Source organism: Carettochelys insculpta, chromosome 30 (genome assembly GCF_033958435.1).
Source record: "Carettochelys insculpta isolate YL-2023 chromosome 30, ASM3395843v1, whole genome shotgun sequence".
Classification (NCBI taxonomy): Eukaryota; Metazoa; Chordata; order Testudines; family Carettochelyidae; genus Carettochelys; species Carettochelys insculpta.
Window position 1 is genome coordinate 11,289,023 of NC_134166.1, and position 106,460 is coordinate 11,395,482.

A 106,460-nucleotide genomic window follows, 5' to 3' on the forward strand; every position below is an offset into this window, starting at 1 on the left:
TCATCTCCCCTCTCTGCTCTCCAGGTCTCCTGCTCCCTATTAGCTCCAGCGAGTTCTTCTATACAGATCCTCTGATGCCCCCAGGACACCGGATCTACAACTACCTCTCCCGACCCTCCCAGGAGGTAAGTCCCCCTGGGCTGGAAGGGCCCAGCACATGGGTCTCCACTCCTCAGCATTGGCCAAAATGGGGGGTTGGGGTCTACGTGTCCCTAATGTCACGTGGCAGGGAGTTCTGCAGGTTAACCCCCCGTATTATCTTGCCCAGGGGGATACACGGGGTTAAAGCCCAGGAAGAAGAGCAGGTGGCTGGGATGTGTCTTGCTGCAAGGAGTTCCAACCCTTGGGATCAGGCATTCTGCAGCTTAACGGCACCCGCAGGCTGCTCGTGTGGTTCCCCTGGGTGAAATCCCAGTCCTAGGAGCGTGGCGGGGAGGTCACCCCCTCCCCCATCCCAGTAATTTATCTTCCCCTTGTCTGTCCCTCCAGGTCTGTCAGAGTCTCCGTCTCAGCACCCCGCCCCCCATCATGTCGGTGCGCGAGGCCTCTCCCCCTCCCTGCCGCCAGCCCCCCCTGCCAGCGCCCAGGGGCACCAAGTGGCTCTCACAGGCGGAGTACAGTGCAGTCACTGCCCTGCTGGAGCTGCCCTGCGAGGAGCCAACCTGCAGCCCTGGCGGGGGCTCACCCGGGACCCAGCCCCTCCTGTCAGCCGTGGAACTGGAGTACGGCCGGGTGGGGACCCCGGAGGCGGCCAGCACCCTGCTCAGCCTGCACGGCTCCCCAGGCACACAGGGGGAGCTCCCAGAGGACACTGAGCCGCCAGCGGTACCAGCTGCTGTGCTAGGGGCCCTCTCCCCGAATGAGCTGCAGAGCAGCAGCACGTTGGGTCTCAGGCCTGTCCTCCAGTGACGGGCACTTCCAAAGGTCAGCACGGCTGGGAGTGCGTCCCAGCATCCCACAGGCCATCCCTCCTCCTCGCGATCTTCCACTGGTCTCCGCTATGTGCGAGAAGCCCAAGGCGCACCACGAGGCAGGGAATTCTTCAGCCTAAATCCTCCTCTCCTCGGGGAGGGGGCACAATGCAGCCGGAGCGGCCGGCAGTTCAGCGGTTACCCGCCTCTTTGTTTGCCCCATGCTCTGTCCAGTTTTACAGCCCAGCCGGATATCATGTAGCAGGGTCCTTCCCCAGCTCCGACTCCCAAGACCTGCCCCGGGAGCTTTCTGCGGGTTCGTCCCAGGCATCCAGCCTCTGGCAGAGCCCCACAGGTCGCTCTTTGCGTGCCTGTCTCAGCAATTAAATCCCTGACGTAATATATCTGGGTACGTTACTTTAACTCTTAGTGTCCTTAGGCAGAGAGTCCCGCTGGCTCACTGTACTCAGGGTTAATTAACCCTCCACAGCCTCCTGTGGTGGGGGGTTCCACAAGTGAGCCCAGCTGACAACCTGGCAAAGGGCTTGTCCAGCAGGCCCTGCGGCTGTGATCTGCACAGTGAGTTCTGCAGGCTCAGCTCTGTCACACTCTTGCTGGGTGCCATTTGGCCCCGCGGGGCAGAGCTGCGGTTGGGGTTTAAGGGGACCGGTTTGGGCCTCTGCTGTGGAAGTTTTGTCGCTTTTTTGGTTCGGTTTCTTTAACGTTAGTATGTGAGAGTCCCAGAGGGAGGTAAAACCTCGTGTGTGAGATAGAAAACTTTGTACTGCGTCTTTCCATCCAGCTCCAATCTGGGTGGGGAACTGGCTGGCTCAGGGGACAGGGAATGGGACATAAGGCCTTTCACCTCTAGGGGCGTCAGCTCCCCTCCGGCCCTGGGGTGCTGGGGCTGGCTGGCTTGTGAGGCTCAGAGGACCTAGCCCAGTTAGAAACCTCTCCTCCTTGCTGCCCTGGAGCCAGCCACTGGCCCATCCAGTGTCCCAGTCCTCAGTGCTGGGAGTGGAGAGAATTTGGCATTTTCTTCCTGACCCCTGAGGTGGGTCTGGGTCCTGGAGCATGAGGGTGAACCCCCTCCTCAGTTACAAGGACTCAGGGACAGGGCTCCACCTCCCAAGGGCTCTTTATTGCCAGTCAGTCCAGAAGTGGTGTCCCATCCAGCTGGCTCCCGTTGCAGGCTCCTGGCTGGCTTCGGGGGTCTTGACAAAACTGGGTAGGTCTCTGTCTCTCTAGGCACCGTAGCTCCCTCCCCAGCTTCTCCATCATGGCTTCCAGAAGGTGCAGCACTTCAGCCATCGCAACATCGCTGGAGCCCGGGGGGCTGTGTCCCTCTGCCCGGGCTGTGACCTGGGACTGGGGAGGAGATAGAAATGGGAGGGAAAGGGGCCTGTGGGTCATCTCCTGCCACCTCCCAGTTCCTGGGACTGAACGTGTATGGAGAGGGCAGATGGACAGCTGAGCCCCACTAGCAGATGGGCTGAGCTCTGTCCAGTCCCAGGACTGCTGGTGCTGGGGAGTCCCACAGAATAACCCCAATAGGAACCTGAGCACAAGGAGTGTGTATGGTCATTGTGTCAGTTCAGTCCCTTTTCCCACAGGCACAGAACTCCCCCACCTCTCAGCAGGCCACGGAGCAGACTCCAGGCTTGCCACAGCTGGTACGGCCCATCATAACCCTCCTGGTGGTGGGATCTCCATCCCTGGAGGTGTTTAAGTCCCAGCTTGACAAAGCCCTGGCTGGGACGATTTAGTTGGGGTTGATCTTGCTTTGGGCAGGGGGCTGGACTGGATGGACTCCTGAGGTCCCTTCCAGCCCTAGGATTCTAGCGTAAGCCAGTAGCAGCTGTTCCCAAATAGAGCCCACAGCCAGGACCTCTGTTTAGCCTTATGCAAAGTCCACTGGCAGGGAGTCCCACAGGTTAACCCTCTGGTACCCCGCAGGCAGAGAGACCCACAGGTTAACCCTCTAGTATTCCAGTGGCAGGGAGTCCCACAGGTTAACCCTCTAGTACTCCGATGACAGGGAGTCCCACAGGTTAACCTTGTTGTACCCTAGTGGCAGGGAGTCACACAGGTTAACCCTCTGGTACCCCGCTGGCAGGGAGTCCCACAAAGAAATCCGCTCTTCCCCACCAATAACCCTGTGGCAGGGAGTGCCCCAGGACACAGCCCATCAATATCCAGTGGCCGGGAGTCCCACAGGGTATGCTTCACTCCCAGTTTGGTAGTGGGGAGGAGTCCCACGGGCTCCCTCGGTTTCATTCAGCCCCTGACTTACTTCCTCTGGTGAGTGGCCCCACTGGGGGCGCAGGATGGTGACAGCCAGTGCCCCCAGTAGCAGGGTGAGGGCCAGGGGCCAATAGGCCAGCCCTGCCCAGCCTGGGGCTTCCGCTGCTGTCTCCAGGGGTGGTTGGTCTTGCAGGGTGGCGTCCCCTGGGGCTGGCTCCATCCCCACTTTGTACCAGGCAGGACGCTGGCCGCAGGTCCCTCCCCACAAGCCCCACCACTGGAGACTCAGCAGCAGGCTCAGCTGCCCCCGGTCCATGGCTCAACCTCCCACACCTAGGACCAGGTCCTGGCGTGTCTGTTCCGAGCTGGGTTCCGGAACTGCCCGTTGCCCAGTGATATGCAAATAGCAGTGACCACAATGGCAGAGGGGTGGGGCTGTGGGTCGGGAGTGAGGGGCACAGGGGGAGGGGGCCAAGGGGTGAGCTAGCTGAGGGCTGTGGGTCGGGAGTGAGGGGCACGGGGCAGGGGGCCGAGGGGTGAGCTAGCTGAGGGCTGTGGGTCGGGAGTGAGGGGCACGGGGGGAGGGGGCCGAGGGGCGATCTAGCTGAGGGCTGTGGGTCAGGAGTGAGGGGCACAGGGGGAGGGGGCTGAGGGGTGAGCGAGCTGAGGGCTGTGGGTCGGCAGTGAGGGGCACAGGGGGAGGGGGCTGAGGGCCGATCTAGCTGAGGGCTGTGGGTCGGGAGTGAGGGGCATGGGGGGCAGGGGGCCGAGGGATGAGCTAGCTGAGGGCTGTGGGTCGGGAGTGAGGGGCACAGGGGGAGGGGGGCTGAGGGGTGAGCAAGCTGAGGGCTGTGGGTCGGGAGTGAGGGGCACAGGGGGAGGGGGCCGAGGGGCGATCTAGCTGAGGGCTGTGGGTCGGGAGTGAGGGGCACGGAGGGGGCCGAGGGGCGATCTAGCTGAGGGCTGTGGGTCGGGAATGAGGGGCACAGGGGGCAGGGGGCTGAGGGGCGATCTAGCTGAGGGCTGTGGGTTGGGAGTGAGGGGCAGGGGGCCGAGGGGTGAGCGAGCTGAGGGCTGTGGGTCGGGAGTGAGGGGCACAGGGGGAGGGGGCCGAGGGGCGATCTAGCTGAGGGCTGTGGGTCGGGAGTGAGGGGTATCCTACATTCCCTCAGAGGCTCACATCCCCCGTCTGATCTGACTTGTTTTTTCCTCTTTTGATAAGCAATGTTGAACTGAGCCATTTCCACCTTGCTGAATAGACCTTGTCAGCTCTGGCCCTCCCTCTTACTGGGACCCCACTCTTTAAATACTCCTCTGAAACCACCACTCCCACTCATGCATCTGATGAAGCAGGTCTTTGCCCACGAAAGCTGATGCTCCAAAATCTCTGTTAGTCTATAAGGTGCGACAAGACTTCTTGTTGTTCTCGAAGCTACAGACTAACCCGGCTCCTCCTCTGATACTTGTCACCAATTAAGTCCCATAGTTTTTCTTTTGCCTTGTGATCTCTGCTGCCCCGGTGTCTTCCTCCTGTGTGTGTGGCAGCATCGGAGGGGCTGGAGGTGGGCAGAGTTGGAGGTCCCGGTTTCAGTAATGAAAGCAGGCAATGCTGGTTCTCTCTCTCCATTGATATTTGTTTTTCTGTGATAGACAATGACACAGCATTCTCCTCTGTGGTGCTTTTTGCACCCCCCACCCCCGCAGGCCTTTCCAAGCACACTCCTGATTTCCAGCAAATGGAAACTGAAAGTTAAATTCTTTGTGTTGGGAGTTGTGCTAAAATGAGATTTTTTTCAGCATGGTATGTTGCATATGAGTCTTACTGACTTACAGTAAACTTCTGTGTGCCTGTTTCCAGGGGAACTGCCCTGGTGCCTAGATGGTGATGGGAAGTTCAGGTGTGACTTCCGCTGAGGGTGACTACCAGTTGTCTGCACAAAGGAAATAGCCAATGCCCCTTGTAAACTCAGCCCAGGAGTGGGAATGACCAGGAGAAGCCAGACAAAGGGCTGAGGAAGTGTGGCTCTTGGGGACCGAGAACAGACAGCTGTGAGTGGGGCAGTCTGTGGGGCAGGAAAAGAGCCTCTCCCCTTACTCTGGGCTCCTCTCTTCCAAAGATGGACTCACTGGCTCTTCCCGTGTCCAGTGCTGGCAAGACTGTTCTACATTGTGTCCCTGTCAACCAATAAAACTTCTCCGCCCATCTCCTTATAAAGGACATTGTTGAGCTGTGCAAGGTGAGAGGGCTGTGAACTGGGAAGTTCACCAAAACCCAACTAATTTCCCAGCTGGAAAAGAACAAGATCCCTCTAAGGTGCAGCTCCTGTCCCAGCTGGGTGCAGCCAGACAGCTCATAAGGGCACCCCGGGCTTCCATCCAACAGAGGATGTTGGAGGGGCTGTGTGATGAAGTGGGGTGTGTGAGGATTTTATTCCTACGGCTAGATGACATCAGTTTCCTGAAGCCCTGTAGTTCCCTGCACTTTCCCTATGTTTCCCTGGGTAGAATTATTGCATAATGATAATACAAGCTCACAGGTGACACGTTGTTCCCTGGGCAACAGGACAAAGGAGGTAGGTGGGGCTTGGCTGGTATGAATTGGAAGTGGGCAGTTGGAAGGCAGGTAGCCTGGGCTGGGGGGAGAGAGACAAAGAGGGGCCAAGACTCCAGCTTGGGGACCCCCACCACCTGCAGACTCCTCTCCCCAAACTGGAATGGACTGGCTGTTTCTGGTTGTTTTACTGACACCTCTGTACTAGGCTGTGTCCCTGTTAACTAATCAACCTTCTGTTCTATCTGCTGAGTGAATCACTCCTGCCTGCAGATGGGGGGGCAGGGCCTGGGGACCCTTACACTCCATGAGCGGCTGGAGGCAGTCAGAGAATCCCATAGACCACACAGACCCATTTGGCCAGCCAAGGTTTGGCACAGCTGGATTCCCTGTCAGTGGAGATGAGGCAGCTGGAAGGGAGCTAAGACTGAAAGAGCTGGAAAACCTTGAGAAGGGACAGCAGGACCAGGAGGGACGGCAGCAGCATGCGCCAATGATGGTGAAGCTGAGTGGCAGAGACACCCCTGTTGTGGTGAGTGGAGCAGGGCCTACGAGGGCCAGGTCTGTATGGAGCTTTGATGTGAACATGCTCCCCAGTTTATGGAGGAGGGGGACATAGGTGCTTTCACTACTGCCTTTGAGAAAGCCTGCAATCTGCACCGGGTCGACCCAGCAGACGGTCTCTTGCATTTCAGCCCCTTGCTGGATTCCAAGGCTGTAGAGACGCTCCGCTAGATGGATGGGGTGGAAGCAGGGGACAATGGACTGTTCAGACAAGCCCTCTTGTGCAAGTTTTGGCTGACCTGTAAGGCGTACGGGATAGCCTCATCCAGGTCATCAAGCAGCGAAATGAGGTAAGCTACGTAGTGGAGTGATACAACGGGGCCCACCACGTCAACATGTTGAAACCATTGCAAACGAGGTCTTTGCAATTGGCTTATGGATCTGATTTCTTTGACGATGTTAACCTTTCTTTCTTCCTTTTCTTCTCTTAACCCTTTAGATTTTAGATATTAAAGGATTGGCTTTTTTGGATAAAATCTCAGTTATACATTTGCCTGGGAATGTGGCTGGCCCTTCGGAATGAAAAAAGACCTCTTTTGAGTTGGTGGAATTGGTGTTCATAACCTCTCAGCTTGTATAAGCAGTGGCACTGGTTGGTAAACAAAAGTGCTCTTTGTAACTGCTTTGGTAGGCCTGATAGTAGAAAACATCCAGGTCTGTAAGTAGCCCGGCGCTGAGCAAGTCACCCTGAATTGGTTATTTCTTTTTGATCAAGTCAGCTAGTGGAGCGGCAATTTGACTGTAGTGTGCTATAAACTGCCTGCAATACCTGGCTAAGCCTAGGAAGGACTGGACCTGTTTCTTTGGCTTTGGGATTGGCCAGTTGTGGATAGCCTCTACCTTGGCCTGTGACTGAGGCAGGAGGGTAGAAGGGCGTTTGGAGGAGGGGGTGGGATGACAGAGGCAGGCTCTGATTGGGAGACACTTGTCGAAGTGTCCCTGGCAAGCGCTCCAGCGGGTCCCTCAGACTGGGTCCCACCTGCCACAGCACCACACTCCACTCAAACCATTCAACTGCGGGGGTCACTTGCATCTCTGTGCACCACGTGCCACTCGAATGGGGGGAGATTTGCACGCTGACTGGGCTGCAAGCACGGTCCAGCAGCTCCCATTGGCTGGGTTTCTAGCCAATGGGGGCTGTGAGATTGTGCTAGTGTGGGGCAGCACACACGCCTGCCTGAGGCTCCCGTTGAGCCAGGGAGGGTGGCAGGCTGGATGTGGCAGCTGCTAGCCCAGCCCTGGGCTCAGCTTTCCTCAGCAGCTGGTGGTCTGTGGACTTGTGTGGCACCTGGGAGAAGCTGGACATCCTGTTCTCCTTTATGCTCTAGACCAGGGGCCAGCAACCTTTGTGAGATGGGCCCCAAAATTAGACCTTCTGATCCCTATGTAGGGTCCCAGTGCCGGTGATACGATTAAAGTCTCTGATAGTTCTACTTACAACAGGTTCATTGATAAACACCTAAAGACGCAGAGCGGCTCTGTTTCAGTCTAAAGCTCCAGCCGGGTGGGATTTTTCAAGTTTGAAAAATGTCCAGGTTTAATACAGGTTGACTCTCTCTTATTGCAGATCTTCTGGTCCAACAGGACCATGGATGTTGCAGAACCAGGGAGCCCCAGGTTACTAGGTTACAGAGGTTACTAGGGGCTGGGGGCTCAGCCATCGGGCAGGCAGCCCCACTGGCTGGGAGCCAAGCTGCCAACCCTGGGTGGGGACCCCAAAGTCCAGGGACTTAGACCTGCTGCCAGCCCCAGACATTGGCCACCGCTGGCCCTGGGTCCTGCTGCATCTGTCTCTGCAGATGGCAGGGGGCACTCACCACTGTCACGCAGAACTCCCTCCTGCTACTTGGCCTTTCCAGATTGAATCCGCTCTGTTCCAGAAACTACTATAGCAGCAGGGGGTGCTGGCTCTCCTAGGGGACCCTGCCGCTCTGTGAGACGGACCCAGGCTCACCTAATCTGGTGAAGGGCTGGTCCAGTCAGAAAGGATCTGGGGTAACCCTGGAGCTGGGGGCTGCCAGGGGAGCAATGGCCCATTGACTGGATCTGTGTGACGCTCCCAGCAGCCTGCAAGCGAGCAGGTCATTTGGCACCAGACTCAATGGAGCAGGTCCCAGTGGCCCAAGCAGAGCCAAGGCAGCCAGGCACTGCAGTGAGCCGGAGATGTGGGGAATGGCCGAGGGTCGTGCAAAGGGGAGGGAGGATTTCGAAGGGTAAACTGGGGCGGTGCAGGTGTTTCCAGGGAGTTTGCAAGCCAGTCTCTGTCTCACCAGTCGCCCTTCCTGCCCTGACTCACATTGCTTCAAGCTTCATTGCAGCAGCAGTGGAGGCTCTGGGCAGGTCCTCAGGCCACAATCCCACATGTCAGTAGCTGCCCTGCGCGTGGGTGGTTCGGGCTGGGGGTCCGTGCTGCAGTGGGGATGGCTCTAGCCCTGACCCCAGACACTGGCGGAGGCCCCGCGTGTGCACATGAGCATGTGTGTGTGTGTGTGTGCGCCTGCCGGGGCTCAGACCTGTCTGATAGGTGCCCAGGGGGTGGCTGCTGGACACATCCCCCAACACAGCTCTGCCTGGCGATTGCTGATGCTCTAGTGATGCTGCCCCAGGGGCATTTCCTGGGGACGCAGTAAGCACAACAGCATGTGGGTATGACAGGGTCGATGTATTGCGGGTACAGCCACGCAGGCGCACAGGGCCCTCCGTCAGGGCCATTGCCAGGGAGAGGGAGTGGGGCAGCTGCCCAGGGTGCAGAGCTGCAGGGATGGAAACATTGGGTAGGAAACATTAAACGCCTCTCAGTGATGCTGCACCAGGGGGCATCTTCTGGGAGGCAATAAGCCCAGCTGCACATGGGTGGCATAAGGCCCTTGTACTGCAAGCACCAATGTGGTGGGTGGGGGCCGTCAGTCCCAGGGGAAGGTGATACCCAGACCCTGCATCCGCTCCCGGTAAATGGTGTCGAATCGCTGGCTCTGCGCCTCCGAGAGATGGTTCCTCCAGTCACCGCAGATCCCTGCAAGCCACAGGGGAGTGGCTGAGAGTGCCCCTCGCTCCTGACCGCAGCCTCTGGCGTCCCAGCCCTGGGCACTTCCCCACACCTCGCCAGGTGCCCCTCAGTCCCGATGCAAAGCCCCTGCAAGCCCAGCCCTGGCTCACCTTTCCTCAGCAGCGACCCCTGCTGGTGGTCCATGTAGTTGTCTGGAACCTGGGAGAAGTTGGACATCTTGTTCCCCTTCATGCTCTCGAAGGAGGCGTTCTCCACCACCGCGGCCACTTGCTCCTCACTCAGCTCCTTCCCCAGGAAACAGCAGATTCGCCGTACTCTGCCAGCCAGGTCCTGGGGGAGACACTGGCTGCCATGAAGGGGGCACTGAGGTCGGAGGGGGCCTCAGTTTCCCCAGCTGCAGGTTACGGCTCCGTACCGGGCACGGAGGGACAGACACCTCAGGGAAGAGCAGGTGGGGTACCTCCCACCTCAGCCAGTGGGGGTCAGACCCTGTGCCAGACGCTGGCTGGGAGGGGAGCGGAACGCAGAGGCCTGGAGGAGCCAACACCTAGAAAATATACACAGATCTTGGTGAGACACGATCAGCTGCTCCCCAAACATCATCTTGCCATGGGTCACAGGGTGAGGCTATGTGGGTCTATCCGAGGGAGCTGGGTTGGACGTGGGAATGGCCAGAGTGGAGAGCGGGTTGGTGTATCCAGGAGCAGGGCTGTGTGTGGACGTAGTCGGGAGGGGGCTGTATGTGGGTGAGGTCGAGGCGGGGAGGGTGTTGGCAGGTCACGGCTGGGCGGGGCTCTGTGTGGGCGTGGTTGGAGCAGGGAGGGTGTTGGCAGGTCACGGCTGGGCGGGACTCTGTGGGCGTGGCCTTAGCTTTGTGATTTCCCTACCTGCTACAGCTCCTCGTAGGTGATGGCGAAGAAGTTCTCGCTGCCCTTCAGCCCCATCCAGCCGGTGACGTGGTCGAACCAGGAGCCAATGGGCACTGTGCAGGAGAGAGCAGCAGGGTCACTCTCCAGCCCCACCACCCAGCCCTTGCCCCAGTATGCTGGGGACAGCAGGGGACTAAGGAGCTGGGATTTCTGACGTCCGGATAGGGCAGGAGTGTCTAGTGGTTAGACTGGGGGGTGTTTGCAGACTCCTGGCTGAGGGTTCTCTGGGGGAGGGGGCTCTGAGCTGTGCAGGACCCAGACAAAGGGCAGCTCAGATCCAGCTGGGGATGCGCAAATCGGACCACACCAGTGACTCGCTGGGAGCCCAGGTCTCAAGCGGAGGAGGCCTGCCTGTGTCTCCCCAACTGCAGCAGGGCCCCAGGGTGCTGCTCACTGTTCCCACTGAGGAAGTTCTTGAGGAAGAAGTCCAGGGATTCTGGGTTGCTAAAGATGTGCAAAACCTTGGAGAAGTGGTAGAGTGAGATCAGGACGTCCTTGGGGCAGCGCAGCGTGTAGATGATCTGCCGGCAGGAGGTGTGGGGGTTCAGAACAGGCTGGGGAAGTGATGGGGGTGTCACTGCTGGAGGATAGTGTTTATGGTGTGGGGAGGGCTTCCCAAGGGACTCCAACACTGAGCCACCGACCCAGGGCTGTCACTGCCCCAGCCCTGGCTGGTGACTTTTGGCCCAAAGGGGGCCGGCTGCACACCCAGAAGCGCTGGATTGTGCCAGTGCTCCTCCCTCCTGACCCACAACCCCTGCTGTCCTGGCTCTCACCTTGGCCTTGGAGCGCTGCAGGGACTTGGGGAAGAGCTGGCTGGGGAGGTGGGAGCAGAGCAGCCGGGGTGAGGGGTATTTCAGGGCACTTTCCAGCCCGCGCTGGGATTCTATCCAAGGTGCCCGTTCCCAGTTCAGCACGCTGAGCACCCAGCCGGGGTCCCCATCACAACGGATCAGACTCAGGATCTCCAGCATCCAGTTAGTAGCTGGGGGGGTGAAAGGATTAATCAGCCTGCAAGAACCCCTCCAGCCATTAATTCCCCCTCTGCTCCCAGAGCTGGGGAGGGAACCCAGGAGTCCAGGCTCCAGCACTGAACACACATCCATGGAGATGCACCGATGACAGAAATAAAATCAGAAGCTCCAATTTTGCTTTCCCAAGAGTCTCTTGCCCTTGGGGGTTGTGGGGAAACCTGTAAAAAGAGGTGATCTGCGACAGTCAGCCTATTGCCAGGAGGGTGAGGTAGGCCCCAGGGAGCAGCCTGCTTTGTCTCACACTGTGATGGACGCAAGCATGCCTGGGCTCTGGCATCTTGCAAATTAAAGTGTGGGACGTTGCAGCCTTCCTGCTAGCAGGTTTGGTGTCTCTGTCTAATGTCTGAGTATGACAGGAGCCCCGTCCTTCCTCCCCACTCCCCACTTCTCCTTCCCGCCGCCTCCCTGCTCTCTGTACCTGACTTGGGGTAGGTGATGTTGAAGACGTCATCATCCTGAACCTGGAATTCGTTCTCCACGTAGCTCAAACCTTCAGAAGAGTAATTCGTGCATGGGAACAGCACCCCTTAGCTGTGTCTACACGTGCACGCTACTTCGAAGTAGCGGCACTAACTTCGAAATAGTGCCCGTCGTGGCTACACGCGTCGGGCGCTATTTCGAAGTTAACTTCGACGTTAGGCGGCGAGACGTCGAAGTCGCTAACCTCATGAGGGGATCGGAATAGCGCCCTACTTCGACGTTCAACGTCGAAGTAGGGACCATGTAGACGATCCGCGTCCCGCAACGTCGAAATTGCTGGGTCCTCCATGGTGGCCATCAGCTGGGGGGTTGAGAGACGCTCTCTCTCCAGCCCCTGCGGGGCTCTATGGTCACCGTGGGCAGCAGCCCTTAGCCCAGGGCTTCTGGCTGCTGCTGCCGCAGCTGGGGGTGCATGCTGCAGGCACAGGGTCTGCAACCAGTTGTCGGCTCTGTGTATCTTGTGTTGTTTAGTGCAACTGTGTCTGGGAGGGGCCCTTTAAGGGAGCGGCTTGCTGCTGAGTCCGCCCTGTGACCCTGTCTGCAGCTGTGCCTGGCACCCTTATTTCGATGTGTGCTACTTTGGCGTGTAGACGTTCCCTCGCAGCGCCTGTTTCGATGTGGTGCCGCGCAACGTCGAAGTTGAACATCGACGTTGCCAGCCCTGGAGGACGTGTAGACGTTATTCATCGAAATAGCCTATTTTGATGTTGCTACATCGAAATAAGCTATTTCGATGTTGGCTTCACGTGTAGACGTAGCCCTTGTGAGAGAAGTACTTATCCGCCATGGCTGGGCTGAGACAGAGGAAAACCACCCAGCATCAGTGCTAGACCCAGTGTGATACTTGAGGTCATCACGCTACAGGGGGTTAAGTAGGGGTCACTCGGCTGCTGGGACCAGGGTGAGGACTCACCTGTGGGAGCCCCTGATGCAGGAAGAAGGGTGGATGAGGCTCAGCAGGAGGCGCTGTGCTGCAGGGATCAAGGCAGGGGCTCAGGCTGGGGCACTGTACTGTGGGGAACAGAGTGGGGCTCACCAGGGGGCACTGTGGTGATGGGAACAGTGTGTAGGAACAGGAGGGCCTGAACCAGAAGCCCAGGTGTCACAGGCCTGGTGTGAGCCCTGAGGCCTAAGTATAAATGGTGAAGACTTTTCCTGTTAATATAAAGCAACATGATTTAGAAGAACATGATTTGTTGGGCAAAAGTCAGCATGGTTTCTGTAGAGGGAAGTCCTGTCTTACTAATCTATTAGAGTGCTTTGAAGGGCTTAACAAACATGCAGACGGGGGGATCCAGTGGACATAATATACTTAGATTTCCAGAAAGCCTTTGACAAGGTCCCTCACCAAAGGCTCTTATGTAAATTAGGTGGTCATGGGATAGGAGGAAAGATCCTTTCATGGATTGGAAACTGGTTAAAAGACAGGAAACAAAGGGTTGGAATAAATGGTAAATTTTCATCATGGAAGGGGGTAACTAGTGGTGTTCCCCAAGGGTCAGTCCTGGGACCAATCCCTGTTCAACTTGTTCAGCTTGTTCACCAATGATCTAGAGAAAGGGGTAAGCAGTGAGGTGGCAAAGTTTGCAGATGATACCAAGCTGTTCAGGATAGTCAAAACCAAAGTAGATTGTGAAGAACTTCAAAAAGATCTCAGCAAACTGAGTGACTGGGCAGCAAAATGGCAAATGAAATTTAATGTGGGTAAGTGTAAGGTAATGCACATTGGGAAAAATAACCCCAATTATACATACAGTGTGATGGGGGCAAATTTAGATACAACAGATGACGAAAGGGATCTTGGAATTATAGGGGATAGTTCTCTGAAAACATCCACGCAGTGTGCGACGGCAGTCAGTAAAGCTAATAGGATGTTAGGAATTATTAAAAAAGGGATAGAAAATAAGACGAAGAATATCATACTTCTCCTATATAAAACTATGGTCTGCCCACATCATGAGTACTGCGTGCAGATGTGGTCTCCTCACCTCAAAAAATATACTGGCATTAGAAAAAGTTCAGAAAAGGACAACTAAAATGATTAAGGTTTTGGAAAGGGTCCCATATGAGGAGAGGCTAGAGAGACTGGGACTTTTCAGTCTAGAAAAGAGAAGATTGAGGGGCGATATGATAGAGGTATATAAAATCATGAATGGTGTGGAGAAAGTGAGTATAGAAAAGTTATTTACTTATTCCCATAATATAAGAACTAGAGGACACCAAATGAAATTAATGGGTAGTAGGTTCAAAACTAATAAAAGAAAATTTTTCTTCACACAGCACACAGTCAACCTGTGGAACTCCTTGCCGGAGGAGGCTGTGAAGGCCAGCACTCTAACAGAGTTTAAAATAGAGCTTGATAAATTTTTGGAGGTTAGGTCCATAAATGGCTACTAGCCAAGGGTAAAGTATGGTGCCCCTAGCCTTAGGCAAAGGCTGGAGACGGATGGCAGGAGACAAATCACTTGATCATTGTCTTCGGTTCACCTCCTCTGGGGCACCTGGCACTGGCCACTGTCGGCAGACAGGATATGGGGCTGGATGGACCTTTGGTCTGAGCCAGTATGGCCGTTCTTATGTTCTTAAAACTGAGCTGTGCCAAAGGCTGGACCTGCTGGGGAGGAACTGGGCTGAGAGTGCAAAAACAAGCACCCCTCAGAGCAACTGGCCTAGGCTGTCAGCAAACCCAGAGGCTGGGAGCAGAACAGGTCATCAGGAGGCATCTTGGTTCCCACACCCAGCAGAGCCACACCCCCACCAGGGTCAGCACAGGGCCTGGGGTGACCACATGATGTTCTCACTGAACTGTGGTGTACAAGGTACGCGAGACACACACAGGGGCTGCACCTGATACATCAGAAGTCGTGTGTAGCTTGTTTGTATCTGTGCAAGAAGTTGTGTTTTGGGGGCGAGGGCGACTACGCTTCTCCTGCCTGGGCAGTGGAAATTTCCGCCTCTGACTCAGCAGAGTTCTTGTCATGGGCACGCAGGCTTCCCATCCTACAATCTGCCGGGTGCCGTTACTGTGCTTCACATGGAATAAACCTGGCCTGGCACTTTGCACCGCATCTGTGTGTGTAACAGGGACCAGGGGTCCCCAAGCTCTGCGCCCCATCTGCTGGCAGGAGTGACACTCACTCAGCAGAACAGCGGGTTTATCAGCCAACAGGGCACAGCGTCGTACAGAGGAGTCACTACGGCAATCAAAGACAGACAGAGAGGAGGACCTGAGGGGCCCCCCAAACCAGGGCCTTGACCCCCTTTGTCTCTCTCTCTCTCTCCCAGCCCAGACTAACTGCTTCCCAACTCCCACTTCCAATTCAAAATCCTCAGGCTCCACTTCCCCCCTTTGTCTGCAGTACAGAGGCGGCACCTGGCTGCCAAGGTGACCCTCATCAGGAGCATCACACCATCTGTGAGCCATACCTGGACTGTTCTATTTACTGCCACAGCCTTGCCACCATGGATGAGGATGCTCTCTACACCAGCATTATACATGAAGATGGGCTACAAGCTATCAGAAATACCATCCCTGATGCTGCGACAGCACATCTGGTGCTGAGCTTGGTAACTTTGTTCTCACCCACAATTATTTCCAATCTGGAGACAACTTCTACCTCCAGCTTAGCGGCACTACTATGGGCACCCGCATCGCCCAGCAGTCTGCTTACATTTTTATGGCCGACTTAGAACAATAATTCCTTAGCTCTTGTTCTCTGTTATCCCTCCACTTATGTTACCTTGGTGACATCTACACCATTTGGACCCACAGTATAAAGAGACTCTGGAAGAATCCCACAGAGATTTTAACAACCTGCCTCCTACCATCAATCTCAGCCTTCACTATTCCACTCCAGAACTCCATTTCCTGGATACCACAGTACGAATCACTGAAAGCCCCATCGACACCAGTTTACCTACATGCCTCCAGCTTCCATCCAGCTCACACCGCACAATCCATCGTTTACAGTCAACTCCTTAGATACAATCGCATCTGTGCTGATCCTACTGACAGAGACTGAAAACTACAAGACCTTTACCATGCTTTCATAAAACTGAATTACCCAGTGAGAGAAGTAAAAAAAACAAATTGACAGGGCCAGATGAATACCCAGAAACCAGCCACTTCAAGATAGGCCCCAGAAGATAACAGAAAACCACGTCACCACCTACAGCCCCCAGCTCAAACCCCTGCAATGTAGCATTAAAAATCCACAACCTATTCTGGATCAGGATGCTTCACTCCAGAAGGCTCCAGGTGACAGGCCTGTTCTTTGCTATAGACAACCTCCTAACCTGGGAGAGATTCTCACCAGCAATCAGAGGCTACACCAAAGAAATACAAACCCTAGAGTTTTAGCTTGCAACAAACCCTGCTGCCAACTTTGTCCACGTATTTATTCTGGGGATACCATCACTGGACCTAACCATATTAGTTACAAGATCAAAGGCACATTCTTGTACACTTCCAGAAACAATATGTATGTTATTATGTGCCAACAATGCCCTGACACTATGTACGTTGCACAGACTGGGCAAAACCTTCTCCAAAGAGTAAATGGACACAGAACAGACATCAAGAAACATCGTACACATAAGCAGGTCAGTGAACACTTCAGTGGAGTGCGCCATTCTGTTACAGACCTGAGAATTTGTGTCCTGCAACATAGAGAATTTAACAACAGATTAGAGCGAGAGATTTGTGAGTTAGAGTATGTATTCACATTTGACACAGTAACACGTGGTATGAACAGAGACATCAACTACCTCACGCATTTCAAGGACCACTTCCCTTCCTTAAATGCTTGTTATTATCTCACACAGGCCAATTAACATCCCTCCACCTCTCACCCACTTCCTTCTATCCTGTTTGATTTGTCAGTTTTTATTGCAATGTTTTGTTTCTTTTTGGTCTTCTGTATTTACATATGACAGGCTGTACTGGAAATGAAATTGGGCTGAAAAAGCGGGTCTCTCCCATGAAACCTAATCACCGAAAAAATCATTTTCTTAGTTTTCAAAGTGCTACATTTCTGCTGCTTTTTTCCCCCTCTGGAGATGGGTGACCAGAACTGAGGGCGGCATTCAAGGGGTGGACATAGCACGGACTTATCTACTGACATTCTGATATTTTCAGCCTGTGTTTCTCTCCCTTTCCCTATAACTCTCAACATTTCATTAGGTTTTGGACCACTGCTGAGCCCTGAGTTGCTGTTCGCCGACTGTCCATGGGGACTCTTCCTCCAGTGGTAACCGCTAATTTCGACCCCGTCGGTGCGTGCGTCGAGTTGGGATTCTGCGCTCTGAAGTGTGCGGCTTTGCCTTTCTCAGTGTGAAATTTCAGCTGCTGTTTTGTTGCCCAGCCTCCCGGTGGTGGGAGAGCCCTTTGCAACTTTGCACAGGCTGCTTCAGCCCGCACTAGCCTGAGCCATTGTGTGTCTCCTGCCAGTCATTTCTCAATCTGCTGGACAGCCCTGGGGCTCTGATGGATCTTTACAAATATTTACTTCTCTGCAGGCTGATAACTGAACATCAATGGCTCCTCTTTGGTGCCTCTCCTTTAATCAGTTACTGATCCATGCCAGGAACCTCTCTCTTATCCCAGGGCAGCTTAGTTTGCTGAAGACGGTTTGGTGAGGGCCTTCTGATTATCTAATTACACTCCATGCACTGGGTCCCCATTGTCCATGTGAGGTCCCTTTCCAAAAGCCATGTTGACTCTTCCCCAACTAACTGTGTTCACCAGCGTATCTGCGATTTCTGTTCTTTGCTATCCAAATGCTCCGTACTGAGGTTCAACCTAGTGGTCTGTAACTCCCAAGATCTCCTCTGGGCAGTTTCTTATAAATCGCTGTGACATTAGCTGCCCTCCAGCCATCGGGCCCTGGGGCTTGTTTAAGGGATTGGTGACACACCACGGTTAGCGGTTCTCTGATTTCAGAGCTCTTGGGGGAATCCCAGCTGCTCTGGGTGACTTGTTCCTGGTGATCTGTTTGTGCCACAGTCTCCTCTACAGGCCCATCTCTGGGGTTCAGTGCATCTCACCTGAGCCCACAGCAGACCTCTGGGGTGAGGCTGTCCCTGAATCCTCCCAGTGAAGACCAATGCAAAGAATGCATTTAGCGCCTCCTCAGTGGCCTGGCCCTCCCCAAGAGCCCTCTTAGCATCTCACTCATCTGGTGCCCCAGGGCCTGTGCGCCACCCCCTGCTCCTGTCAGACTTACACAAACCTCACTGAACTGGCAGGTGAGTGGAGGAAGCTGATTCTCCAGTTCTTTCTTGTCCTGCCTGGTTCCACTTTGCTACTTCAGCTGTTGGAGCCATGCTCTGTCCTGCTCTGCTCACTGGGATCACGTCTACACTGACGCTGCATTGGCGCATCTGTACCCGGAGCTGTGCTCCATCCTGCTCTTGCTCCTCCCCAGCACTGGCCCCACTTTCAGGGGAGGAGGAAGGAGGTGGTCCCCCCCGTCTCGGCAGGGGTTGGTGGGGGACCAGAGATGCTGGGGCAGGCTGGGGGCACTGGGGCTGAAGGGCTTAGGGGCTGGAAGGGGGATGGGATGCAGGGGAGAAGAGGCAATGGCTGCAGGGGGAGATGGAGCTGAGGAGTTGGAGGGCCCAATGCGCTGGGGCAGCTCAGGGGAGGGATCCCCAAACTGCAGGGTCCTTGTGCTGCTCCATGTGCTCCCTCCGCTCTCCTGTCCACCCCCCCAGCCCCGCATGCTGCCTTGTGGCCTGCCATAGCGTGTTCTCACCGACCTCTGCCCCTGTGTTCCTGCCATCGCCAGCTGCTCCGGTGTCCCCTCACAGCTTTGCCCAGGCCCGTGCAGAGAGGTCCTGGAGTCCTTGCACTGTAGCAGTGCATGTGATTTCTGACAGGCCTGGGGGGTTCCCAGGCACGCGCCCCACTGGGTGGCAGGTTGAACAGGCTGTCTGCTCCAGCAGAAGGGCAGTGAGGGGAGGGCGGCACCGGCCTGACACGGAACCAGCGGCTGAGCTGCGTCTCCCACTCCTTGGAGAAAGTCAGGCCACGTGGCCCTGGGCATGTGTCTGACTCCCCTCCCAGCTCCTACTGTGTGGCAGGAGATGATGCCGAGTCCTCTGAGAATGTGTTCGAGTTTGCTGGGGCCCTGAGTCCCGCTGAGTCTGGGTCTGGAAACAGACACACGCACCAGGAACGCAGCCAATACAGGCGCAAGAAGCTGAGAATTGCCAGATTTGATGCTTTGTCCAGCTTTAACGCACTGGGGGAGGGAGGGGAACCCCCACAGCAAGAGGGGGACAGATCACACCTCTCACTGTGATGTGTCCCAGCTGTGCTCATTGCCCCACCTGCTGTCCTGCCACTGGGACCAGCCACCCAGAGGCTCGCGCTTTGCATACCAGTTCATGTCACTCACCCCATCTCAGCGCCGCCCAGTGCTGGGCTGGATGCAGCCAGGCAGCTGCTGCTGATTCAGTTTCATCCCCTGGAGACTCCCTGTTTCTCGGCTGCTGTTCACACTTATGGGGAAATGGCCGTGCTACTAGCTGCCCTCAAGGTTTCAGGTCCCCCGGCTGGTTTAAGGGATTGGTGACACACCACGGGTAGCAGTTCTGTGATATCAGAACTCTTGGGGGAATCCCAGCTGCTCCAGGTGACTTGTTCCTGTTTATGAGTTTGTGCCACAATCTCCTCTTCAGACCCATCCCTGTGGGTCAGTGCATCTCATCTGAGCCCACAGCCCCGACCTCTGGGGTGAGGCTCTCCCCACCTCATCACAGCAAAGCCCAAGGCAAAGAATGTATTTACCATCTCTACAATGGCCTGGCCCTCCCTCAGCGCTCCCTTAGCACCTCGCTCACCTGTTGCCCCAGGGCCTATGTGCCACCCCCTGCTCCTGTCAGACTTACACAAACCTCACTACTTGGGAGACGTGTGCAGGGGTCAGCAATCAGAACAGGCATTTGTGTTAGCGGACACTAAAGGGGTGGCTGATCAGGGTAGTGCTTGGTGCCAGAAGGAGTCCCTTTTACAGCCGAGTCTTCAACTGCTAGGACAGACTGTCCCTTCACAGCGGGCAGCCGGGGTGGCTGACGGATGCCCCAGGAGTTTGCCCCTTGGCAGGCGGTCAAACTCAAAGCCCAGTTTCCAGCACACTAGCACCACTGACCCTAAGGGGTTAATTAGCCAGAAGCCGGCTAGGGTTCTTTGGCTGTGTATGGCTCGATGCAATCACTGGAGGAGTCAGGCTTAGTGTAACGGTTACCGTGATTTATTAGAGGGAAAAGTTCAGCATGTAAGAGATGTGAACTTACAGGTCATTTAGATCATTAAACTTTACTTTAGTTACAGCAACAAACGTTTGACCTATTGAATGCGCACAAAATACATAGCAGGTATAATTCGCACCCCTGCATCATCCAACTCCAGCGTAGCCAGCGTCTGTCACTCAGTCCCTCGGGAAGAAGAGTACGAGGAGGGCGTCCCCTTACCCCGGGAGGCAAAGGCCTGTTCTGACCAGCAGGTCAGGCAATTGGAGCTCAGTTCACGTTTGCTACTAGGCCCTACTTTATACCCGTTGGGTCACGTACACATCTTCCTTAACACCAGTCGTTCTGGTACATCTCAGTGCTGCCAGCCTCAAAAGAAGGTTACTAAATTAATTTGCATTTGTTCGGTGAAGAGAGCCGAATGTTAGCTAAATCATTAAGACAGGACATTCTTTTCACGTGGGTGTAGGATTCCTCTCCTTGAACATTATGTGGGCGTATCACTATCAGTACTGTTCAAGGGTAGCCCGAGGCCCCTGGCTCCAGGAACAGCCTGTCATCCCCTTTGTCTATTCTTCTGTGCTTCCCATGATTTCAGCGGCTCAGCACATCTGTGCCTTGCAGCAGTTACAGTGGGGGGGCGGGGTTTGTCTGGCTACAATTTGGTATCCTGTCCACCTCTGGATCTACTTACCTGCGCAGATGTTTTCCAATATAAACACCATGAAAAGCAAACTGAGAAGCCACATGAACAATAAAACGCTACAGTCCTGCTTGAAAATGAAAATGACACTGGGCTGTCCAAACATCAAACCGCTCTCCAAAGAGCCTCAGCAGCAGATATTGCACTAAAACATTGGTAATCATTATATTTAGGATCCTGAAAATAATTACATGTCCTGTTTCATTGATATGAACTCACATGGACAGTGTATTGGTTTGAAATGACAGTTGCTGTCTCTCTGTTTACTGTATTTGACAGGTGGAAGCATCCACCAGAGAGAGAGAAGATTTGGGAGTGAAAGTCAGGAAGACAGTGGTATAAACATACACGTAAAGTGTGAGGAAATGGAACAGGTAAAAAGTTTGTGAATCTCCGGCAGTAAACAGGCATCACATTACAAATCATCGTCTGTGAGCTGCTCTTAATAAAGGTGTTACAAAAAGTATGCTTTGACTTTATTTATTAAGGGCCAACTCGTATTCTTACGCACTGTGGCTCTTGAATTATTGAGTTTTTTACCAAGCTGGAAACAAATTGCTTTTCCTGCTGTTTTGATTGCGGACTCCCCAAGGGAGTTCCTCCCAGATATCCTGACCAGTCTGGAGGGAAGCAGCTGAGGAGAAACTAGATAACGGTCTTCAAACATTCTCAGGGCTGGTATAAGGAGAACAATGACCAATTGTTCTTTCTGACCCCGTGAGTACAGCTGGGATTTGGTCGAGGAATCCAGAGAGCTTTGTGACTTCAGCCAGTGCAAGCTGGGGGTTGCAGGGTTCCCCTACCACCTGCGGTGGGCCCCAAGGTCTCAGTGCCACTGCTGGCAGGGATGGGCTCACCCGTGTAGAATAAAGGGGAATAATCAGTTCCCTCGATCTGCTGGCCATGCTCCGACTAATGCAGTGTTTGTCCAACTTCAGATTTCACAAGATTTTTAAGGGAACAGAATTAGCAGCACGTTTTCTCTTTTATTTGCTTTGACAGCTCATTTTGATCCTCTTGTCCTTATCTATAACCTCTTCAGTCCTAATTCTCCGCTTAATAAAACCTCTTTTGTTTACAGTCAAACCCAGGGTAAACTGTTGTGGACAGCGGTAGCCTTCCCAGGTAACATCTCCCCTTCATGGCTAATGGGGCTTCCCTAATGAGCCCTCCTTGGGCACATCTGATGCACAGAGAGACAAATCAATTGGGGCTTTTTGATTTTCTGGGTGCTGTGCCCTGGAACTGCAGCCACCCAGAGCGGAGGTAAATCAGTGGCTGCACTGCTCTGCGGGGGTGGGGGGGGGGGGCGGTAACCCTAACTGCGCCTTGGCTGAGGGAGACCAGAGCCTCTGGCCCAGCAGGGCAGGGTGGTGAGGGAGCCTCAGAGAGCAAGAAGGTGGGTGTCAGTGACGTGATAAGCACACTGGGGAACATCCCAAGGGGTCTTCTGTGATCTCACCTGTCACAGGTGTCACGTGGCTGTTTGGCATCCCAGGCTCAGGTTAGAAAGGACAGCAGCCGTTGTGTCTGGGCCAGTGGCTGGGTTGTCACCTTCAGTCAAAGTTACACCTGTAATTCCCATCACTTTTTAGGTAATCAGTGTCATTCCCAGGGAAACTGAGGCCCACACAGAGTCATTAGAAGACAGTTGAACAAAAATTTCCACTTGGTCACATCTCTGCCCCCTGGGAGGCTGAACTGAGCAGAGTCACTTAGCCGGAGAGCTGGGGAAGTTCAGGGCCCTCACTCTGAAAAAGCAGTGGCTGTAACATGGGCACTTCCCTTAACACAGGCCACCTCCATGTCATCATCCTGCAGGAGGAGATTCCACCTCAGGAGCTTGGCTTGGGCCCCTGTCATTTGGCACAGGCAGGGCCGGGGGGGGGGGGGGGGGCGCGTGTTCAGTGCATGCAGTGAAGTGTTACCCAAAGGATACGGCTGCAGCTTTCTAAGGGCCCCACCATGGCCACGTACCTTCCCTGTGGCAGGGTAGTTCTCCTCCAGGGGCAGCAGCTTCCTGCTCAAGTACACAGTAAGGCGTCTCTCCCCTTTTTTGTCTTCCTGCATTAGCATTGTGCCCACCCCAGTATCTGAGGCATCAGTCAAACACCATAAAGGGCTTGTCAAAGTCTGCGTTTACCAGCACTGGGGCCCTACCAGGGCCTCCTTCAGCCCAAACAGAGCAGTAAGTTGGCCCGAGCTGTCATGGAGGCGATCTACTCCCCTCCTGCCGTGGTGATGTTCAGGGGAGCAGCCTCACCCCACTGTAGTAGCATCAGAAGGGTCTGGCATTTGGAGATGGAGGCCGCGGGGGGAGGGGGTCAGCTGTGAAGCAGTGGATGGGGATGCTGCGGGCGAGGTGAACCCCAGCAGCAAGACCCACGGAACTAGAATAAGCAGCAATGAAAAGCAGGTGAGCGATTCACACGACCAGAGCTTTCTGAACTGCTTTGCACCTCAACTCCAGTCAACCTGCACCTGAGCTGTAACTGCTCAGCCCCTCTGTGCCACTGCCCTCTACCGCTCTGGCATGTTCCTCTCCGCATTAGATTTATGACTCTTCCTGTGGCTTCTCCTAGTCTTAGCACATAGGTCTGATTCTGAGAGAAAATCAAGTGCCCTTAGATGTCTGTCAATGGCAGGGGCTTTGATCCAGTTGTAAATTATATTTCCACTTGCAGTAATGACCCTTTCCATCCCTGGAGTAACCTACGAGGCAAGAGTGGTACTGAAAATTCAGTGCTTTATAGTCTGCCGTTTCCATGAATTTGCACCCATGTGCTCCTGACTGTAGCCAGACAGACTCCGCCCCCCAGCTCTACTCCTTCTTGCCCCTCTTAGGTGCTTCAGAGCACAAAGGAAACAGCCCAGTCTTGGAATGCCTGAGAGCACAGATGCGCAAATCTCAAGCACAGTCTTTGATGCCTCAGAGCACAGATGGACTGTCTCATCATGACCCTGGAATGACTGAAACCAGACAGCAAAAGACAAATGGGCGAGCAGACGACCAGGGCCTCAGGCTGCCCTTGGCTAGTACCAGTGATTGACATGCCTACATATTGTCCCAGGAGAGGAATCTCCTGCCCATAAGAAAAGATTGGCTAAATTATCTCCACCTCGCAGGTGTGAATTAAGCCTTTGAAACTCCCTGTGAGAATTAGCATCACAAGATGATCTAACACAACTGACATCTTTAAAGATAAGGAAGTGTGTGCGTGACCCAACAGGTATAAAGAAGGGTCCGACAGACCCCTCTAATTGAGCTCCAATTACCTATACCTGGTGGTCAGGAAGGTCTTTGCCTCCTGAGGTCCCAGGGGATGCCCTCCTCGTACTCTTCTTCCCGAGGGATTGAGTGACAGACGCTGGCCACGCCAAGTCAGGTAACGCAGGGGTGAGAATAAGATCTGCTATGTGCTTTGCTTTTGTGCGCATTTAATAATAGATCTATGAATTAAAGTACTTTGTTATACGCTAGCTGCTTGTAACTAAAGAAGTAAAATATAAAAGTTAAGCTCTTATCAAATAGATAGTAACTGTTAAAGTTTTAACCTGACTCTTCCTGTTACTGTGCAAACCGAATGCAAATAAAGAACCCCAGCTGGTTTTTGGCTGTATTAGCCTGGTCACTGGTGAGGTGTACTGAGAGCTGAGCGCTGAGTCATGCAGCGCTGAGTCATGCAGCGCTGTCATGGGGCAGACTCTTGGGGCACCCGTCCGCCACCCTGGCTGCCTGCTGCGAAGGGACTGTCTATCCTAGCAGTTAAAGACTCGGATTAAAGAAGGGCACACATGGTACCTCACCCCCGGCCATCGGCTAACAGAATTGGCGTAGTCGTTTGCAGGATTTGTGTTATCGGTTAACTACAGTAACATGAAGCCTGTCATGACAAGCACTGATTTCAGTAAACTAGAAAAGAACTTTGCCCAGGAAGGTTGGGGCAACCCAAAATGGGATAGGGAGATGTTAGAGAAGGACTGGGGAAATCCCCAGGAATTGTGGTCGCAGTTTTGTGTGTGGAGAACTGCCTGTAAGCTAAAGAAAGGCAAAGAGAAGGGAGCCTGTATCTGGCTATTAACGAGTGCACTGCAGGGAGCATGTAGGAGTCACTGGGACCGAGAAACAGAACTGGAAAGGGTACAGAAAGAAAGGGATGAACTATAGCGGCGGTGCCAAAATTTAGACACCCGGATATGCCTGCTGAGCAATGATGTGCACCAACTAGAACAGCGCCTCGCTCCGTTCAGAGAAAAGGAGGGAACAGAATGGAGAGCAAAGTTAGAGAACAAGCCACGGAGCATTAACAGAGCTAAAATGGAGGCTGCTCTCTGGTTAGACCCGAAGGATTTGGATGGGGACATCTGGAATTCCTCCAAGGACGAAGGTTTCACCCACTCCTACCATGAGACAGGGAATCCCTCCATTCATACGAGACCTGTTATTACATATCAGACGGATCTCACCACCTGAGGAGGAGGGCAGGGACGATACTGACAATAGTAGAAGTCAGTCCCCAACTCATAGCAAGCTGAGATGGTAGCCCACTTGAATTACTACTCGGAGCTATGAGCCAGCCGAACTGAAAAAGATACAGGATGAGTTTACAAAGAAACCTGGGGAAGGGACAATAGAATGGTTAGTCCGGATATGGGACGTAGGAGCTGGCCATATGCAACTGTCCTCCTGAGACTGTGGAAGGGTTAACTTGGGTGCAGGAGTATTCTTTAGTCCCAGAGATAGGGAAGGTCCAAAGTCTGTCTGGACTTTTGCCTGTAAATGGGCACAGGGAATTCACCGCTCCAATAGAGGTGAACCCACTAGCACCCCATGGACCAACAGGGACAACCATAAAAGGGCCCTGCAAACCATATCCATGGTAGCCATGCTCCATAGCACTGGTCCTGAGGAAAGGGAGGAGGAAGGGAGCCCATGGGAGCGAGAGGTTGTAGCAATACATTTACGACCAATAATTAAGGGAGCTCCTGGATTCTCTAAGGCTATAGCACTAGCCATGAGAAACCAGGCTCAAGAGCACCGAACTACCTATCAGACCTTATTTGGGCTCAAGCTGAGAGACCTCCGGGAATGTGGGGAAGATGAGATACCCCAAACCAAAGTTAAGGTACGGAACTTAACAGGAGTCCCTAAGGGTAGGCAAGGGGGCTTTAAGCCTAAGCGAGAGGTAACCCCGGAGGAAAAGGAACTGAGAATTAAATTGTGGAAGCAGTGTTTAGATCTCGGATACCCCAGAGATCTGCTGCATGGGTTGCCAACTGGGAAGCTAAAACTCCTGGCAGCCTCAAAAGGCACTGAGCTAGGAAAGGCAGCGGTAACTCCTAGTGCTCGCCTCAGCTCAGGCACTCCCTACACGCCACTATGGCAGCAGTTACTTGAGCTGCTGCCCCTAGTCGAAATCGACCAGGGAAACTGAATGGCGGGGGTCAAACCTCTCTCTATATAAATGAGCTTAAACCAGCAGAGGAGGAAAATCCCAGCAATGACCCCCCGATCCTAGTAACAGTCAGTGATAAAACTACTGTGTCCTTTTTGGTAGGCACTGGAGCCCAACTATCTATGATAAAGAGAGAAAACTTTTTTGGCCCTCCACCTTCTGGCCGAAAACATGTTCTGGTCGCTGGGGTTAATGGCACTATTGTGTCTTATCCCCTAGTTAAAGTGAAATTGGATATCCCTTTGAATCCCTATCAACAGCTCCGAAAACATGAGGTAATACTTGGGAATGCCAATATACTTGGCATGGACATCCTGAGGGGCAAGGAGGGAATCATTAACGGAGAAAGGTGGGCATTTGGAGCTGGCTGTAAACCTAATGCACCAGTCCTGGACGAGGGGAAAGTTCCTCTCTGTAGTGTTAACTTGCTAGCCCAAGCTCCTCCCCTCCCACCATCAGCTGTGACATGTAAAGCAGCACAATGTTCCAGCTGAAGCTATAGCTCCTGTCACAGAACTGATCAAAGATCTGGACAAATGGGGAATATTAATTCAGACACACTCCCCGTACAATTTGCCAGTATGGCCAGGAAAGAAGCCTAATGGCAAATGGAGGCTCACTGTAGATTACCGCAACTTAAATGGCAATGCTGGACCCCTAACAGCAGCAGTCCCCAATATAGTGGGCATTGTAAACAGCATACGGACTTGGAATAAACAGTGGCTAGCTGTACTGGATGTAAAGGACATATTTTTCATGGTCCCCCTACAGCCCGCAGATCAGGACAGATTCGCTTTCGCATGGAAAGGTGTTCAATATACCTTCACCCGAATGCCACAAGCGTTCAAGCATTCCCCCACCATTTGTCATGGTGCCTTATCAAAGGCCCTAGATGGCTTAACCATGCCACCGAGTGTCCAGATCTTGCAATACCTAGATGATGTCCTCATAGGCGGGGACTCCTCTGAGGAAGTACAGGAGGCTATGCATCAAATTAACACAGCACTAGAAAACCTTGGGTTAGATTTACCTCCAGGCAAGTGCCAGGGCCCCTCTCATGAGGTAAAATTCCTTGGTACTGCCTGGATGGGAGGGTGAAGGTCGGTGCCTGACGAAACTGTACAGGAACTCAGCCAGGCACCGTCACCCGAGAACAAAGCCCAGTTAAGACAGACATTAGGAATTTTAGGATTCTGGAGAAAGCATGTGCCTGGTTTTGCTGTAATTGCCTGGCCACTGTACAACCTACTAAAGAAAAGTGCCACATGGGAACGGACCCCCGCAGATGAGGAAGCGTTAAGGCATCTGGTAAGCAAGATACACACTTATGAAGCCCTGGGTCCAATCCATCCTGATGCTCCATTCCACTTGTACCTCACTGTAGGAACCACTGGAATGTCTTATGCCCTCTGGCAAGAGAGCAAAGCTGCACCCCGACACCCCATTCAATTTGGTTCAAAGTCACGGCAGGGGTCGCAGGCAAGTTATACCCCATGTGAGAAAGTGCTCCTGGCAGCCTACACGGCTTTAAGGGAAACTGAGGAGCTAACTCAGACTCAGCCTATAACTATTCACACCCCTTTTCCAATTATTAAACCCGTGTTGGAAGGAAAGGAGTTGCCACCAGGGGTAGCACAGAAAATGACCACCCAGAGATGGGCACTTTACATACACTACAGGGTACGTGGTGCGGACACTGCACAAAACCCCACCATGATTAAGGAATGTCTGTGGAAGGTGGGAATGCCTGATGAACACCACCGACCCCCACACCCATCTCCTATTCGAGCCAGGGCTCCGTTTAACCCCTCTCACCCTGAGGGAGTACGGTTCACTGACGGTAGTGCTAAACTAGTTAAAGGGAAGTGGAAGGGAAGGGCTGCAGCAGTCCCAGCAGATAACTCCGCCACACCTCGACTACTGTAATTGACAGGTCAGCTCAACTTGCAGCGCTTGCAGCAATCAAGCTGGCTTGCGAGGTGGGTGCCACTACTATTTACACTGATTCCTATGCTGTATGGGCAGGAGCCACCTCGTGGATAACTAACTGGTAAAACAACTGGGAAATAGGAGGGAAACCTGTGTGGGGACTGGAATATTGGAAGTGGATCTACCACCATGCCACCCAGCAACCCCTAAGTATAGGACATGTGTCAGCCCACCAAAAGAATAACACCCCAGCTGCACAGCTAGATAACCTGGCTGATGCAGCAGCCCAGATCTCTGCCACCCAGGTAGATTGGGAATGTCTATGTATATGGCGACATGAGACTCTGGGACACACAGGTAAAGACTCGGATGAAATAAGGGCACACGTGGTGCCTCACCCCGGCCATTGGCTAACACTGACTTTTCATTTTGCTGTAGAAGATGTTTAATTCTGATTACACTTATTCCTCTGCTCAAATCGGCATTGGTGACATTTGACACTGACGAGTGTAATAATTACCTTGATACAGTTGCATGCAGGTCTGGGTTGTGAAACTCCACAGCTTTGAGAAATGAACAAGAAGTCCTGCGGCACCTTACAGACTAAGATTTTGGAGCACAAGCTTTTGTGGGCAAAGACCTTCTTCGTCAGATGCATGAGTTGGTTTTCCAGAGGAGGGTCTAAACTTATAAGCTCATGAAAAGGAAGGAGTCCCAGTCAAGAGGCAGGCGTCAGAGGGGGAGCCGTGTTCGTCTGGATCTGCAAAAGCAACGAGGGGTCCTGTGGCACCTTACAGACTAACAGAAAAGTTTTGAGCATGAGCTTTTGTGGGCAAAGACCCACTTGGGCTGTGTCTACACGTGCCCCAAACTTCGAAATGGCCATGCAAATGGCCATTTCGAAGTTTACTAATGAAGCGCTGAAATGCATATTCAGCGCTTCATTAGCATGCGGGCGGCAGCGGCGCTTCGAAATTGACGAGCCTTGCCGCCGCGCGGCGCGTCCAGACGGGGCTCCTTTTCGAAAGGACGCCACCTTCTTCGAAGTCCCCTTATTCCCATGAGCTCATGGGAATAAGGGGACTTCAAAGTAGGCGGGGCCCTTTCGAAAAGGAGCCCCGTCTGGACGCGCCGCGCGGCAGCAAGGCTCGTCAATTTCGAAGCGCCGCTGCCGCCCGCATGCTAATGAAGCGCTGAATATGCATTTCAGCGCTTCATTAGTAAACTTCGAAATGGCCATTTGCATGGCCATTTCGAAGTTTGGGGCACGTGTAGACACAGCCTTGGTGAGATGCAGATCAAGAGGAGGGCCAGAGGTGACAAGGTCAATTCAGTCAGGGAGGGTGTGGCCCATTATCAGCAGGTAATGTGGAAGTGTAAAGAGATTATCTTCTATGAAATGCTGCACCTTGGTGAAGTGATTAGTTGTAGCCCAAATTCAAGTCCTAGGATGATATTCCTGTTCCAACATGTTTCTCTTTGTAACATTAGCAAGTTTTTCCTTTTCCTTTAAAAAATAAATTGCATCATAATATGGTCCTTCCAGATTTTGGTTTTACCCAATTCATTGTGCCTGTGCTTTCATAGGCCAGGGTCAAACCAAATGGCTTCTAAGAGTTGCCGTGACCAGTACGGGTACTGATATTTGTGCTTCTAAACAGTTAACAAAAGTGAAATTGATATCACAAGCAAATAAACGCTGAAAAACTTGGTAAAAATTATAGTACAAACTCTTTTCCTCAAACCGAATGCTCAGGAAGAGAAAGCAATACAACTTCTCCTGGAAAATTGTGAGCATCTATATTAGCAGTTAAGCATTACAGTTAGTCTAAAATATTAATAAGCACCTCAAGTGAAATATTAATTAAAATATTAATTAAGCACCTCAACTGAAAATGAATGTCTACATGACCACTGCAAAAAATGCATTGTAAACAAACGCACTTAAGTTGTGTATTTCATTTGGGTTACTAAAACAAGACAAATGTGAAAAACAAACCAAAATCTCTATAGGGTTGCATCCCACGGATCAAAGACACTGGAAGATAACCATACATCATGAAGAAATGCCCAGGCATCAAGGAAAGAAAATGAAGTGCTTTACACATAAGAGACTGATCAAAATACACTGTAATCTACCATGTCTGTCAATTATGCAGGCAATCACCTAGCAACTACTGTCAGTAAGTTAAATGTGGCTGCTTTGTAAAAGCAACTGTATTAGTGCTGTAACTCGGGAGTGGTGCAGTATTGTTTTATTATTGCAGTATATCATTTACCATATGCTTAACACCACCAAACTGTTTAACCCTCACACAGGCACAAAATTAACAAACGAATGGCAGCAAAGGACTCGGACACAGCAGAGACCCACAACTGAACATTGACCGCTAACAAGTGGGAGACAAGGGAGCCAGCAGGCCTGCAAGCCACCCGGCGGCAGACAAGGGACCAGCTGCAAGCAGCCTGTGACAGGTTTGCTGCTGCCCAGGATGGAAGGCAGCAGGACAGAACTGGAACCGCCAAGGAGCTTTGGAAAAAGGGGCAGGCGATCCTTCACACGTGGGCTCTCAGTCAGTTGTGCTGTTTCCACCCTAACCTGAGAACCCTTAAAAGCTCGATTCCAATTGGCTAACGGCACGTCATCACTACAGGGAAGACGAAGCGTGCCACAGCTGATCTTCGGGAGTTCGATTCAGTGTGCCTTGTAGGCAAAGGCTGAACCAAACTCACAGGAGGCCCTCATCAGCGCCAGTACTTCTGCCTTGCATTAGGAGCAAGGGAAGTCAATGGGACCACATGCTTCCACCGATCTCCCTTAGTGGAGACAGCAGGGAAGTGTGAATTAAGGTGTGTCGGCTGCAGCGGTGTGATTAACGTCGCTGGAATCGTGCGGCTCAATTCGACCTTCCCCTGAAGGGTAAACCTTGTTCTCAAAAAGCTGCTGTGCCTCCCTGCAAACTCCTGCTTGCTGCATCCTTCCCAGAAGGTTTCCATCTCTCACAGGGGTCTGAGCTCTTTGGGACCTGCTGGCAAGCCAAGGTGAGGAACAAGGAGCTGAAGCCAGAGGCCCAGGCTTGGGGCAGTGGAGCTGTTTGGTTCTCCCTGAAAAAGTTCAGGCCTGGGGCACAGCACAACAAAGGTGAGAAACTGTAAAGCTCGGGGCTCAGCACACCTTTTAAATCCGGTCCCCAGCCCCTAAATCAGTCCCATTCCTCCTCACTGTGCATTGAACCCAAGGGCCTGTTGGAGAGGCAGATGTATCTGGCTGCCACTGCATCTGGGTTTCTCTCTCGAACCCTGAGCTGTCTTATAAATGAGACACTTCAGACACTGGGAATTCTGGTTCAAATTCAACCTGAGTTTATTCTGCTGTTCAATTAATTCTGTAAGAACAATAATTCTGAAGCTGGAAGCAATAAACACAAAGATGACTGAGCTAGGGTAGGTGTGGCTAGACAAGCTATGGCATGTGGTACACAGAGGGATATGTCTCAATATAGGAGCCATGTGCCAGAGAGTCTGACTGGCAACCTGGGTCAGTCAATTGACTGAGATCACACAACACAAAGAACGATACACTTCATTATAAAGTAAATCCAAAGGGCCAGAAGACACATGAGCGGCCCCCATTGGAATCTGACCCAGGGTCAATAGAAAAGAATAAGAAAAAGATTTAAAATCAGCACAATAACTCAAATTGCAGATCTGAAGAGAAGAGGTAGCAGCATCCAAAGCCATCCCACTACCATGAAGTGATCATCACAGGCTTAACGCTCTACCCAGAAACATAGGCACCTGAGGGCCAGTTCTTCCAATCGTCCAGGAGTTTCCAAAGACCTGTTCCTATTGGGCTCAGTGTACAAAGATGATGTGCTGGAAACAAGAGTTGGCACAGTTGGGCAGAGTCATCTTTGTACTTGGAAAAACATATTGTGTGAGTATCGTGTGATGTTCACACAGCCAGATTTTAATTTGTTGTGTCCTAGTCCCTAAATGCCACAATGTGGAGCCCATCAAGTCTGGCATTTAATTGAAAGGGAAACGTGAAAATCAAGGAAAGCCTCAAGCATCTGCTTTGACTGATGCAGGTCTCTGGTAAAGAGTTCGTTGCATGGAAGCTGCTACACTAGACAGTTTGCGCTAGTGAGAAATAAATGTGAAAGTGTGATACTTCTCTAACTATCCCTGACGGGGGCTGAAAATTGAATGGGGATCTATCTTGCAAATTCAGGTTGTTTTATTGGTTAACTGATGTATCTCTGATCCAATGAAAAAAGAATTTTCACTCTTTGCTTTTTGGTTTGGTTTGGTTTGGTTAGGTCAGTTTGGGCTGAAATGGTACCCATGGACTTTCTGTGCTGCCATTTGTACTCTGTACCTTTTGCTTAAGAGAGAGCTTTGGCTAGGACATTTTGGGCATCTCTCGCAGCATCATTCAGAAAGCTGTTCAGCATGTAATATGTGGTTCCAAAGGAAAGTGCTCCGGACAACAAACTACCAACGATAGGTATAAAATCTAAAACGTCTTCAGCCATCATCAGTCCAGTGCAAACACTCCTGGACAGTTGACTCATTATGAACTTTTCTGATAGCGAGTTGGCCATTGGGACTGCTTTAATTACAGACTTCAGTTCTGCAATGGGTTTGTGAGCCTGCCTAGCAAGTCTAGTAAGGGACTTATCATCCAGGCCAAAGACAGTGAGATAACGTTTCATGTTGATCAACAATATGGCTACATCACAAGCAAATGAGAGACCTGGAACAGGAATAGCAGAAATACCACCTGACAAAAGGGCCAGAATCCATATCTCTTTCTTCAGTGCAGCCTTTTTCTTTTCCAGGATCGCTGCTGAGATGTTGGACAGGCTCAGGATGAAAGCATGTTTCTTGTGAGGCTCCAGCTCATTCTCCAGTGTCTCCCGCAGGAGTGGGAAATCATATGCATCCAATTTCCAGTTGGAGATCAGGAAAACACTTGGGGAGGGCTCACCTGCACACTTCAGATTCTTGATGCAGTCTTCCCGGATCTCCTGCAGGATTCGCTCCTCATTGTAGGTGCTGGGCCGGCGGGTAGCAGCTGCATGCAAGGCAAGGTCGACTTTAGAGCGCACGTAGTAAAACTTCTTTCCCATCCTGTGAATTGCCTGGGCGAGCATGGTGTGGTGGGAAGTGAAACGCTCTGCGCTGACAATAATAAAGAAGTCGTAGCGGTTGAAGTCCACCTGCGTGAGGTATGTGTCTGCCTGAAAACTTCTTGTGCCAATTCCTGGCAGATCCCATATTGTAACACTGGGGAGCAGAGGGTTAGGATAAGGCTGTGGATGCTTTGTTGTTTCAACAACCCCAGTCTTAGCAGCCTCCGCATCTTCATCGTCCACACCCCGGATGGCGTTGACGAAAGACGACTTTCCAGCGCCTGACTCCCCTGTGATGGCGATGTTAAGTGTGACTGTTTCTAATGATGCCATCTTCTCCTGCGCTTTAGCTATTGCGCTGGCCAAATTTCCTGTTTCAAAAGCAGACTGCACCTCATCCAGGTCCTCTGGTGAGAGTTTTCCAGCCATGGCAGCTCCTGGCAGTGGTACTGTTGGTCTTACCAGCAAACCTTGGAAAAGGAACAGAGAGATTCTAGCTAAGCATTATTAATGAGTAAATTCAAACCAACCTGCTCACATTGGAAAGTGCAGTTTGTTGAGGGTGAAGGAGATAATATAATATAGTCAATCTCAGTTTAATGTGAACAAATTCTAAACAAAGGCAGATAGATGCTGCCACACATTCACTTCTTTAGAAGGATGGTAATGTAGCATTAAGGCCTTGGAAAGTGGCCAAATTCAACTCTGTGAGCACTGGGAAATGCAGAGCTGTTGTAATGCTGCCCCCCCTGCACCCTTCCAGCCAACCTCTTCTAAGAGAGACTTTTGGCAGCCGTGATGCGTCTGCAAAGAGGGATCACAACCACAATCCCATTCACGGAATTCCGGCCCAGATGTGCACTCGCAGCGCCTCATGGGGGGAGGGGAGAGGCATCTCTCTCAAGTGTCTGCAGAGCACCAGCAGGGCAATCACCGCACCTGGGCGGGAGATGGCTCAGCCCAACTGGGGCCAGCTGACTCCATGACTGGGCTAATAAGAGCCCTTTAAAAGCCCTTCACAGGGGGAAGGGTGGGGAGAGAGTGTGAGAGGTGAATGGAGAGAGGTGAGGAGACCAGAGTAATGAGAGAGTGAGCAGGTTTGAGAGGATCAGAAACCACAGAGAGAGACTGAGGGTCTTCAGCAGAGGGAGAGGGGGACTTGTTACTGCTGCAGCCTGGAGAAGGTACCAGGGGGAATTGTCTGGGGAAGGGTCCCAGGGAGAAGAGCTGCTGTGCTAAGGGAGTCAGCCCTTCCCCCTAGCAGCTGCACAGGGTCCCTGGGCTGGAACCTAGTGGGGGGCTGGGTTCCCCCCAGTCACCCCAGGGGGGGTATTTGAGCCTGTAAATGGGACCAGTGGACTGAACAGAGACCAGAAGCCCAGAAACAGGACTGACTCTGTCACACATACAGTGCTGAAAGGCAGCGTTCTCTTACAAGCTGCTGCTAACCACTGACATCACTCGGCTGCCTCCTGTCCCCCAGCTGAGGTGTGAGCTCTAACAAAAAAACACTGCTCTATTGTTGAATTAACCCATTGTATGGCAAAATAGGTATTTCTTTAACGCCCCCTGTGCAGCAGTGTATGTATAATGTGAATGCATTCAGCATGCCCAGACTTCTCTAACTTTTTCCAGTCTAAAAGGACAAATGGTAACATAGTGGCTGATGAGATGATGATTTGGGGTTATCAGTAGGAGATAATTGGCCTGAGCTGTAAAACTTGATTTATAGAAATAAGCAAATCAGCCAAATGCTCTGCTTCAAATTTAAACACACACTTTGCAATTTCACATCAAGGGTCTGGTAGCCTCAACATTTTGGATTAAGCTAAACAACCAAGTAGTTATCACCGCTCTGTTTTTAGCGGATGGACTCCCACCCTTCCTCTTTAATGTTGTCTTTGCTCAGTCCCAGGAAGAGGCACCAGTCACACCCAGCAGCAAGAGCTCAGATAAGACTGGTGCCTGCTTCCTCCTCATGCCTGCTGCATTTACTGGCACTCAGGCAGCTGGGGGGTGCTGGCTGTGCAGGCTGCATCCTTCATGCATCAGGGTGGCAAGGAGTAGCCAGGGCAACAGGTAGTGGAGATAAATAGGAGGGAGTGGCAGAGGGCAGACTCACTCCAGCCTGCTCCTCCCCTCTATGTCCACCCTTGCCCCCCAAGCCCCCCTCACCCTGCAGCTCCCTGGCACCCCTACAAACCCAGGTCCTCCCCCAGGCTCCACTCACCCGGCAGCATCCCAACACCCTTGTAAATCCAGCTTCTCCCCAGCCACTGACTGTCTTCCCTCTTCTCCCCTCAAGACATCACCATAAATTCAGCATCGCCCTGGGGCAAACCAAGCTTAGCCTTGCCACCTCATGACCTGCCTGTAGCTGGCGTCTTTCATCTGGGCACCTTCCTCCCACTCAGTCTGCAGCTCGTACCCCTATTTAACTTGGCTGCCTCCCAGGGCAAGCTGCAAATGGCTCTTAAAGACCCACCTGTGCCCAGCCAGCTCACTGAGCCCCCTGAGGTGAGTGCTGCAGTCACCTCAATCTTGTTATGGCTGTGGTTTGGAACAATTATGTAAGATGTCGGTAAAATATGACACACCCAAGAATTGTTCTTGAAGGGTTAAAAGGGGGATAATGTAGCTACACTGTAATATTTTAGCATTTTGCAAGAATACAATTGATGCAATGAAAATAAGTTCTATAATATTTTGCTTGTAACTTCTGTATGCTTCTGTTTCACCCTCCCAGTCAACCTCCATGATTAGCATGAAGATTGCCGTTGGTAGATATGCATCAGGTAAGCTCTCAAGTGCATACATCCATGTTAAGGCAGAGACCATGATTTCTTGTGATGGGTTCGTTTATCTTGGGTCGTAGCTTTATTACGTTTGCTATAAGGTCTTGATTCTTGCCTGCATTTTAAATTGTCTTGCTCTATGAGCCTTTCTCAAATGTCTGTCTGTCTGAAATTCTCTGTAAAATGATTCAGTGTGAGTGAAGGAGTGGGTATAGTTAAGGCTGTGTGTGAAAGCCGGTGTGAATACCCGGATGGTCAAGAAGCAGTGAGAAACTTGGAGACAATCAGAAAATGTCCAGTATCGGAGAGGGAACCATGTTAGTCTGTGTCTTTGAGAACAACGAGAAGTCGTGTGGCACCTTATAGACTAACAGATATTTTGGAGCATAAACTTTCATGGGCAAAGACCCGCTTCTTCAGATGCATCTATCACTGAGCTCTGCAGCTCTTTCTCTGAAGTACAGCAGCCCTTCCCTAAGCTGCTCATCCTGTTGCATCACAGCACCACCTCTGGGTGCTCCTAAACCTCTTCTGATCTCTGCCCTGAATGTTGGACTCTGAGTCCCCATGCCCTGATCCCTGCACCAAAGCCTCCCTTCCTGAGCCTCCACGCTCTCCGTGCAACAGGAACACCTTAAGTGATTTTTGAGATTCTGTCCCTGCAGCACAGCACCTACCTCAGCCCTCCATCCTGCTGCCTGCAACACAGCACACCAGCCTGTTACCTGCAGCCCACGGTACCTGATGAGCATTCGGCAATGTTTCCTGCTGTACAGTGCCCTCTCTGAGCCCACCAGCCTCTCCTGGAAGCAAAACTTCCACTGCTGCTCTCCACCCCCCATTCCTTGCAGCACAGCACCTCGTGTGAGGCCCCAGCCCATTTCCTATAGCATGGCATCTCCTATAGAATGTCACTGTGGTGGGGTTCAGGGATCCCCAAGCGCTGCACCCAGTCCGCAGGCAGGAGTGACTCTCACTCCGCAAGAGAACAGCGGGTTCATTAGCTGACAGGACACAGCAACTCACGGAAGAGTCAGTACAGCAGGCAGAGACGGCCCAATCCATGCTGGGGAGAGAAGCCCGAGGGGCCTTGCCCCCTCCTTTGTCTCTCTCCCTCCCAGCTGAGACCAACTGCTTTCCAACTCCCTGTTCCAATTCAAACCCTCAGGCTGCACCTTCTCCTTTGTCTGCAATGCAAAGGTGTCAGCTGGTTGCCTCAGTTACCCTCAGCAGGAGCCCCTGCACTCTCTGTGAGCCACTCACATACACACATATCCCCCACTACATCACAGCCACATCCTGTAACAGTGCACTCTAACTGCTGGCTGCCTCCCTCCAGCACAGTGTCCCTGCTACATCGACACCCTCATCCCTTTCTGGTTGCACCAGTGTTTTAGAAAAAACCTCGATTCAGAAGAGAATCTCACCATTAGCTTCTTCACACTTCAATTCTTCTGAGGCAGGACAGACAGGCCAGACTCCAGCTGTGCAAGGCTCACACTTGCACGCTCCTGCTTATCGACTCATCTGAGAGGCAGAGCTAATATCGAAAGTGAAGTTAGCAGGTCATAGACTGGCTGCACAGCTCCCTACCCCCTACGGAAGTTTGCCTTGCTGGTCTGTTTGCTCTCCCTTCAGAGAGGGTAAATGTGTCATTATCTCAGTTGTGTTACCACAGCTTTCTCAACAGGCACATTTTTGTTCTTTTAAAAAAATTACAGAGAAACTCTAGTAAAAATCATAAAAGAACTTACACATGTGCTAATAAGCTCATCAGAGAAGCCACCAACTCCACGAAGAGCTCTGGCTGGTGAGCAGCCTTTCACACCCCATCCATTGTTACCAATTCATACAGCTTTTGCTCAGAAAGAGCAGGTGCCGTGTCTAACAAACCCTGCCCCACCTGGATATATGAACAGCTGCATTTCATACAACAGACTCCACTAAACTTCAGCAAGGCTCATCCAGGGTACTGCCAGATCTGTTAGATGTCTCACTACAGGTGTTACCTGTGACTGATATGATGACTTGTTGACACATCTCTAACAGAGCAGTTACACAAACTGAGATGCCATGAAAGGAATTCCAGAAGTCAATCAGTCACAAGACAGAATTTTCCTTGTCTCTTTGTCATAAATGTGTGGAATATACAGGGGGAATTTCTGACAGGTAGTTGGAATGGTTCAGCTGCTTATTATTATTACTACAGAGGTAGCCGTGTTAGTTTGTATCTTAGAGAGCAACAAGAAGTCCTGTGGCACCTGATAGACGAACAGATATTTTGGAGCATAAGCTATAATTATAATTCTAGGTATCTTTCTGTACTGGGATGTAACCGAGTTCTTTCCTTATACTCAGCCTAATTTCACAGGCCAACTGTAATATTGGAGGTTTTTCCGGGCACTGCTGAGACAGCCCAGTCAGGACAAACTCTCTTGGCTTGTTTGTTTGTTTTAAAACAGGGTTACTTACATTCCAAGACTGGGCGTCCTCCATTTTAAGGTGCCAAACCAGTAACACAGAGCACTTCTGTTGCCAAACTGGCCTGCAAGAAGTCACACAAGCAGCTACCACAACTAGCATCTCTCCTTACACAGATGGGAGGTTATGTAAACTAACCTCATCAAATCTGAACAGGTTCTGCTGGTCCCTAAGCACCAGCCACATTACCAGGACAATGCATACCTGAGTTCTTACCTGTAGGAGCCTGCTGTGCCAATAAAAAGAACAGGGTGAAAGTAAAACTGTTAAAGTAATCAAAATACATCCATCAATCACAAAGTTCTTGATGAAGGCTTGCAGCAGTCATGGAATAAGCTGCTATCTTAAGTCTTTGGAGTACATCCTTTGTTAAAGTGGGTCAGAAATCCCTCTGGGCTCAGCTCATAGTACAGATGCTCCTGAACTGATGAGCTGGATTGAAGACAAAGATGGAGGAACTCTCAGATTATGTCTACAGCTACATCTACACTCGCATTCCTCTTTCGAAAGAGGCATGCAAATGAGGGGAATCGCATATGAGGTGCAGATTTATACATAGGGCAGCTCATTTGCATATCTGTCTTTCAAAAGAAGAAAAGCCATGCAGATGTGGCTGTTTTGAAAGTAAACACCATCTTCGAAAGAACCCTTCTTCCCATAAAAAAGGGTTCTTTTGAAGGTGTTTACTTTTGAAAGAGCTGCCTCTACACTGCTTTTCTTCTTTCCAAAGGATATTCAAAAGAGGCACCAGATATGTAAATCTGCACCTCATTTGCATTTTCAATTTCCCTCATTTGCATGCCTCTTTGAAAAAGAGGAATGAAAGTGTAGACGCAGCCCCCATGACAGACCTATTTTGAAATAAGGGATATTCCAAAATATCTTATTTCGAAATAACGTCTAAATGCAAAAAGCTCATTGAAATGCCCATTCACTGTTTCAAAATAGAGCATCCATAGTGCTTTGTAGCTGTCTCAGAATGAGAGCGCCCTGGAAGCAGTGTGGGTAGGACAGGAACCCAGCGGTTGCTTCCCCTGGCTGTTGCTGGAGGCTATTTGAGATTTGTGCTTGAAGGGACCCTCCTGGACAGCCGCTCCTCAGGGTTCCCTGCTCACTTGCCCACCTCATCCAGGGGCAGCAAAGCATTTGCCCTGCACTGACGGCGGCTGAGCAGCAGGGGGAGCACCAGGGGAAAGAATCCTGGAAAGTTTGTCATTGCTTTGCAAAAAAGTCAGGACATTTGCTAGAGGGTTAAATGAGGGAGTGGGGCAGTTAAAACCGGGACCGATGGTCACCCTCCCCCGACCACGTGTGTCCTGTCCTTTCTCTGCCTTGTCTCTGTCCAGCCTCCCCGACCCTCTGAGGATGAAGAGCCTGTCTCAGCCAGCCAAGGCTGCATGTTTTGCAGCATTGCTGTGAGCTTATTGCCTGCAGAAAGCAAGAGCCCAAAGCAGCCCAATGCTGGTATGAATTTGCCAGGTCTCAGAGTGTCTGCTAGGCCATGGGCTGGGCTGGCGCTTTTCCAGAAGCAGGGTTGCAAGAGAGTCGCTCCAGAGCCAAGAGCTGCATTTCCCTGTGCTGTTCTTCTCTCTCCTTCTCTGCTTTCGTTTTGGTTTCTAGGAAGTGACAGTGAGGATGACAGTTCCAGCTCAGCTCAGCTACTATCTTCTCCTCCCCCTCCCCCTGATGGTGGCTATTGCCAAGTTTGATCCCAGCTTAGAGCTGGTCAAAGCAGTGTTTGTTTTTTCCATCTAAAACTCCTGCTGGCCAAAGGCCACAAGGGATGGTGTTACGAGCACCTCCTGCTGTAACATTTGATGTTGGAAACACATTAGCTGGTTTCCCTTCTTTCCTCTGTCTTTACTACCCCACCGGGATTTGTCTGGGGGTTGTGCCCTGGTGCTAAGGAAGAGGGTCCTGGATACCAAACCCTGCTCCTTGCTTGGCACCGTGGACCATGACTTGATTTGTAATGAATGCACACCACTGAGAATCCCTGCACTGCTGCTCTCGGCAGTTGTGGGTTAGGTGGCCCCAGAGGCACCTTGCAGACTGGGCTGGGGTTCAGGCCCCCAGTGGGTTGGCTGTTCCTGGCTGGATCTCCAGCTGAGGGTGGTGCCCATGTGGCCCAGCTCTTGGCAGGGCTGGAAAGGGAAGGGAGCTGGGGGTCAGGAAGACAACACAGAGCCCAGAGAGACACAGGCAGGATGCAGGTGTGTGAGTGAAGATGGGGACTAGAATCTGTGAGCAGCAGAGCTGGGATGGAAGGATTTGGAAAGTCAAAACAGCTGTGTGGGGGTGTGTGGGGGGGTGCAGGGTGTTTTGGGGCAGCTGGGAGGATGGATGGAGCGTTTTCCCATGTGGCTATGGGCTCCCCTAAATAGGAGCAGGTCAGGGTTAGGGGTCAGGGGTTGGAAGCCAGGTCCACTCGCTGTGAAACTGACAGGAGCCCTCACTCAGAGTCTGTCAGAGGGGAAGCTGCGGCCAGGCTTGCACAGAACAGGGGGCTCTTACCTGGGCGCCTTCCCTCCAAGGAGGGGTGTTTGAATGGAGGAACATGTGGGATTCAGTGCAGGGCGCTGAAGAAGGGGAACTGAGGCAGGGTGCAGGGGCGCCACGCTGCCATACAGGGGCACTCGGGGGGGCTCCTGGCCTGGTTACATGGAGGTCCTGGGTTGCACGACATGGTGCTTTTACCAACCAGGTGAGGTAAAGGTCTGAGCAGTCCCACACACCCTGTTCTGCTTTTGCAATCAGCACCGCTGCGGACAACTTCCATATGTAAAAACAAACAAACAAACAAACAAGCAGTCCTGTACCACCTCAAAGACTAACTCTTTCTAGAGGCCCTGCTAATGATAGGTGACTTCTCCCCCCTTGTTTTCCTTTGCCTTCTTTTCCCCTTCTTTCTTCTCCCTCCCTGACAGACAGGTAGACTTTGTTCTCTCATTTTTGCTCCAGAATCTGTTGAAGTGGATCTTACCCACAAAAGTTTGCAAAATAATCAATACATTTGTTAGTCCTTAAGGTGCTACGGGACTGCTTGTTTTTTGTGTGAAGCTAACGGGGCCACCCCTCGGAGACGAACTCCCATATATGGTACCTCTGCAAACAGAAGCTCTGGCCTGCCTTTTTCCTCTTTGTTCACCCAGTGGTGGGAGGGGCATGACCTCACTAACAAAACTCTTTCACTTTGCTCTTGCTTTGTCACAGAAGAAACCCAGGTGTTGCTCCAGCTGCTCAGAAGAGGAAGCTTTGAGGTAGCCGGGGAGGGGAGGGTCACTGAGGGGCTGGAAAGAGGGGAGCCAGGGGAAGGGTGAGGGGCTAGGGCAGATGCCTGAGGGCTTGGGTGCAGAAAGGTGGGGTTCTGGAGGTCTGAAGTACTGAGCAGGAGAGGAAAAGGGAAGGTGCTGAGGAACTAGGGAGATTCTCAGCTACAGTAAATGCCCTTCATGGATATAAGCACAAGTCAGCCTTACTGGGTTGGATTAAAGGTCATCTAACCCAGTGTCCTGTCTCCTGACAGTGGCCAACCCCAGGTGCGCCAGAGGGAGCGAACAGAACCATCGAGTGACCCACACCACCCATTGCCCATTCCCAGCCTCTGGCAAAGATCCAGGGATGCCCTCCCAGCTCTGCTGGATCTGTCCTCCAGCGACATACCTAGGTCCTCTTCATCCCTGTTCTGCTCTTGGCCTTCACAGCATCTCCTGGCAAAGGGTACCACACGGTTTGTTTGGCCTGAGTGCTGTGAAGAAGCATAACAGAGATTTCAGAACATGTGTTCCTGTCCACACAACCCAAAGGCTGTTCCTGTAATTGAGGCCCCCAAAATGAGGCTTTAAGGATACTGGAAATCGCTTATCACCCACAAAGTGTTGGTAAAAATACAGCCACCAGTTTGGTCTGTTTGTTCATTTCCTCCCAGAGCTAGGCTGTAATCAGCGCTGCAGAAGAGGGAGGACCATGTCTGGGCTTTGCAGAACTTGATTTTGATTTTATATCAATGTTTGTTTAAGTGTATTTTATTTTTATTTCAGTTTTCTCTGTTGCACAAAATTAGGAGTTTAAACATGTATATCCATTTAAGTTTTCCCAGCTTTGGGAAGACAATGGTGGGGCTAGAGGGAGTGGCAGGCAATAACTGATTAATGTAAATGTAATAAGAGACACATCTCCAAGAGCTGGAAGTAGTCCCCTGCCCTCTTGACAGGACCCAGCACCATCCCTGACATCTATTTGCCCCACTCCCTAAATTGCTTCCTCAAGGATGGAGCTCGCAACCCCTTGTTTAAGGGGCCAGCACTTAAGCCACTGAGCTATCCCTCCTCACCCCCTGAAGGCACTAGACAGTGAGATTCAGACTGTTGAAACTTTATAACTGGTAAAACACCATCTGTCAACGTTGCGTTCCAAGCATTGGTTTTAAATCAATTTCTAATCAGAGCTTAATAATGAGACCCGGGTACAGAACTAGGGATGAGACCAGGACTGTTACACTCACACAAGATTGTCAAGAATCGCCCTGGGAGAATTCCTGGTGCCTGTGAGCCTCTTACAGCAGCACAATTCACCCCCCGCCCCAATAGCAAAAGCGTTTAGCTCTGAAAACAGGCGTCTGCCAGATGCCCACTCACCTATCTGCGGAGAAGCCAAGAGAGTTTGTAGCCATGACTCGAATAGCGTGGGGGCAGGAGCGCTGACTCAGGAAGGGCTGGGGGCTCCCATTTCTTACCGGCATAAGGATGAGCCAGGGTTCTGGTGGTAGGGGTGTTGGGGGGAAGAGGTGGATTGGGCGTGGGGCCTTGGGAGAAGGGCTGGTGTGAGGTCAGGGGCATGTGAAGAACTGGTGGGTTGGAGCCTCAAGGGAAGGGGAGATGTGGAGAGGCCTGGGGGAAGCAGTGTGAAGGTGGGGCCTCAGGGGAAGAGGTTTGAGGGGGACAGGTCTAGTGTTCATGGCCCCTGACAGGTGGGCAGTTTCCACTGTGCGGGGTGGATGTTGGAGCTGTCGGATGTGACATCCGTGTGCGGAGTTCAAATGCGCACCAGGCCTGAGCTCCAAACAGACAGCTGGGCAATAATTCCGCTCCACTAACCCTCCTCAGAGCTAGGCCTGGCCTGCATCGGGCATTAACTCCCGTAAGCTCCCACACCTGAACGCCACCGCTCCTTCTCTTCTGGCACAAAGCCCAAGTTTTGTCCTATCTCCCTAACGTGTGGGTGTCCTGTTCTATGGGTGCCTCTGTGTGCCCCCAGCTGCCCTCTGCCAGCACTGATGAGATATTGAGAGTGCGTGTGCATGCATGTGTGAGTGCGTGTTATCACTACTTTGTCTGCATGGTGACATTTAGGGCTGCATCCACCTAAGTGTGTGGGGGAGAGGACATGTATCTCCCATGTTATCCAGCAGAGCCCTCTGCTTGCGGTGAGACCCAGCCCTGGTTCCTCTGTCTGGCTGCTTTCACTTTCACTTAGGGCGAGACAGGATGGGGTGAGCTGTGTGCCCACACAGTGCTGCCCCCTCCCAGAGCCCACCCACGGCTCCCCACCTGCGCACAGCCCCGCTTGAGGGAAGGGAAGGGATTTCCTGCCCCCGCCTCAGTGGTCAGCTGCACTGTCGCCAATTTAGTTGTTTTCCAGCCCTGTTCCCTGTATGTTCACACACCCTCCTTTCCTCTCAGGTCATGGGGAAAGCCCAGCCCTGGGCCGCCTTCTGCTATCCCCTGGTGCTGCTGCCCTTTGGGGCTGTGTGGGGCAGCTGCAAAGCCCTGCAGAGGAAGGTGTCTGCTCTGAGGCTGGCGGTAGTCAGTTTAGGTGGGTCCCAGGCTGTCCCCTTCTGGCCCTGCAATCGCTGAACCTGCATTTTCGCTGGCCCAGCTCTGGTTCCAAGCCTCAGATTCTCCCTCTGCTCCAGTTTGCAGTAGCCGGGCCCCTAGTGTGTTGTCCTGGTCCTGACAGGAGCCGGGATGGGGTCCCACAAATCTGCGTGCTCTCCTTCTGCCCTCCAGGTCTTTGGGGGAGTGAGCCCCTCCAGGGCTCCCCGCAGCTCCTCTGACCTATAGGACATACCGAGGCAGAAAGCAGGATTTGAGCAGGGTTGTGCCCATTCACAGCTGGTATAATGCCCCTGGCAGCAGCAGTTTGAAAGCAGCTGGCTTGAAAATCTAACCACTTATTTCCCAGCATCCACAGATGCTGAGATCCCACTTGTGAGTCTGTGCAGTAATGAAAGCCCAGGCCCCAGTCAGAGGCTGTACAGCACCTAGCACAGGGATGGGCAGTAATTTTGATGGGAGGAGAGGCTCTCCTAGATTTTGGTAAGTAGTCAAGGGCCCCACTTTTCTCTGGGGGACGGTGCAGAGTCTGGGATGGGGGTTGGGTGCAGAAGAGAGCTCAGGGTAAGGGGCTGGAGTGGGGGGCAGGGGGTACAGAGGGAGTTTGGGTGAAGGAGGGGTGTGTGACCCAGGGCAAGGAACTGGGGTGCAGGGCCTGGTAGGGAGTATGGGTACAGGACAGGATTCTGGCCTGGGGTGGGCTGTAGGATGGGTTGGGACCAAGCTGGGACCTGCAGCAAGGGAGGTGTAGAGGGTTCGGGTGGCAACCCAGGCTGGGAGGAGGGGGGGCGGGGGTGCCAGCTGCAGACTCTGGCTGGGAGGTGACTACCTACGCAGCTTGCTGCCTGCTGCAGCCCCAGATCCATCAAACCTGCTGTCTGCTCCAGACCCCAAGGGCAGGGGGAGGTTTCACACACTGCTCCTGCCCCCAGCAAAATCTCTGAGATCCGATTGGCTGGAAACCAGAAACCAGCCAATGGGATGTAAGAGATTTTTGCTGGGGTGGGAGCAGCGCGTGAAGCCGCCCCCCTGGGGTCTAGAGCAGAGAGCGATGGGGAGCAGGAAGCTGATTAAAGCAGCGAGGCACAGCCACTTGATGCATTACGCGCCTTCCTGCTCTGTGCCTGAGGGTCCCTGGGCTTGGTCAGGGCCTGGACAACACTCAGCACAAGCGTTGGGGGTGTGCAGCGCCTGACAGAAGTGTAGACTCCCAGGGCTGGAGGGGAGCTCAGGAGGTCAAGTCCAGTCCCCTGCTTCAAGCAGGATCAATCCCAACCAAGTCATCCCAGTCAGGACCTTGTCAAGCTGGGACTTAAAAACCTCCAGGGTTGGAGATTCCACCACCTCTCCAGGCAACGCATTCCAGTGCTGCACCACCCATCTGGGGAAATAGTTTTTCCTAATACCCAACCTACTCCTCTCCTTCTGTAACTTCAGGCCATTGCTCCTTGTTCTGCCATCTGTCACCACTGAGAACAATTTATCTCCATCCTCTTAGAGCTCCCCTTCAGACAGTTGAAAGCTGCTATTAAATCACCCCTCATCTTGTCTTCTGTAAACTAAACAAGCCCAAATCCCTCAGCCTCTCCTCATAGGTTGTGTGCTCCAGACCCTTAATCATTTTTGGTGTTCTCTGTTGAACCTGCTCCAGCACATCCACATCCTTTCTATACTGGGGGGTCCCAAAACTGGATGCAACACTGCAGATGTGGCCTCACCAGTGGCCCCAGTCTCAGGCAGGGTCTGTGCAGTGGGGGCCCTGGTCTCAACTGGCAGCACCTAGCGCTGGAGTCCTGTTCTCATTCGGGATTCCGATGCACTACTATGTGACACGTAAGAAATCATGATTAAATCCAAACAACTCCCGTTCTTTCCACACTGCCCCACTTCATTCAGTGCCTAGGTTGTTTACTCGTGGGGCAGAGTTAAGGTTACACTGGCCACCAGAAATGTGCCTGGGCCGGACTTCTGAGGGAGTGACATTGCGCTGTCAGTGTTGGAGTTTGCAGAGGTGCCTTTAACTCGGAGCTGAAATGTTTCTTCTCTGCTGCAGACTGAGCACCATGACTCTCGAGGGGTTCAAAGCTGCTGTGCATCGAGGGAGCCTGAGAGAGGCGATTTGCGATGTGCAGGAGAGAACGCCAGAGTCGTTTAACAGCCACACCCTCCAAATCGCTGTCACGGGGGAGGCGGGCTCCGGGAAGTCCTCCCTCATCAACGCCATGCGGGGGCTACGTGCTGGTGATGCAGGTGCTGCTGAAACCGGGACGCTAGATACCATGCTGGAGCCAATGGCTTATCAAACGCCGAACCTCCCGTGCGTTACGCTCTGGGACCTGCCGGGGGTGGGGTCGCCCAGTTTCCCTCTAAACACCTACTGTGAGCAGCTCAGTTTGAGCCAGTTTGAGTTCTTCATCATCGTTGGCTGCCAGCGCTTCTGCTCCAGCCACGCCATGCTGGCCCGGGAGATCCAGAGAATGGGCAAGAGGTTCTACTTTGTGCGCTCCAAAGCTGACGTGGACCTGGAGGCTTCCAGGAGGCAGCGTCCCTCCAGCTACGCTGAGGAGAAGATCCTGCAGCAGGTCCGGGAGGACTGCGGGATGGGCCTCGCGGCTGAAGGAGTGAGCCACCCGCAGGTTTTCGTCGTGTCCGGCTGGGAGCCCAGCCGGTACGATTTTCCTCTCCTGCAGCAAACTCTGCAGAGGGAGCTGCTGAGCCTGAAGAGAGACTCCTTCCTCCGGACCCTGCCTGCTGTCGCCTCCCCCATCATCAGCCAGAAAAAAGCTGCCCTGAAGGGAGAGATTTTGAAAACCGCCCTGTTCGCCTGCCTGCTTGCTGCCGTTCCTGTCCCAGGCCTCACTTTCTTGTACACCCTCGCCGTGGTCAGGGAACGCCTGTTCCGCTACTACAGTAGTTTTGGTGTGGACGACAGGTCCCTCGCTGCTCTCGCCCAGCAGGTTGCGAAGCCAGTGGCAGAGCTGAGGGCTGTGATGACGTCCTGGGGAATGACCCGCATGATGGCCCCGAAGCTGCTGTTGGATTTGGTGGGAGCCGGTGTGATGGTAACAGAATATTCACGGCAGCGCTTCCCCGTCTTTGGTGCTATGGTGTCTGCAGGGGCGGCTCTGGTCACCACGTACTTCATGCTGCGGAAAGGTTTGGCTTCTGTAGCTGATGATACCCAGCGGGTTCTGAGCAAAGCTCTGGAGGCAGAGGGGAAAAAATCTATCTAGGGTGTGGTGCTGTGTGGGATGAGGCTGCTGCTGTCTAAAGACCTAGTCTTGGACTTGACACATGAATCTTTCCTGCTTCTCCATCCAGGAGTTGCACATTCAGGCCCCATAAGCCATAATGAAGGAGACAGTCTCACAAGGAACAAGGCAGCTTCCTTCTTAATTATGAACATTAAAATAAAATTATACTGAATCTGTTTCTGTCTACCTAGGTCCTGCTGTGTTCCTCCGTCACTTCAACATACGAGCGTCTTACAAATATTGACGGACCAGATCCTTGTAGCCAGACATGAACCCCCCATTTGCCCTTTTCTTCCTCTCCCCCCACTGGGAGAGACAGAGAGAGAAATAAGCAGGGGAGACAGGCGGCCTTTGATGTCCTGGGAACACAGGTGTGCTGCCTCGCCCAGCCTCTCTACTATACACAAAAAACAGACAGTAAATGGGCTAGCTAATGGCCGCCCTTCTGGCTGATCTCAGTAATTGACACGCCTTGATCACTTACCCAGCCTTGATCACTTACCCAGGAAGATTGGGGAACCCCACCCATCACCTCCAAAGGTGCCCAATTGTCCACAATTCACAGGTGCAAATTGAGCCTTGCATCTTCCCTGGGAAACCTGGGGTTCAAACACTCTCCTCCCAATTGGCCACTTAAGACCCGGAAGAAGCCTACGTGCCAAAAGGGGTATAATGGAGCTTGGCAGACCACCCCCCCTTTGAGTTGCAATCACCTACACCTGCTGGCCAGGTCTGGAATTAACTCCCGAGACTGGGACGCCTGGTTCGTATCTACTTCTTCCTGAGGGATTGAGAGAATCTGGGTCACACTGGATTTAGGAGGCAGGGGTAAGAATTACACCTGTATTAAACTTCTTTCCTATAGGAATTGAGGGAAAGACTCTGCTTCCAGCGGGTCTAAGAGGCGGGGTAAAAATCACACCTGCAACAGGCCTTTCTTGTGTACACATTAATTGTATTAGTTTAAGCTAGCTAGTTTGTCTAAAACTTTTCTTAAGTTAAATTGTGTTGTTTCCCCTTTAAAAACCATGACTACTAACTTGTACTTTGATCACTTGTCTTAGTTATATTGTTTCCATCTTTGTATAAATAAAAAGTAACTGTTAAAGCCTCTAAGTGTAATTTTTCCTCTTGCTGCTGTACCCGAACTAAACACAAACCAAAGAACCCAGCCTGCCCTGGCTGCTTAGCGTAGCTGCTGGTGTGGCATCACCCCCCTCCTTTGCCCCACCAGACCCTTAGCTGGCACCTGGGCATGGACTCACAATCCTCACACTGGGGCAAATCAGTGTCAACACCCTTGGAATCAGTGGGGCTAGATCCCAGCTGCAGGCATTCAACTGTAGTTTCATTGCAGCTTAGGTACCAAACGTTTTTTCCTCAGGCGAATGCTTTTCAGTATAACCCAAGGTGTGAAGTTAAACTGACAGAATGACCCTGTCCTATTTCTGATCCATTTTATTTAGCTGCAGTATCACTGTGGGTTTGCAGGCAGGTGCGTGGGAATTTCATCTTCTGGTTTCCTTGCTTTTTTTCCTTGGTTTACCTGTTGGCAACAAACAGGTCCAACAGACGTATGCTTGGCCTGAAAGCTCTTCTTGGAGGGCCTGGCACATTTCCCATCTGTCACTAATGTCAGTGTTTGTTGCCCTTGGGTTTACAATCACCGCGCTTGTGGAAGCAGTTCTGGCTTCATGAAGGTACATTAAACCCACACCACTGCCTGCAGCTTCTCGGGCATCTCTCTCGCTTGAGTTGTGGGGATCTCGTCGGTATCTGCACTACCACTTGGGAAGAGTCCTTAGCGCAACTGCCATATGCAGCTGGGAATGTGTACCCCATAAGTAGAGCCCCGAAAATCTGTAGGTACCTGCTGTCTATCCTGGACCCTGTTTGTGATATCAGGATGGAGGATAATACATGTTCTGTATCTGCTGGGCTCTTGCAGTAAAGCCGGGAGGGCCGCTGTGAGGTACCATGGGGTGGACCGTCCACCTGCCCTAGGCAGAAGGTTGGTATGGGGGGCAGAGTTCAGGGACACTGGGTGAGGGCTGCTCAGGCCTCCTGCCCAGAACAAGTGGTGGGACCCAGGCTTCCCTCCACTGCCAGCACAGCACTCCAGGACCTGATGCTGGTGGAGAGAGAGGGGGAGTCAGACCTCCAGCCTGGCCACAGTAAGAGCTGTGGGGAGCCACAAAGGACCCTCTGCCTGCCCTGGGCAAGGCTCTGAGCAGTCCCAGGTCAGCTCCACAGGTCACCTGCTCCCCCACAGGCCAGGCCAACGTGGAACCCAGCCAGGGAGCTGTGGAAAGCTGGGGCAAACCATCCATTCTCTGCTGTGTGCACTCCCCGCAGGCTCCCTGCCTGGACAAAGGCCCAGGGCCGGTCCTCGACTCTGTGCTAGCTCCCAGCAGTTCCCCATGCAGCTTTCCCTAACTGGGCTCCAGCTGGGGGTGTGAAACAGTAGAGGGAGCTTCCAACCCCCATCCTGCCTCCATGTAAAGCTCTGCAAATCAGATCTCACCAGCTGTCCACAGATAATTTTTGTCACATGGAACAGCTATGGATGCACATTTCTGTATTGATGCCAGCTCTACCCATAATAGACCAGTTGCCCATGCCACACCAGCATCATCCTCCAGGTAGAGTTCAGATGCAGCTCTCATTAGCACCTTTCTGGAATATTGGGCCCAGTTCTTGTGTTCACATGTTCATAGGGGGAGTTGAAAGAGCTCCAAGGATGGCTCAGGGTCTAGAAAACCTGCCTGAGCCTGAAATCCTGAATGGTTTGGCTTATTCATGATCAATCTAAGCAGTTCCTTCATCTTACATTTGCCATAATGCTTCTCTATATCTTCACATTGCTCCTCTAACCATTTCTCCTTCTCCTTTCTGGCTGCTTTCCTTACCTCATTGCATTTCACCCGATATTGCTGTGCTAGTGACAATACGCAAGAAAGGAAGTACATTGGAGAGCAAGAGCTACAGAACGATTACCCTAACGAGTCATCTAGGCAAGGTGCTGCTGATGATACTGGCTGAGAGACTAATTGCTGACAGAAGAACATATAGCAGATGAGCGAGTGGGGTTCAGAAAAGATAGAAGTACCATGCAGCAGATATTGGCACTAAGACTGACAGCAGAGAAAGCTTGATGAAAGAACAAGAATGTATAAACTTGCTTCCTCGATTTTCAAAAGGCATTTGACAGTATAGACCAGAAAGTGGCTTGGGTGGTGTTGGAGTCATACAGAGCAGATAGCAGACTGATCCAGTTGTTGAAGGATATCAGTGACAATACAAAGGCAGCAGTGAGAAAATGTAGGGAGTTGGGAAGCTGGTTTAAAACAAGTAGAGGTACGAGACAAGAAGATCCAATATCACCAAGTATCTTCATCGCACATCTGGAGAGAGTGATGGACAAGATCAAGGAAGAGGTAGAAGGGATATCTGTGCACAGGAAAATAATTAACTTGAGGTTTGCCGATGATATAGTTATCATTGAGGAAGATAAGGAGAAGCTAGTGAAAAAGGTGCAGGTGCTAAACAAAGAAGGGAAGTGGTATAGACTGATTATGAACATCGATAAAACAAAACCAATGGTATTTGGAGATAAGGAAATAGGAAGGAAGATCAGTGTTGATGGTATTGAACTAGAAAATGTAGAGAAGTTCACGTATCTGGGGAGCAACATAATGTATGATCTAGACTGTAAGAAGGAAATAGCGACTAGAATAGCAAAAGCAAGAGCGAGTTTGAAGGTGCAGGATAAGATCTGGAAAAGCAAAGCGATTAGCTTAGGAATGAAGCCGAGCATCTTGAAACCGTGTATTCAGCAGCATGTGGTATGGATGTGAGACATGGGTGATAACAAAAAGAAGAATATTGGTGTTCGAAAGGAGTTGTTATAGGAAGATTCTGAGAATAGGATGGATGCCAAAGGTCACCAGCGAGGAATTATATAGGAAGATGCAGCCAAAAGAGAACCTGCTGCAGAAGGTTATAAAATGGAAGCTACAACTGTTTGGGCCTATTTGCAGAATGAAAGACGGATGAAAAATCAATACCCTGGTATTCAGCGTGATGGACAGTTTGAACAGGAGAGGCCGACCCCGCAGAGAATGGGTAGATTGGTGTGGTGCTAGTCTACAGAAACTAAGCCACTCCACCCTGGCCAGGGAAAGATGGAAGGAAATAGGGAGGGAGGCACCAGGCACCAATGGGCGCTGAGCCCACGGTTATTGATGATGATGAGTTTCTTGATCATGGCCTGTAAGAAATGCTCTGGGTAGAAAGTTGGTGTTGCTAAAGGAATCTGTGATGGGGTTAGAAGAAGACAGAGACAGCCGTAGGTCTGTGCCAGTGACAATTACACAAGAAAAGAAGTGTTTTGAAGTGCAACAGCTACAGAAGGATTGCCCTGGAGGGTTGGGCCAAAAGAAATCTGATACAGTTCAACAAGGAGAAGTGTAGATCCTCCATTTGGGATGGAAGAATCCCATGCATTGTTGTAGGCTGGGGACTGACTGGCGAAGCAGCAGTACAGCAGAAAGGGACCCAGGAGTTATGGTGGATGAAAGGCTGGATATGAGTAAACAGTGTGCCCTTGTAGCCAAGAAGGCAACCGGCCTATTAGGGTGCATTAGGAGGAGCATTGCAAGCAGATCTAGAGAAGTGGTTGTTCCCTCTATTCGGGACTGGTGAGGCCACATGCGGAATATTGTGTCCGGTTTTTGGCCTCCCAGTATGGAAAGGATGTGGATGTGCTGGAGCAGGTTCAGTGGAGAGCAACAAAAATGATGAAGGGGCTGGAGCACAAGACCTATGAGGAGAGGCTGAGGGATTTGGCCTTATTTAGTTCACAGAAGAGAAGACTGAGGGGTGATTTAATAGCAGCCTTCAACTTCCTGAAAGGGAGCTCTAAAGAGGATGGTGAGAAACTGTTCTCAGTGGTGACAGATAGCAGAACAAGGAGCAATGGTCTGAAGTTACAGAATTGATTGAGTAGATTGGATATTATGAAAAACTATTTCACTAGGAGCGTGGTGAAGCACTGGAATGCTTTGCCTAGAGAGGTGGTGGAATCTCCATCACTAGAGGTTTTTAAGTCCTGGCTTGACAAGGTCCTGACTGGGATGATTTAGTTGGGATTGATCCTGCTTGAAGAAGGGGGCTGGACTTGATGACCTCTTGAGGTCCCTTCCAGCCCTATGATTCTATGATTATGTCAGGAGCTGCACACACCCAGAGCTTGTGCTGAGTGTTGCCCAGACCCTGACCAAGTCCAGGGACTGTCAGGCACACGGCAGGAAGGGAAGCACCTGCCAATTCCCCCATCTCTCCAGACTAGGACCCCCAGAGCTGTGCCAGCCCACACAGCTGTGGACAGAACCTGACTAGTGTTGCTATTTTACCCTCTTCAATGTGGAGAGAAACTGCTCGTTAAACTGAGTCTAAACAAGACATACTCAGGTAAAACATAAAACAGAGTTACTAGCTACAGAAAATAGCTTGTAAGTGATTACAGGTAGTGTGGTGATGCTGGATTTTTAACAATAGGTATAAAGCCTTTTCTGTGATCACTGTACTAGGTTTGCACCACATCTTGTGCGAGGTGGGCCGTGTGAAGTGTGTAATGAAAGTTGGTAATGCTTATGCTGCGTGTATATCTATATCATCTTTGAACAGTGACAGAGAGAGGGTCATGTTTGTATTCTATCAAAACCAAAAAGCAGTCCAGTAGCACTTTAAAGACTAACAAAATAATTTATTAGGTGTTGAGCTTTTGTGGGAGGGACCCACGTGTATCCCACCCAGGGCTTCTGCCTCCCTTCCACACAGAAGTCTATAAAGATATGCCTGGCAGTGAACATTTTGTCTTCAGTCCTCATGGACTAACCCTTTGCGAATTGGAGGCCCGTCCCTCAGAGGATGTATTTTCAGAGCCTCTCAAGAAAAGCACCGTATAACATCACCGCTCTGCATCAATTGACACCCCAGGCCCCACAATGGGGTCACATCAGAGGTCTGTAGACATGTGGGGCCTCTCTGACTCCCCTTGTGCTCCTGGCTGAGTCTGGCCCTGTGCTTGGGGCAGCAGCGTTAAGAGAGAGCTCTCCAGCCTGGGCAGCTTGCTAAGGCCTCAGGCTGAGGGGAGGGCCTGTTGTTGGGCTTGGGAGCATAAGTAACAAGTTCTGTGCCCCAACGTGTCCAGTCACTGGCTTGTCTGTCCCACCTTGTCTGTCCAAATCCATGTTCTGGGTTCTAAGGTCAGGAAGCAATGTGGGCCAGGGGTTGTGAGCAATGCGTTGGTGGAGCTGGGCTCCCAGGCATAAATAATGTCATTACATTCATATTTTTATACAGTGGGGGACCCATGTGACTGTGTTGTCCCAGGGCCCCACATGTTCTGAATGTGCCTGTTTCTTGCTGAGTCTGCCACCACAGAGAGCTCTTGCAGTTGTAGCAGCCGATGCTGGGTTAGTCCCCTCGCGTGATGGGGTGTACCACAGGGCCCTCTGCTGGGGGCGCCGCTTGCCCTCCCAAAGAGAATTGCACTCCCAAGAGAATTCAGTGCGGCGTCACACCCACGTTCTTTGTTCCTCAGCACTTTTCCCAGCTGCAGTGTCCAGCTATTTACAGACTTTACAAGGCCCCTCGCAGGCAGATTCAGTCCCCGGCGACCAGGATCCCAGTTCCCCATGACCACAGACGGCACGTTCTATGGCCCTGTGGTGCATAGCCCCGCCCCCAACGCGAGGGCACTGAGAACTCAGCTCTGCCAACAGTCATCTCACTGTAGGGTGGCCAAGCCTTCTGCTGATTGTTTCCTGGAAGCAAATCGTTAAAATACAAGTAAATGGCCAGCAAAGAGATGCCAAACCCTCCCTGTTTACACTGCTGATTTATCTGAGGTGGAGGAGGAGTTTGCAGGACAGTTTTGCTGGACATTGTTTGTTTATATATTTTTTTTTCCTTCTGTCTTCTGGGCTGGGGGAACAGTGCAAATGTTTTCTGCCCTGCGCAGCAAAACACGTTGGCCCAGCCCAGACTCCAGCATGCTGCTCCTGCTAGCTGCTTCTCTTTCCCCTGGGGAAACAGGTTCCAAAATCATAGAATCATAGAACAATAGAGCTGGAAGAGACCTAAAAAAGCCATCAAGTCCAGCCCCCTGCCCTCGGCAGGACCAAACCGATCAGATCAGCACAGCCAGAGCTTTGTCAAGGCGAGACTTAAACACCTCCAGGGATGGAAACTCCACTACTTCCCTGGGTAGACCATTCCAATGCTTCACCATCCTCCTAGTGAAAAAGTTTTTCCTAATGTTCAACCTGGACCTTCCCAACTGCAGCTTGAGACCATTGTTCCGTGTTCTGCCATCTGTGACCACTGTGAACAGCCTCTTTGCAACCTCCCTTCAGTAAGTTGAAGGCTGTTAAGTCCCCCCTCAGTCTTCTCTTCTGCAGATTAAGCAGTCCCAATTCCCTCAACCTTTCTTCATAGGTCATATGCTCCAGCCCCTAATTATTTTGGTTACCCTCCACTGGACCCTCTCCAGTGTATCCACATCCTTCCTATAACTGGGGGCCCAGAACTGGACACAGTACTCCAGATGCGGCCTCACCAAAGCCGAATAAAGAGGAATAATCACTTCTCGGGATCTACTGGCAATGCTCCTCTTGACGCAACCTAATATGCCATTCTTCGCCTTGGCTACAACGGCACACTGTTGACTCATGTCCAGCTTCTCGTCCACTACAACTCCCAGGTCCTTTTCTGCAGAGCTACTACCGAGCCAGTTGGACCCCAGCCTGTAACAATGTAAAATAGGATCCATAGCAGCCAGAGCCCGGAGGCCTGGCACACCCTGAAGGCATCAAACCCAAGTCCTGTGAGAGTGATACGAGGGTGGGATGTCAATATAGTAAACCTTCCATTTAGCAGACTAATGAGGGGAAGGGTGCCGATTAAACCAAAAGTCTGTTAAATAGAGGGTTCATGACCCACCCACCCTCACCAGACTACCCCAGCCCTAAGCCCCCTCCACACAAAAATGTCCGCGACTCACCAAAGGAGCCACCACTGCCGGAGAAGCTGCTAGAACAGGCCACTGCAGCTGGAGCTGCCAGTCCCACTGCCGCACAGCCGGGGGAACCCTGCCACCTTATGGCTGGAGCTGTCCCACTGTGGCTGTGACCCCACTGCATGGCTGAAAAAGCCGCTGCCACCGCTGGAGCCACCACATGCTCCTCCCACCATCAGCGGGGCACGTATGCGAGTGCTGTCTGCCCACATACGCACCCCACCCCTGGTGGGAGGAATGCGTGGTCCAGAGGGATGTGGAGAAATTGGAGAAGGTGCGGAGAAGAGCAACAAGAATGATTAAAGGTCCAGAGGACATGAGCTGGGAGGGAAGGCTGAAAGAACTGGGCTTGTTTAGGTTAGAAAACAGAAGACTAAGAGGGGATATGGTAGCAGTTTATAAGTACCTAAAAGAGGGTTGCAAAAAGGAGGGAGAAATATTGTTCTCCTTGGTCTCTGAGGATAGGACAAGGCACAAGGGAGGTTTAGGTTGGACATTAGCAAAAACCTCCTAACTGTCAGGTGTGGTCGGGAGTCTCTACCGGAACGGTGCTCGGACGTCCAATCTGCTCCCTTTGCTGTTAATCACTTTGGCTGTGTGTGTGTGGGCTCGTTTTGGACAGCAGCGTAGACTCCGTGGTTAGCCAGCACTGCAGACCTCAGAGAGCCCCCAAGAACCACAGATCAAGCCAGGTACGAAGGTGCTGGAGCCAGGGCTGTTGTCATTGACGTCTGGTCTCCAACACCCTCATGAGTCTCCAATATGACTCAACAGTTTACATCGGTACATGCACATGCTGTGACAATGGGTGCGACTCAGTTGACGGCAAGGAGGCTCTGTCATCCCCTAGGTCACTCGACACAGCCCCTGTTACACAGACTTTTATACACAGGCATAAACAAGTTACATATCCAGGTACAACCCCCTCATTGTAATACATCGACACCCCTTAATGTAACTAGATCTACCCATTAACTTGGGGGATAATGGTGGTACCATCCAAACAACACTAACCATCCTGCTGTCATTCTGACCTGTTCCTGATCTTGGGTGGGAATGTACCAGGTGCTAAGCTGTTATTTATGGGGAGTGCGTGGTACTAAGCAGGATGTGTTTATGCATATCACTAAGTGCCTGGCTCTGGGTGCTTTCAGGTGTTTTTGTGTTTTCAGGCCCTGTGACTTATCAGCTCTGTCTCTTGCCGCATTCCTGTGGGCAGAATCTACCTAGCCCTGCTTTTGCTTTAACCTACTGTTGTTCAGGCTTGAAGCCTCTAGCTTTGCTGTACGTTAACAAAGCATTGACCGTTGTCCTCGGCCTTTAGCCTTACACCAAGCCTCTCATTATCACATCAGGGTGGTGGAGCACTGGAATAAATTGCCTAGTGAGGTTGTGGGCTTTCCATCACTGGAGATATAGATAGACACCTAACAGGGATGATCTAGGTTGTGCTGGGTCCTGCCATGAGGGCAGGGGACTGGGCTCGATGGCCTCTCGAGGGCCCTTCCAGTCCTAGCATTCTGTGATTGCATGGCCCTGTGGTGGACGGCACGGTGCGTAGCACAGCTGAAGCTGAGATGCGCTGTCAGAGAATCCTAGAAATGTAAGTCAGGAAGGGACCTCAGGAAGGAATCTAGTGCAGTTCCCTGCACCGAGGCAGGACTAAGTATTGCCCACACCTCCACCCCAATGCCTGAGGCTCTGTGCCTTCGGTAAGCAGACAGCTGGGCCCTCCCGCCTTGCACAGGGACTGGGCACATCTGTTGGCTCCTGCAACCCTGGGGTCTTATCCCGACAATTCAAGTAACCACGGGGAGCGGGGAGGGGATTGGCACTGGCTTGTGATCCTCATGGCACCAAAATATTATCACAGGGGAATGGGAATCTGGCTTTTACCTCCCTGCCCGGATATTCACAACAGACAATCCATGTGTTTTCCAAAACCACCTTATCTGTGTGTAACCACAGGTGGACCCAGTCCTAGAACCTCTGGCGCTTAGCTCAGCTGTTGCTACAGTTTGAGCTGAAAGCCCGCTGGCTCTCAACTAAGGTGAACTTTGTCTGGCTTGGTTTGCACTAGGCAAGTAAATCAAATGCTGATACGCAATTCTAGTTACAGCGATTGTGTAGCCACAATCAACTTAACTTACCTGGCCATCGTCACTAAGGAAGGAGGACAGGAGAGTTTCCCTAGCTGAGTTCTCTTACCCCTCCTGATAAGGAAGAGGACAGCGGTCGACTGCTGACCCTTGATATGTCGATATCTTGTGCTTCCACCAGGCACATGTGTGATGGAGTGGGGGGAGTGCATGTGTGGGTCAGGCTGGATGTCTGAGGCAAGCAGCAGCTCCCAGTGGCTAAGGATGACCCTGGGGCTACAACTGGCAGGTAACACCTCTGCCTGAACAAAGAGCAGGGAGGAGCTGAGCTGGGTTTTGAATCGGGGGTGGCAGTTAGAAGCTAGGAAAAGGGAGAGCTGGAAGGCAGCCAGCCGGAGGAGGGGGAAAGCTACACCCCAGAGGGGCACCCCTCGGGGTCTTCTCCCCAGGACAGGTTGGAAGGACTGTCTCTGGCTGCTGTGCTGTCGCTTCTGTGAGAAACTGGGCTTCTGTTGTCTAATAAACCTTCTGTTGTACCTGCTGAGTGAGAGTCTCTCCTGCCAGCGGACGGGGTGCAGTGCAGGGGGACCCCTGAACCCCATCACAACGTGAAATTGAACCCCCGAGAACCGCCCCTGAGCAGGTCAATCTTCCGGGTAATGTAAATGGGGCCTTTGTGTAAGTGGTCTAGGCACCATTCCGTAGGACAGTGGATGTCACAGCCATAGTCAAAGGAGCCTGTCAGGTGCGCACTCTCGCAGGGAGCAGCACAAACGCCTTGCAATATTTCCAGAACTGAGAGAGGAGCTGCCATGTGGAATGTAAAGATGTCCCCCATGCAGCCCTGCTGCAAGGCATAAAACAAAACTCTTCCCAGCCGCTGCTGGCAATCATGCAATAGGTGAACACAGTGAAGATAAGCGCTGTCCCCAGGCCAGGAAACAAGCACTGACTGGTTGGACCCTATCATCATGCAGCTATAGCATCAAGAGCAGTGGCTGCAGGACTTTGGAATGCCAAAGACTGCTTCCCAGGAGTTTTATGCAGAACGCTCCCCAGCCCTGAAGTGCAGTAACACAGAAATGAGAGCTGCCCTGGCAGTGGAGCAGAAAGCAGCCATTGCTCTGTGGGAGTTTGCAAAGTTTGCTCCCGGTCAGCAGGGAATCAATTTAGAATTGGTAAATCCGCTGTGGGAGCTATTGTGATCCAAGTGCTCCACGCCATGAATCAACTTCTGCAAAGAATGAGAGCAACTCTGGACAACGTGCAAGGCACGGTGGCTGGTTTTGCCGTAGATGGCACGTGTGTCCCTAAACCACATCACCAAAGAGAACGTGAAGGGTAAGGGGGCGTTCTGTACTGTTACTATCACTAGTGGGTCACAAGGACCGTTTTAGGAGCACGGGCCTAGTCAGAAAGCAGCAGTCCGAGGCTTTGTTTCCAGGCTGTAGAATAGCCATTGGTGATATTGCAACACAGGACGTTTCTGGAAGCACTGCTGAGGGTGTCAGTTCAGGGTGAATTGCTCTGCACAGGGCTACTTACAGCCTCAATCTGGGTGTTCTCCACCAAAAGGCACCAACCCAGTCCCAAAGAGCACTTCTCTTTACCACACTGGTTAGCAAGAAGCCACACAAGCAATCCCCTCAGATGCTCCAGTTCTCCCAAGCCACCCCCAGGACCTCTGCTCACACCGGTGAGAGGTTACGAAAAGCAATTCTGCCAAATCCAAAGAGATTCTTCTGATCCACATTCCCGGGGCAATTGATAACTCAGACCTCACCCACACGCACACTCTTAGCAAACCCATTAGAATCTCAAATCTTAAGGTTTCTGAAAGAAAGAAAGTTAAAATTGTTGAAGCAATCGAATGCAAAATGCCAGATGCAAAGTTCTTGGTGCAGGCTTGGAGGAGACCTGGAATCTGCTGTCTTAAAATATTTATGAAGTGCATTCTCTGTTAGGTCGGGTCATCAGTCCTTCCAGGCTTTAGAGGGAAGGGATAGCTCAGTAGTTTGAGCAATAGCCTGCTAAACCCAGGGTTGGGAGCTCAGTTATTGAGGGGGCCATTTAAGCACCTGCGGTAAATGGCGGCGGCGGGGGGGATTAAACCCAATCTGTTGGAGATAGCGATAGGCCCTCCTGAGGAGGCTGGATTTGATGAGCTCTGAAGGTCCCTTCCAGCTCTGTGAGATAAGTCTATCCTTTGGCTGCAGATGCTTTAGAGGTGATGAGTGGATTGAAGCTGATGTGTTGCCTGGGGCACTTCCTATAACCTTGCCCACCTGGAGGGATTCCCATTGTGCTTATCCTTAGGCCACACACCAGCCTGTAACACTTGGCCTTATTTTTCAGGCTTTCTTCTTACTACACCCCTTTCCCAGCAGCACAGCGCCCCCTGCTGAGCCCCACCCACCCTTCTCATGACATCATGGTGCCCACTGGTGACTCCTCACCCTGCTCCATGCAGCACAGTGCCCCCTACTGAGTCCTCTGCAGTGCAGCACCCCCAAGTCTCATGCTGGGTCTAGCACTGATGCTGGGAGGTCTGTCTCTGGCCCAGCCCGGCCCAGCCCTGGCGTGTAAGTACTTCTCACACAAGGTGGTGCTGTTCCCATGCATGAATTACTCCTCTGAAGCTTTGAACTACTTGGAGAATGAATTCCACTTTCATGATGATGACGTCTTCAACATCACCTATCCCAAGTCAGGTACAGAGAGCAGGAAGGCAGCCAGAGGGAGAAGCAGGTAGTAGGGAAGAAGGATGGGGCTCCTGACACACACACACACACACACACACACACACGAACATTACATGGAAACACCAAACTTGCTAGCTGGAAGGCTGTGATGTCACACACTTTAACTTTCTAGATGGTAGAGTCCAGGCATATTTGCTCCCATCACAGTGTGAGACAAAGCAGGCTGCTCCCTGTGTCTGATCTCCGCAGATGAAATCTGACCATAGGTTTCCCCCACAGCCCCCAAGGGCAGGAGACTCTTCGTAAAGCAAAATTAGAGCTTCTGATTTCATTTATGTTGTCATTGCACCTCAATGGATATAGGTTTGGGACTGGAGCCTGGACTCCTGGGTTCTCTCCCCAGCTCTGGGAGCAGAAGGGGACTTACAGTAGGTCTCAGTCCTGGGACCGATCCTGTTCAACTTGTTCATCAATGATCTAGAAAATGAGGTAAGCAGTGAGGTGGCAAAGTTTGCAGATGACACCAAGTTGTTCAGGACAGTCAAAAGCAAAAGGGATTGTGAAGAACTACAAAAAGATCTCAGCAAACTGAGTGATTGGGCAGCAAAATGGCAAATGAAATTTAATGTGGGGAAGAGTAAGGTAATGCATGTTGGAAAAAATAACCCAAATTACACGTACTACATGATGGGGTCAAATTTAGCTACGACAGATCAGGAAAGGGATCTTGGAGTTATAGTGGATAGTTCTCTGAAGACATCCACGCAGTGTGCAGCGGCAGTTAGTAAGGCAAATAGGATGTTAGGAATTATTAAAAAAGGGATCGATAATAAGACAAAAGATATCATACTTCCCCTATATAAAACTATGGTACGCCCACATCTCGAGTACTGCGTGCAGATGTGGTCTCCTCACCTCAAAAAAGATATATTGGCATTAGAAAAGGTTCAGAAAAGGGCGACTAAGATGATTAGGGGCTTGGAAAGGGTCCCATATGGGGAGAGGCTAGAGAGACTGGGACTTTTCAGTTTGGAAAAAAGGCGATTGAGGGGCGATATGATAGAGGTATATAAAATCATGAACGGTGTGGAGAAAGTGAATATAGAAAAATTATTTACCTTTTCCCATAATACAAGAACTAGGGGACACCAAATGAAATTGATGGGTAGTAGGTTCAAAACTAATAAAAGGAAATTTTTCTTCACACAGCGCACAGTCAACCTGTGGAACTCCTTGCCCGAGGAGGCTGTGAAGGCCAGGACTCTATTAGGGTTTAAAAAAGAGCTTGATAAATTTTTGCAGGTTAGGTCCATAAATGGCTATTAGCCAGGGATAAAGTATGGTGCCCTAGCCTTCAGAACAAGGGCAGGAGATGGATGGCAGGAGATAAATCACTTGATCATTGTCTTCTGTTCTCCTTCTCTGGGGCACCTGGCATTGGCCACCGTCGGCAGATGGGATGCTGGGCTTGATGGACCTTTGGTCTGACCCAGTATGGCCATTCTTATGTTCTTATGTTCTTATGTACACCACAAACTTATTTCAGAATAACTATCCGAGCATCTACACAGCACAGCCACTTATCTTGAAATAATTTCAGAATAGGCATTGGCTCATTTTGAACTTGGTAAACCTCACTGTGCAAGGACCAGGCCTGTTCTGAAATAGGGGCTGTGCAGACCGGAAGTAGAGCCTATTTTGAAACAAGCAATAGTGTGCCCAAGGGCTCTGTTTCAAAACCGGCTGTATGTGTGTAGACTCTGGATTCGAAATAGCTCAGTGCTATTTCAATGTGCATTTGTGTGTGCAGCAGCCTTATTTTGAAATGAGCTAGTCCAGACCAGCTCTTCCGGAATTGCTTATGAAGCAGGCTGCTCTATAAACAGTACCTTTGGGGGGGGGGGGGTTGTTGCAGGCCCATTAACCCTTTCACCCTCAGGCACACATTGGATGCTGGAGATCCTGAGTCTGCTCCATCGTGACAGGGACCCTGGCTGGGGGCGCAGCGTGCGGAACTGGGATCGGGCACCTTGGATAGACAACCACAGTGGGCTGAAAGATGCCCTGAAATACCCCTCACCCCGGCTACTCTCCTCCCACCTCCCTGCCCAGCTCTTCCCGAAGTCCCTGCAGTGCTCCAAGGCCAAGGTGAGAGCCGGGAGGGCAGGGGTTGCAGGTCGGGAGTGAGCGGCACCGGCAGGGCTGTGACTCAGTGGGTGAATCCAGAGCTGCTGGGTGTAGTTACACTACTGTGGGTGTGTGACCGGTCAGGCGGAGGGGCAGTGACAGCCTTAGCTTGGAGGCTGATTGTTGGATTCCCTTGGAAAGCCCTCCCTGCACCTTAAACATTGTCCTCCAGCAGTGACACCCCCATTGCTCACCCTGCCTGGTCCGAACCCCCCTCACTCCCTCTGACCAGCAGATCATCTGCACCCTGCGCTGCCCCAAGGACGTCCTGGTCTCACTCTACCACTTCTACAAGCCTCTGCGCACCTTTGAGCTCCCAGAATCCCTGGACTCCTTCCTCGAGGACTTCCTCAGTGGGAATGGTGAGCAGCACCCTGGGGCCTGGGGCCCTGCTGCAGTTAGGGAGACACAGGCAGGCCTCCTCCGCCTGAGACCTGGGCTCCCAGCGAGTCACTAGTGTGGTCCAATTTGTGCATCCCCAGCTGGACCTGAGTTGCCCTTTGCCTGGGTCCTGCACAGCTCAAAGTCCCCTCCCCCAGAGAACCCTCAGCCAGGAGTCTGCAAACACCCCCCTCAGTCTAACCACTAGACACTCCTGCCCTATCCGGACCTCAGACATCCCAGCTCCTTAGACCCCTGCTGTCCCCAGCGTACTGGGGCAAGGGCTGGGTGGTGGGGCTGGAGAGTGACCCTGCTGCTCTCCCCTGCACAGTGCCCATTGGCTCCTGGTTCGACCACGTCACCGGCTGGATGGGGCTGAGGGACAGCGAGAACTTCTTCGCCATCACCTACAAGGAGCTGCAGCAGGTAGGGAAATCACAAAGCTAAGGCCACGCCCACAGAGCCCCGCCCAGCCGTGACCTGCCAACATCCTCCCTGCCCTGACCACGCCCACACAGAGCCCCGCCCCAGCCATGCCCACACAAACCCCAGCTCTGGCCATGCCCACGCAGAGACCCCTGCCCCTTGCCAAGCTCACACACCAACTTGCCCCATGGACTACACCCATATAGATCTGCCTTGCAGCCCACAGCAAGGTGATGTTTTGGGGAGCAGCCGAACGCGGCTCAGTGGGCTTCTGCGTCTGTTTTCTGAGAGCTGGCTCTTCCTGGCTTTCCTCTCCCCTTCCATCCAGTGCCTGGCACTGGGTCTGAACCCTGCTGGCTGACGTGGGAGGAACCCCATCCTGCAACAGAGCAGGTTAAATCTGGGATGGCCAAGGTAGCATGAGGGAGTTCTGTGTGACAATGGCGAGTGCCCCCTGATACCTGCAGAGACAGATGAAGCAGGACCCAGGGCCAGCGGTGGCCAATGTCTGGGGCTGGCAGCAGGTCTAAGTCCCTGGACTTTGGGGTCCCCACCCAGGGTTGGCGGCTTGGCTCCCAGCCAGTGGAGCTGCCTGCCAGATGGCTGAGCCCCCAGCCCCTAGTAACTTTTGTGGCTGGGGCCACCAGCGCCTAGTAACCTTTGTGGCTGGGGCTCCCTGGTTCAGTGACATCTGTGGTCTTGTCGGACCAGAGGATCTGCGATGAGAAAGTCAACCTGTATTACACCTGGACATTTTTCAATCTTTAAAAATCCCACCCAGATGGAGCTTTAAAGACTGAACGGAGCTGCTCTGCGTCTTTAGGTGTTTATCAATGAACCTGTTGTAAGTAGAGCTATCAGAGACTTTAATCGTATCACTGGCACTGGGACCCTACATAGGGATCAAAAGGTCTAATTTCATCGCCTGTCTCACAAAGGTTGCTGGCTCTGGTCTAGAGCGTGGGTGGCCAACCTTTTGGCTTGCCTGGGCCGCATTGAGTGAAGAGGAATTGTCTTGGGCCACATATAAAATATACAATATAGTTAATGTATATAAATCACATAGTAATGTTAAAAGTATACGATTTTGTGGGGCCGCATTACTAGCTGTCCGGGGGGGCCGCACGCGGCCTGCGGGCCATGGGTTGGACACGCCTGCTCTAGAGCATAAAGGGGAACAGGATGTCTGGCTTCTCCCAGGTGCCACACAAGTCCACGGACCTCCAGCTGTTGAGGAAAGCTGAGCCCAGGGCTGGGCTAGCAGCTGCCACATCCAGCCTGCCACCCTCCCTGGCTCAAAGGGAGCCTCAGGCAAGTGTGTGTGCTGCCCCACACCCACACAATCTCACAGCTCCCATTGGCTGGAAACTGACCAATGGGAGCCACTTGGGCCGTGCTTGCAGCCCAGTCAGCTTGCAAATTGATTATATAGATTATTGATGGGTGGGGGGAAAGCTACGGCATGGGGGTCACCCACACCTGGCTAGGTCCTGGCAGCAAGACAAAATGAGCACAATAAGCCAATAATCTGAAAAAAGTTACAGAGTATCCCTGCCCATAGCTTATAGAACATCTCAGCTCTAATGCAGGTGTTTTTCCTAACAATTTATAAGAACAAAACAGCTAGACAATAACATGTTTATCTCAGATAGGATAGATGATGTGTCTACAAGGGTAATGATGGTGCCTCCATACTGGCACATTCAGGGGTGCTTATCTAGAGGGTTGCAGCAAAAGATGTTAACAGGATAAAGCAATGATGTATTGGTTTTGAGCACCAGTTTGGGATGGCGGAGGAGAAAACACCATAACTCGGTTGTCATATGCAGGGCCTTTCTGTGGAATGTGGTTATCGAGGCGACTATCCCTCCCTTCAGACTCCAAGGTCCTGCCCGAGCTGGGACAACCTTCTCTGGGTCTTGTGAGTGAGATGGGGGGCCCCGGCAAGGTATCGCTCCACTCACGCTAACTGGGGTTTCTGAACTATAGGATTATAGGCCTACTCCAGACTTTAGGATTCGAATAGGGGGTCTTTCGCAGAATACCGTAACCTGCCTCAGAAATTTCCATCCTACAGTCCTGCTTAAGACTGCCATTAAAAACCCCTCCACCCAGGGGGAGAGAAGGGTGATGGAGGAGAACATAGGAGGTGAGAGGAGACAAGCCAGGGGGCATTTCTAGAAGCAGCAGGGAAGGGGAGGAGTACTCAGCAGCAAGGGACTAAAGCCCCTGCCCAGGTGGTCCTGAGATTTGGTGTGAGGTCGGAATGGACTGGTCACACGTGGGAGCTAATCCAGGAGGAGCAAGGCGCTGCTGCTGTTGCTTCCTGGAGGAGGTACAGGGGTTGTGGGGGTAAGCATCTGGGGAAGTGGCCCAGGGAGAGGAGCTGTGGTGTCCACGGCAAGGGGAGCCCCTCCCCATCAGTAGCAGCCGCGCAGGGTCCCTCGGCTGGAACCAGGAACGAGTGGGTGGGGCCCGGGTTCCCCCCCAGACCACCATTCCCGCTCCCTCCATCTCAAGAGGGTCAATGGTGTCCTGGCCATGGGGCTAGTGGACTGAACAGAGGCCCGGAGCCCAGGAACGAGGCGAGCCTTACCACACCCCACAGTGGGAGCTGGGAGTGGAGTCACAGCCCAAACACAGGATCAGGGGCTCCCCCTGCTCAGGCATCCTAGAGGGTATAGAGCACTCAGAACCTGGCTTGGGAGTGGGATTGCAGGGGAGGGTTCAGACCCCCTCATTGGGCAGGGGCCCTTGGACCTCACTGCTAAGGGGAGCTCAGACCCCCCCCAAAGGGGCAGCCCCCACATCCTGGCAGACACACTGGAGAAGAATGCAGCACTGACAGATGTCCCTACCCCTCGCCTCACACTCCCCTTCCCATTTCCCTTCCACTCCCTCCCCAATGCCCTTCACCCTCCAGCCCCATAGACACTCTTCCCCTTGCTGGGTGGAGGTCTTAGGGCACACAGGGGCAGAGGTCGGTGAGAACACGCTATGGCAGGCCACAAGGCAGCATGCGGGGCTGGGGGGGTGGACAGGAGAGCGGAGGGAGCACATGGAGCAGCACAAGGACCCTGCAGTTTGGGGATCCCTCCCCTGAGCTGCCCCAGCGCATTGGGCCCTCCAACTCCTCAGCTCCATCTCCCCCTGCAGCCATTGCCTCTTCTCCCCTGCATCCCATCCCCCTTCCAGCCCCTAAGCCCTTCAGCCCCAGTGCCCCCAGCCTGCCCCCAGCATCTCTGGTCCCCCACCATCCCCTGCCGAGACAGGGGGGGACCACCTCCTTCCTCCTCCCCTGAAAGTGGGGCCAGTGCTGGGGAGGAGCACGAGGGTTTCCACCCTCTGTGCCAGCAGCTCCTCCCGCCCCAGGCTTGGTGAGCAAGGCCCTGCTGGCCCCTGTTCAGGGCCTGTTCGTCCCGCAGCTACAGCGCTTGCCAGGGCTCTACGCCTCCGTCCCCAGCCTGCCAAGGGGGGTTGGGGGATTTCTCCCCTGGGGTGGGGCAGGGTGGGCCCAGCCACAGGCAGCAGAGTGGGCGTGGGGCAGGGAGGGTGGTGTAAAACACATGGGCCTAAGCGAGAAGGTGATTGGCTCCATTGACTCCAATGGAATTACTCCTGATTTACACCAGGGCAAAAACCTGCCCCGGCCCTGGGAACACACTGTTACACCAGCTGTTCTATGCTGCACCTGCTCTGTTTGACCAGAGGCAAGAGGAGAAGGGGCCGGACCCTGGTGGGGAGCTGGGAGCAGGGGGTGGGAGGGGTGCTAATTTGGGAAGAGGCAGGACCAAGTCAGGGCCCCAATTCCTGGGGTAATGAAATCCACACAGGGCTTCCTGCCAAAGACATCGCAGTTGCCCAGGGGCAGCCGCCACAGCCCCTCCCCTGCTCAGGCTTCCTGTCCAGCTCTGCCCCCGCCTCGCTGCCCCTCCCATGCTGGGTGGAAAAGGGCTGGTCACGTGGGGGCAGAGAGGGGGAGAAGAGATATCAGTGGAGCCAGCAGGGTAGAGGGGGATCCGAATCTCACAGCTTCCCACCCCACAGGCCAGTGCAGGCAAGAAGGGGTTAATTCCACTCTCAGGCTGGGGCGAGAGGAGGCTGGGCCAGAGCCCTCTGCAGAAGCAGCAGAGACCTGCCGGAGCTGAGGTGAGTAGCTGAGCTCTATCCCTGGGACTTCCCCTTCTCGGGGTCCCCATCCCTCACCCCTGCTCCCGGGGAGATCCTGGCCCTGGCCCTGGCCCAGCAGCCATAGGCATTGCCTGAGCTGCGCAAACCCAGAGCCACCCCAGAGAGCTGCAGGGGAGCCCCAGTGATAGCAGTGGGGTCCTTCCTGATTTACACCGGGCAGAGAGGCGGGAATTGGCCCTCTGAGTGCCAAGGGGAGAGCCTCACCCCAGAGGTCTGCTGTGGGCTCAGGTGAGACGCACTGACCTCCAGGGATGGGTCTGTAAAGAAGACTGTGGCAAAACAGATCACCAGGAACAAGTCACCTGGAGCAGCTGGGATTCCCCCATGAGTTGTGATAGCCCAGAACCGCTAACCATGGTGTGTCACCAATCCCTTAAACCAGCCCCGGGGCCCGATGGCTGGAGGGCAGCTAATGTCACAGCGATTTCTAAGAAACTGCCCAGAGGAGATCTTGGGAGTTACAGACCACTAGGTTGAACCACAGTACGGAGCATTTGGATAGCAAAGAACAGAAATCGCAGATACGCTGGTGAACACAGTTAGTTGGGGAAGAGTCAACGTGGCTTTTGGAAAGGGACCTCACATGGACAATGGGGACCCAGTGCATGGAGTGTAATTAGATAATCAGAAGGCCCTCACCAAACCCTCTTCAGCAAACTAAGCTGCCCTGGGGTAAGAGAGAAGTTCCTGGCATGGATCAGTAACTGATTAAAGGAGAGGCACCGAAGAGGAGCCATTGATGTTCAGTTATCAGCCTGCAGAGAAGTAAATATTTGTAAAGATCCATCGGAGCCCCAGGGCTATCCAGCAGATTGAGAAATGACTGGCAGGAGACACACAATGGCTCGGGCTAGTGCGGGCTGAAGCAGCCTGTGCAAAGTTGCAAAGGGCTCTCCCACCACCGGGAGGCTGGGCAACAAAACAGCAGCTGAAATTCCACACTGAGAAAGGCAAAGCCGCGCACTTCAGAGCGCAGAATCCCAACTCGATGCATGCACCGACGGGGTCGAAATTAGCTGTTACCACTGGAGGAAGAGTCCCCATGGACAGTCGGCAAACAGCAACTCAGGGCTCAGCAGTGGTCCAAAACCTAATGAAATGTTGAGAGTTATAGGGAAAGGGAGAGAAACACAGGCTGAAAATATCAGAATGTCAGTAGATAAATCCATGCTATATCCACCCCTTGAATGCCGCCCTCAGTTCTGGTCACCCATCTCCAGAGGGGGAAAAAAGCAGCAGAAATGTAGCACTTTGAAGACTAAGAAAATGATTTTTTCGGTGATTAGGTTTCGTGGGATAGACCCGCTTCTTCAGCTCAATTTCATTTCCAGTACAGCCTGTCATATGTAAATACAGAAGCCCAAAAAGAAACAAAACATTGCAATAAAAACTGACAAATCAAATAGGATAGAAGGAAGCGGGTGAGAGGTGGGGGATGTTAATTGGCCTGTGTGAGATAATAACAAGCATCTAAGGAAGGGAAGTGGTCCTTGAAATGCATGAAGTAGTTGATGTCTCTGTTCATACCACGTGTTAATGTGTCAAATGTGAATACGTACTCTAACTCACAAATCTCTCGCTCTAATCTGTTGTTAAATTCTCTATGTTGCAGGACGCAAATTCTCAGGTCTGTAACAGAATGGCGCACTCCACTGAAGTGTTCACTGACCTGCTTATGTGTATGGTATTTCTTGATGTCTGGTCTGTGTCCATTTATTCTTTGGAGAAGGTTTTGCCCAGTCTGTGCAACGTACATAGTGTCAGGGCATTGTTGGCACATAATAGCCGCGTCTACACATGCACGCTACTTCGAAGTAGCGGCACTAACTTCAAAATAGCACCCGTCATGGCTACACGTCTTGGGCACTATTTCAAAGTTAACTTCGACGTTAGGCAGCGAGACGTCGAAGTCGCTAACCCCATGAAGGGATGGGAATAGCGCCCTACTTCGACGTTCAACGTCGAAGTAGGGACCCTGTAGACGATCCGCATCCCACAACATCGAAATAGTGGGGTCCTCCATGGCGTCCATCAGCTGAGGGGTTGAGAGACGCTCTCTCGCCAGCCCCTGCGGGGCTCTGTGGTCACTGTGTGCAGCAGCCCTTAGCCCAGGGCTTCTGGCTGCTGCTGCGGCAGCTGGGGATCCATGCTGCATGCACAGGGTCTGCAACTAGTTGTCAGCTCTGTGTATCTTGTGCTGTTTAGTGCAAGTGTGTCTGGGAGGGGCCCTTTGAGGGAGCGGCTTGCTGTTGAGTCCGTCCTGTGACCCTGTCTGCAGCTGTTCCTGGCACCCTTATTTCGATGTGTGCTACTTTGGCGTGTAGATGTTCCCTCGCAGCGCCTATTTCGATGTGGTGCTGCCCAACGTCGACGTTGAACGTCGACATTGCCAGCCCTGGAGGACGTGTAGACGCTATTCATCGAAATAGCTTATTTTGATGTCGCTACTATTTCGATGTAGCATGCACGTGTAGACATAGCCAATAACATACATATTGTTTCTGGAAGTGTACAAGAATGTGCCTTTGATCTTGTAACTAATATGGTTAGGTCCAGTGATGGTATCCCCAGAATCAATACGTGGACAAAGTTGGCAGCAGGGTTTGTTGCAAGGAAAAAATCTAGGGTTTGTATTTCTTTGGTGTAGCTTGTGATTGCTGGTGAGAATCTCTCCCAGGTTAGGAGGTTGTCTATAGCAAAGGACAGGCCTGTCACCTGGAGCCTTCTGGAGTGTAGCATCCTGATCCAGAATAGGTTGTGGATTTTTAATGCTACATTGCAGGGGTTTGAGCTGGGGGCTGTAGGTGGTGACGTGGTTTTCTGTTATCTTCTGGGGCCTATCTTGAAGTGGCTGGTTTCTGGGTATTCATCTGGCCCTGTCAATTTGTTTTTTTACTTCTCTCAGTGGGTAATTCAGTTTTATGAAAGCTTGGTAAAGGTCTTGTAGTTTTTAGTCTCTGTCAGTAGGATCAGCACAGATGCGATTGTATCTAAGGAGTTGACTGTAAACGATGGATCGTGCGGTGTGAGCTGGATGGAAGCTGGACGCATGTAGGTAAACTGGTGTCGATGGGGCCATCAGTGATTCGTACTGTGGTATCCAGGAAATGGAGTTCTGGAGTGGAATAGTGAAGGCTGAGATTGATGGTAGGAGGCAGGTTGTTAAAATCTCTGTGGGATTCTTCCAGAGTCTCTTTATACTGTGGGTCCCAATGGTGTGGATGTCACCGATATAACATAAGTGGAGGGATAACAGAGGACAAGAGCTAAGGAATTATTGTTCTAAGTCGGCCATAAAAATGTTAGCAGACTGCTGGGCGATGCGGGTGCCCATAGCAGTGCCGCTAAGCTGGAGGTAGAAGTTGTCTCCAGATTGGAAATAATTGTGGGTAAGAACAAAGTTACCAAGCTCAGCACCGGATGTGCTGTGATAGCATCAGGGATGGTATTTCTGATAGCTTGCAGCCCATCTTCATGTATAATGCTGGTGTAGAGAGCATCCTCATCCATGGTGGCAAGGCTGTGGCAGTAAATAGAACAGTCCAGGTATGGCTCACAGATGGTGTGATGCTCCTGATGAGGGTCACCTTGGCAGCCAGGTGCCGCCTCTGTACTGCAGACAAAGGGGGGAAGTGGAGCCTGAGGATTTTGAATTGGGAGTGGGAGTTGGGAAGCAGTTAGTCAGGGCTGGAGAGAGAGAGAGACAAAGGGCGGGCAAGGCCCTGGTTTGGGGGGCCCCTCAGGTCCTCCTCTCTGTCTGTCTTTGATTGCCGTAGTGACTCCTCTGTACGACGCTGTGCCCTGTTGGCTGATAAACCCGCTGTTCTGCTGAGTGAGTGTCACTCCTGCCAGCAGATGGGGCGCAGAGCTTGGGGACCCCTGGTCCCTGTTACACACACAGATGCGGTGCAAAGTGCCAGGCCAGGTTTATTCCATGTGAAGCACAGTAACGGCACCCCGCAGATTGTAGGATGGGAAGCCTGCGTGCCCATGACAAGAACTCTGCTGAGTCAGAGGCGGAAATTTCCACTGCCCAGGCAGGAGAAGCGTAGTCGCCCTCGCCCCCAAAACACAGCTTCTTGCACAGATACAAACAAGCTACACACGACTTCTGATGTATCAGGTGCAGCCCCTGTGTGTGTCTCGCGTACCTTGTACACCACAGTTCAGTGAGAACATCATGTGGTCACCCCAGGCCCTGTGCTGACCCTGGTGGGGGTGTGGCTCTGCTGGGTGTGGGAACCAAGATGCCTCCTGATGACCTGTTCTGCTCCCAGCCTCTGGGTTTGCTGACAGCCTGGGCCAGTTGCTCTGAGGGGTGGGTGTTTTTGCACTCTCAGCCCAGTTCCTCCCCAGCAGGGCCGGACTTTGGCACAGCTCAGTTTTGCTTTATATTAGCAAGCAAAATCTTCACCATTTATATTTAGGCCTCAGGCGTCACACCAGGCCTGTGACACCTGAGCTTCTGGTTCAGGCCCTCCTGTTCCTACACACTGTTCCCATCACCTCAGTGCCCCCTCATGAGCCCCACTCTGTTCCCCACAGTACAGTGCCCCAGCCTGAGCCCCTGCCTTGATCCCTGCAGCACAGCGCCTCCTGCTGAGCCTCATCCACCCTTCTTCCTGCATCAGGGGCTCCCACTGGTGAGTCCTCACCCTGGTTCCATCAGCCGAGTGACCCCTACTTAACCCCCTGTAGTGTGATGACCTCAAGTATCACACTGGGTCTGGCACTGATGCTGGGTGGTTTTTCTCTGTCTCAGCCCAGCCATGGCGGATAAGTACTTCTCTCACAAGGGGGTGCTGTTCCCATGCATGAATTACTCTTCTGAAAGTTTGAGCTACTCGGAGAACGAATTCCAGGTTCAGGATGATGACGTCTTCAACATCACCTACATCAAGTCAGGTACAGAGAGCAGGGAGGCGGCGGGAAGGAGAAGTGGGGAGTGGGGAGGAAGGACGGGGCTCCTGATATACTCAGACATTAGACAGAGACACCAAACCTGCTAGCAGGAAGGCTGCAACGTCCCACACTTTAATTTGCAAGATGCCAGAGCCCAGGCATGCTTGCGTCCATCGCAGTGTGAGACAAAGCAGGCTGCTCCCTGGGGCCTACCTCACCCTCCTGGCAATAGGCTGACTGTCGCAGATCACCTCTTTTTACAGGTTTCCCCACAGCCCCCAAGGGCAGGAGACTCTTGGGAAAGCAAAATTGGAGCTTCTGATTTTATTTCTGTCATTGGTGCATCTCCATGGATGTGGGTTCAGCGCTGGAGCCTGGACTCCTGGGTTCTCTCCCCAGCTCTGGGAGCAGAAGGGGAATTAATGGCTGGAGGGGTTCTTGCAGGCTGATTAACCCTTTTGCCCCCCACCCCCCAGGTACTAACTGGATGCTGGAGATCCTGAGTCTGATCCGTTGTGACGGGGACCCCGGCTGGGTGCGCAGTGTGCTGAACTGGGAACGGGCACCTTGGCTAGAATCTGAGCAGGGGCTGAAAAGTGCCCTGAAGTACCCCTCACCCCGGCTGCTCTGCTCCCACCTCCCCAGACAGCTCTTCCCCAAGTCCCTGCAGCGCTCCAAGGCCAAGGTGAGAACTGGGAGAGCAGGGGTTGTGGGTCGGGCAGGAGGGGCACCGGCACAATCCAGCGCTTCTGGGTGTGCAACCAGCCCCCTTTGGGCCAAAAGCCACCAGCCGGGGTGGGGCAGTGACAGCCCTGGGTTGGTCTCTTTGTTGGATTCCCTGGGGACCGCCTCCCCTCACTGTAAGCACTCTGCTTCAGCAGTGACACCCCCATTGCTCCCTCAGCCTGGACTGACCCCCCCATCCCTGGACATCCAAGGCCAAAGTGAGAGCCAGGAGAGAGGTGGCTGCAGGTTGGCAGTGAGGAGCACTGATGAGACAGTTGTTCACAGAGTGAATCCAGAGTTGCTGGGTGTGAGTTACACCACTGTGGGTGTGCGACCGGCCCCCTGTGGGCCAGGAGCTGTCAGCCAGGGGTGGGGCAGTGACACCCCTGAGTCGGTGGCTCAGTGTTGGAGTCCCTTGGGAAGCCCTCCCCACACCATAAACACTATCCTCCAGGAGTGACACCCCCCATCACTCCCCCAGCCTGTTCTGAACCCCCCACCTCCTGCCGGCAGATCATCTACACGCTGCGCTGCCCCAAGGACGTCCTGGTCTCACTCTACCACTTCTCCAAGGTTTTGCACATCTTTAGAAACCCAGAATCCCTGGACTCCTTCCTCGAGGACTTCCTCAGTGGGAACGGTGAGCAGCACCCTGGGGCCCTGCTGCAGTTAGGGAGACACAGGCAGGCCTCCTCCGCCTGAGAGCTGGGCTCCCAGCGAGTCACTGGTGTGGTCCGATCTGTGCATCCCCAGCTGGATCTGAGCTGCCCTTTGTCTGGGTCCTGCACAGCTCAGAGTCCCCTCCCTCAGGAGTCTGCAAACACCCCCTCCCAGTCTAACCTCTAGACACGACTGCCCTATCCAGGCCCCAGACATCCTTAGTCCCCTGCTGTCCCCAGCATACTGGGGCAAGGGCTGGGTGGTGGGGCTGGAGAGTGACCCTGCTGCTCTCCCCTGCACAGTGCCCATTGGCTCCTGGTTCGACCACGTCACCGGCTGGATGGGGCTGAAGGGCAGCGAGAACTTCTTCGCCATCACCTACGAGGAGCTGCAGCAGGTAGTGGAATCACAAAGCTAAGGCCACGCCCACAGAACCCCACCCAACTATGACCTGCCAACACCCTCCCTGCCCCAACCACGCCCACACAGAGCCCCGCCCCAGACATGACCTGCCAACACCCTCCCCGCCTCGACCTCGCCCACATAGAGCCCCCTCCCGACTACGTCCACACACAGCCCTGCTCCTGGATACACCAACCCGCTCTCCACTCTGGCCATTCCCACGTCCAGCCCAGCTCCCTCGGATAGACCCACATAGCCTCACCCTGTGACCCATGGCAAGATGATGTTTGGGGAGCAGCTGACCGTGTCTCACCAAGATCTGTGTATATTTTCTGGGTGTTGGCTCCTCCAGGCCTCTGCGTTCCACTCCCCTCCCAGCCAGCGTCTGGCACAGGGTCTGACCCCCACTGGCTGAGGTGGGAGGTACCCCACCTGCTCTTCCCTGAGGTGTCTGTCCCTCCATGCCCGGTACGGAGCCATAACCTGCAGCTGGGGAAACTGAGGACCCCTCCGACCTCAGTGCCCCCTTCATGGCAGCCAGTGTCTCCCCCAGGACCTGGCTGGCAGCGTGCGGAGAATCTGCCACTTCCTGGGGAAGGAGCTGAGTGAGGAGCAAGTGGCCGCGGTGGTGGAGAACGCCTCCTTCGAGAGCATGAAGGGGAACAAGATGTCCAACTTCTCCCAGGTTTCAGACAACTACATGGACCACCAGCAGGGGTCGCTGCTGAGGAAAGGTGAGCCAGGGCTGGGCTTGCAGGGGCTTTGCGTCGGGACTGAGGGGCACCTGGCGAGGTGTGGGGAAGTGCCCAGGGCTGGGATGCCAGGGGCTGCGGTCAGGAGCGAGGGGCACTCTCAGCCACTCCCCTGTGGCTTGCAGGGATCTGCGGCGACTGGAGGAACCATCTCTCGGAGGCGCAGAGCCAGCGATTTGACACCATTTACCGGGAGCGGATGCAGGGTCTGGGCATCACCTTCCCCTGGGACTGACGGCAGCGCTGCCTCTGGGTCCTGCAGCACACAGGACGAGCCACCAGCTTTGCGTCCCCGAGAGGCGTTTAATGTTTCCTACCCAATGTTTCCATCCCTGCAGCTCTGCACCCTGGGCAGCTGCCCCGCTCCCCCTCCCTGGCAATGGCCCTGACGGAGGGCCCTGTGCGCCTGCGTGGCTGTACCCGCAATACATCGACCCTGTCATACCCACATGGTGTTGTGCTTACTGCGTCCCCAGGAAATGCCCCTGGGGCAGCATCACTAGAGCATCAGCAGTCACCAGGCAGAGCTGTGTTGGGGGACGTGTCCAGCAGCCACCCCCTGGGCACCTATCGGCCAGGTCTGAGCCCTGGCAGGCACACGCGCACACACACACGCGCACACAGAGGTGCTGATGAATGGGCCCATCCAAGCCCTTCTCTGTCACCGGGGGAATGGTTGCTCTCCTCTGGGAATCTTTCCCAGCTTCTCCCCACCCCGCTGGGCCTTGTAGCGAAAGTATCTGAGCGCTCCCTCCCGCTGCCCTTCCCGAGACCACCCTGCCCCCAAGGGCTCCTTCCTCCCTCCCCGACAGAGTCCTCCTCATCCCCCACCCCCCGCCTGGGCCCAGGGTCACTGTGGGCTGAATCCCACCTCCTGTCGGAGTCATTTAGGCCAGGGCAGGGATGGCTACAGCCACTTCCCGGGGCAGGAGCTGAGTGAGGAGCATGGGGCCAAGGTGGTGGCGAACGCCTCCTGCTGTAGCATGAAGGGGAACAGGATGTCCGGCTTCTCCCAGGGGCCAGACGAGTCCACAGACCTCCAGCTCTTGAGGAGAGCTGAGCCCAGCCCCCCTGCTCTGGCTCAGCGGGAGCCTCAGGCAGGTTCCCTGCCTACCAAGCCCCACCGCCCTCCGCTGCCAGCATCTATGCACAGTGCATGCTTGGCGGGGGGGCTTTGTGCTCCCCCCTCACATAAGAGCTGCCTGGGCTGTGCTGGCAGCACAGTCCATGTACAGAGCTCCCCCCCTCACACAAGTTGTGCGCAGACCCCCACCGGTGGATGAGTTGAGAGGTGGGTGTGGTGCTGGGGCAGGCAGGAGCTGGACAGAGGACACCTACGTAAGTGTCTGCCAATCCAAGCTAGCCTCTGCTACCCCCACCCCCGCAAAGACCCCTGCCTTGCCCTGCTGCCTCAGGTGCAGCCCAATCCCTCTGCATCCCCCCTGCTGTATCCTGCCCCCTCTCAGACCTACACCCCCATACCCTGCCGCAGGTCACAGCCCCCTACTGCTTGGTAGCATAATGCAAACACCTGCATCCTGTCCTGCATGTTTTCGCCGGGTCACATTCCCCTCTCAGGCCCTGCACCCCCTTCTCCAGCTCTGAATTCTCTCCTGTGCCCATACAGAGGTAGGGATCACAGCTCCGGAAGGTGAAGTAACAAAGTGGAACCAGGCAGGGCAAAACACAACTGGAGAAGCAGCTTCCTCCACACGCCTCCTGGCTCAGTGAGGTTTGTGTAAGTCTGGTAGGAGCAGGGGGCAGCGCATAGGCCCTGGGGCACCAGATGAGTGAGGTGCTAAGGGAGCTCTCAAGGAAGATAAGGCCATTGCATTTAGCTTCTCTGCAATCTTTGCCTTGGTCTTCACTGCAAGGATGCAGGGAAAACCTCACTCCAGAGTTCTGCGCTGTATGCCATCTTGATAAGAAGATGGGTAACATCAGTACAGCAGCACCGAACTTTCCAAAATATCTGTTAGTTTATAAGGTGCCACAGGACTTCTTATTATTACTGAGAACAGGCTCTCTCCATCCTCTTTAGTACCCCACTTCAGGAAGACGAAGGCTGCTATCAGATCGCCCCTCACTCTTCTCTTCTGCAAACTAAACAACCCCATGTCCCTCAGCCTCTGCTCCTAGGACACGTGCTCCAGTCCCCTAATTATTTTTGTTGCCCTTCGCTGGGTCCTCTCCAAGGCATCCACATCTTTTCTATACCGGAGGGCCCAGAACTGGACACAATACTCCAGATGCAGCCTCACCAGTGCCTAATAGAGGGGAATAATAACTTCTCTAGGGCTACGTCTACACGTGCCCCAAACTTCGAAATGGCCACGCAAATGGCCATTTCGAAGTTTACTAATGAAGCGCTGAAATGCATATTCAGCGCTTCATTAGCATGCAGGCAGCCGCCGCACTTCGAAATTCATGCGCCTCGCCGCTGTGCGTCTCGTCCAGACGGGGCTCCTTTTCGAAAGGACTCCGCCTACTTCGAAGTCCCCTTATTCCCATGAGCTCATGGGAATAAGGGGACCTCGAAGTAGGCGGGGTCCTTTCGAAAAGGAGCCCTGTCTGGACGAGACTTGCGGTGGGGAGGCACATCAATTTTGAAGTGCGGCGGCTGCCCGCATGCTAATGAAGCGCTGAATATGCATTTCAGCGCTTCATTAGTAAACTTCGAAATGGTCATTTGCGTGGCCATTTCGAAGTTTGGGGCACGTGTAGACACGGCCTAGATCTGCTGGAAATGCTCCTCCTAGTGCACCTCAATGGCCATGTCTACACTAGCCCCAAACCTCAAAATGGCCACGTAAATGGCCATTTCGAAGTTTACTAATGAAGCGCTGAAATACATATTCAGCACCTCATTAGCATGCGGGCGGCCACAGCACTTCGAAATTGACGTGGCTCACCGCCATGCGGCTCATCCCAACAGGGCTCCTTTTCGAAAGGACCCCGTCTACTTTGAAGTCCCCTTATTCCTATGAGCAGATGGGAATAAGGGGACTTCAAAGTAGGCGGGGTCCTTTCGAAAAGGAGCCCCGTTGGGATGAGCCGTGCAGGCCCATTGGGATGAGCCGTCAATTTCGAAGTGCCGCGGCCGCCCGCATGCTAATGAGGTGCTGAATATGCATTTCAGCTCTTCATTAGTAAACTTCGAAATGGCCATTTAGAAGTTTGGGGCTAGTGTAGACATGGCCAATATGTCATTAGCCTTCTTGGCTACAGGGGCACACTGTTGACTCATATCCAGTCTCTCATCCACCACAATCCCTGGGTCCTTTTCTGCTGCACTGCCACTAGCCAGTCGGTCCCCAGCCTGTAACAATACTTGGGATTCTTCCGTCCCAAGCGCAGGACTCTGCACTTGTCCTTGTTGAACCTCATCAGATTTCTTTTGGTCCAATCCTCCAATTTACCTACGTGACTCTGGACCCCTATCCCTCCCCTCCAGCGTATCTACCTCTCCCGCTCGCTTACGTCACCTGCAAATTGGCTGAGGATGCAATTCATCCCTTCCTCCAGGTCAGTAATACAGATGTTGAACAACACCAGCCCTAGGCATCCTTGGGGCACTCGGCCTGACACTGACGCCCACCAGACATTGAGCCATTGATCACCCCCGGTTGGGCCCAGTCCGCAAGCCAGCTTTCTTATCCACCTTACAGTCAGTGTATCCAATCAATACTTCCTCAGCTTGTGGGCAAGAATATTGCAAGAGACTGGACAAGGGGCCTTGCGGCAGTCAGGTGTGTTAAGGAGGGTCTGGGATTCACATGCACGGAGGCTCTTGAATTATTGAGTTTTGTGTTGCCCTTGGGGGGAAAAAATGGTCCTTCTTGCTATTTTGGCTGCCGACCCCAGCTCTAGTGGGAGCCAGGGCCGTGCCTCAGTTTCCCCCTCTACCCCAGCTCTAGTGAGAGGTGCAGGCCCAGCCGCTGGGACCCAGCCAGGGCGGGAGCCGTGGGCCGGCCCCGCTCGCAGCTCCTGCGCAGGCGGGAGCCCCCGCGGCAGGGACACAATGGCCCCATTGAGCGAAGGGAGACACTGCCGGGAAGGGGGAGGGGGCGCCGGCGAGCCCGGGGCTGCGGGGGGAGGGACTTCCCGGCAGGCCGCTCCCCAGAGCAGGGTCGGGACCCAGGAGTCCTGGCGCCCAGCCCAGGCCGCTGGAGAACCCGGCAGTCCGGGCCCCAGCGCGCCCCGCTCTAACCGCTAGACGCCGCTCCCCTCCGGTGACTGCTCCCTCCCTCCCTGCGCTGCCGCCCCCCCCCCCCCGCCGCGCACAGGTGTTCATTGGGTAGCCCCGCCCCGCCCCGCCCAGGTGAGCCAGCGCCCGCGTAGCTGCGCCTCTGCCGGGGAGTCCCCCGCGCCCCGCCGCCCAGCCGCATGGTGAGCTGGCCGGCGCGGGAGGGACATGGCACCGGTAAGGGACCCCGCCCCTCCGGCACCCCCCAGGTCCCTTGCACGGCCCCGTCCTGAGCACGCCCCCCCCCCCCCCCCCGGCTACGCCCGACACAGCCCAGCCCCGAGCGCCGCTCCCAGACACGCCCTGGATCCCCCCCCACCGCACTGTGCCCTGGTCACCCCCACCCAAGCACTGTACCCAACCTTCGACCCCTGCACCCCATACTCAGCCCCCAGCCACCTTACTGTGCACCCCCAGCCCAGGTCCGGCCCTCTTGTCACCACACCCCCCCACCCTGGGCAATGTACCCCAATCATCTTGCCCCCACCAACCCCCCAGCACTGTGCCCCAGGTCCCCTGGCTACCACTCCCAGAGCACCCCCACCTGGGCAATGTACCCTGACCACCTTGCCCCCACCATCCCCCCAGCACTGTGCCCTAGGTCCCCTGATTACCACACCCAGAGCACCCCCACCTGGGCAATGTACCCCGATTACCCCGCCACCACCATCCTTCTAGCACTGGGCCCCAGGTCCACTGGTTACCACACATGTAACACCCACACCCTGGGTCTTGTACCCCCATCACCCTGCCCCCACCCTCCCCTCCAGCACTGTGCCTCAGGTCCCCTGGGTACCACACCCAGAACACCCCTACCCTGGGCCTCATATCCCAATCACCCTGACCCCCCAGCACTGTGCCCCAGATCGCTCCCATCCTCAGTACCCACAGGGCACCCCACCCGATCACCCCCCCTCCAGTTACTGCCCTCAGATCCCCCCTTGACATCCTGCTGTGCTGTAGATCACCCCACCCTGCCCTCTGCTAGCCACTGAACCCCAACCCTCCTCCCCGATTCCATGGACACTGCGCCCAGCTCACCCCTCCCCCGGGGGGTGGGTGCACGGCTGGTTAGGTCAATGGGTGAGGGGGTGGCACTGATGGATGGAGGGGATGGGGGTTATAAGGTGCATGGGGGGGCAGGTGGAAGGATGGATGTGGGAGGGAGGAACGTGTGGGGGGCTGGGTGTGTTGCTGGGGGAGTGGATGGCGGCAGTCGGGAGGGGGTGGAGGTATGCATGGGGTGGGAGGGAGAGACGCAAGCTGGGATGGCTTCACCACAGCTGCCCAATGCGACCATAGCAGCAGGGGCTGGGCAGTGGCTGGCTGGCTGCTGTGTGCCCCCGTGCCCCCATGCCCTTTGCAGTGCGGATCCCAGCAGACCCTGCTCCTTGGCAGGGGGTTAGACTAGCTGCCACCCCAGCAGCATTATGTGCTGCTGTGCCCCAGCCGCTCTGCCCGAGAGGTGGCTGCATCTCAGCGCCAGGTGAGCCAACATTGGGCGAAAGCCTGAGTCCCAGGCTGGGCAGAGTGTGGAAGTCGTGTGCTGGCGCCAGCCAGGGCTGGGAAGGCTGCACTCACCGCCCCGCTGTGCTCTCTGTCCCCAGAGCGCAGGACGCGCGGCAGGCGCTGGGCAGCGGGGTCTGGCCGGCCCAGCGGGGCTGTCAATCATTAACCGCGGCGAGGAGATGGCTGAGAACCACGGTGAGTAGCAGGAGAGCTGGGCCGGGGGCTGCACCTGCCCCTGTCCTGCATCTCGCCCCCGCCTGGCGCTGTACCCCTGCAATCCCCTGTGCCACATGTCCCCGCTCCCTGAGCCCAGCCACATTCTGCCCCTCCTCAACCCCTCCTTTCCCTGAGCCAACCCCCCAATCTCCCCTCCCTTATCTCCCCCCCCATCTGAGCCCCCACCCCCAACCCCTGCCCCAGGCCATTGCCCCCACCCCTCCCCAATCCCACCCCCGCACCCTACCTGGGCCATTGCCCCCATCCCTCCCCAGTATTGGATCCAGCCCCTCCCCGATTCCATATCCCCCACCCCCTCAATCCCACACCCCCTCCCCTCCCCCGGGCCATCACCCCCATCCCGGATCCCACCCCCTCCCCCACTCCCATATTCCCACCTTCCCTGAGCCTGGATCCCACTCCCATATCTGCCGCCCTGACTCCCCCACCCCCTCTGTCCCTGGTCCCATGTGCCCACCCCTCTCTTAATGCTGCATCCCTCACCCCTCAGTCCCCTTCCCACTGCCACACTGCCCTCCCCAAACCGTGCCTCTTTTCTGATCCAGCTCCCCACTCTGCTGCAGTTGATCATTAACAGTGCCAAAGGCCTGGGCAGAGGACAGGGGACGGTCACGCGGAGAGGGTCACGCCAGCTGAGCTGCCTACTGGTCCCCCACTGCAGTCTGTCCTGGGGCAGGCTGGGGAGAAGGGGCAGGCCCACAGCCAAATGGGATGGGGAAATATGTGGGTGGGAGGCTGGTGAAGCTGGCAGGGTAAGAGGGTAGCAACCAGGTGCACGGCTAGTGAGGGAGGGGAGTTGGCCCAGCTGGCAGAGGAGGGGCAGGAGGCTGGCTCATGGAGGCAGACTTGGGGGAAGAATCCTAGAAGATGAGGGTTGGAAGAGACCTTGGGAGTTCATCCATTCCAAGTCCTTGCTCAAAGGAGGACCCCCCCCCCCCCGCCCCAAAAATCATCCCAGCCAGAGCTTTGTCAAGCCTGGTTTAACGACCTCTAGGGATGGAGATTCCACCACCAACTTAGACAGCCCCTTCCAGCCTTCACCTCCCTCCTAGGGAAACAGCTCTTTCGACTCTCCAGCCTAGACCCTACCCCTACCCCTGCAACTTGAGACTGTTGCTTGTTCTGTCATCTGCCACCACTGAAAACAGCCTCTCTCCGTCCTCTTTAGAACCCCTCCTCAGGAAGTTGAAAGCTGCCACCAAATGCCCGTTACCTCTTCTTTCCCCTTCTGTAGACTACATAAGCAAAAATCCCTCAGCCTTGTTTAGGTTGGAAAAGAGAAGGCTGAGGGGACATGATGACAGCTTCCAAGTACCTAGAAGGGCGTTAGAAGGAGGGAGAAAAATTATTCTCCTTTGCCTCTGAAAATAGGACAAGAAGCTTAAATTGCAGCAAGGAGGGTTTAGGCTGGACATTAGGAAAGAAGTCCTGTCTGGGTGGCGCTGGAATAAATTGCCTAGGGTGGTCGTAGAACCTCCTTCGTTGGAGGTATTTAAGAGCAGGTTAGATAAATATCTAACAGGGATGGTCTAGTTCATGGTTTCCCAAACTGGGGGCATGCCTCCCTTGGGGGGAGTGAAGAAATTCCAGGGGGGTACGAGGTGACCGAGCCCCTCCCCTCCACTGATTCACCCCACCCAAGGAAGAAGCTGGCCTTTGCTTCTGGCTCTCGGCCTCTGCCATTTTACATGGGCAAGCCGGCGCAGCCGCTATAAAAAGCAGGCAGCCAGCAAAGACCCACATGGAGCTAGCTGCCACCTGCAATGGTGAGTGTGGGTAGGGGAGGGGTGAGGGAGGAGGAGGAGGAGAATGGGGTTATATAGAGAGCTGGGGGTGCCTGGCTTCGAGGACGGGGATGAGGTGAGATGGGGGAGGGGAGGGACTCGGGCTGGGGGGCTCGTGGAGCTTGGGGGGCTCAGGTTGGCAGACGGGCAGCAGGCCCCAGCAGCGTGTGGGTCAGGTGGCTCAGGATACTGGGCGGGTGGGTGGCCTGACCCTGGCATTGTGGGGCTTGGGTGGGCGGCTGGCCCTGGCAGCACGGGGCCCCATCAGCTGGTGGCTCAGCCATGTGGTCCAGTCCCTCATCATTTTTGTTGCCCCCCCGCTGAACTCTCCAGTTTGTCCACGGCCTTTGTGTAGTGGGGCCCAGAACTGGACACAGCTCTGTGATCAGACCAGAGCTGGCAGAAGAGCGACAGGTTCAGACTTGGGCAGCTTTAATCTGTCAAGCACACTGAGGCAGGTTCCCAATTCCCCCAGTGATGGGCTCAGGCTCCTGGCACACCCTGGCAGTGTCACTGCTTCTCTCCCTTATTTTTGCAATTTGTCCAGGAGATGTCTCCATGTCTTGGGCTCTCTCCAGCCCCGCTGGCTACTCAGTCTCTTTTCCGTGGGCCCGGGGTGGGCTTGATACACCCCAGAGCTGGATTCAGGTCGGGCATCTGTCTAACCAATGCCTTCGGCTCACTCCTCCCCTGCTCGTGCAGCCCAGGAACCTGCTGTGGTGGTAGTGGGGCTGCCCTGCCTGACTGGAAGCGTTTTCCATCAGATCCAGGGTTTAGTTTGGTTCAGTGGCTCTTTTCCCGAGTGAGGCCTCTAGCAAACGTCACCCCCAGCAGGTACCTCATTGTAAACAGTTCTCATGTCCCCTCTCCGCCTTCTCTTCTCTGAACTAAACCCAACGTTTTTTCAAACTTTCCTCGCAGATTGTGTTCTCTCGACCTTTAATCATTCTGTCGCTCTTCTCTGGAGCCTCTCCCATTTCGCCACCTCTTTGCTGAAGTGCAGCATAGAACTGGCTGCAATACTCCAGCTGAGGCCTGATCAGTGTGCAGCAGGGCAGAAGAATGACTTCTCGTATCTTGCTCACGACAGCCCTGCGAATGCAGCCCAGAATGAGATTTGGCTTTTTTTTTGCAACAGCGTCACTCTGTTGACTTGTACTTAGTTGGTGGTTCCCCCTCCCAATCCCTTTTTGCTGCTCTCCATCCTAGGCAGGCCCCTCTCATTTTCTATGTGTGCAGCTGACTGTTCATCCTGAAGGGGAAGACTTTGCATTTGTCCGTATTGAATTTCATCCTATTTACCTCCGACCGTTTCTCCAGCTTGCTGAGCTTGCTTAGCATTTTACGCCTGGCTCACAAAGTCTGCAGCCTAAGCTGCTTCCCAGCTGTTCAGCAGCACAGCAGGCTGTGAAGCACCACCCCGCAGCTCAGGGTTGTGGTGGGGAGAGATGCCTCTCCCCCAGCCCCGGATCTGCCATGGCAGGGAGAGGCGCCCCCCAGCCCCGGACCTGATGCAGCTGTGGAAGAGGTGTCCATGTTGCAACCTTAGCCCTGGAGCTGGTGCTGGGGAAAGAGTTGGGAAGGGGGAAAATCCTCTCTCCCACCATAGCCCCAGGGCATCCTGCACCCCAAGCCCTCATCCCCCACCTCGGAGCCTGCACCCCTTGACCCCGCACCTCCCCAGCACTGAGCTTCCCACACACCAGCCCCAAGGCACTCTGTGAATTTTATCATCATGCAATCGTAGAGCTGGAAGAGACCTCAGAGGCCTTGTGTTCATCGGCAGGGAGGGGACATGTCACAAGGTTGATTCATAACATTTATTGCACATGTTGGGGGTGGGATTAAAGGGAGCAATGCAACGCAACCCCTCCCACCTTAGTGTCATCTGCAGAGCCTGAAAGTGTCATCTGCTCACTCCTGGATGAGGGAGTTGAACAGATCCAGACCTAGGAACTGACCCTGGGGGAACTCACTCGATCTGCCCTTCCTGTTTGCCCTGATTTGCTGACAACTCCTCTCTGGGACCAGCTATGCACCCACCCCATAGGAGTTCATCTACATTGCACTGCCCTAGTTGGTTTGAAGTGTCCTGTGAAACAGTGTCTAAAGCTTTACTGAGATTAACATATGCCACATCTACACCCCTCCTCCATCCATAAGGCTTGTTACACCGTCAAAGTTAATAGGTTGGTCTGACCCAACACAAATCCATTCTGTCATTTTTTCTTCCCGGTGTTTGTAAATTGATTGCTTGATTATGGGCTCCATTACCATTCCCAGCACAGAAGTTAAGCTGAATGGGTCTGCAATTCCCCAGGTTGCCCTTGTTCCCATTTTTTTAATGGGCACTACATTTGTTTGTTCCCGGTCTGCTAGAATCTCTCCCGACTTGATTTATCAGAGGAAGCAGCTAGTGGGTCTGATACCTCCTCTGTCAGCTCCTTGAGGATTCTCGGATGCATTTCAAGTCCTGGTGATACCAAGAGCCCAAAAGATCTCTAACTTGTCTGAGTAATTTTTAACTTGTTCTTTCCCTATTTTAGCCTCTGACCCTACCTCCTTTCACTGGTATTAAGCGTGTTAGAAGTCCAATCGCTACTAACCTTTTTGGTGAAAACTGAAACGGCAAAGTCGTTTAACACCTCTGCCATTTCCAGTTTGTCATTGTCTGCCCCACCCCCACCCCCTTGCTGGGTACTGGGCCTGTCCCATCCTTCATCACCCTGTTGTTTCTTATCTACTTGTCAAATGTTTTCTTGTTTCTGTTTGTGTCTAGTTTAATCTTGTTTTGTGCCTCGTGCTTTCTAATTTTCTCTCTCCGTGTTTGTTTCTAGTCATCTTTTGTCATTTGAGCTCATTTCCAAATTTGTAGGACTTTTAATCATCGTTGTTATTATTCAGTTTCAGATCCTTGATGCTCTCCTGGTTAAGCCATGCTGGCCTCCTTTTTCCTGAGCAGTGGCAGTTTGTTCTTGTTCTGTTAGTTACAGCTCTATGAAGAACCGCCAGCTTGCTGGTTTTCCCCTCAGACTTGCTTCCCAAGGGCTTTTACCTGGCAGCTCCATGCATTGGCTAAATTTCTCTCTCTAAACATTATCTGTCTTGTGTTTTCCCTCCTGCCTGTCTTTAGAATCACAAGCACGTCCTGATCATTTCATAGTAACAGAAAGGGAGCTGTGCTAGTCTATATACTATCAAAACAAAAAAGCAGTCAAGTAGCACTTTAAAGATTAACAAAGTAATTTATTAGGTGAGCTTTCGAGGGACAGACCCACTTCTTCAGACCATAGCCATACCAGAACAGACTTAATATTTAAGGCACAGAGAACCAAAAACAGTAATCAAGGAGGACAAATCAGAAGAAAATGATCAAGGTGAGCAAATCAGAGAGTAGAGGGGTAGAAAGGGGGGGGAGGTCAAAAATTAGATTAAGCCAAGTATGCAAACGAGCCCTGATAGTGACTCAGAAAATTCCCAACCCCGTTCAAACCATGTGTTAATGTGCTGAATTTGAATATAAAAGACAGCCCAGCTGTTTCCCTTTCAATAGTGGTGCAAAAATTTTTCTTCAGTAACACGCAAACTCTTAAGTCATTAACAGAATGGCCCACTTCATTAAAATGTTGACTAACTGGTTTGTGGATCTGGAGTGTTTTTATGTCTGTTTTGTGCCCATTAACTCTTTGTCTGAGGGAGTTTGAAGTCTGTGCAATGTACAAAGCATCTGGGCATTGTTGGCAGATGATGGCATATATGATGGTAGTTGAGGAACATGAGAATGTGCCCGTGATTCTGTGAATAACCTGGTTAGGTCCAGTGACAGTATTTCTAGAGAAGATATGTGGACAAAGCTGGCAGCGGGCTTTGTTGCAAAGAAAGGTTCCAGGACTGGTGTTCGTGGGGTATAGACTGTGGCTGTTGGTGAGGATCCTCGTGAGGTTGGGAGGTTGCCTGTAGGAGAGAACAGGCCTGTCACCTAGAGCCTTCTGAAGTGTGGCATCCTGATTAACGATAAGTTGTAGGTCTTTAATAATTCATTGCAGTGGTTGGAGTTGGGTGGCTGTAGGTGATGACCAGTGGTCTGTTTTGGCTTTTTTTGGGCCAATCTTGTTGTTGGTTCTCTGTGCCTTAAATATTGAGTCTGTTCTGGTCTGGCTATGGTCTGAAGAAATGGGTCTGTCCCACAAAAGCTCACCAAATAAATTATTTTGTTAGTCTTTAAAGTGCTACTTGACTGCTTTTTTGTTTTGATCATTTCATGGTCACTTTCGCCCTAGTGACCTTCTGCTTTCCAACTCAACCAATTCCTTCCTGTTTGTCAAAACCACATTCTCACAGCCCCTCTCTCAGGGCTTTCTCCGCTTTCTGAAATAAGAATAAAAGAATCTCTATTTCAACAGCTAGGTGAACAATCTTACCCTGTGCTATTATTTAGATACACTCTTTCACCCTATTTTCACTCCTGTCTCCATGCCCACATATAATCTGACTCCCTCCATCCAACCCTAGCAAAGGGTGCTGGTGTCCTGTCCCGCTTCCCTCCCCCATCTAGCTAGGAGGGGTGTTCCCCAGTCCAGCCAGGATACACCCAGGTTCTTTCTCACCAGTTCCCCATGGTAGTGATCGGTGGGCCTGTAGAATCACCTGATCTATTGGGGTGGTGAGCTGCAGCGCAGGGCTGATGCGACATGAGCAAAGGGAGGTCGTGGAGGGCTTGTGCCTTAGACGAAGCCTGTTTGGGTTAGTGGCTCTTTGGAACCTCTTGCAGCGAGAACCCTGCTTCTCCAGCTGCTCACGTGGCCCTGCAGTTGTGGGGTGCAGGGGGTGGGGGTCCTGTCCAGATGGAGCCCTGCTTCCAAGGAGCATTAATTGCATTCCCGAAATGGTGGTACCACGTCTTCTGGGGGAAAATCAGGTTCTTCTGAAAACACATGTTCTGTCACTGGGGCTGGGGGGGGGGCGGGGGCGGGGGGGGAAATAAACCAGCAACCCTGTAGCACCCTGAAAACTAACACACTTATTCATTAGCAACACGCTTTTGTGGGTAAGACCCACAGACTCAGGTTTGGAGAAGAAATAAGCAATCCAGGAACTAGAAAGCAGGGAGCGGGTAGGGAAGGGAAGAGAAAAATGAGAAAAGAGGTGGGGGAGGGGAGTCCCCAGTCATTAGAAGGACCTTTGGGAAGAGTGAATTCAGGGTGTTGGTACTATTCCTGCCACCATCAAAGGTGGGGAAATTGGCTTTGTCATGCGGGAGCTGAGCTCGAGGTTAAATGTATCTAACCTGCAAATGAATTCCAGGGCAGCTGTCTTCCTTTGTAGGCTAGCGGTAAAGCCCTTTTGCAGCAGGATGGCGACGTCAAGATCCATTTTTGAAAGTGTCTCTACAGGTTTATGTGTATTCCAATCCCGGATGCTGGGTTTGTGTCCATTCGTCCTTTGGCACAGAGACGCTCCGGTTTGTGCCAGGTCCACTGCAGAGGGGCATTGCTGGCATGTGCTGGCATGTACCCCATCGGTGGATCCACAGGGTGATGTGGCTGGCGTGGTTAGCCCCAGTGATGATGTCTCTAGCAGATGGCACTGGCTATGGGGTTTGTTGCAGGGATAGGTTCCTGGGTTAGCGGTTCTGTGGTGTGGCGTCTGAGCATTTGGTTGAGGTTGGGCGGCTGCCTGTAGGAGAGGACAGGCCTGTCACCCGGGGCCTGGCTGAGTGAGGGGTCATGTTCCAGTGTCAGGTGTCAATGCGCTGGAGGGGTTGGAAAGCAGAGGGCTCGGGGTGGTGACAGGTGGAGCTGTGTTGTGAGATGAGATGCTGGGACTGCTGGGATCTCTCCCCCAGGACCCTCTGATTCTCCCTTGGGAGAGGAATAAGTGAAAGTTGGGGACTGAAAACTGATGGGGGAGGGGTGTGTGGAGCATTTGGTATTTTGACGTGAAGTTGGAGTTTTCCCAAGGACGCCCTCCCTGCTGGCAGGTTTGGGGCCGCAGGACTTCTGGCTGGAGTCAGCTCTTCGTGCCAACATCTCTGCCCGCCAGTCCGGTCCCTGTCGCCTGCTCTCTGGGCTGGGCTAGGGGCAATGGGGCTCAGGGAGCCTGAAAAGGGATTTTCCAGGGGCCTGACCCCCCCACTGGTGGCTGGGACTGCCCTGCAGCCTATTGGCCATTAGGCTGTGCCAGGGGCTCAGCCGGCCATTAGCTGCCCTCTAGACACCCTCATGCCAGGCCTGGTGTTGCTGGAGGCTGCCCAGCCCCCAACTCATGTCAGGACCCCAAGGGCTGAGCATTGCACAAACCCCCATGGAGTTCAGGGCCCTGGGAGCTGGCCAGCCTGTGAGACAGTCAGTCCTGTAGAAGACTGGCCTCCCGAGCTGGGGCTCTGCCACTCGGCAGCTGTTCATATCCAGCAGGTCTGGCTCGGCCCAGGGACCACCTGAGAGCTCTGCTCCTGGAGGGCGCCTGCCCAGGGTACTATGCGTCACTGGCCCTGCAGTGCGATTGTGTGGCCTGAGGGTGACTGTACTTAGCCACAGAGCCCGACTGTGCACCTCCAGGGACTGCCCTGAGAACCCCGTTGTGTGACCCTAGGGTGACTGTACATACCCCTACTGTCCCGCTGTGCCTCTCCTGGTGGCTGGACACACACAACCCCATTGTGTGACACCCCCCGCCCCAGCCCCATTGTGTGACTCTAGGGTGACTGTACCTACACACGCACACAGCCCAATTGTGACCCCCGCCCCCCCGTGTGCCCCTCTCCCTGTGACTGTACACACTGCAGAGCCCCGTTGTGTGACCCTCAGGGTGATGGTACGCAAGGGCTGATTAATTCTTCTGCTGGCCTGGGGCTATTATGTTTTCTGGGGCTCCCTGGGCATCAGGGTGGGGCTGGAAGTGAGGGGTTCAATGTGGGGGAGGGGCTGCGGGTTGAAGCAGGAGGGGGAGGGCTGCAGTTGGGGGTGGGGCTGGTGATGAGGTATTGGGGTGCAGAAGGGAGCCCAGGGCTGGGGCAGAAGGAAGGGTGCGTGGGGCATTTACCGGGGGCAGCTGCCATTGGCGGATACAGGTAACTCTGTGTCAGCTGGGCTGCCCTGTACTCACCTGCAGGCAGCGCCCCCCACCCCCGACCCCACAGCTCCCATTGGCTGCAATTCCTGACCAATGGGAGCTGTGGAGAGGGCAGTGCAGGGGCAGAACTTCCTATTACTTGTGGTAACGTGACTCCAGCTTGAGGGGGGCAGATTGGCAGCAGGGAGCTGCCTCCTGTTCCCCCTGCCCCTCAACCGGAAGGCAGGCCTGGATCACAGGGGCTCTAGGGGCTAAGGGGGCTCTGGGCTGCAGCCACAAAAAACCCCTGCCTTTGTCTGGCCCTACTGTACACATACAGCCCTGCTAGGGGCCTGAGCAGCTGCATGCATGCACGCACGCATGCATGCACGCACAGACACATACACAGCACCCACTGTGGGGCGTTTAGTGGCGCCATGGGGCCAGATCCCTGCTGTGTTGGCGGGGGAAGGGGCACGCCAGCAGCCTGAGCAGGGGCCCCCAGGATGGAACAGCCCCACCAGGCACTCACTAGCACGGAGCCCCTGTAGGTCACTGCACCCTGCTGAGGGCAAAGTCCCCTTGGGCCAACCCCCGCCCCCTCCTCACTGCCACTCGCAGCCGGTGGGGGACACAATTCATTAACTCGTCACTATGGAGCTGGGAGCCAGGACTTGGGCAGGGTGGGGTGGGGCAGGGGTTAGAGCAGGGGGCTGGGAGCCAGGACTCTGGGGCTCTAGGCTGGGTGTGGTGCAGTGCGGGGATTAGTAATTACAGGGCTGGGGACTTGGAACCTGCCTCTAGTTCCCAGGCTCCTATTTCAGCTGCTGGCCTCCCGCCCCTCCCTCTGGTGCCCTGCAGCCCTGGGGCCAGCTGAATGGGCAGAGGAGGGGCAGGGGCCCTGGGCAGGTTCCCTGACTGAGGCTGCTGGGGTTCTCCCCCAGGCAGTGGTGGGGCTGGGGGTCCTGGCCAGCGAGGGGGACTCAGTGCAGCAGCCTGTGTTCCCAGCCCCAGTAACCCCACTCCTGTTCCAGGGGGCCACGTGGTGCCATGCTGGTCACGGCCCAAGCTTGCTGCTGTTGTGACCGGTAGCTTCCTGCTGTTAGCTGGCATCGCAGCCAGTGTGTGGGCCATCGGTAAGAGTCTGCTCCCCGGTGCCCCTCCCTCCCAGCCCGCAGCCCCACCGTCCCAGCCCTGGGCTCCCCCCAAAGCCCCTCCCTCCCAGCCCGCAGCCCCACCGTCCCAGCCCTGGGCTCCCCCCAAAGCCCCTCCCTCCCAGCCCGCAGCCCCACCGTCCCAGCCCTGGGCTCCCCCCGGTGCCCCTCCCTCCCAGCCTGCAGCCCCACCGTCCCAGCCCTGGGCTCCCCCCGGTGCCCCTCCCTCCCAGCCTGCAGCCCCACCGTCCCAGCCCTGGGCTCCCCCCAAAGCCCCTCCCTCCCAGCCCGCAGCCCCACCGTCCCAGCCCTGGGCTCCCCCCAAAGCCCCTCCCTCCCAGCCCGCAGCCCCACCGTCCCAGCCCTGGGCTCCCCCCGGTGCCCCTCCCTCCCAGCCTGCAGCCCCACCGTCCCAGCCCTGGGCTCCCCCCAAAGCCCCTCCCTCCCAGCCCGCAGCCCCACCGTCCCAGCCCTGGGCTCCCCCCAGCCCGCGGTGCCCCCCCCTCCTAACTCGCAGCCCCCCCATCCCAGCCTTGGGCTCCCACCCAGCCCCCCCGGAGCCCCCCCATCCCAACCCCCAGCCCCCCCAAGCCTTGGGCTCCCCCCAGTGCCCCTCCCTCCCAACCTGCAGACCCCCATCCCAGCCTTGGGCTCCCCCCAGTGCCCCTCCCAATCTGCAGCCCCGGGGTCCCACCCAGCCCCCTGTTGTCCCTTCCTCCCAACCCACAGCCCCCCACATCCCAGCCTTGGGCTCCCCCCAGTGCCTCTTCCTGCCAACCTGCAGCCCTCTCTGTCCCAGCCTTGGGCTCCTCCCAACCCCCCGGCGCCCCTCCCTACCGACCTGCAGCCCCTCTGCTCACATTCTCCTCCTCACTTCCCCCCCCCAACCCCGGCTGGCAGCCCCGGGTGCCCTGGAGCACCCCACCCTGCTGCCCTCTGCTGGGCAAGGTGAGCTCTGCGTGCGCCCTAACTCGCTCGTGTCTTGCAGTGATGGCTGTGTTGAGGAGCGACCATGAAGGGTTGTACAGTGGTAAGTGCAGGAGCTACTGGGGTGGGGGTTTGATGCTCTCCCCCCTTGTGTCCTCAAAACAAGACCAGCCCCCCTCTTTTAACCCCCTCCTGAGGGCGGCGCCCAGCAGACCTGGCTCCCAGCTCCCACTGCCGCTCTGCGGGGACTAGTCGGGAACCTGCTGGGGTTCTGGGACTGAGCCGGGGGAGACCTGTGCACAGGCGGAGCTGGGTGCGAGAGCAGGGCCGGGGAGAGGGTCTCAAGCCATAGCTGAGAGCTGCCTCCTCGCACCCCCAGTCCAGGTCAGTTCGGCCGATCTCCGGGTCACGCTGTACGACCAGAATGAGGGAAAATGGCGCCTCATCTGCTCCACCCCCTCCAACGCCCTGGTGGCTGCACTGAGCTGTGCTGAGATGGGCTTCGTCAGGTACCAGCCTGGGCTGGCAAGAGGCTGCGGGTTGGGAGTGGGGGGCACTGGCAGGGCCGAGGCAGGGGCTGTGGATTGGGAGTGGGGGGCAGGGCCAGGGCAGGGACTGTGGGTCAGGAGTGGGGGGCACTGGCTGGGCTGGGGGGGCAGGACTGGGACAGGGGCTGTGGGTCAGGAGTGGGGGGCACTGGCTGGGCTGGGGGGGCAGGACTGGGACAGGGGCTGTGGGTCGGGAGTGGGGGGCACTGCCCAGGCTGGGGGGCAGGGCCAGGGCAGGGGCTGCGGGTTGGGAGGTGGGGGGCGCAGCGTGGGGCAGCTCTCTGCTGGGGACTGGCTGCACATGGGTGACGCTGTTGCCTTCCCAGGTCGCTGGGGCACTCGGAGCTGGATGTGGAGCGCTCAGGTGCCAACGGGACGTCCGGGTATTTCTGCGTGGATGAGTCTCGCCTGCCCCTGGCCCAAAGGCTCAGCGAGGTCGTCTCCATCTGGTGCGTGGGGCGGGGTGGGACCTGGGGGAGCTGTGTGGGCAGCCCCTACCCCGCTGGCTCCCGGGGAGCCCGTTGCTCTTTGGTTGGCCCCAGTGCGTGGGAGGTGTTGCTGCCCCTGCTCTGTCTCTGCCCTGCTGCCCCGGCTCTCCGACTTCCGCCCAGCCCTGTCCGGGTGGGTGACCGTACTGCTCGGGGGGTCTGGAGCGGGGCTGAACACTAAATTCAGGCCCCGCCCCCAGTCTCTGCAGCCCCGCCCCCACGCTGACGCGCCCCCCCATGTTTGTGTCTTACAGCGACTGCCCAACAGGACAGTTCCTTGCGACGCTCTGCCAAGGTACGGCGCCCTCAGCCCCGGAATAACCCAGCCCATGTTGCGTCCGTCCGTCTCCCTACCTCCACACCCAGAAAGACAAATATCTGCCCACCCACCCCTCTGCCACAACACCCGCTGTCCCGCCACCTCTACACCAGCCATGAGTCCACCCATCCCTCGGTGCAACAAAACCCTACGTCCATCCTTCCTCCCAGACCCCCCTGGTCTCCTTCCCCCACACACATACACACCTGTGTATCCATCCCCCCGCATCAGTGCCCAGCACAATCGGTCCTGACTGGAGCCGACGGAAATATTTTCCACTGGAAATAAAAAATAAATACCACCTAGGACCATGAAAAGCTTGGCCACGCCCATGGTACATAGTTTTCTGGCTCACCAAACCCGTGGCAGATTATGGAGGGTGCTGGCCCAGACAGTTCCAGATTAGAGACATTCAGCCTGTAGCTCGATTCCGAAGCAGGTCCCAGCGGCTGTAGCTGGTGCAGGTCAGTCGCTCATGTCCATGTTCTCTCCTGGGGGCTCAAATCAGGGTTCCCTGGAAGCTGAACGCTTGGGCAGGTGCTGGGAAGAGATTCAGAAACTGCCCAGCAGATGAGCAAAGCGCCCCCAGTTGTCCTCCTGCTGGCAGCATGGGGTGGTATATCACCCACACGCCTCGGTGCACATAACACAGTGTATTCCCACTATGGATGGCTAAGATACCCCAGTGCACCAGGGACAGGCGTTCCTCAGGTGCACTTTGGTCTGCCTGTGTGCGCGGGAGCGTTGGGTTGGCAACCACAGCAGCAGCTTCTCCTGAGACATCGCATTTTGCCAAAATCACTGATCCCCCATTGACTCCAGTGGGGCTACAGCCCATTGCCCGCAGCTGGGGGGCTGCCCCATTGACTCCACTGGAGCTACAGCAACAGCCCATTGACCCCAGCTGGGGGTTGGGGCCCGTTGTGCTGGTTTTCTGGTGGGGTGAGCTCAGCACCCCATTGTAGCCGGTTGCTGCACAGACACCTCCTGGCTCTGGTGTGTTTCCAGATGGAAGAGGAGCTGCAGTGTCTCATGTGGCTTCTACAGTACCCCAGGAAATGCCTCTGGGTGTTGGGGTGCAGGGGAGTTGCCGGGGCTGCCCCATTGGTTACCCCAGGACATAGTAGTGGGATGGCTGCGGCTTGGGGATGGCTGTGGGGAGGGCGGTGCTGTCTCCCCACATGGTTGTGGGGGTGGCTGTGGGGAGTGGGAGGCAGGCAGTGTCTCCCCACGTGGTTCGGTGGTGCTGGGGGGGTGCTGTCTCCCCCACGTGGTTCGGTGGTGGGTGGCTGGACTGACTGACGTGTCCCCTGCAGACTGTGGGCGCAGGAAGCTGTCAGTGGACCGGATCGTGGGGGGCCAGGATGCCAGCCTGGGCAAGTGGCCGTGGCAGGTCAGCCTGCGGTATGACGGCACCCACCTCTGCGGTGGCTCTGTCATCTCCAGAGAGTGGGTTGTCACCGCCGCACACTGCTTCCCTGAGTGAGTGCTGGCCCTCGGCGCAAACCACACCCAGAAGTCCTGGCTCCTGCCCTGCACCCCCTCATTCTAAGCACAAGACCCCACTGTCTTCCCACTGCCAAAGAGGAAACCCAGGAGTCCTGGCTCCAGCCCTGCCCCCGACCTCCCCCCCACAAACCACTAGATCCCACATCCCTCCCAGAGCCCCTGGCGCCGGCCCTCCCATTTCTAACCCCTGGACCCCACTGCCAGAGAACCCAGGAGTCCTGGCTCCAGCCCCCTGCTCTCAGCAGCAGCCTGTCCCCGGTGAGGGAGGGGTTGGCGTGCCCCCCACCCCCAGGCCCTTGACGCTGTCTCCCTCTGTCTGTCCTTTCAGGAGGAACCGGGTGGTGAGCCGCTGGCGTGTTTTCTTCGGCGCAGTCTCCCAGGTGTCGAGCCGGTGGCAGCAGGTGGGGGTGACGGGTGTGGTGTACCACGCCGGCTACCTCCCCTTCCTGGACCCCAACAGCGAGGAGAACAGCAACGACATCGCCCTGGTGCACCTGGCTGCCCCCCTCACCTTCACCGGTGGGTGGGGGCGGCACGCTGCGGGGGGTGGCCGCGGGGCTCCGGCAGTAGTGTGGGTGCAGGGTGTCTGTCGGGGGTGTGTGTGGCGCTGTGCATGCGGGCAGGGACCCCCCCGCCTAATGCCCCGGCCCTGTCTCCCCAGAGGAGGTCCAGCCCGTCTGCCTGCCGGCGCTGGGGCAGCCCCTCGTGGACGGGAAGGTTTGCACTGTGACTGGCTGGGGCAATACCCAGTACTACGGTAAGTTTGCAACAGCCTCTCCACCGCACCCCTCCAACCCCGGACCCAGCCCTTCCGTGGGGCACAGCCCCGCCCCCAATCAGGGCCCTTGTGGGTGGCCAGGGGAGGGGTGTTCAGCAGGGCCCGGGGCAGGAGGAACTGGGCCGTTAGGTGACACAGGCCTGCCTGCGCGAGCGGCGCCTCTGGGGTTGCCAGCTTTCTAATGGCTGGTGTAGCTGGCCCCCCTTGGCCCCGCCCCTTGCTCCGCCTCTCCCCCCTAGTCCCACCCACTCCTCTGCCCTGCCCCCATGGCCTGCGCCCCCCCCTTGCTCACTGGATCATCTCAGGCAGTGGGGGGCAGCCCCAGGGAGTTAGTGACTGGGCACCTCCCCAACTCACAGTAACGGGGCTCTGGGGCTTTTCGGCCAGGGCCATTGGGGCTGCTGGCTCTCCAGAACCTCCTAACTGGCACCTGGAGCAAGTCTAGGCTCCGCCCAGGAGGCGGGGCTTCACAGGTTGCCCCACCCCCCAAGAACTAGCTTCGGGAGCCCCAGCCAAGGGAGCAGAGCACTCCCAGGGGTCCCTCCTGGCCAAGCAGGCACCAATGTTCAGGTGCTGGGTAGTGGAGGGGCAGAGTTTGGGAAGGGGGTTTAGGCCGGGGGCTGCTGCCTTGGGGACTAGTGAGGTGCTGAGTACAGGTGGGGACTGGATGCTGGGGGGAACTGGACGGGGGTGGGTTGACACTGGGCAGATGGGGTTGGCCAGGGGGCAGGTGTGGGCAGATGGTGCTGGGAGGGGGCAGACGCCAGGTACATGGGTGGGGAGGGGTCGGAGGAGGTGCTGGCTGGGCAGGAGCTCAGTGCTCAGGGGAGCAGACACCAGGCACTCGGGGCTGAGAAGGGGCACGGACGCTGTTGGGGAGTGGGAGTTGCACCAGTTGGCTGATGGGAAAACAGATGCTGGACAGGCGGGGGCCAGGTTTGGGTGGGAGGTAGAAGCCAGGTGGGGAGGGCTGAGTAGAGCTGGCAGTGGGAGGTAGGGCGGGGGGCTGAGTTGGGGGCTGGCTGCAGAGGGGCAGGATGTAGGGTAGGGAGCAGGGCAGGGGCAGGGAAGGGGGGTTGTAGGGTGGGGGGGGCTGGCTGCAATGTGGGGGCAAGGGGGGGCTGGCTGTAGGGCAGGGGTGGGGCAGGATGGGGGAGGGAGGGTGGGGGGCAGAGCAGGGCACTGTAGCAGGGTGGGGGCAGCTCCCACGCCTGTTCTCACGCCGTCTCCCCAGGGCAGCAGGCCAGCATCCTGCAGGAGGCCTCCGTGCCGATCATCAGCAGCGCGCTGTGCAACTCGCCGGAGTACTACGGGCAGCAGATCCAGCCCCGCATGTTCTGCGCTGGCTACGCCGAGGGTGGCACGGATGCCTGCCAGGTGGGGCCGCCGAGGTGGGCGAGGCAAAGGGGCGGGGGCTGGGCCAGGTCACTGACTCCTGTCTTGTCTCCCCCTGGCAGGGCGACAGCGGGGGGCCCTTTGTGTGTGAGGACAGCATCTCCCGCACCCCACGCTGGCGGCTGTGCGGAGTGGTCAGCTGGGGCACCGGCTGCGCCCTGCCCCGCAAGCCAGGGGTCTACACCAGGGTGGGAGCCTTCCACGACTGGATCCACCAGGCCATGAAGGTGTGTGCGGCAGGGGCCAGGCTCGTCCCTCCACTTACTGTCCCCTCCAGGCTGTTCCCAAGGCTGGGATCCCTCCAGCCTGCTCCCCCGGCCTGCCCGGGCTGTTTATGGAGGCAGGATCCCCCTGGCCAGCCCGGGCTGTTCTTGCGAGGTGGGGTGGAGAATTGCTGGTGCTCCCAGTCCCTGACGTCCATGTGTCTGTGTCTCTCTCTGCAGACTCACTCCCTGGCCAGTGGGATTGTTTCCCTGCACTGACCCCCGCTGCCCAGGTTCCCTGCCACGGAGCTGCTCCAGTCTTCCCCCCCGCCAGACAGCCGCCACCCCGCCATTCTGGCCACGAGGGGCAGATGTTCCTATGTCACCCATTGGACTTGGCGACCTGATGACCTTTATTCCCGCCAGTGCCTTACCTGGCATGAGACTGCGGTGGGGGGAGGAATGGTCCAGACCCACCTACCACAGTGCAGCGCTGGCCCTTTCAGCCCCTCCCACCACCACAGACTTGTAAATCCAGCTTCCTAATTGGACCAGCCTGTACAGCCCCACCTGCTGATCTTCGCAATGCAGCCCCGGCCCTGTCGCCCGCAGCCACCTGCAGCTGCTTCTGCTAGAAGCCGGCAATGCCCAGGGCTGATCCATGGCCTGCTGGAGGGCTTCAGCTGGGGGCAAGGGGGAGGGGCCTGGTGAAGAGCTTCTCTGTGATTGGTTAATAGGATTGGCATGAGAGCATAGGCCACGCCCTCTATCACGCATCAGCCTACCAGGGTGGAGCTGCCTGTCTTCAATTCCCAAAGTTCTCGTGTGCCAGCCGCTCAGCCCAGGTGGCAGGCATGAATGGATCCTGACCCCCCCCATGCACTGCCTGGGGGGGTGAGACTGAGCCCTGGGTGGGGTGAAGTAGACCCTGACCCACAGCCTGGAGCTGCTGGACACCAAACCAGGATGGAGTCACCCCCGCCCCCATCCCCGCAGCACCCCGGATGGAGAGAGTAATGACCTCGCTTACCCCTCCCCCTCACCACCAGGGCTCCCTGTGTGTCTAAGCAGGAGCCCAGACTGAGCCCCCTGGATTCCCATGTATTGGGGGCAGTTTGTGGAGGGTCAGGGCCTAGGTTAGCGGTGTGCCCACTCCTGCAGGGCCTGCTCAGCTGGTCTGGGCATTGCGCAAAGGAGCGGACGAGGAGGGAAGGGGGACCGGATTGTGCAATTCACCTCTCGACTTCAGAGAGCAGGGCCCATCTCTTCCAGCAGGGGGCAGCAGAGAGGTGCGCACCGGCGCCCACCACCTCTGCAGACGCACATGGAGCTGCCCACAGGGGGACTCAGACCTGGGACCTCCGGAGCTTAGTGCAGGAGTTTGAGCCAAGGAAGAGACTCGGCCGTCCTCTGCGTCAGTGGTCTAAGTGCCCCTAGATGGGAGAGCGAGCTTCTCCCCTCGGCGACTAGTCCGAGGGGTATCTGTGGCAGTCTGTATCGTCCCAAGACAAGCAGCCCTGGAGCACCTTTAAGACTAACCATTATTTCTTAGGTGATGAGCTTTTGTGGGCCAGACCCCTGTCTCCAGAGGCGGAGCAGTACTCGCCTTAGCTCTCCAGATCGGAACAACTGGGGCTTTCCCCAGAAAGCTCATTGTCTAAGAAATACCATTGCCAGGCCCCTAGGTGTGTGGGTTACACATGCACAGACACCCACCCACTGTACGTTCCTCCCCCTCCACTACACACATTCTCACCCACCCAGCGCCCCTCCTCCCTGGTGCATCCGCAGCCCTGCCCAGGGGCTCACACCTGGGAGTGGATGCTCTGGTAGCTGAGACCCAGCACTAGCTGTTCCCCCCCGCCCAATCCAGTGGAGGAGTGGGGGCCTGCTTGTACAAAGTTTGTGGCATTAGCGCCTCTCTCCCCTGCCAGGGCAAGTCTCTCCCTTGTACATGTTTGCACAGTGATTGCACAAGAAGAAATAAAGACCGTTTTGATTAGAGACTCAGCTGGGACTCCATAAGAAAAAAGGGAGGGCGCTTGGTCCTGCCAAGAGGGCAGGGGCCTGGACTTGATGACCTCCTGAGGTACCTTCCGGTTCTATGGGAGGTGTGTGTGTAACCTCCCTGGCAACTCATTAGCAGGCAATTAAGGAGGTGAGGTAGGGGGCTGAGGCCTTGGCCAGTGGGGTGCGGTCTGTCCCTGTGTGTGGGGAGGAGGCAGTCAGCTGTCCCAAGTTTCCAGGGCAACAACTGTCCCACTGCAGAACAGAGCAAAGCCAGAGGGGATCCTCTACTCTGGCCATCCCAGCCCAGGCTGGCTTCAGAAGGGCTCCACAATCAGGTGTCGTTTGGTGGATACTGGGGGCAGGATGTTCCCCACCCCCCCACAGTGTAGGAGCATCACCTCCCCCCATGGTGCCCTGGGGCAGGGAGTCCATGCCCAGGGGGATTAAGATAAGGAAGGACTGGCCATTATATGACCAGCCTAGAAGTCTAGCCTATAAAACAGGAGTGGGGGGGCATGGGACTGATGTAGTATCCAACGTGCTGACCACTTTGGGCTGGCTGAGTGTGACTAGAAGGGTGGGCACTTTGTAACCCCCCCGCCACCCTGAAACACCTGGCTGCGTCTTTGGGTGTCTAACGGCCTTTGAAGCCCCCTCCCCAAGGCACCAGCCTGAGATCGGGCAGGAACTGCACAGCAGAAGTGGAGAACCCTGGGCTGTCATGGCTGATGCTGTACTTTGCACACCCGCCTAGGTCTCTGCTTGACAAAAACCAAGGTGACCAGGCCTCTGTGACTCCAGCAAATGGTCGTAAGAGGTAGGTGGGTAACGCCACGAAATGCAGCCTGGAGGGTGGGCAGCTGAGTGGAAATCGAGCCCCCAGGGGTGCTGGGCTCTGGCTCTGGGGAATTTTACCCTGTAAGTGACAAGCCTTTTGTTGTTTTTTGCTGTGTGCGTGAGGGAGGGCAGGCATGCACGAGTCACATGCAGATCAGGCGTGCCTGTGGGGAGGGCTGGAGGTGCACCCTGGCCAGCTCCAGAGCAAAGACCAGAGGTGATTCCCTGGCTCGTATTCAGTGTCTGGAACGTGCTCAAAGGCTACTGGATGAGGGAGAGGCTTTTGCAGAGGTCTGCACTTAGCTCGGTCTGTTGGGAAATGTCATTTTAACTCACTGCAATATCACAACGACTTTGGGGCTGAACTAGTGAACAGCGTAGGGACTGTGGTGGGGTGGGGGTGGGGGGAGCTGTGGCTGGATTCAACAAACCCTGACCAATCATCTTGTAAGCAGGCATCCCACTGGCGTCTGTGGCCTTCTGGGTTGGAAGGGATCAGGCCAATTCAAGGAGTACTGGGCCTTTAAGACCACCCGGCAAACAACCCTCAGGATATGCACACTAGGCCAGTGTACCCTTATGATCCAGGGGAAACTGGCCCTCAGCCACTCTTCTGCAGCCAGGGTTCAGGGGAGGGTGCTAATGGAAGGGATCCCAAGGACCAGTATGGCAGGTGCAAATCACAGCAACCACCACCCAGTTTCTAGTGGTGGGAGGTGTACTAGCCACGTGTGGGTGGGACAGCGAAACACCTGGGAGGGCTGGTCACTAGATCCCTCCCCTACAGCTTATAGAACCCATGTCCCTCTCCCACTGGGTGCAGGCAGATAAAGTTGCTGGGAGGGACTGGCTGTGTTCAGGCTCAGAGGGGTGCAGAGTGGGGTTTGGCCCAGGAAACTTCTTGCACCTGGGAAACTCCAGTTATCAGCTGTGGATACCAGCTGTGTGACAGCTGAACATACCTGGTACCGGTTACCTGCACTAAAGCAGTACCAGAACCCACCTGGGTAAACAGGGATCTTCTAACACAGTTGCTAAGCCAATTCCAGGTCAAGCAGTGCCGTGGCAGGTTCTGGAAGCCCAAGTCCTCTGGGGAGTATGTGTATTCCAACTGTCAAGTGAACTGCCTGCAGATTGTATTTGGCCTAATGGGGCCCATGCCCTTCGAGCAGGCTCAAGGACACTCGGCTACTTCTTGGCCACATTACTATGCTCTAGGGGCGTTATTTGGCCTCGTTGGGTTAGTAGTTGTATTACCGGGAAGCTTAAAGTTTTGTGCTGCCCTAGCGTCTGCCTGAAAGCCATAATTGTAAATGCAACGCCCGTCCCATTTCACGACTCACCTTTCTTGCTTCCCCTTAGCATGACTGGTGGGCTGAGGTATCCGGTAACCTGAACCTGGGGCCTCAGGCCTGGGTACCCATCAGCCAACTTGTGCGAAGGAAGAGCACCTGCGAACCTGCTTTGACGAGAGCGAGGGAGTGCTGGGTTAAATGATGTGGTTTGAGTGTTGGACGGCTAAACCCAGGCTTGTGAGATCAGCCCTGGAGGGGGCCATCGGGGATCCTGGGCAAATAAATGTTTTAAAAAAAAAAAAAAGATGGTGCTTGGCCCTGCCAAGAGGGCAGGAGACTGGACTCAATGACCTTTCAAGGTCCCTTCCAGTTCTATGGGATGTGTGTAAACAACGGGCTCGGGAGTAGTTACTATGGCCCTAAGGGGACAGTAGGGCCTTGACTGATGCTTTGCTGCTCCTTTCCTCCCTTCCTGGGGGCCTGAACGTCTAATGACTACGCCTGGGTGTAGAATAGGATCTCCCTTCTCATTCGGTTAATGAATGTTCAGGGTCAGAGCTCATCTTCCCCTGTAAACTGCAGATTAAGAGTGTCTGGGCTGTGAGAACGGCAGGCGTCAGCTACAGGTGCTGGGAGCAGTACACAGGGGCAGGTATAATTATCATGTGGCTTTTTCTGTTCATTCCATGGGCGCTCTGATTAGTGTGTAAGAGTCCAGAGGGAGCTGTGTCAGCTCTGTGTATTTACATGCTAACTTGGATACGAAAGGGCACCTGTGGCTCATGTGTTGCTCACTCGGACAGGTTTGGGTCTGAGGCAGAGCGAGTATCTGCAATAAAGAAGCTGTTTAGTCTGCCCCATTGGCCTTGGATCCCCTGCTCCATTCTCGTCTACTCAAGGTGAGGAAAGTTTGAACTCAAGACAAAGAATTCCTACCTTGGGCAAAAGACATCCAAAGGGGTGAATTGGTGGGTGGGGCATGGCAGGTACCAGGAGACCTGCACTCACCACTTAAGATACCTTCTGGAAACAGCTAAGACTGGGCTAGGGAAGGATCGGGCCCCAGCTGGGAGGCTGCTTAGCTTGTGACGAGCTTTAGAACAACAGTTAGGGTCAGAGTTTGCATGTAACAAGTGTAGTCGTGCATTGCAAATTCATTGGTGCACTCTGTTTTGGCTCAGTAACTTTCTTTGGGCTGTCTGTTTTCACCTGCAATCACTGAAATCCTATTTTTTATACATCATAAAATAACTTTTGTTTATTACTAAGCCCAGCGCAAATAATTGTTACCTGGGGGGAGCCACCGCTGTGCCCCTGTTTCATTGATAAAGAGGGCAAACTTACACGCTTCCGCGGTGCAAAACTGTAGGGTTGAGATTCCTGAGACAGGCCGTGGTTTCTGCTCAAGACTCCCCATTCGATTCCTAAAGTCTGGAGTAGGCCTGTAATCCTGTAATACAGAAGCCCAGTTAGCATGAGTGGAGAAATACCTCGCTGGACCCCCCACTGCATCTCACTCACAAGACCCAGGAAAGGTTGTCCCAGCTCGGGCGCGACCTTGGAGTCTGCAGGGAGGATTCCTGAGTACCTGAGCAACCACATTCCAAAGAGAGGCTCTGAACATGAGGACCAAGTTAGGACGTTCCGTCCTCCACCACCCTAGACGTGTACTCAAAACAAATGTGTCATCACTCTATGCTGTTAACATCTTTTGCTTCAGTCCCCTAGATAAGCACCTCTGGATGTACCAGTGTGGAGGCGCCGTCATTACTCTTGTAGATGCATCATCCGTCCTATCTGACATAAACATGTTATTGTCTAGCTGTTTTGTTTTAATAACTTGTTAGGGGAAAACCACCTGCCCTAGAGATGAGATGTTCTATAAGCTGTGGGCGGGGATACTCTGTAACCTTTCCAGATTATTGGCTCATTGTGCTCATTCCGTTTGGTTGCTAGGACCTATCCCAGCTTGGGGGACACCCATGCTGTAGTTTTCCCCCCTCCCATCATTAATCTACATAATCAGTTGTAAACTATTGTCTGATAGTGATCACTGAGCCTAACACACAAGGTGATGCCCCACCAGCTGTGTGTAATAAACCCTCCTGCTTGTTTCATACACGGTCTCCAGACTTTGTTCCAACCAAACCTTTTGCACAGAGTAAGGTGGATTTATTTGGCATGTTAGCCTCTTTTAGGGAGTGGGTGGTCCCATACCTGAGCCCTCCTGCATCTGAGCTGCTTCAGCATCTGTGTTGCTCTGCAGGGGGATGGTAACCCCAGTTCAGTATCTTGGCTGGTGGACACCAGGAGTTCTAACCCAGCAGGATGGGGCGCGGGGCAGAGGGCAGGAAAGTTAGCATCAGTGGCTTGATCAACACACAGGATGACAACCCCAAGGCAACACCTGTGATCCAACCTGTCTCAGAGGTTCTCAAGAGGCTGGACAGAGGCTGTTCTCAGCATGATGGATGGCAGAACAAGGAACAATGGTCTCAGGTTACAGAGGGGCAGTTGTAGGGTGGATATTAGGAAAATCTGTTTTACTAGGAGGGTGGTGAACCATGGAATGGGTTGTCTCGGGAGGTCTCCGTCTGCAGAGCTTTTAAGGCCTAGCTTGACACTGCCCTGGGGGGATGCGGTCCAAGGGATCGGTCCTGCTTTCAGCAGGATTGGATTGGATTGGATTGGATGACCTCCTGAGGACTCTTCCAAGGCCAATGTTCTATGATTCTATAATAAGGTGTTGTTGCCCAGCCCTTCTGCTTTGGTGCCACTTTCCTCTGAGGACAATTACAACTATTACTCGTCTCGTTATTGGTCACAGGCTGCACGTTTCGCAGTACTGGGATAAGCACTGGTACGGTGTGTCCCATAGGAATATGCATGTGAGAAGTAAAACAGAAATTTGGCGGAGTGGCATTACCAAGGAGGCTTTTATATATAATTATAGTTATTGTCCAGTACTGGCCAGTCATGTTATCGGTTACCCCGCCGGTGGGGTGCCACCCTCTGAGGGAAGCTTTGCTAGGTAGGAAACAGGGGCGGTTTTAGTTTCTCTGTTCCATTGGTTATGTTGCTGTGTGATATCACAGTAGTTGACGCGGATTCATTGGTTTCCTGAGGGGGCTGTTTTCCACCTCCCGACGGCACAGTGACCGATTGGTCAAGTATTGCTGTGTGAGGTGGTGGTCCTGGTACCGAGACACTGCACAAGGTTGTTTTGAATAACATGCGCCCCAGTCAGGGTGCAGTCACTGGCCTTGAATGGTGACTAACAATTGTGCTATCAGGAAGTTTGTAACTGCAAATGGGGTAAACACTGTAACTTTTTTATTTTTCATTTCCTACTTGTTTCCCCCCCTGCCCCTTCCTGTGGTGTGGTTGGTCTCATTCCTGGGCCCCAGGCCCTCTGTTTAGTCCACTGGCCCCACCACGTTACCCTTGTTGGGGCAGGGGGCAGTCTGGGGGGTAACCTGGTCCCCAGCCACTCGCTCCAGGTTCCAGCCCAGGGACCCTGGACAGCTGCTACCTGGGCAGGCTGGCTGACTTCGCCCTGGCCCCTGCAGCTTCTCTCCCTGGGCCATTTTCCCCAGACGCTTCTCCCTGGTATCTCTTTCCTCAAGCGGTAGTCGTGGCAGCTGGTCTCCTCCTTAGTTTGGCTCCTTCAGCTGATCAGTTCCTCCAAGTCTCTAGTGAGGCTCCAGGCCTTCCCTGGGTTGGGGCAGCGCAGCCCCCCTGGGTTGCTGAGGCTCCGCTCCGCTCCTCTTCCGTGGCCCCAGCTGTTTCTCTCAGCCTCCCTCCCTCCTCTTCACTAGTCTCCCAAACTCTCCTTCACCCTCTTCCCCTTGCCCTGCATGGAGAAGAGCTTATAAGGGTAGCCCCTGATAGGATCAGCTGGCCCTGATTGAGTTAGGGCAGCCTACTCCTCAGCTGTTCCCACTTTGGTTGCCAGCTCTGTCTCAGCTCTCTTTTTACTCCTGCCTCCCCTCTCCCGGCCACACACTTACCTTCGTTTCATTTTCTGCCATTTGTTGCTAATTTTTTCCCTGTGTGGTGGTTAAACAGATTAGCCATATTATCCCACAGCATAAGCAACATTCAGAAATAACACCGTCGCTTTCACTTCCCAGCTGAGTTGAAATTAACCGACCATTTTGACACAGAAGTAGACTCTTGTGATCTTTCTGTTCTTAGCCCTGAAGCAGATCTCGTAAGGCAGTGCAGTAAAAGCATGCAACAATCTGCTCTTTTGAAATGCTGTTTGTCTACCCTCGTTATGAGCAGAGTGTGAAGAACGTGTAGAGATAAGTGTGAAGGCTGTTGTGGGCCCAGATGCTTGGGGTGGGCACCCAACAGCCAAGGAGAAGATGCAAGAGATAAATACATATCAACAGAGGGCATACTGATGACCCAGGACATGGAGGGAAGAGGCACAAAATCAGCTTAGCCTGAAAAAATAAAGAACAAGGACAACCTAAGCCACTGTTTCTCAACCTTTTTTCTTTTTAACTAATGCACTCTTTTTTAAAAAAAAAAAAAAATTAGAAGGACTCCCAGACTTTGAACATACATCTACCACCGGTTGAGAAACTTGGCTCTAAAGAAATCGGAGATCTTCAAACAAGTGCCATTCAACCTTTCCAGATTACTCTCCTCGTCTCAGGAGGAATAGTCACAGACAGGTAGCTATATTAGTCTGTATCTTCACAAAACAAACAAGCAGTCCCATAGCACCTTAAAGACTAACAAAACAATTGATTAGGTGATGAGCTTTCGTGAGACAGACCCACTTCTTCATATCTCAGACAGAATCTCCAGATCTGAAGAAGTGGGTCTGTCCCATGGAAGCTCGTCACCTAATAAATCATTTTATTTACAGTGCTACAGGACTGCTTCTTTGTTTGTCTGTCTGTTTGTTTTCCCTTTTCGGGAGTCAGATTTGTTTTGCATACCTCCAATTTACAAACTACTCGCAAAAAGATCTCGGAAGACTCCTGCTGAAAACTTGCTGGCTTTCTACCATCTAATTATCAAGTGAATTCACTGGTATAGAAATGGTACTTAGATTTCTGCTTTAGGCATACAAAGTGGTAG

At 54.1% G+C, this 106,460-nt stretch overlaps 5 protein-coding genes and 1 pseudogene across 10 annotated transcripts; 4 read left to right on the forward strand and 2 right to left on the reverse strand.

Annotated features, from left to right (window-relative positions):
- Positions 1–9,173: 9,173 nt before the first annotated feature.
- Positions 9,174–12,507, reverse strand: LOC142004092 (sulfotransferase 2B1-like; annotated as a pseudogene).
- Positions 12,508–31,408: 18,901 nt separating this feature from the next.
- LOC142004091 (interferon-inducible GTPase 5-like) lies at positions 31,409–37,498 on the reverse strand. Its single transcript, XM_074981513.1, has 2 exons — positions 37,422–37,498; positions 31,409–33,669 (listed from the first exon to the last, which is right to left on the reverse strand). Exon 2 carries the CDS (start codon positions 33,626–33,628, stop codon positions 32,450–32,452), a length of 1,179 nt encoding a protein of 392 aa, XP_074837614.1. The 5' UTR covers positions 33,629–33,669; positions 37,422–37,498; the 3' UTR covers positions 31,409–32,449.
- An 8,844-nt stretch (positions 37,499–46,342) lies between these two features.
- Positions 46,343–48,666, forward strand: LOC142004090 (interferon-inducible GTPase 5-like). Of its 2 annotated transcripts, XM_074981512.1 has the most exons (2): positions 46,506–47,465; positions 47,755–48,666. In XM_074981512.1, exons 1-2 carry the CDS (start codon positions 46,532–46,534, stop codon positions 47,805–47,807), a joined length of 987 nt encoding a protein of 328 aa, XP_074837613.1. In that variant the 5' UTR covers positions 46,506–46,531; the 3' UTR covers positions 47,808–48,666. The 2 variants fall into 2 exon arrangements, with proteins under 2 accessions (XP_074837612.1, XP_074837613.1); XM_074981511.1 differs by having other exon boundaries at positions 46,343–48,666.
- A 10,374-nt stretch (positions 48,667–59,040) lies between these two features.
- LOC142004021 (sulfotransferase 2B1-like) lies at positions 59,041–63,899 on the forward strand. The gene is made up of 6 exons (XM_074981441.1): positions 59,041–59,086; positions 60,277–60,456; positions 62,387–62,595; positions 62,870–62,996; positions 63,347–63,440; positions 63,845–63,899. The coding sequence occupies exons 1-6, from the start codon at positions 59,041–59,043 to the stop codon at positions 63,897–63,899; spliced, it is 711 nt and encodes a 236-aa protein (XP_074837542.1).
- Positions 63,900–67,562: 3,663 nt separating this feature from the next.
- Positions 67,563–75,395, forward strand: LOC142004093 (sulfotransferase 2B1-like). Its single transcript, XM_074981515.1, has 8 exons — positions 67,563–67,590; positions 69,245–69,311; positions 72,395–72,537; positions 73,011–73,219; positions 73,774–73,900; positions 74,223–74,317; positions 74,876–75,056; positions 75,200–75,395. The coding sequence occupies exons 3-8, from the start codon at positions 72,402–72,404 to the stop codon at positions 75,307–75,309; spliced, it is 858 nt and encodes a 285-aa protein (XP_074837616.1). The 5' UTR covers positions 67,563–67,590; positions 69,245–69,311; positions 72,395–72,401; the 3' UTR covers positions 75,310–75,395.
- Positions 75,396–79,404: 4,009 nt separating this feature from the next.
- On the forward strand, positions 79,405–99,245 carry HPN (hepsin). Of its 5 annotated transcripts, none has more exons than XM_074981506.1 (13): positions 79,405–79,497; positions 80,928–81,024; positions 90,935–91,036; positions 92,043–92,084; positions 92,361–92,490; positions 92,856–92,978; positions 93,272–93,312; positions 94,653–94,818; positions 95,174–95,364; positions 95,507–95,602; positions 96,858–97,000; positions 97,081–97,245; positions 97,462–99,245. In XM_074981506.1, exons 1-13 carry the CDS (start codon positions 79,489–79,491, stop codon positions 97,498–97,500), a joined length of 1,344 nt encoding a protein of 447 aa, XP_074837607.1. In that variant the 5' UTR covers positions 79,405–79,488; the 3' UTR covers positions 97,501–99,245. The 5 variants fall into 5 exon arrangements, with proteins under 5 accessions (XP_074837607.1, XP_074837611.1, XP_074837608.1 ...); XM_074981507.1 differs by having other exon boundaries at positions 79,411–79,463; XM_074981509.1 differs by lacking the exon at positions 79,405–79,497 and adding an exon at positions 80,657–80,806.
- The last annotated feature ends 7,215 nt before the right edge of the window (positions 99,246–106,460 follow it).

Coding starts and splice junctions, on each gene's coding strand:
- LOC142004091 (XM_074981513.1), bottom strand. CDS start 33,628: ATGGCTGGAAAACTCTCACCAGAGGACCTGGATGAGGTGCAGTCTGCT.
- LOC142004090 (XM_074981511.1), top strand. CDS start 46,343: ATGTTTCTTCTCTGCTGCAGACTGAGCACCATGACTCTCGAGGGGTTC.
- LOC142004021 (XM_074981441.1), top strand. CDS start 59,041: ATGGCACGTGTGTCCCTAAACCACATCACCAAAGAGAACGTGAAGG. Junction 59,087..60,276: donor CACCAAAGAGAACGTGAAGG/GTAAGGGGGCGT, acceptor TGCTGGGTCTAG/CACTGATGCTGGGAGGTCTG. Junction 63,441..63,844: donor ACCTACAAGGAGCTGCAGCA/GGTAGGGAAATC, acceptor AGGTTAAATCTG/GGATGGCCAAGGTAGCATGA.
- LOC142004093 (XM_074981515.1), top strand. CDS start 72,402: ATGGCGGATAAGTACTTCTCTCACAAGGGGGTGCTGTTCCCATGCATG. Junction 72,538..73,010: donor CATCACCTACATCAAGTCAG/GTACAGAGAGCA, acceptor CCCACCCCCCAG/GTACTAACTGGATGCTGGAG. Junction 74,318..74,875: donor CCTACGAGGAGCTGCAGCAG/GTAGTGGAATCA, acceptor TGTCTCCCCCAG/GACCTGGCTGGCAGCGTGCG.
- HPN (XM_074981506.1), top strand. Junction 92,085..92,360: donor CCATGAAGGGTTGTACAGTG/GTAAGTGCAGGA, acceptor TCGCACCCCCAG/TCCAGGTCAGTTCGGCCGAT. Junction 94,819..95,173: donor GCCGCACACTGCTTCCCTGA/GTGAGTGCTGGC, acceptor CTGTCCTTTCAG/GAGGAACCGGGTGGTGAGCC.